Source organism: Alnus glutinosa, chromosome 3, assembly GCF_958979055.1.
Source record: "Alnus glutinosa chromosome 3, dhAlnGlut1.1, whole genome shotgun sequence".
Taxonomy (NCBI): domain Eukaryota; kingdom Viridiplantae; phylum Streptophyta; class Magnoliopsida; order Fagales; family Betulaceae; genus Alnus; species Alnus glutinosa.
This window is the reverse complement of record NC_084888.1, coordinates 28,085,358-28,226,521: the sequence shown is the minus strand read 5'-3', so window position 1 is coordinate 28,226,521 and position 141,164 is coordinate 28,085,358. Positions and strand designations below refer to the sequence as shown.

The 141,164-nt window shown below is 37.4% G+C and overlaps 13 protein-coding genes and 1 non-coding gene across 20 annotated transcripts; 6 read left to right on the top strand and 8 right to left on the bottom strand.

Moving 5' to 3' along the window:
* Window positions 1–1,965: 1,965 nt before the first annotated feature.
* On the bottom strand, window positions 1,966–5,625 carry LOC133864680 (glutathione S-transferase T3-like). Of its 2 annotated transcripts, XR_009899547.1 has the most exons (4): window positions 5,301–5,625; window positions 4,748–5,204; window positions 3,339–3,462; window positions 1,966–2,225 (listed from the first exon to the last, which is right to left on the bottom strand). XR_009899547.1 is itself a non-coding variant. In XM_062301085.1 (3 exons), the coding sequence occupies exons 1-3, from the start codon at window positions 5,556–5,558 to the stop codon at window positions 2,167–2,169; spliced, it is 774 nt and encodes a 257-aa protein (XP_062157069.1). In that variant the 5' UTR covers window positions 5,559–5,625; the 3' UTR covers window positions 1,966–2,166. The 2 variants fall into 2 exon arrangements, 1 of the variants encoding a protein (XP_062157069.1); XM_062301085.1 differs by lacking the exon at window positions 3,339–3,462.
* A 5,804-nt stretch (window positions 5,626–11,429) lies between these two features.
* Window positions 11,430–13,026, bottom strand: LOC133863308 (uncharacterized). Its single transcript, XM_062299254.1, has 2 exons — window positions 12,108–13,026; window positions 11,430–11,491 (listed from the first exon to the last, which is right to left on the bottom strand). Exons 1-2 carry the CDS (start codon window positions 13,024–13,026, stop codon window positions 11,430–11,432), a joined length of 981 nt encoding a protein of 326 aa, XP_062155238.1.
* A 13,592-nt stretch (window positions 13,027–26,618) lies between these two features.
* LOC133865017 (uncharacterized) lies at window positions 26,619–30,872 on the top strand. Its single transcript, XM_062301480.1, has 5 exons — window positions 26,619–27,139; window positions 28,936–29,001; window positions 29,340–29,402; window positions 29,523–29,591; window positions 30,180–30,872. The coding sequence occupies exons 1-5, from the start codon at window positions 26,813–26,815 to the stop codon at window positions 30,465–30,467; spliced, it is 813 nt and encodes a 270-aa protein (XP_062157464.1). The 5' UTR covers window positions 26,619–26,812; the 3' UTR covers window positions 30,468–30,872.
* A 3,694-nt stretch (window positions 30,873–34,566) lies between these two features.
* On the bottom strand, window positions 34,567–34,636 carry LOC133865123 (small nucleolar RNA Z267). Its single transcript, XR_009899649.1, has one exon. It is a non-coding gene; the product is annotated as a small nucleolar RNA Z267 (small nucleolar RNA).
* An 8,412-nt stretch (window positions 34,637–43,048) lies between these two features.
* On the bottom strand, window positions 43,049–43,946 carry LOC133862289 (ethylene-responsive transcription factor ERF084). The gene has a single exon (XM_062298058.1). The coding sequence runs from the start codon at window positions 43,920–43,922 to the stop codon at window positions 43,173–43,175; it is 750 nt and encodes a 249-aa protein (XP_062154042.1). The 5' UTR covers window positions 43,923–43,946; the 3' UTR covers window positions 43,049–43,172.
* Window positions 43,947–54,776: 10,830 nt separating this feature from the next.
* LOC133863864 (acetylornithine aminotransferase, mitochondrial) lies at window positions 54,777–57,182 on the bottom strand. The gene is made up of 3 exons (XM_062299985.1): window positions 56,702–57,182; window positions 56,180–56,614; window positions 54,777–55,548 (listed from the first exon to the last, which is right to left on the bottom strand). Exons 1-3 carry the CDS (start codon window positions 57,086–57,088, stop codon window positions 55,015–55,017), a joined length of 1,356 nt encoding a protein of 451 aa, XP_062155969.1. The 5' UTR covers window positions 57,089–57,182; the 3' UTR covers window positions 54,777–55,014.
* A 1,648-nt stretch (window positions 57,183–58,830) lies between these two features.
* LOC133865007 (F-box/LRR-repeat protein 14) lies at window positions 58,831–61,545 on the top strand. Of its 2 annotated transcripts, none has more exons than XM_062301466.1 (2): window positions 58,831–58,973; window positions 59,631–61,545. In XM_062301466.1, the coding sequence occupies exon 2, from the start codon at window positions 59,660–59,662 to the stop codon at window positions 61,061–61,063; it is 1,404 nt and encodes a 467-aa protein (XP_062157450.1). In that variant the 5' UTR covers window positions 58,831–58,973; window positions 59,631–59,659; the 3' UTR covers window positions 61,064–61,545. The 2 variants fall into 2 exon arrangements, with proteins under 2 accessions (XP_062157450.1, XP_062157451.1); XM_062301467.1 differs by having other exon boundaries at window positions 58,834–58,973; window positions 59,488–61,545.
* A 155-nt stretch (window positions 61,546–61,700) lies between these two features.
* Window positions 61,701–66,650, bottom strand: LOC133862285 (flotillin-like protein 3). 4 transcript variants are annotated; one of them, XM_062298052.1, is made up of 5 exons: window positions 66,379–66,650; window positions 65,242–65,294; window positions 63,737–64,512; window positions 62,587–62,982; window positions 61,701–62,423 (listed from the first exon to the last, which is right to left on the bottom strand). In XM_062298052.1, the coding sequence occupies exons 3-5, from the start codon at window positions 64,268–64,270 to the stop codon at window positions 61,914–61,916; spliced, it is 1,440 nt and encodes a 479-aa protein (XP_062154036.1). In that variant the 5' UTR covers window positions 64,271–64,512; window positions 65,242–65,294; window positions 66,379–66,650; the 3' UTR covers window positions 61,701–61,913. The 4 variants fall into 4 exon arrangements, with proteins under 4 accessions (XP_062154036.1, XP_062154038.1, XP_062154037.1 ...); XM_062298054.1 differs by having other exon boundaries at window positions 66,453–66,650; XM_062298053.1 differs by lacking the exon at window positions 65,242–65,294.
* Window positions 66,651–67,146: 496 nt separating this feature from the next.
* LOC133865042 (BRAP2 RING ZnF UBP domain-containing protein 2) lies at window positions 67,147–74,623 on the bottom strand. Its single transcript, XM_062301512.1, has 12 exons — window positions 74,247–74,623; window positions 73,432–73,547; window positions 73,219–73,327; window positions 72,958–73,072; window positions 71,262–71,359; window positions 68,916–69,022; window positions 68,585–68,831; window positions 68,438–68,491; window positions 68,084–68,227; window positions 67,936–68,000; window positions 67,758–67,812; window positions 67,147–67,668 (listed from the first exon to the last, which is right to left on the bottom strand). The coding sequence occupies exons 1-12, from the start codon at window positions 74,484–74,486 to the stop codon at window positions 67,531–67,533; spliced, it is 1,488 nt and encodes a 495-aa protein (XP_062157496.1). The 5' UTR covers window positions 74,487–74,623; the 3' UTR covers window positions 67,147–67,530.
* Window positions 74,624–81,437: 6,814 nt separating this feature from the next.
* On the bottom strand, window positions 81,438–92,848 carry LOC133864684 (3-isopropylmalate dehydrogenase 2, chloroplastic-like). The gene is made up of 11 exons (XM_062301088.1): window positions 92,528–92,848; window positions 91,730–91,859; window positions 91,506–91,617; window positions 88,808–88,883; window positions 88,622–88,710; window positions 84,228–84,314; window positions 82,894–83,010; window positions 82,646–82,753; window positions 82,431–82,484; window positions 82,193–82,345; window positions 81,438–81,755 (listed from the first exon to the last, which is right to left on the bottom strand). The coding sequence occupies exons 1-11, from the start codon at window positions 92,745–92,747 to the stop codon at window positions 81,681–81,683; spliced, it is 1,221 nt and encodes a 406-aa protein (XP_062157072.1). The 5' UTR covers window positions 92,748–92,848; the 3' UTR covers window positions 81,438–81,680.
* Window positions 92,849–98,608: 5,760 nt separating this feature from the next.
* On the top strand, window positions 98,609–105,987 carry LOC133864898 (pentatricopeptide repeat-containing protein At1g80550, mitochondrial). Of its 2 annotated transcripts, none has more exons than XM_062301333.1 (3): window positions 98,609–100,412; window positions 102,177–102,266; window positions 105,825–105,987. In XM_062301333.1, exon 1 carries the CDS (start codon window positions 98,739–98,741, stop codon window positions 100,077–100,079), a length of 1,341 nt encoding a protein of 446 aa, XP_062157317.1. In that variant the 5' UTR covers window positions 98,609–98,738; the 3' UTR covers window positions 100,080–100,412; window positions 102,177–102,266; window positions 105,825–105,987. The 2 variants fall into 2 exon arrangements, with proteins under 2 accessions (XP_062157317.1, XP_062157316.1); XM_062301332.1 differs by having other exon boundaries at window positions 102,168–102,266.
* A 3,434-nt stretch (window positions 105,988–109,421) lies between these two features.
* LOC133864242 (putative UPF0481 protein At3g02645) lies at window positions 109,422–111,900 on the top strand. Its single transcript, XM_062300528.1, has 2 exons — window positions 109,422–110,421; window positions 110,990–111,900. The coding sequence occupies exons 1-2, from the start codon at window positions 109,483–109,485 to the stop codon at window positions 111,740–111,742; spliced, it is 1,692 nt and encodes a 563-aa protein (XP_062156512.1). The 5' UTR covers window positions 109,422–109,482; the 3' UTR covers window positions 111,743–111,900.
* A 2,963-nt stretch (window positions 111,901–114,863) lies between these two features.
* LOC133863307 (pentatricopeptide repeat-containing protein At1g80550, mitochondrial-like) lies at window positions 114,864–116,910 on the top strand. Its single transcript, XM_062299253.1, has 3 exons — window positions 114,864–114,920; window positions 115,516–115,829; window positions 116,331–116,910. Exons 1-3 carry the CDS (start codon window positions 114,864–114,866, stop codon window positions 116,908–116,910), a joined length of 951 nt encoding a protein of 316 aa, XP_062155237.1.
* Window positions 116,911–133,136: 16,226 nt separating this feature from the next.
* Window positions 133,137–140,057, top strand: LOC133864372 (putative UPF0481 protein At3g02645). Its single transcript, XM_062300678.1, has 3 exons — window positions 133,137–133,813; window positions 138,679–139,073; window positions 139,266–140,057. The coding sequence occupies exons 1-3, from the start codon at window positions 133,243–133,245 to the stop codon at window positions 140,016–140,018; spliced, it is 1,719 nt and encodes a 572-aa protein (XP_062156662.1). The 5' UTR covers window positions 133,137–133,242; the 3' UTR covers window positions 140,019–140,057.
* Window positions 140,058–141,164: the final 1,107 nt, after the last annotated feature.

Sequence of the window (141,164 nt, the reverse complement as noted above, 5' to 3'; positions counted from 1 at the left end):
CCCTCTATTCTGAACTCTCTTCTGACGAAGTACCCCACGATTCCCAAAAAAAAAAACCCCACTGCCCAAATGACGTCAGCCAGTCCGCCGTCCATCGTCCTCCGGTCAGCCGGCCCGTCGGTCCGCCCCTAATCCGCCCCAAATCACTGCATGTCCGCCTAGACTGAACCACGCCCCAAATGTTGGTGCAATGTTCCACTGCCTTTTTTCACAAGAAAGAAAGACAATGGCTTATATCAATTAATAATCAAGACCTGTTTTGAGACCCACACACAAAACCTTCGGTTGACTGACCCACAATCAAAGGTAAAAACTCATACCTGCGTTACCAACAAAGCGTACAATAACAGCACATTGGTTGAGGCATTTCATCAAACACCTTGTGTGCATATTTGCATTTTTGTTTGCTTTGGATTACACAAAAATATTTTATTTCCTTTAGATTATACAACAAATCCTCCCATAATCAGGACTGAAGAATGAATTAACAGAAGAAAAAAAAAAAAAAAAACACAAAAATCCAACTATCACCAATGGAACCTATCTTCCCCATCTTCACCATTTTCATGCCCATCAGCATTTTGTGGTAGAACAAGACACAGAGAGAGAGAGAGAGAGAGAGAGGACCTCGACGTTGGCTCTGAGAATCATATGTGAGCCAATTGTGAATGTAAGGAAACTAATCAGAGAGAGACGGAGAGAACACAGACAGAGAAAGAGACAAAGTGGGCGGCGTGGACGTGGGCGGACTTCGTGTGTTTTCTTCATTATTCCCAGCGTGGCGAGGGCTGCGACATGGGCTGTGGCGTGGGCGGCTACGTGGGCGGCAGTGTTCGGGCCTGGGTAGCGTTCCTGTGTTTTCTTCACCGCCTAGTTTCTGGAATGGCAACGTGACAATGTCTGTGTGTGAGTTGAAGAAGATCAGGTGTTTTTATTCTATTTGGGTTTCTTGCTCAGTGCTTACGTGTCAACGTCTAATTTGCAGGCAAAATGTTGCTAGTTTCTGCCATAACTTGATAGAAGTTATTCCCTATTTGTACTTTATTAATTGAGTAATGTTATATACTATATTTTTATTCTATAATACTGGCGCAATAGTTTTAATAAATTATTAATTATTTTTAACAAATATTTATTCAAAAATTAATTGAGACTGTTAAATTAACATTTTAAAATAATAATAAGATAAAAATATTTCTTATTGGTTTATCCAAGTTGCCCAAATCACTAAATTTGAGCTTTTGCTACAAACCATGAAATTGTCTTCCTTCTATCACGTGTGACGTGTCCCTCGTCCACTCCAATAGGTTTCATTAATTCAATCCAAATCTTAATTAAAAGAATATTAGGACAACTAACCAGAATAAAATCAAAGATTTCCTTTTTAAAATAAAAAATAAAAAAAAAACTTCGAATATTAAGAAAGTTGTTTTGGAACAACTATGGCTTTCGAAGAAAATTAAAGGATAATTATATCCATCACGTACAATATCAATAAAGTCAAGGGTGTTGTTAGGTTACGTTACTCGAGGAAAAATTTGTTAGGTTTCATTTTAAAAGTCACTATATTAATGATTAAAAAGAAAAAGAAAAATGCATAATGCTAAATTCGTATTGAAAAGAATATTTTACTCTCATTTCCTTTTTTTTTTTTTTTTTTTTAAAAAAAAAAAAAAAAGCCAAAAACATCTTCTTGGCATTTTCTGGCGTATTGTTGCACACCTGGCATATGGGCATGCCCCACGTAGTGCTTGCTCTTCCAGGCGCAAGAATATGCGCCGGGTAGAGTCCATATTTTCCTGTAGAATTGAAAATTTTAATTAATTTATATTTAATTAAATATAATCCTATAGAACCCAAATTTTTAAAAACCTAAATCGGTTTCAAAAGTACCAAAATACTGATAAATAAAAAATTAAACATCATATACAAATCCTGATAAACTAATTACTTAAACATGTTCTGATAAACAAATTCATAAACAGGAAGTCATTGTCATTCAAAGAAGTCAGAAAAGTCTTCTTCTAGTATCTTTGTCATTATTCACTGATGTACAACATCCCCCAAAATAACGAACATCAAACATAAATTCTGATAAACTAATTACTTAAACATGTTTTGATAAACAAATTCATAAACAAAACAAAATTCTTCATTTAGTATCTGTCATTCCCTGCTGAGCAATATATCCCCTGAAATAACGTCATCAACACTGGTCCCACAGCCTGCATAGAAACAATCGTCCACGTGAATTTTAATTCTTTGTATTGCATGAATGCTTCCCTAGTTTGACAGAAAATTAGACCATATAAAGAAAAACAGAAAAAAGAATGATGAACACAATTGCAGTTTAATTACTAAATAACACACAAGCTTTCGAACTTTAAAACCATCAACTTCTCTATGACATTTTAATTTTAACAAGCTACAGTGAGCATTCCATAGGAGCTACTTTCCCACTGAAAAAAGATCCTTTTTTACCACCGACAAACTTAGAACAATTCTGTCCAGGACAACATAATAGCATTCTGTCCCAGGCAACCGAAAAGAATTAATCAGAAAAACTGGTCCCTTCTAACGAGGTCCAACTCTGGAAGGTTTTGCCTGTGGCAGCACCGTGGACTAGATTAGAATATAAACTGAGAGGCAATGGAAATGGTAGAATATGAAGTATGGAACTAAGAAACCTTAATTGAATAGAAGAATTACAGGGTCAGCCTCAGAGAAACTGAAACAGAGAAACTGAATTGAATAGCATTTAAAAACATTCATATTTCAATGAAGGGTCAATATCAGAGAACCAACATTAAGGTTCTCAAGTTCAGAACCAACCAAGAAAATAAACATGATGGTAGTACTGCAATGATCTTTAGTTTAATATCACATCTTCACGTAGTGCGGATGAACTTCTATTAAACTGAATGAAAAATGTCTTTGGCATTTTCATAAATTTCAGCAGATAAGTGCAAGTATCACAAACCCCCAACAATTAAAAAAAGAAAAGAAGCAACAATAATCCCCTACAAGCCCATTACAGCATCATAATTTTAGAGTTCAGATGTAAGAAGACAATGAACTTCTATTAAACTGAATGAAAAATGTCTTTGGCATATTCATAAATGTCAGCAGATAAGTGCAAGTATCACAAACCCCTAACAATTAAAAAGAAAAAAAAGAAAAAAAAAAAAAAAAAAAAAAAAAGGCAACAATAATCTCAACAAGCCCATTACAGCATCATAATTGTAGAGTTCAGATGTATGAAGACAATGATTCAAGCACTGCATCACACCAAGACCAAGAAATTAAAAACCCAAAAACAAAATGGATCAAGAAACCACCTCATGAAAACTGCACACAGATTTTCTCTCCATGGCATTTTTCCTGTTTACTTGGTAAAAGAGACTGTTTAGCTTGTCTTGGAAACATAATATGGTTCCAAACAGGCCAGCTTGCAAGAGACTTCTGTTAAGAGTCAATATCAATTGTCAGTTTTGTAAAGGTGTGATTTCGAGAAGGGACTGACTGAATATTTTTTAGTTCTCCTTAAAATGTTATAGGCTGTACATGTAGAGAGAAGATTACAGGCCAGTTTAAGTTTAGTTCAGGAATAGATTACATGCAATTAAAGTAACTCTTGTTGAAATATTTGGTGGTTAAGTTATATAGTGTTGCATTTGTATGATTAGTTTTTAGAGGAATAAGGGTTTAAACACAACTTTGTCTTGAAAAATGTTTTAGGGTCATGGAAAAACTTAGATTTTCCTAGGTTTCAAGCAGTGCTATCTATGAATGCAGAGATAGATTTTGGGAATATGCAGCCTGGAGATTCCATTAGTGTCTGAGTCAAAGGGGGCACATGCTGCTATGGGCATCACAGTACTATGGATGGTTTTTACAATTATTGTATATATTGTTGATCATTAAAGAGAAATGTAATTGGATGTAATAAAGTACTGTGATGCCCATATGTGGGATACCCTGCTTTTAATGTTTGAGATATCCTGTTGTGAGCATTTACCAACAACCAATGTGGGCTAATCATCAGACATGTGATGAGCAAGATTTTATTCAACTTCCCAAACGCACCCACATATATACAGAGCAAACACCCAATCTGGGTAAACCCCAAACAAACTATATAACCAAATCAGAATTGAGTGACAGACCCAAGACACTAAAAAGAAGTCAATATCTCCTTTAAATTACATCTAAAAATAACGAGGACCAATAGAATGTGGACCACAGTTCCCAAACAGCCTATGTTGACCAAGAGAGGGAAAAAAATGTGCAGAAACAATTCCACAATTGAGGTGCCTCTGAATCTGATTCAATACCAGGACACCTTTCTTGTAAGTTCTTCAAATAATAAAGGAACATGCTTAATAGCTTAAACATGACCAAATTTAGCAGTCATGCAACGGAGTACTTCAAAATTTAACTTCAGTCATAGATTTGAACAAGTTTAAAATTAACCAAAATGAACCGCACAATGAGCCGCTAAACCCACCAATAAAGTTGCAACAAGTTTAAAATGAACCAAATCCAAAGCTTGGAACTTTAACTCAATGCAAACAAGCTCATATAGTGATATAAATAAGATGAAAAAAAATACAGAAACCCCTTTACAAGAAAATCCAGCAACCAAAATATGCATCATAAACCAAAAACCAGCAAGCATGGGCTATAAAAGTAAAAGAACAAACAAACAAAAAGAGCCAATGCGACCTTGAAGGATTGTCAAATTCACCTTGAAGGATTGCCTTTTTGCGTCGGCGAACATATTCTTTGCCATCTTCATCCAATTGACTTATATCCAACAACATGAATTCTTTTATCTCTCTCTCTTCTTCCAACCGAAGCGTTTTTTTTCTAAGGCGCAATTCCCTCTCTCTAAGGCGCACTTCCTCTTGCTTAAGAAAAAACATCTCTTTGTCTTGCTCACATGCTTCCTCAAACAGTTTTATTTTCTCCTTGCTCTTTCGTTTCTCATTTTCGGCTTTCCCTCCTATTGGTCGCTCTATTTCTTCAAAAGCTTTATGAGGGACCTTCTCGTCACCTAAATTTATCACAACTGGTTTTTTCTTTAGTTTTATATTGTCCAAATGAGCCAACCATTTTGGATGAAACCTCAAAATAAGCCAAGAATGTTCAAAGTTAAAGGGTGATTTTTGAATATCCACAAACATTTGTCTTGCTTGGCAAATCTGAAATTCATTAGCATATACAACATATTTAGAATCTTTTGAAATAAATAGAACATGGACCAAATAAATTGATGTAAAGCCATAATTAGAAGATACCTTGTCTTGCTCAGTCAAACCACTTTGTGACCTCTTTTCAATTTGGGCTAAGAAACCACAAAACTTATTTACTGCAAGTTGAATCGTTGACCACCGATTCATTAGAGAGGTCTGATTACGATTGGCTCCAAGTGTCTTGCGTTCGTGAAAGTAGTCACAAATTCTTTTCCAATAAACCTTGTTTTTTTGTTGATTTCCTTGAACGGCATCCATAGAAACATAAAGCCACGCCTCCACAAGCAAATTGTCATCGACCATAGTGAAGTTGCTACCTCGGCACGATTTTCTAATAGTATGTTCAACCTCAACTTGGGGTGAAGCCTCTTGGGGTGAAGCCTCTTGGTGTTCACTAATTTCATTAGTGCGTTCAAACCCAAGATCATCTTCATTTATAAGATTGGTGTAGCAACTGGATTGGGGAGTTTGTGAATCCATCACTAAAACAAAGTGTAAGCATGAATCAATCAATCGATGTGCTCCAATCATATTGTTTTTTTTTATAAGTAAGTTGAGAATATTATAAAAAGCGTAAAGGCGCCCCTAAGCATACAGGAAGTATACAAAAGGATACCAAAAAAGGAAAGAGAGGGGAAGGGGAAAAACACCCGACAAACCCAAACAGAAGGAAACCAGGAAAATCTGTAAAGATCAAGAAACTAAATATGACATTTAGCAATTAATAAGTCATATTTATTAATTATGGAGCTAAAATAATAAAATACTACTAATAGATCTTTAGGAAATAATAATAATAATAATCATAGATCTGAGAAAATAAATAATTATTTGTATTGGTAAAAATATAGTTAGATTAAATGTGGGGTTAATTAGTAGTTGTTAAAAGATATGATTTCAGTATAATGAGGGTCTTGTGGTAATTAATAAAAGTTGGAGTTTTAAAATAAAAACAAGATTTCCCCTGCCACGTGTCAGCACACGGTTGGCTAGGAGGGGATAACATTATCTCCTCCCAACCACTCTCAATGGGACAAGTGTCCCACTTCTTCTCTCTTCCCTTTCTCTTCCTTTTTCTCCTTCTTTTCCCCTTTTCCCCTTTTAAAAGTTGGGGTTTTAAAATAAAAACAAGATTTCCCCTGCCACGTGTCAGCACACGGTTGGCTAGGAGGAGATAACATTATCTCCTCCCAACCACTCTCAATGGGACAAGTGTCCCACTTCTTCTCTCTTCCCTTTCTCTTCCTTTTTCTCCTTTTTCTCTTTTCCCCTTTTCTTTCCCTTCACGCACGCACCACTCACTCTTTTCCTCTTCTTTTCCTTTTCCTTTTCTTTTCTCACTCTTCTCTCTGTTTTCCACGTAGCCCCTCTCCCCTTTCTTCTCTTCTCTCTTCTTTTCTTCACACCCTTCTCTCCTGCCGCACACACAGTAGCCCTTCCCATTCCCTTTCTTCCTTTTCTCTTCAGCTCACACCCACACATGAGAGAACTAGAGTGAGAGCTGCTATGAGAGATCGACGCAGAGAGAGAGAGAGAGAGAGCTACTAAAATGGGCACCATGTGAGAGAGAGTTGCTGAGAGAGAGAGAGAGAGAGAGAGAGAGACCGTGATGGTGGGAGATCGAGACTGTGAGTGACAAGCTGAGATGGACCGAAGCGTAGAAAGCAAGTTTGAAGGTTCTACAATTACAGATCCTACTCTCTATCGCAGTACTATTGGATCACTTCAATACTTGTCTCTCACTCGACCGGACATTGCCTTTGCTGTCAATAAGGTATCTCAGTTTATGCAAGATCCTAGAGACCCTCATTGGTTTGATGTCAAGCATATCTTGCGCTACTTAAAGGCTACGGTTGACTACACCTTTTGCATCCACAAACTCTCCTCGCATCAGCTTGTTGCATTCTCGGATGCTGATTGGGCTGGTTGCCCAGATGACAGGAAATCAATGTCTGGATATTGTGTTTCTCGGTAAAAACTTGATTTCATGGAGTTCCAAGAAGCAGCCCACTATGTCACGTTCAAGCACGGAGTCCGAGTATAAAGCCCTTGCAAATGCTTCTGCTGAATTGATTTGGATCCAGTCTCTTCTCCGAGAACTTCGTATTTCTCTTCCACGAGCACCACTCTTATATTGTGATAACATTGGTGCAACTTATCTCACTTCCAATCCAATCTATCATGCGCGTACAAAGCACATTGAGATAGACTATCATTTTGTTCGAGATCAAGTTGCAGACAAGTATCTAGAGGTCAAGTTTATCTCTAGTAAAGATCAGCTTGCCGATGTCCTGACAAAGGCTCTTCCCTCCAGCCGGTTTCTTCAGCTTAGTATCAACCTCAACGTTAGACTTTCTACGTCGAGTTTGAGGGGGCGTATTAGACCAGATATATCTTTATCTCCTGATAAAGATAAATCTATCAATAATTAGTTCTATTATGTTTCTACTACTACAAGTTGTATAGTTCTCTTATGTTTCTACTACAAGTTGTATAGCTTTAGGTTTCTACATTATCTTATGTTTCTACTACTATAAGTTATATAGTTTTAGGTCTCTTATCTACAGGTTGTACAGTCCTATTAAAGGACTTCTCTATGGTTTCACGATAGCTTTGTACAGTCCTATCCAAGGACTAACTCTCTTCTTATAAATACAGTCTCTGACCTACGGTTGAAGTAGGCAGAATTATCCAATAAATCTTCAATTTCTACAAACTGAACTGAGATTAGTTAAACAACATTTATCCTATACTCAACAAATATAGAAAACACTGCACAAATCCAGCAAGTGGTACATAGATCTCTGCCTAAAATCCCTTTTAACCTTATCATCATCTTATTGGGTCCAAAACAATATAACATCTAGTATTCAAAACTTTAGATCCTTTTCCTTCCCCACAATCTCAGCAACAAAAACAGAGGTTAAATCCTCTTATCATCAAACATTGAAACATAATATCAAAATAAGCACAATTTAGATATACTGCACGCAAATCACCCCCTCAACCAACTTCCAGCCCCTCCCAACAATTCCTTATCAAAATCAGACAGGTTAGGTTCACACAGTCTCTCTTTTTAGGGTGTTTTTCGAAGGGAGTGCAGTTACATACTAACATAAAATCAAGTAATCCAAAGTAGCTTTTCTTTTCTTCCCCCAATTTTCCAAAGAACCAAGAAGAGAATCAGAATTTTTCATCACCAACCAACCACAACAATTTGCCATTATTTTTTTTATTCAATTCCAACTCCCAACTATCCCACACCTGGTGTCCAAATCTCCAGTTCCCTAACCTCCTCAACAACCAAAACAGAAAGCCCATTATTCTATCATCCACCATCCAAATAACAAAACATACCAAGAAAACTAATTCATCAAATATAATACGAAATCGATATTACTTACTTGAACTTTTCTTGGCCTCCTCATCGTATGACATCTTTAACGTCAACAAGGTCTCTGTTGGGGATAAATCCCACTCAACCCGATCCAAAGAGGAGATTCAAAAGTCAAATAGGTCCAAACAGATAAGAATAATGATAAGATAAGAATAATGATCATATCAGAGGTCTAAGAAGATATCAGATCAGAAGTCTAAGAAGATATCAGATTGGAAGTCTAAGAAGATATCCAATTAGAAGTCTAGTAAAGGATTGAAGTCCAATTAGAACTCGGACAGCAGTTCTAGATCAACAAGGAGCAGGAGTCCTAATCCAGGTTTGACTCCACCTCTATGCCTATAAATAGGCCCATACCCCAGGTATAAACGAAGACTCAATTTTATGCACAAAGCATTATTTTCTCACAGAAGCTAACTTAGGCATCGGAGCGGGACCCCCGGAAGGGTCCCTAAGTTTTGTTGTTTTGCAGAGTTATTGAGAAGCGTGAAGAACATCAAAGGAACGTGCAGATTCACACCATACCGGAAACTGTACCAACAGTTTGGCGCCGTCTGTGGGAAACGATTATTCGTTCCTCATAAAAGAAAAATAAGATCCAGCATGGTGATGAACACACGTTCCGGAAGCCAGACCAATCGACAGCCCGTGGCCCCACAGGAACCGGCTATTCAGAATAATTTGCAGCCTCCACCGAACCCTCCCCCGGGGGGTGGAGATCAAGATCGCATAGCAGCGTTGGAAGCCCAGATTGAAGACTTAAATGCAGAATTGTTACGCATGAGGACGAGACAGCCCAATCCCGAGATGAACAGGGATGAGCGTGAGGAAGAAGATCACAATAGCAACATTAATCCTCGGAGGGAGGATGACCGCCAAGGAGATCTGAGCAGAATTATTGCCGAGCTGGAGAGAAGGTGCACGTACATGGAGATGGAAAGAAAGGACAAAAGCAGATCCGTAATGGTGGACAAGCTCCTAATGGGTACAGACTCACCCTTCACCAGACGGGTGGCAGACTATCAGCTCCCCGATAAGTTTAAGGTACCCCAAATTCTAAGTTATGCAGGAGACAGAGATCCCTTGGATCACCTAGAGAATTTCAAAGCTCATCTAGACCTTCACGGGACACCCGATGAAGTAGCATGTCGGGCCTTCCCTCTTACTCTTGCGGGGAATGCCCGAGACTGGTTCAGGAAGCTGCCCCCGAACTCTGTTGATCAGTTCAAAGAATTGTCCAAGATATTCCTAACGGAGTTCTTGGCTTTCCGGACAAGGAAGAAGCCTTCGGGATATTTGCTGTCATTGCACCAGCAGGGCAATGAGAGTCTTAAGGAGTTTATGGCTCGGTTTAACCGAGAGAAGGCTATGGTCGAAGATCCGACCGAGGATATGATCTTTGCTGCCATTTATTAGGGAATTTCACCCGAGGAGCCTTTGATGAAGAAGTTGATCCGGAAGCAACCGAGTACCTTGCAGGGCCTCATGGATAAGGTAGAAGAATTCATTAATCAGGAAGAGACGCTGAAGTCTATGGCCAGCTCTAGACTACCCCGAGAGACAGCCCCAGAAAAGAAAAGGAAAGAATTCAGGAAAGCTGATTGGGAAGAGCAGAGACAGGTAAAGAAGTTCAAAGATTACAACTTTACACCTCTCAATGCCGAGATATCAGAAGTCCTCATGGAGATCAAGAGAGATCCGGCGTTTCGGGAACCGCAAAAGATACCAGGTAATCCTCCTTATAGGAATGCAGGGAAGTATTGTGATTTCCATAACAAAGCAGGTCATTACACCGAGGGGTGCGTAACCCTAAGGTTGTTAATAGAAGAATTCATAAAGAATGGCAAGCTGGTTCGGTTCTTGGGAGAAAAACGGAACCAGCAAGGAAATAACAGGCCTCGGAATTATCAGGACTATCAGCCCCGAGATCAGCAGCCACGGGATTACTATCCCCGAGACCGTCCTCAACTAGGCGAGAGGCATCAAGAGAATGATCCCCGAGATGACATAGAAAGAAGAGAAGACCGAGGAAGCAGAAGCCCTAGGCATAGAGAGTCGAGGCAACAGCAGTATCTGCCCGTGATCCCATAAAAAGGACTCTCGGGAATTTCAGGCTTGCTTTTATTTTTTAGTATTTATATTTGCAAAGAACTAGACTTTTATTTTCAATTCAGACTAGACAGAAATTTCCCCAGATTTTGGGAATAAGTATTTTCAGAATAAATGAATAAAGCTGACTTAAGCATCGGAGTGTTCCCGGTCTAGGGACCGGGAACCCGTTGATGTCGCTTCTTTTGCAGGCAAAAACTCTCGGATCAGTCCTAGCCGAGAGTCTCGGATCAGTCCTAGCCGAGACCAAGAAGAAACTTCTCGGATCAGTCCTAGCCAAGAAGGAGCCTCTCGGATCAGTCCTAGCCGAGAGCAAGAAGAAACTTCTCGGATCAGTCCTAGCCGAGAAGGAGCCTCTCGGATCAGTCCTAGCCGAGAGCAAGAAGAAACTTCTCGGATCAGTCCTAGCCGAGAAGGAGCCTCTCGGATCAGTCCTAGCCGAGAGCAAGAAAAACTTCTCGGATCAGTCCAAGCCGAGAAGGAGCCTCTCGGATCAGTCCTAGCCGAGAGCAAGAAAAACTTCTCGGATCAGTCCTAGCCGAGAAGGAGCCTCTCGGATCAGTCCTAGCCGAGAGCAAGAAAAACTTCTCGGATCAGTCCTAGCCGAGAAGGAGCCTCTCGGATCAATCCTAGCCGAGAGCAAGAAGAAACTTCTCGGGGGGTCGGACTTAACCCTCGGTTTTTGCAGGTTTTTTAGGAGTTAGCCATTCCAAGAGACAGGGAGAAAACCCTAAGGAAAACACAAGAAAGTAATGGGGGGTAAGATTTAACCCTCAGGTTTTGCAGGTTAGCAGGTTTTCAGAAGGAGACAAAGATCAGGTTTCCTTAGACATGGAATTCCCATTATTCAAGCAAGCATCGGATAAGGGAATTGGGGGGTAACTGTTGGGGATAAATCCCACTCAACCCGATCCAAAGAGGAGATTCAAAAGTCAAATAGGTCCAAACAGATAAGAATAATGATAAGATAAGAATAATGATCATATCAGAGGTCTAAGAAGATATCAGATCAGAATTCTAAGAAGATATCAGATTGGAAGTCTAAGAAGATATCCAATTAGAAGTCTAGTAAAGGATTGAAGTCCAATTAGAACTTGGACAGCAGTTCTAGATCAACAAGGAGCAGGAGTCCTAATCCAGGTTTGACTCCACCTCTATGCCTATAAATAGGCCCATACCCCAGGTATAAACGAAGACTCAATTTTATGCACAAAGCATTATTTTCTCACAGAAGCTAACTTAGGCATCGGAGCGGGACCCCCGGAAGGGTCCCTAGGTTTTGTTGTTTTGCAGAGTTATTGAGAAGCATGAAGAACATCAAAGGAACGTGCAGATTCACACCATACCGGAAACTGTACCAACAGTCTCCTTCAAATCTTTAACCCAAACCCGGCCGATCCTCGACTCGGTCTCCTTCTCCTCCATCTCCCTCAGCTTTATCAGCCTCTCATTGAACTCCCCAGCCGAAAACGGCGCCTCCTCTTCCTTCTTCCCCAACTCGTTATAGCTATACATCTTCACAAACTCCGTCTTCATCGCCGTTGTCTCCCCCTCCGTTCCCTTCCTCTCCGTCTCCTTCCCGAACACAGATGCCGGCAGCATACCGTTCCCACCGATCACTGGACCCGACTCCGGCGACGGCTTCAACTTCAAACTGTTCTTATATTCCGATAATGACATCGGGTCCGCACTCCTCCTCTCATTCTGCGCCGCCCCGGGCGGGGACGATGACAGCATCTGCCGCAGATTCTCGCGAATCGCTTCCAACTGGAGCCTGCCGCCGAGTTTTCCGGGGCCTGATTCGGCATTGGCGCCGTTCTCGTCGGCTTTCGCAGTCGCATTCCGTTTGGAAAGCTCTTGAAACGAGATGTGCTGTGATGATGATGAGGTTGAAGACGCAGAGTTGGGTTCGGTGGGGGAAGGCACCGAGGATCGGAGGCGCAACTTGGAGAGGTTCTTGCGGATTTCTTCGAGGGAAGCGACTATAGAAGGCTTGGAGAGAGATGGGTTCAGAGGGTTTGAAGGGTTCGTGGGTCTTCGTGGTCCTTCTTGTTGCTGGTGTTTGAGGATGGCTTTGACGTCAGAGAAAGAGGAGGAAATGGAGGATTGAGATTGGGATTGGGATTGGGCAGGGTGGGGTGAGGTGGAGGACGGGGCCTGGTCGGCGGGGGTGGGTTCAGGAGGGGTTTGGGAGGTTGAGAAGAGGTTGACGAGAGAAGGGTTGTGGAGGGTTCTGTGTTTGGGTCTGAGTTGGAGAGCAGCCATGGGAGCCGAGGAGAAGTGAGGTCGTTTTGGGAGCTGAAGATTATAGGAGTGAGGGTTTAGTGTGGGACCCAGGAAGCGAGTTCGGTGGTTTTGGGGTTGATGACGACGATGATGATGACCAGAAATGGTGAGCAAGGCACAAGCAGGTTGTGGAATATTACATTTAACTTGCGAAAATCTTCTTCTTTTTATTTTTTAATCTTTTGAAAAAATACAAAATCAATTAGTGTGCTTTACATTTGAAATTATGAATTTAGAGGTTATTGAAATAAAAAATAATAATTTATTCTCTACAGTTAAATTTCGCTTACTGATTTAATAGATTCTGTTAATGTGACATGTCAAAACCAATAAAATTAAGACACGTGTCCTATTTAAGTCAGTGTCACTAGCAGAATCTATTAATTCATCTAAATAAATTTAACTCCGAGTAATATTTTTTTTTAGATATACTTTAAGGATCTCTTAATTCATTTTGATACCATAAAGACCTAATTACAAATCAAGTAAATTACATGGATTAATTTTGCATTTTACTTTCTTTTTTTAATTGTATAAAGCTCAACTCTATGGAATTTAATCACTCTTTTTCTTTTCTTTGAAAATGATTTATGGTACATTTGGTGTTCGATTTTTGAAATCTAAACTCAAGTATTATCTTATGCGCGAATTTTGAGGCCAATAAAGATGTTTTGATGATTTAATAGAGTTTAAATTTTATTTGAAATAATGTCTGTGCGCGATAGTTGTACGAGAATATTTTTTTACGAAAACTCATAATAGGAATTATTTGAGGTATGAAAAGTTGAGTAGAATGATTGAAATTGCGAAAATTAGTGTAGAATAATTATTGTATAATTAATTATAGATATGAATCAATTATTAATATTTAATTTATTGTTTAATATAAATAAATTTGTTTTTTTAATCCAAGATAAATACGAGATTTGTCTAAAAAAAAAAATTTTTTTTTTTAGATATCCATTGTTTAGTTGTATCTTATTATTATATTATATAATATTATAATATGTGTAATCAATAAACCAAAATCTACCACCAAGCTTCCAACAAACAGTTTTTTTTTTTTTTTTTTCCAATTATTTTTTGAGTTTTCGGGCATTTCCTCATTTTTTATCGTCCGGGTGAAAAGGTGTGTACAAGGTGAAAATAAAGTATAGCGTCAAACTTGTTGGAAAGAAGGCAAAATAATCCAGTGCACGCAAGTTGACGGTAAGCTCGATTTTTTGAATAATTTTGTCCATCAACAATCGTTAAATGAGAAAAAAGTTTCATTCAATGCTTGTCATTGCCACTTTGGCCTTTACATTATGTACACGCAACCAAAATCCACCATTGTTTGCCTGATTTATCGTGCTTTCCAGAATTTATTGGGTGTGAGAACTTGTAACCTTACCAACGAAATCAACAATGTCGGTGTAGATGGGAAATGACTGAAGCGTGAAAGTTACAGTGGCAATAGCACCCTTAAAAAATGAAAGTTACCCTCAAATTTGAGCTGATATTGAATTAAGAAAACCGAACCCAAAACTAAGAAAACTGAACCCAAAACAAAAATGATTGATTGACACGTCTCAAATCTTCCTCTGCACGCTACTACGGTACCAGCAAATCTTCCTTTACACGCCTTAATTCCGCCCATATTAAGACAGATTCCTGGCTCCGCCACTGTTCACACGTCTGGATTACCCTTGACTGACGACTGACGCAGCGTGGAAAATGAGGATTGACGCATGACGCTTCAAACAATGCAACAAACCATAGTATTGAAATTCGGTATTTCGCTTGAAATTCGAGGTGAATTCGGGTATAATCCGGGTCGTATTAAATATCTGAATTTTCAAAAAAATCTGAACACCATAGCAAGTAGAAATATATATTTTTTTGTTTGCTGCCAAACATGCCATTAAATTCTTTTTATCTTTATTTCCTGGTCAAATTCTCTATGGCAGCTTAGATCATCCTCATCAAACTAGCTAAATTTTCTCCAAATTTTAGCCAAGCAATCTACTTTTTTTTCTTTTTTTTTTGTATCTCACACTTTTAAACACTTCCTACATCAAACTCTCTAAATATTTCTCTATTTTAATTATATATTGTTTTTTATTAGATTTGAGACCAACCACTTTTAACTAATTTCCTACATCAAACAATCCCAGCATGAATATCCATCTAGTGTCATGGGTTAGAAAAAAGATCGAGCACCTGACCTGCAACATTTCCAAACCACAACATTTCCAAACCACAGTGATACACAATCGAAGAAAAGCATAAAAACCCAACACATCAAAACCAAAATCCGAATAACCAAAGGAAAAAACACATCGTCCTCCAATCATTGAACTGGGTCTCACATCAACAGCTGGACGAGATTGAGCAATCGAAGGGGAGGTTACGGCCGTTGATTCTGCATCATTGATTCTACAGAATCTTTCGCTACCCACCCGATCGTTCATCAATTTCACTTGAACGATTTGGGAAAAGTTTGTTGACAGACAGTGGGCGAAAAAAGTTTCAATTTCAAAACCTAAAATCAATTGAAAACAAAGAATGAAACTCACATTTTGGGAAGCGAAATTCGGGGTAAAATTCAGCTTCTTCTCGCCTATTTCATCGGTGAAATTAGGGTTTTTGAGGTTGGAATCTTCGTAGTTGAAGTTAGTTGTCAGGGTTCTCGGCCGGTTGCGTTGTCAGCATTCGCGACGTCGTGTAGTCGAGAAATCCCTGGAGGAGCTTGATCTCGTCCTTGTCGGTCCAAAGCCACTGGAATCGCTTGGGCGAGTTGGCCCAGTGCCTAGAAGCAACAAGCTAGGTTTCGGTTCATGCGGAGGAAAGTGACGATCTTGCGGGTGACGGAGGATGTAAAGAATGGCGCGAGAATGAACAAAAATAATAAAAAATGAATAGCGTGAGATCAAATGGGTGTTAAATCTAGAAAAAGATTCTGACAAGAACTATTTTGGTGAAGGGATGGAGAGCTTGATGCATAGGTGATTTTGAGAAATTTCACCAAAATTTGATGAAATGTTTGAAATGCCGAGTTCAATAAAGAATGCTCTTAAAAGCTTTTCTATATCCATCTACATTCTCACCGCGCCCAGAACAAATTTATTTGATGTAAGACTGAAACAAAAGGAGAAAAGACAGTAACCACCAAAAGCAGCCATTGGAGCAAGTAATTTTCATCTTCCTCTTTCTTTTCCTCTCCCAAAATATGGACCTCGTCCTCTGACAATACCTTGGCATGATGCAATTGTTTCAGCAGCACGATCTTTCCTCGGCCCATAGCGGTGAGCAACAACCCACTCGGCACCAAGAAGGAGAAACGAAAGGTGAGAGGACAGCGAAAGCGGCACTGAAAACCGAGAATCCAAGGACCAACCCCTGTCCCCTCGACAATGCTTGAAGGCCAAAAATGCCGAGCACGTAAATTACCTTGAAGTAGCTAGTCCAGTTTGTAGTTTCCTTTCTAAGAAATTTAGACTAAAATTTTTCTAACAAATACACTTTCTCAATTTTGAGTGAAAACGAGATGCAATTTCATAATTTTCTTTTGACTTTGAGGTAATACCCGTAAAAGTGTTGAGAATAAGGCTATATTTATTATAATTTTGTTCTATTCTTTTTTTTTTTTTTTAATCAAAATAAAAATATTAATAAATAATCTGAACCAGAAAAAAAAAAAAAAAAAAAAAACTCTTAAAAATATAAAAATTATTATTATCTTTACGTCACATCCTAACACTTTTCAAATTAAAAATAAAAAATAAAAAATATTCCTCAAAATAAATTAACAAATATATGACAACTTTCCCAATCCCTCCTAACATTCTTCAAATTTCATTCTACAAGAGAACAATATTTGATCTAATGTTTTCCTTTCTTTTGACGGATGTGGGTCTACGTAACTCAATGTCTCTTTTTCTGGGTCAATTTCTCAAAAATAAAAGTACAAAAACTTCGGATTAACTTTATTTTAAAGTTTAAAAACTTTCAATTTAATATATCGAACTTTTAATACTTTGCAATCTCATCTTTTCATTAGAGCTTGGGATTAGATCATATGGCAAAGGGGGTTAAATAACTATCATACCCTTGAAAATTTTATAAAATTTTAACTTTACCCTTAATCACAAATAAAAAGTTTAAGGGTCCGTTTGGGTTTACGATTTTAAAAACTGCGATTTAAAATAACGATTTTAAAATGTACGATTTGAAAAAAGTGATTTTTAAAAATGCAGTTAAACGTTTGGCAAAATTACAGTTTAGCCTTTAAAATCACAAATTAACCTTTAAAATTCTGCGTTTTAAAAAAAGCATCATCTTACATGCTATTTGAAAAAGCAGATTTTCTGTGTTTTCAAATCGCAATTTTTAAAAACGCAGTTCCCAAACGATTTAAGTGTTGCGATTTGGTTTAAATTCGCATTTATTGTCTACGAAATCGTAATCTCAAACGCACCCTAAATAAAAAAGTGACCCGCATTGGGTCGCCCAACTTGGTATGCGGACCCACCACACTTTTTTAGAAAAAAAAAAAAAAAAAGAAGAAAGAAAAGAAAAGAAAAGAAAAGAAAAAATGCAAAATCAGTCTCTATAGTTTACTTGATTTACAATTAGCTTCATGTGGTATTGTAATGAACTAAGAGATCCTTGATGTATGCCAAAAAAAAATAAAAAATTTACTATTTACAGTCAAATTTTGTCTACTAAATTAACATATTCCAATTGTGTGTTATGTCAGAACCAATAAAATTATAACACGTATCCCTATTTAAGTAAGTATCACACTAACGAAATCTGTTATGTCACTAGACATAATTTGACTATAGGAAGTAAATTGTTTTTTGGCATACCTTGGTGACCTTTTAATTCTTTTTGATACCACATGAAACTATTTGTAAATCAGGTAAATCATAGGGATTGATTTTGTAGTTTTCCCTACTTTATATATATATATATATATATATATATATATACAGGGTATTTTGGTAATTTTTCAAGGCCTCCGTTATGATTTAATAGAAAATCATAAGGAATTGGTGACATCACAAAACATTAGAAATTCGATACACTAAATTGAAAATTTTTAAACTTTAAAAGCAATTGCAAATAACATGAAAGTTATAAGTTTCTTCATTCAAGTATTATGTTGTGAAGGAGTAACGCTATAAGGAGGACAATTCTTCCAAAATTGATGTAGCATTTAAAATCGGCATTAGATATATGATAAATTGCTATTAAATTTTGATTCAATTATAATTATAAAGACCACATTAATTTTATAAAGAATTTAGGAAAACAAGTATACTCCTTGTAGGCTTGTAGCATTACTCGTTGTGAAGATTGGGGCCAAGAGTATTTTGACAAGGCTCGAATGGTGGTATAGGTAGTAAATGAGATAAGTTATTTGTATAATTCTTACATAACAATGCTAATGTGTTTAACATTTTTTTTTTTTAAAAAAAAAAGAAAAGAAAATGCTAGAAACATCAGCAGTGTTGTGCAAAATTATTGTGTAGCTAACATATCTCATTGTAAATACACGTTAAAATAGAAAAAAGAAAGGAAAAGAAAACTTATGGTAGCTGCTATAAGACGGGCCATGTCATAGCTTTACTTGCTGACAAATGGGGATGGGAGAGAGTGGGGTGGGCAGTCAAGTCACACTCCTAATAATTTGTTTTTTTCGAAATTATGTTTGGATGGTTGAGAAAACTTGAAACAAAATTAGAAAAAATTTGATAAAATTTGAGTATAATTTGAATTCTAAAAAATAGTATTTAAAAAATATTTGAAAAAAAAAAAAAAATCACCCAACACATGCCCTAAAGATCTTTGTTATTATTCTCATATACGGTGACTAAAATGATTGCATTTGGGGATTCTGAAATATATAGTAAATAGGATTTGGGGATTCATGAATTGTCTGCTATAAAAATTATTCAACACTTATGAGCTACTCATATTGAAGCATCCCAGAAAAGTTGGCGACAGTTAAAAATAATCATTCAATAGTCCCAAATATGTTAGTCACATGATAACAGAAATAAATTTTTATTTTTATATTATGTTGGAAACTAATTAATATAATGGCATATAATTAACTATTTAATACCAAGCTAAATGCTGTTTTTTCAAATCTTATTATTTGATGGTCGAGTAATGAGAAACATAATAATAATGACACATTTTTTAAAATAATAAATCAAAAATAACGATGACACATTACTTTAAAAATTATATTTTGAAAGAAAAAAATTGGTACGTATAGCATTTTTCATAAGTTTTTAGTCTTTTCAATGATGAGGTTACTTTTTAGACTAGAATCCTACAACCTCGAGATAAGAATTGTTGTGGTTGGGACAACTTGCATTTTGCCCAATCTTTAACTCTATTTATCTTAATAGACTAAACAAAAGAAATTTAAAACCTTTTTTTTTTTGTTTTTTTGTCCTATTAAAGACATTAATCCATTACACTTAAAAATAGTAACATGTTACCTTAGGTGTATTTGGATCGTCTCTATTTGAAATAAGAACGTAAAAAGATAACTATACTTTTCACTTTTAACGAAATGGAGAGGATCCTCTCCATTTCGATCTTTGTCCAAATGTTTTTAAAATATTCATATATAACTATTATAAAATTAAATTTTTATTTAAAAAAATTTACCCCACACTTAAAATCCTAGTTTAGTCCCTTGGCAACTTGCACTTGAAAAAAGTGATAGAAATATCTTTGATTCTTTGGACTACACCTTATGAGCAAAAAGGAGAAAAAGGAAAAAATAAAAAATAAAAATGAAAACCCTTATTTATTGCCCTCACCAGGATCGAACTCAGCTATATTCCTATTTCATTAATTGAGTAATTTTATATGATACATTTTTATTCTATAATACTAACCTAAAAGTCTTAATAAATTATTAATTATTTTTATGAATAGCTTTATAAAAGGGTATCGAATTATAAGCCGTTTTGAAAAAAGATATTGAATTATCAAAAGTCTCAAACTAGTGTATCCAAGTTTCTAAACATTTCACTTAAGGGTACTCCGTTAGGATTTGCTGTTAAATCTTGCTAAAATTCTCAAAATACTTATTTCTTTTTTTATGAAAAAAAAAATTATAGAATTTAGATGTTGGTAAGAATTTTACAGAATTTACAAAAATACCTATACCTAAATCTTTGAAAATTTTTATAATTTTTTTTTAAAAAATAAACACAGGGATATTAGAAGTTTTGTCAGGTTTTACCAGCAAATTCTAACGGAGTATCTTTGAAAACTTGGATATACTAGTTTGAAACGTTTGATAGTTCAATATCATTTTTTCAAAACAGCATATAGTTCGATACCAATTTATAAAGTTATCCATTATTTTTAACAAAAACTTATCAAAAAGTTAATTGAGACAGTTAAATCAAAAGTTTAAAATAATGATAAGATAATAATATTTCTTATTGGTTTATCCAATTTGCCCAAATCACTAAATTTGAGCTTTTGCTACAAACCATGAAATTGTCTTCCTTCCATCACGTGTCCCTCGTCAACTCCAATGGGTTTCATTAATTCAATCCAAATCTTAATTAAAAGAACATTAGGACAACTAACCAGGGACGGATTTAGGGGGCGGTATAGGTCATGGCCCCCCCTTAATTTAAAAAAATAAAATAAAAAATTTATAAGGTAAAAATTAAAAATTTAACCTATCGATCTCTGTTAACAAATATTTTTTGCCCCTAACCTTTGTTTCCTATCCATTAGAGTTTCTAGCTCAATTCGTGAGTGGCATGTCGTTTTTACTCTTTAGGATAATTGCATTATTGGTTCCTGTGGTATGCCATAATTATTTTTTACTCCATATGATTTAAAAAGTTCATGGGAGGTCTTTGTGGTAAGCAATAATTACAAATCGATTATTGACGTCAAATTCCGTTAAATTTGTTGACAGATTTTGTTAAATGCCATGTCAAACCAATAAAATTGCGACACGTGTCCATATTAATAAAAAAAATTAAAAATTAAATAAATAAACTTATTTTTTTAAAAAAATTAAAAATAAAATTAAAAACAAAACAAAAAAGCAAGGAGGGCCACCCCCAATGGCCCAGCCGCCCAGCCACCCTTGCCTTCCCTTCTTTCTTTTTTTTTTTCTTTTCTTTTTAAAAAATAAGTATATTTATTTATTTATTAATAAATTTATATTTTTTTAGTAAGATGGACACGTGTCGCCATTTTATTGACGATACGTGGTACTGACGTGGCATTTGACAGAATTTGTTAAAGTTTTTAACGGAATTTGACTTCAGGGATTGATTTGTAATTATTGTTAACTACAAGGACCTCCCATGAACTTTTTAAATCATAAGGAGTGAAAAATAATTATGACATACTACAAGAACTAATGGTGCAATTATCCCTTACTTTTTAGTGCAAATCGTTTGGTTGCTTGTCTGATGTTTTTTTTTTTTTCTCCCTTCTTTGACTTGAGAAAAAGGATTATAAAAGTTTTTTTTTTCCCTATCAATCTGGTTTAATTTGTTGAAAGCATAAAAATGTAGGTGGGATATCAAAACAAACAAAGGACAAGGAGCAAAAAAATTACTCAATGGGCTTGCGGCAGAATCTCATTACAAAAATAAATAAATAAATAAAAACAGTCTCACCTCAGAATAATTTGAACGTGTGTTATTTATCTAATATGTCTCCATTTGAGTGCAAATTATATTTAGATAGACCAAGAGACTAACCTTAACCTTAATTTAGGGGAAAGCCCATTTATTGAATTTAAAAATAAAAATTAGGACAACGCGTATTTATTGACTTATTCAAAAAAATCCAAATCAATGCCCATTTATTAAATGAAATACCTTTAATTCTTGAAAATTAAATACTAATAATTCCATTAATTAATAGGATTTAGAAAAAAAATTAAATAGACCAATATTTCTGCTTCGCCTCGTGCATCACAAACGTAGGCTTTTGTCTATATTGTTAAAGTATTGATTAAATGATTAAATTTATTCATTCTTATCAATTTAAATTTTTGGGATAAGTCATTTTAAAAAAAAAAAATAAAGCTTTTGAGATAAATGATAGTTTAGGTAATTTAACATGGTATTAGAGAGAGCGGAGGTCCTGAGTTCTCTATCATTTACTTATCATTTCAATTAAATATTTCACATGTTGGGCTTACTTATTAAAAAAGAAGTTTGAGCCCACACGTGAAGGGGAGTATTGAAGTATTGATTAAATGATGAAATTTATCCATTCCTATCAGTTTAAACTTTTGAAATAAATGGTAATTTAATACATATAAGTTACGTTTCTCGAGAAGAAATTCTATATTAATGATTAAAAAGAGAAGAAAAATGCACAATACCAAATTCATATCGGAATGAATATCTTACAGCTTACTCTCATTCCCAAAGGGAATATGAGGCTGCTAGAATGGATCTTTTCCAATCATTTTCTCGTTAGCCCACACCGGAGCCAAGGGAACCACGAAGCTGCTAGAATGAGCCCAGACGTGCCAACCACATCTCAAACCAATTCCATCCAAATAAGGATAGAAATTTTTTATAAATCGATTCGTAAAAGATTGACATGTGTCCCTGATATGTAAGAAGTACATGTTATTTAAATAGCATGTGTTTCTTACATGCTTTTTTAATAGCATCAATAAAAAAAAAATGTGCTTCTCATATGTTTAAAAGACACGTGTCCTTTTTATATATGGGTTGTAGGAAATTTCCTACAAACCAGCTTGTAAGAAATTTACACTACCCAAATAAAGTCATGCCAGAATTAAGGGAAATTACCCAGCACCCTCCAGAAGGAAAGGATCCAAAGAGGCTTATAAGAGCATTCCTAGCAGCTTCCCAACCATCTTCCCTAAATATAGAGAATAAAACTACTTTTTACTCCCTTATAAAAAAAAAATACTCCACAACAGCTTCCCTTCATTTTTTTTTTTTTTTTTTTTTTTTTTTCTATATCATTAAAATATATATATTTTTTTACTTTTACTTTATGCCCCGTTTGTTTCGGCGTAAAATGATTTCTGGAAAATGGTTTCGGTATTTTCCGATGTTTGGTAGGGGTGAAAATAATGGTCAACGGGAAAATGATTTCCGTTTGACCAAAAATGCTTAATAAATTTTGGAAAATGATTTACGCTTTTTAAAAGCGTAAATCATTTTCCGTAAATGGTAGATGCAGTCGATTCTTTTTTAAACAACGCATTCGACTTTTACGTTCAAGCAGTTGACTATTGCCGAATTTCGACAAGTCAGATTCCGACTCCGGTCGGTGCCGGAATTAGACAAATTAAGCCGGAATCCGGGGACGTCCGGCAGATGTCGCCGGATTCCGGGGATATCATGCCGGAATCTGGACGGATCCGGCCGGGATACTGGCCGGATCTGGCCAGATGGCCGGATCAACGGCTAGAACGGCCGGACCCCCGGCATCTGGCCGGATCCGGCTGTTCTGGTTGAATCTCCGGCCAGCTGGCAGGAAACTGGCCAGGATGGTCGGTTTCTGGTCAACTGGCCGGGATCCGGTCGTTTTGTGCCGGATTCAGGCAAAGTTCGCCGGAATCCGGCGAAAATGGCTGGATTCTGGCAACTTTGCCGGAATATGTATATGCCAAATTTTAAAAAATATTTTTATATTATTTTATATTAATATTTTTTTATTTTGTGAATAAAATTTAATTTTTTTAAATTAATATGATTAAATTAAAATATAAAAAATATTTGTAATTTTCCGTACGCGCCAAATACCGAAAAATGATTTCGACAGAAAATATTTTTCTGAAAAATGACTTCCTCAAAATTATTTTACGACGGAAACCATTTTACGCCGAAACAAACGGGGCATTAATTAAAAGTAAGAAAAAGAAAATAAAAAATGGAAGATAATATATTTTTGGAATAAATAATTGAATGGAAAGTGAATAGTATTTCCCGATGCATTTGGAAGCACTATTTACTTCCCTGAGAAATGAAAATTTTAAGAAAGCTACTGTGGAGGGGTTTTTATAACTTTCTTGAAATTTTCCTTAAAACTTAAGGAACATATCCCCTTTAAAAAAGCTGTTGTGAATGCTCTAACACCATAAAAAAGAAAATCACTCGGCACTTCTTAGAAGGAAATGATCACATAAAATCATAACGTCGACACATGCAATTACGCCTTGTTAGGAAAAGTCCCAACGATCCAACCGAAGATCACTCTTTCAGACTTTAAAGGCCGTTCTATAAAAATCCAAGCAAAACACCTACCTCAGGTACATTATTATCTGATACTTAGACACTTTCTTGGATTATTGCTTATTTCGCTCTGTTTACTCTTGCTTACTATGTTATGTTATTACTGTTTAATTGTGCTCTATTCATCATTATTTCACTTGTCTGTTTACTAACTTTAGCATCGAAGGTGACACTGCCATCGTCCCCACCTTTGCACAGTGCGCCACATTTATCTCCTTGTCTATCTTGTAAGATCTCGAGATCACCAACCACCGGGCGTAACAACAACATTTACACATATAAAAGAACTTCATTAATATGCAGTAATTTAGTGTTATTTTTGTTCTTGAGAAAAATAGGACAAAAATTTCCAACAGGCTACAAACTAGGTTGTAGAAAAAATTGTCTCACTCATTTATAAAAGTGTCATATGTTGCTTATCATGTAAAAATTATATATATATTAATGTAGGGACTTTTGTACAAACCAAACATTTTATATACCCCAATAACAAAATGACACATCATCGTGAAACACCTTATCAAATGTAAGAATTACTGTTGTCACAATCTTCGAGACTAGAAAATTTGGCACAATATACTCCACCAGTCCTCCAAATCGGCGATCGACGAGATCGGTAACTTGATCAACCGATTCAACACCAACGTCCAATCGGCCCCGACACGGTCCTCCTGGCTCGGCCACCCAGCCCACCACGCGCCTCAATCCATGTGGTCTTCTTGCCCCCCTTGTCATTCATATAGTACTCGAATCTACCTCCTCCAGCGAGTAGGTGCCATCCGTGAGCATCGAGGTGAGCGGGTTCATGCTTGTTTCGAACACGTCGACGGAGCCAGTGTGGGACACAGTGAATAGGGATTTGGCGAGGATGGTAAGCAATCTAAAACTCGTGGCTTTTATCTTTTAAAAAAAAAAAAAAAAAAAAAAAAAACTCGTGGCTTTAGATTGTCTAGAAAGGGGATTAGGGATTTTGTTGATGAGTTGAAGATCGTAGGAAAAAAAGAAGGTGCAGTGCATCTCACAGCAGGCCAGTAAAATCCTCCAAAATAATCAAATTTGACTATTATTAACTTTTTTTTTTTTTTTTTTAATCCAACAAAGAAGGCAAATTCGTTAAATAAGCTCTACAGTAAATAGTCACTGTTTAATTACACTATAAAACTTTTTATGCGTAGTAAATAAATTTTTATGCATATTTTTTATTCATATTACAAAAAGTTTTTAAATATTTTTTTTCTCCATTTTCTTCTTTCACTCTCTCTCTCTCTCTCTCTCCTTATTTCTTTCGCACCTTTTCTACACAAAATTATTTTTTAAAAAAAAATGAGTAGAATAGAAAATTTGTTAAAATATTTATAAAAAAAAATGAGTAGCGAAAATAAAAATTTATACTTTTTTCAGTAGTTATTTTAGCTATTCTTGTTGGAAATAATCTTAATAACATGTACTTTTCACATGTTTTTTTATTAACATTAATAATAATAATAATAAAAATATGTGTTCTTGTATGTTCAAAGGGTACATGATATTTTTAAAGACTGAATTAAAAAAAATTCATATAATTCAGTTTGTAAAAAATTTACTTCCATTAAAAAAAAAAAAAAAAAAAACTTCTTGAGTTCAAATTACTATAAATATAGTGTCGTAGGACAATTTTCTATATTTGTTATGAAAAGAAGAAATTTACAATTCCAAGAACGTTAATGTTTGATAAAAGCTTTGATCATTATCACAACGATATTTTCTCAATTATACATCGCAATTACGATCTTTAATCGAATTTTCATACATTTAATTTTCTAAATGAGATCTCTTAAATAGTAAAATTAGATATTTATTTCAATTGTTTGTAGGATACCCAAAAAAAAAAAAAGAAAAAAAAAAGGAAAAAACCTTAAGACTATGCTGACATTAGCAACTAACAATTAAATAAATAATTCCTTTCAAAAAAAAAAATTAAATAAATAATAATAAAAGAAAAACGTAAAATCTTGGAGCTTCCAGGTGTCAGCACCGCGCAGAATTACACAAAAAATGCACCAGCACGGCACCGTACCCAACCACAAACCCTGCCTCTCAGAATCTCAGCATGGCACAGTCGTATTAACTGCCACACCAATCCATCGCAATCCTTTACACCTGCCCACCTTCAAAACGGGCGCGTTGAGGTCTCGATCCCTAATAAGGAAAGGAAAACAGAACAGGGATCGGGGGAGAATCAGTGCCACGTGTGAAACTGGTGGGCCCTAAACACGAGAAAAGAAAGAAAAGAAAAGAAAAAGATGAAAATCCACACAACGAGAAGGGGGTTGTCAACAAAGCCGAATGAGCATCCACCACTCCCTCTCACACAAACCTCATATAAAAGCCCTTGACCCCATTATTTAACACACACACGCCCATACAACACAAACAAGATTTTCCTTCTCCGCCACCCACGCCACCGCTTCCACCAACCCCACCATCTCTTTGACGGAAACGACGTGAAGATGAGCGACGACGAGTGGGTCAAGGATGCGATGACCGACGAAGCGGTGGTGGCCTGCATGCTGCTACGGCTCCACAGAGCGCAGCCGCCTCCGCTACCGCCGCCTGCTCCAGCCAAGCCTGCTCTCCATCTCGGCTGGACGGTGCGCCAGCGACGTTCGAGATCGGCGCCGAGGCACGGCGATGGGAAGAAGAAGGCCGAGGCGGCGAGGGCTAGTCCCACCACACCGCTCTCCTGGAGCGGCGGCACCTCCGTCAGCGGAGGCGTACTCGATGGCTTCGAGGAGTCCAGCCGGCCGGCTAAGCCGACGGACGGCTCGAGATCTAAGGTTTGTTCCTCTGCTTGCTTTCTTTTTTTCCTTTCCTTGCATCTCTCGCCGAGACTGACTCGGTGAGTTGGTGTAAGCGCGGTTACCACGAGTTGTTTAACGCTTTTTGGTAACTGACGAAAATGCCCCTCTGAAAGTCTTATATTTTATCCGTAATTGGTTTAGGAAGAGTCAGGTGGATGGAGTCTGGCACCATCAGCACCTGTCAGATTTTCCCATCTTTTCAATCTTTTTAGGAGCTTCCATTATTCTTTTTCCTATTTACGCTTATACCCCCTTTGCATGGGGACGCCTCGTGGTTTCCGGGGCTAGTTCTGTCATTCCGCGTACCAGATCGGGGTTTTCGCCGGTCATGGAACTGGCCGTGTCTCAAATTTTGTTGACCAAACTGCCCTCCTCTCGATTTAGGACTTTCCATTGTTTCAGAGATTCTATTTTAATTCTTTCAGAGAAAATTGGTGACTTCGATTCAACGCATGGAGTCGGGCGGCTTATATATCGACTTCTCTCAACTCTTCACACTTTTCCGCTCCGTGTCATTGCCCACGTTCGAATTGACCAAATCACCCTTCCACTTAATCACATTTACGCCCTTCCCAATTCCTTGTCGGAGTCAATACTCTATTGGCCCGTAATTACTTTTCCAAATAGGACGAAATCGTCCTCGCCCAGAGTCAAACACCTCTCACAATTGGCAAGGGCATTTTGGTTATAATAGGACATGTGTTTTTAACCTGCTTTATCGGTGGCGTGTTTTCGTGGCAACTAGGTCTGCGTATAGTCTGGTGGGGGTGGGGTGTTGGTAGTGGTTGTGCACTTTATGTTTGCTGCGATGGGCAATGATTCCCTGCTGTTTCCTCGGTTTGGCTTTTCCTGTGGGCGCACAGTAAATCTTAAATCCCACCCCCTTCCTTGCGTCGTCGTTTTTGCTTTTTCGCACATGGTCTTTACAATAAGACAAACTTCGGTTATCAGCGTGACAGTTTGATCGTAGCCCTTGGTTCGTGAATAAATCTCCTCTGGCACAGTCAAAAGTGGAAAGGTTTTTTCATTGGGCTGTGATTCTTTTTGAACAACAGGCTGTCGTGTGGGCTTTTTGCTGCCTTGCCGGGCGGGGTCCACAATGGCGGAGTTTTGGGGTAAAATAAATGTTGCATGTAATTGTGAAGAAAGTGCATGTTTTTTTCTCTTTTTTTTTTTTTTTTTTTGGTTCAGAATGCGAGAGAGGGGCGAGAGTCACATTTGGTGGGGCCACCTCGTCACCAAATTATTAATAGTGTGTATAAGGGCGTAACATACACCAGCTGAGTTGTTGGTACATTTTATCAGCTAACTTAGACTCTTATTAGAGGTTCTCGGAAGGGTCACTCTTTTTTTTTTTTTTTTTTTTTTGGGGGGGGGGGGGATAAAAATTAGGAAAAGCCAAAAGTCTTGGGGATGGGGGGATCACATTGGGTGTTGGGGGGTCTACACGCTTAGAAAAGGTCAAAGTTTTAAGTTAATGCACGCGCGTAGAGTCACGGGCGAGTCGTGTGCCCCTTTTCTGGATTCTGATGTGGCAATAAGCCATAGGTTTTTAAACCATGCGGCGACGTGGAACATAATATATAATATTTAATATATATATATATATATATATCGTGGGCCGTGGCGCTTTTGAATGGCCTAATGGGTGTGAATTAACTTGGTTTGATTGTAGACAACATATAAAAGGAAAAAAAGTAATTTTCGGTTATTAGAGTGTTGTTATCTCTATTTGACTAATAATTTTCGGTTGAATGATTGTGTGTGTACAGGTAACGGTTACGTGTGAAACGACGACGACGACGACGAGGAGCACCAAGAGGGCAAGAAAGAAAAAGGTAATTCCAAACTTTTTATGAAGAAGATTTCATGGAGCAATTGGTGTTTTGTTTTGTGTAATGGCAGAAAAATCCAAAAGAAACGTGATCCATGGGACCGCCAGCATTAATTAGTTTCCACATTGATACTATTCAGCATGTATAGCAATTTGCCAATTTAGTTGTTTCCGTAACGAGTGTGCGTCTATAAAAGTCTTTCTCCGAAGAGCAGAACGTGTCAAATTATAAAATCTGTCGTTTTCAACTTTTCTATCGAAACTTGGGTTTATTGAGGTTTTGGTGATGAATAAAATAATCGTCGCATTCATATTCCATAAATTTTTCTTCTTTTCTGGCAGTCATTAGCTGAACTTAGAGAGGAGGAAAGTTTGCTCTTGAAGGAAAGGAGAAATTTGAAAAATGTAAGGCCCTTGTTTCCTTGGCTTCTTGTTACCTTACCCTTTTTCCTTATTCTAGATATGTCTGTCTTATGGGAGATACCTAGACAGTGACTAATAATCTTTAACTGATTCATTGAGCAGGAACTCTCAACTTTACGTCTCACTCTTGAGAAACAGAGAGCTGCAAATGAAAGTTGGAAGAGAATAAAGGTTACTTTGCCTGTCTTATCAATTTCTTGGTCAATTCACTTGTTTTTCCGTTTACTTTTTTTTTTTTTTTTTCTTTTATCAAATTTAGGACTACTTGTATTAAATCATGCTGGCGAACATTTGAATCGTTTTACTAATAGAATTAATCTATGCAGTCACATCCACACACATTTATTAGGCATCTTTGAAATGAAACTTGTGAACATTTCCTAATGTTATGTTGTTTGCCTACCGTAATTTGAAAACAAGCTTCTTTATTAAGATAATATGCAAATTAATCTGCAAATTTGTGGGCCACTTCATCTGGGTGTATTAATGTCTACTTGACCTGTTGATAGATAATCTCATTTCATAACAAGATGTGACATAAAATGAGACAACAGAAAAGGCACACATGATTCTTTCTTTTGGTGCCTAGTTAATTCTTGTTAATTGGTGAAGTCTTCGTCAATTTGATTCAGTGACATTGTTTATCATACAAAACAACCTAGAAGGTTGCTATCTTTATATGCAAGCAATGTTATTTTATCCAAAGTCATTTAATATTTCAAAGTGCCGAATCTAAATATATCTATATTTTTGCTACAGCTTGATTTGCAGTCACAGCAAACAATAAAAGCTACAGCTGCTGTGGCATCTGAGGAAGCCATCATCTCTGACCGACCCCAGGAAAGGGACGAAGTTTGCGACGCTGCTTCAGTCTTTCCAGCAGGCGTCATATGCAATAATCTTGGTGCTGTACCACACACATTCCAATCAAAAAGTTGTTCAAAAATACAGCAAGTTAGAGACGCTGAAGCATCGATCTTGTTACCTGATCTAAACCTGCCTTTTGAGGACGAATCCGGCTCCGAGATTTTATATGGAATGAGCTAAGAAGGCCAGATAGATGTCTACTGAGGTTCTGTTTTCCTAATTAAGTGGGATCAAGATCATCAACTGCATTTTTGCTTAATAAGATAAAGAATGCAATCAGTCTGACCATGTGGTAGGTTGGGTTATTATAATTGTAAGTACAAAAAACCAATTACCTTCGCCGCCCCTTGACATGTAGGTGCGGATGTGTCATTTTATACATGAAGGTACTGAGGGTAGTGTAGAGATCCTAACCATTAGTCACAGTTGCATTTAAAATTCTTAGGGGATAACCCTCAATCCTTCTGTTTCATTTTTAGGAATTTTTTACAAAAAAGGTGTAACTATTCTATAGACAATGTGAACCTAGTTGGGTTCCTTTAGTAGAACGATGTGAATCTAGTTTGATGGTATTTCTTCTTGCAATTCTGTTTTTTAGTGTGCAATCATATTGAATATTTTAGTAGTTTTTTCTTTTTTACTGAGCTTTGTAGTAGCTAATCAAATCCTTTGCCAAAATGGCTAGCCGCTGATGTATAATTTTTTGTTTTAATTTTTTTTTTTTTTTTTTTTTTGTTTTCTACTAGGCTCTCTCCAAAATAACGTTTTGACTATTATGAGTAGGCCAGTGTGAGTGCTTCGGTTTTGCACATTTTGAGATTGATTGAAAATGTGTCTGATCCTGAGGTTTTGCACCGAAGAGAAGGAGACATAATAAATAAAGAAAAGCTTAAAGTAGGTTAATATTAGGTGTGGGCTGGACCCAACACAACAATAGGAACCCAAATTATCATTTCAATTATATATAGCAGAAATAGGTCTAGAAAATAGAGCTAGGCTGTGACTGGGTAACCGCATCTGATTGTCACCCTCACCCATTTGACTGGCTAACAAAAAATTAAAAAAATTAAAAAATTAAAAAATTTGCATCAGCTGATGAGGCTTCATGAAATTAATTCTATATATATATATATATATAACCTGAAACAGCGTGGCCCTAGAAAAATTGCCATCGATCCTGTAGTAGATAGAGTCCAAAACTTCAACTTCACACAAATTAGTTGAAATGCAGTTAGGTGGCACCAGCCAATGAAAAAGGTCAAAAAGTGTCTTCTTGAAGCTTTCGTCTTGTTATCTTGTTATTTAATTTTATAATATTAATTAAATATTTTTTTTGCCAATTTAAGTTTTTAAAATAAGATTTATGTTAGGTGTCATTTTCTTTCATCTTTTACACATTTCTTTTGCAAATTCATTACTAGATCTGTTCCCACAAATTCAATGGTAGATTTATACATCTCTTTATACATAGATGAACAAAAGAATAAAACCAAACAATTCTTTAAAATAATTAGTGATTTAATAGTATTAGAGCAAAGATTTTAATTCGAATCTTATCTCCATCGTTTACCCCCATTTAAATTAACAATAATATTCTTCTTAACCTTTTGATTACACCAAAATCAGATTCATTAAAATTGTAGAATTAAAACCCTCATCTATATAAGTAAATCACAACTCGGAGTTAGATCAAACTTGCATTCTTGAAGATGGGACACTAGATGAAACAGGTGAATAGAAGCAGAACAGCATTGCCTCAAACTCCTTTTCATTCCGTATTTTCCTGTTGCTGTCATTATCTCCTTCATATCCCTTCTACCTTAATTCAAACTCTAGGTCCTCCTGTCTTTTTTTTTTTTTTTTTTGAAGGGTTGGTCCTCCTGTCTTGGATAAACAAGGGCTTCGTTTGGCTACATTTTTTTTGGAAAAATAAAAGTATTAACAAAAAAAATATATATATATAGTTCTAATACGATATAAAGTCGGGTTAAGGGTGGTCATTAGAATGAATTTTTTAGGTCAACCAGTAAGTTTGGCAAGCGAGAAGTTAACTCGATTTGGTTCCTTACTTGTGAAAACTGGAAACTTTTGTTTTTTAGCCAAAAAAAAAAAAAAAAAGAAAAAAGAAAAAGGAAAAAAAAAAGAGCACAAAAAAAAAAGTATTAACAAATAACTTCCAACACAAAACATGTACAAATTTTGTTAAAAAGCTTGTTAAATAAAATTTTGTTACAGAATATATGCATCAAATATGTCAAATAAAATTAAACAAATATTAATTACACGCATGGTATCCCACAGTTGTTCTTTCTTTTACAGTTGTTCTTTCTTTTGTTTGGGGTACCATGACTACCATCCTCCCGTCACGGTAGTAGTGTAGGATCAAGATTTTCTCAAATTTTTTGTTCAAATTTAAATGAATTCAAATAAGTGATTGTGAGAGATCACTTATGGGACCCACCTAACCAAATAAGTGGTTGGGTATCTCAATTTTTATCCAGTCAAGTCGGTATCATAAGTAGTCTCTCACAATCACTTGTACCAATTCTCTCAAATTCGGGTAATAATTTGAGATGATCTTAATCCAGTAATGTATGAGGCAAAAGTCCCCAATTTTTACAACCGAAGAACCAAATCGAGCAAACTTCTCGCTTCCCAAACTTACTGGTTGACCTATGCCATTCATTTTAATGATTACCCTTAGCTCATTCCTTAAGCCCCAAAACATTTAAAACCACTTTCAATTTTATGTTACATTAAAATATTTTTCATTAAAAAATAAAAATAAAAATAAAAAAACACCATCTAAACAATTATAACAAACAAACCCTTTGCATCCAAAGATCATTATCGGACCAAGACCGGCCCGTTAGTTCAGTTGGTGGGCTGACAATTCGAGAAGTTCTCTCATTTCGGCTTTTGTGTTTGACTATTTACTTTTTTTTTTTCTTTCTCGTTTAAGTAAAAGCTCATTTGTCATAATACTCGTTAATAAATTCAGTTGATCTTTTCCTCACTTTTCATTAATTAAAACAAAAAAAAAAAAATGTTATTTTAGAAAATTAAAACAAAAAGAAGAATATCTAACCTTTGAGCATAGAATACAACTTAGAAAGGCTTCTATTCGGCTATTTCATTATGAAGTTTACTTCCTCTAGCTATCTCCCAATTAGGGGAAAAAATACAAAAAAAAGTAACTCATATAGATTATTGGAGAAACTTTACTTAATCCTCACAATTTTTATTAGTTTTGCAATTTTTTTTTTTAAAAAAATTTAAAAACTCTTGATTTAGTATATAAAACTTTAAAAAATTTACAATCTCACTATTCCCTTTGGAGTTTGGTGTTAAACCATACGGTTAATTAATAAAATAATTTTTATACTCTATAAACTTCATAAAATTATAAAATTATCAGACTATTCATTTTTTTTTTTTAAAAAAAAAAGGCAAAATTGAAGATATTTTAGTAAGTTTCACATCGGATTTCCGTTAAATCTTAATAGATAAGTAAGATTGCAAAAAATTAAAAGCCGAATAAATTAATTTGAGAGATTTTGAACAAAATAATTAGGAAAGTTAAATAAAATTTCTCTATATTCTTACATGATTGAGGCAAAGCTTTGTCCTTGGTTCCCAAAAATTGACACAACAATTTTTTATTTCCCTCTCCAGAATAATTCTTGTAATCGCATCTATTAAATAATATTGAGTTTGTTAAAAAAAAATAAAAAAGCAATAATAATATTGAGGATATTAGAGCACGCGCGAACGTCTTAATTATAGTTCTTTTTATATTATAACAACTGATTAATTAGTAATACTACTTGGGCACGTACATGATGTAGAAGAACACATTCAAGGCCATGTTGTTTGTTAACTATAATTGTTAGGGTTGGAAATTCGGTTCCGATTCTCAGTTATCGGCCAAAACCAAGAATCGGAATCAAGGTCCTCGGTTATTAAAATCAATAACCTGGTCTGGATCCGAGTAATCCAATTAACTAGTAAATCCGGTTACCTCAAGTAAAATCGGGTATTCAGATAGGGTATTATTTTGTTTTTTTTTTTTTTTAAAAAAAAAAAAGAGAAAATTTGGGCCTAACAAAGAAACTCTATGGAACAAACAAAGAATTAAAGAACAAAAAACAATCTTCCGAGCATTTGCCAAACACTCTGCTTGGTTGCTGAAAAAAATGTTGGAAAATAACAAGTAATAAGTCATTTACCAAACTTTCTAGGCAGCCAAACAAGTGTAAAACTATGCAGTACAAAAGCCAAAGCCTCAGATTAAATTAATTTCACAGAGACTAATCTCTCGTAGTATGTTTAAACCCATCACCGGCACAGGCATATTTCATCACGGAATCCTTCGTATAAAACCACAAAAAATACAATCATGATAAATAAATAGCAAGCAATGAAATTGAAAGTTTAATCTAAGGCTTGAGAAATCAAACTCGATTTACGGCCACTGGGCACTTCTCCTTGGTGATGAAAATGAACTAAGGTTAGGGTTTGGGCTTGGGTTTATGGTGTTTATATAGAGCGAAAGTCAACTCCAATGGAGCAAAGGAAAAAAAACCCACCGGCCTTGAACTCTTGAAGAAATGAAAAGAAGAAGAAAAAACCCACCTTGGACTCTTGAAGAAGAACTGAAGAAGAAATGAAAAGAAGAATTGAAGAAGAGGAAGAAGGCATGCGTGATTCACGTTAAGAATGGTGTTGCAGCCACTGAGTCGTGAAGACAAGAAGAAATGAAGAAGCTAGGCAGCGCCGCTGGGTTTTTTTAAAGGAAAGAAAGAAATGAGATTTAGGCCATGTATTCTTGGGATAAAAGGGTAGGGGTAACTTTTTCTTTTTTTAAAAAAATAAATAAATAAATTAATAGACCCGGTTCTGGGTACCTGAGTATAAGCGGGGTTTTTCAAAATCAATACCTGGCTCCAGGTCCGGGTATTCCGGTTTTTCGGTTATAAATAACTGGGTACCAACCCGGTTTTCCGTAGTCGATTAGTGTCCGAATCCGATTTCCGGCCGGTTATACCATGTCCAGATTTACACCCCTAATAATTATTTGGTCAATTTGGCCTCGCATATCATACCTTAACCTAAGAGGCATGCAAATTGGGACGAATTGTTCAACCTTTTTTTTTTTTTTTTTTTTCTTAATTAAAAAGAAAAAGGGTACTTTCACCAAAACTTTTTAGTTGACTATCATTACATCTATGGATTAGGATCATCTCAAATTATTTATTTAAATTTGAGAGAATTTAGACACGTAATTATGAGAGACTACTTAAGAGATCCACCTGACCAAATAAAAATTGGGCTGCCTAACCATTTATTCGGTTAGGTGAATCCCATAAATAGTATTTCACAATCGACTGTTTGAATTCTTTTAAATTTAGGCTAATAATTTGAGAGGATCTCGATCATTATATATATATATATATATAACGAAGTGTTGATAGAAATATTATTTATTTGTCATAATTTTTTAGAGATTTTATTTTTTAATTTTTTAGTTGTGATGTGATATAAAGGTGTAAGTGGTTTGGAATGTTTTGTATTGTTTATTATGTTTTTTTTCCTAGGAAGTAAAACTATTCCAAAAAGCGTGGTTTAACAACCAATCTATAGTTACCTATTATTTGATTTGAGAGTCAATAATTAATAAAATAATAAAATAAAAAGTATTATTGTTTGGTAATGCCATTCCTAAACAATATATTTTGTTTAGTAATGCCTTTCAAATGTTGTTTTTTTACTTATAGGTTATAATATAGAAAAAATTATACTATTGATCCATGTGGTTCGTTTAAATTACAAATCGCTCCCTTCGGTATCAAAATTAATTCAGAGATTTTTGTTGTTAGCTTAATTTACAAATTACTCTCCGGAGTCAAATTCTGTTAAAATTTTTAACAGATTTCATTAGGCGCCACATTAATGCCAGTAAGATGGTGACACATGTCAATTATGAAAATAATTATAGATTCCTAAGCAACTTCAACCAAACAGTTAACCAAATATGTAAAGCAATAAAAGTAAATAACACAGATATTTGGTTACGAAGTGGAAACTCTTTTTACCAAAAAGAAAAACCACTCAAGGTCAGCCAAACCCAAGAAATTAATTATCATAAGAAATAGCTAATTATAAGAAGTTCGTAGTACTCACAACCATTTGCAGTAGTCACTCTCTTGAATTATAACAAGCGCATACGTGTTTGCCTCTTTCCCAGACCCTTCTTGAGAGTTCTTCTATTGACTTCCTTAATTGGAGTTCCTCCTTGATTAGAATTCAATGGTTAAACAATGAACAACAAAATACATCAAAGACTCTAAGAGAAATACATAAATTTGTTTAAGTCTAAATAATCTTCTCTTAGCACAATGATATTCTCTACAGGAATTCTTAAAGAGACGCTAGCTGCTTAGAAGCCCATTTAAATAGGCTATGGAAACCCTAATTCAGGTCAAGAACAGATTTTTAGACGGTGGTGTCCAAACATGTCATCGCGTGTTCGGACATATATCAGAAAGTAAACTTTATGTGAAGCATGTCTGGACATGTTGTCCTAGTGTCCGGACATTTGCAAGAAACTGTTATGTGTCCGCTGTCTTGTCTTCTGTGTCTGGATATCTTGCATAACAGGTACTTTTTGGAACTTGTGTCCGCTAGGCTGTCCAGACATGTTGAGAATAGGACCTTACTAGAAGTTATGTCCGTTGGAATGTTCGGACATGTTGAGAACACAGACTTACTGCCAGTTGTGTTTGGACATGACTTGAGGCTGTTCAGACATGTTGATTGATTTGAGACTTTCTGTAACTTGTGTCCGGACACAACTTCTACCTGTTTGGATATTGCTGAAAATCTTGTCTTCTAGAAGTTTCTTAGTGTTCTGAGTCCAAGTTCTTCAAAAATAAACATTTTGTCGTCAAAATGTAGCCAACATTTAAAAACCAACATATTATAATAAAAAAATATAAAATTTTAACAGAAAAATTTATATCTTCTCGTTAAAAATTTAATTATTTATAAAAAGAGGTAATTTTAATCACTTCACCGATACTTTAACAGGATGGTCAAGAAAGCCTTAAACATATTTCTTGAACGGCCAGCTTAAATCTCCGCAGCAACATAAGGAAGTTATTTCGCCTATTTTATTACTTAGACAACATTAGGGGTGTGCAAAATCCGCAATCCCCGCCCCGCCCTACAGCACCCGCCACTCTCCGCCACGCCCCGCAGAAGACCAGGTTTTCGAGTATTTTTGGGGGTTAGGGTCTTAATTTGAGAAATTTATGCGGGGTGGGGCGGGTTGCAGGTTTAGCCTTTCAAAAAATGCGGGTCCCCGCCCCACCCTGCGCAGAGGAGAGAAAAAAAAAATCATGTTTTTTAGAATTTTATCTTATAATTAATAGGACTTTTAGTTTAGTTTACAAGGCTAATTCCATGAAAAATGTTTTTGTATGGAAATAGGAACGATTGAAAGATATGTGTCAACATGTTGAATGACTAAATTTAAGAAGCTTTGAAATTATAATTTTTTTCTTTAATGAAACAGAGTGGATTCCCTAAAAATCTGACTTTGCATTCATAAGATTATGTGAAAAAATAATATGAATTTAATTTTTTTATTAAAAAAACCAGTATTTTTTTGAATTTTTATTTTTTACAAAATAAAATCAAAATTACGTAAATGCCACTCAAAATACCCGCCCCGCTCCTCAATCCCCGCCCCGCACGTGCTATCTTTATTAAGTGCGGATTGCAAGTTGGAAATTTCCAACCCGTATAAGTGTGGGGCGGGGCCAAAAAAGGCGAAAAAGTGCAACACCCCATGCCCACTCCTAGACAAGATTGAATTGTTTTGTACATTGAACAGTTCTTGCAGGTATATATATATATATATATATATTTGTCTTTCAATCTTCAAAAACCAGAACATGGGACGGCTGTTTAAGAGCAGAACTAGGCAGACAAGGGTTGTAATTAAAACTTTAAACAAAGTGTTGAATATTCTTGTTAATTCTGTACCGGTTCCTGCTGTTTGTTGCACCTACCCTACTGAATTTTTGATACCGTGAGGTTAACCACGCCTTAAATGGAACAAAAGGCCAATGGGGTGGGCTCAGTTCTTGAGAATTTCTTTTTCGTTTTTAATTTTTTTGGAATTTTTTTGTCTATTTTTTTAATAATTCGGGAGGAACGTTGGTATATAGTTTGAAATAGTGAAAGTTAATAATTAAAATGGATAGAAAGCACTCTCACTAAGCTAGCCAAAATTTCCAAAATTTGCAAATTACCATGATATTCAATCAAGCTAGAGAAGGTAAGATCAAAGTTTCTACAAACTACCAGATTTCAACATTCCTAACATTTTAAATTACTGGATTGTATAACACTGGAAAAGATTGAACTAGTATTTGTTACTGCTACTGGAAGTACTGATCCAAAGTGAAAACAGAACTATATAGTAGCTAGCATTGGTAATAATTCGACACAGTAAAAAGAAGAGCTTGATTTTCTATACTTGGATCAACATAGTTTATATAAATAAAATCTAACTTAATATTATTAATGCATATTAAGCTAATCTTTCAATTTGAAGTTCTTAAAATTGGTTAGGATCCTTACGAAAAGATAAATTGTTAAAACTACGACGGTTAAAAAAAGACAAATATTCACAAATATGATTATTGATGAAAGGAATTTTTTTTTTTTTGAAAAATAATACTTAGTTGGAAGAATGAAAGTGAATAATTAAAATGCTACACGATGGAAGAGCACTCAATATGAGCTCTTTATATTTGGTTTTTTTAAAAAAAATTTAACAAAATCTACAAAAATACCATTTAACAAGCTTGTTATCAATAAATTTTGAGAAAATTATAATTTAGTTCCCCAAACTGTCAACGCTTGGACTTTGGCCCTCCAAAGTACTAAAAAGTTTAAAAATGTCCATGTTGTCAAAATATGCGTATAATACTTCTGTCACATATTATTTTTCAATTAAAAAAACTAAAAAAAAAATTAAAAACTTTAAAAAACTAAAATTTTTTATTTTATTTTTTTAAAGAAATGGGTGTTTGGGGTGGCTGCCACCTTGGGGAGGGGGGTGGCCGGCACCACCTCTGGGGTAGCTTTCGGGCCACCCCTGTATCCATTTTGGGGTGGCCTGAAAGCCACCCTAGAGGTGACACCGACTACTTCTGGGGGTGGCTAATTTTAGGAGTGTGCAAAAACCGCACCTCGCCCCAACCGGTTTCCAGTTATAAATTTGTGGGTACGAGCTGGATTTTGGCATACCCTTGCGGGGCGGGTTGCAGGTTGGGTTTTTAAAAAATCCCGAAGCCTAGCCCGGCAAGTAACAAAAAAAATGAAAAAAAAAAAAAAAAAAAAAAAAAAAACTCTAAGTTCTTGACTTTTCATTTAACCCTAAAGCCGCAACCTGTTCTAGACACTTCATTTTTCTCTTCTCTTCAGCCTTCCCTTGTTCTTCACCCCGCATGGTGCACACAACACACTTAGGTTTAGGGTTTCAGAAGCTACGCCGCTCTTCATCTTCTTCACCCTCTCTCATTCTTGCCTTCCTCAGTCCCTTCTTTCTTCATTTTGGTAATTTCTTAATTCGACTCTTCAATCTTCATTGTTTGTTGTTGTATTTTTCGGTGGTTTATTGTTTTGCTGGTGGTTTGTTTACTTCATTTTTTGGGTTTGCAAGTATTTTTGGAGCTTCACGGAATCACGGGTTTCGTTCTAAGGTGCCGACAGTTGGTTTTTCAGAGTTTCACTATGCTTTCCCAGTATATTGTTGAAAAAGGCTAAACTTTTCTTATCATTGCAGAATCTGCAAGTGCTCGAGTTCTCTCAGGTACGTCTTTTTTCCAAGCTTTAGCAATCTATTTTGCCCCCGCCCCGCCCCGCCCAACCCACAAACCCTGCCCCACATCAATCATCCCCACACCAACTCGCCCCGCACGAATATAACTCATTTTTTGCGGTTCACGGGTGAGATTTTCTAAACCCGTAAGGTTGCAGGGTTGGGAAAAATGGAGAAAATCTGCTCCTCCCTATCCCATGCCCAGCCCTATCCCAAACAATCATTTTTTTTATAAAAAAAATAATAAGAAGAAATAAAATTTTAGTTGTTTTTTTATTATTATTATTGTTTTATTATTTTTTTAATTGAAGAATGACATATGGCAGGAGTATTATATGCATATTTTGATAAAAATGAGTATTTTTAACACATTTTGGTAGTTTTGGAGGTCAAACTTTAAGTGTTGGCAATTTGTGAGGTTACTTGAAAAACTGCTGAGAGTTTGAAGTGCTAAATTGTAATTTTTCTCTATTTTTTACATTGAATGTTTTCAAACCGTTTGGCTTGAGTGAAATTTAATGCATTCAATACTTTTATAAGTTATATAATATACTCAAATCTTTCTTCTAGTGAGAGAGACTCCCGTTTTTCTAGTGAGAGAGAGAGCTGGCAGTTTGTCTTGGTTTTGGGGGGGGGGGGGGGGGAGGCTTTCATGCCTCCCTCCTCCCTGGGTTTTTTTGTTTTGGCCATCTTAGTCTTTGTTGCTAAGATGGTTCTTTTGTTTGTAGTTGAGTCTTCCGACCTTTAGGGTTGTGGAAGCTTTAGTCGCCCCGGTGTGAATCCGGTGGGTGTTTAGGTTTTCTGGTTTTAGTTTGTATAGGCAGGAGAGTTCTTTGGTGAAGGTGTCAGTGGGGATTAGTCACCCATGGTGTGTCGATGGCGGAGTTTGTGGTGTGTTGTTCACTGTCAGATTTTTTGGAGGCTAGATCTACAAGTTTTCGCCGTCTTCTGGTGGACACGCGCCTGTTAGCTGTGTTCGTCATCAGTCTCTGGTGCTCTAGCCGCTCTCCACGGCTGTGCGGTCTCTCGGTGATCGGCGCGTGGCCTTCACGCGCCTGGGTGGTTTTCGGTTCGGATCGCGCGTGAGGGCTGCAAACCGGGTTTTTTCGCAGTGTATGGTGGTTCTGGTGATGATCGGAGGCTTTTGGCGCTTCAGGGTTGTTGGGCTTGTTTTCTGGTGCCGGCGCGTGCATCACACGGGCCGCCACAGGCGGTGGCCTTCCCGGCAGACAGCTTCCTCCGTTGAGCTTTTCCTGTTTTGTTATAGTTTGTGTTTCTTTGGACAGTTTGCTTTGTACGTACATTAATCTAGTCATTGGCAGTCGCCCAGAATGTGTGACCGACTTCCTGTTCAAGTAAAGGTGTATGTCAACGCAAAGGCATCATTCTGTTAGTTGGGTTTTATTTAGTAGCAACTGCCTGTATTGTATTGAGATGTTTGTACACCTTTAGGGTGTCTGTTTTATGCTTCACCCTTGTGGTGTCTGTTGTTGTAACGCTTTTTGATCTCAATGAAAGATTTTCTTTCTCTCAAAAAAAAAAGAAAAAACTTTTATAAGTTAACTCTATCAATATAACATGCTAGTTATTTAAAGTAGATAAATATTTAAAAAGTTTGTTATTTAATAATTTTAAAAAGTAACTAGCTAAATTAATAAAAACAAACTTTTAGGGTTATTTTTATTTTATTTTTTTTTAAAAAAAAATTAGAGTTCAATATTGTGAATGTTCTAAGTGCCTTTTTTTTTTTAAAAAAAAAAAAAAAAAAAAGTAAGTTCGATAAGTTAAAATAGTAAAGAAATGTAATTTTTTTTAGTGAAAATAGGGAGTAAAATTTGGGCAGCCAAGTATATATATAGATACCGATGGGCATGAGCTTGTCAAATAAAAAGGCATACCCATCTATCAACATCACTGTCACTGGCGCACTGTAATAAGAGCGAAATGATTTTACTTGAGATTTTCAAAATAGAGTGTAGAAGATCTTCACTGCTACATGAGCGTTGTCACAATCCCACCATTATATCACTCGTCAGTACTCATCAGTACAACAATCTCCCTCGTTCTCCTCCCTCCTCCACGCCAGAAAACCCTCCCCTCATTTTCTCACCCGGCTTTCATGGGCGAATTTTAAAACCCTACGAGCCGGAGCCGGACCGTCCTCCACACGCTTTTGACCGTGCTTTAGACAAATTAGGCTTGTAAAGCTTGACTTGATAAAATGGTGATTCTCATTTTTTCAGTCTGAAACCGCATAAATTTAAGTCTGCAGATATATAGTAAATGCATGAAACGCGTACGGATATAGCAGAAAGCCAGAAGGGTGGACCAGGTTGTGGTACTTCGTTAGTTCATGCAAAAGATTCAATTGGAAAAGGTTGACCAATTGGACTTCTTCTCCAGATCTTGTGCTAGTGCTACATGGGGTCCATCTCATTGTCACCGCTCCATCGAAGAAAATAGTTGAATTGGAATAGTTTAACCTACTTCTTCTTCTTTCTCAAAATAGATTAAACTTTTTTATTAGCATTATCAAACAACTTTTTTTACCTGTCCAGAAGAGTTACCCTTACCTATGCAACTCCAGCTCTAATATTCTATTTAAAACAGTCCACCATGAAAGAAAATGTGAAATTCCATAAATTTTATGCACTTACACTACTGCAGAGAATAATCTTGGCACCTCACTCCATGAAAGTTGCTGGAACATGTTCATCATACAAACACCACGATCTCGAACTATGTTCACAGATAGATAAACGGTACTTTTAAGTATATTTATATATTAATCTTTGTTGCCCCTAGATCTCCAAAAGCATGGGCTGGAATCTTCGTCAAAGTACAACACTAAAACTATCTGCTTAATTTCATGCATATGCGTTATATAGATACATCCAGCCCATCAGCAAGAAAGACGCACAAAAAAAAAAAAAAAAAAAAAGAACTACGAAGAAGGCATGCTAAATGAACACACACAGATACATTTAACACTAAACAAGCATAGATACACCCAGCTTCAAGTCAAGCTCCAAGTTCCCGTTCCCTTCCCTAGTAGTACAAACATTTGAACTGAAAAGCTGAGCCACCGAAGTCACCGCCAAGCATTTCCGGCTACTCTGCGCTGCCTTGGCCTTGGCGGCACTCGCCTTCTTAACATCCGAAGATGAAGATGAAGATGTTGAAGGCGATGACACTACTGGCAGTACCGAAGGAATTTCGAAGTTGGTCCTGGCTTTCGACCCCCTCAGCCGCCTCGCCGCCGCGTCGTAAGCACGCGCCGCATCCTCCGCCGTATCGAACGTGCCCAGCCAGTGCCTGCACTTCCCTACACGGTCACGTATCTCCGCCGACCACCTCCCCCACGGCCTCTTCCTCACTCCTCTATAGCTCTTCTGCACCGAAACGTTCCCCACTCCCTTAACCGTTTCGGCACCGAAACGTTTCGAAAACGAAACGAAACCGGCCGGGTGCTCGGGCTTGTCACCGATTTCTACACTTTCCTTTGCGTTGCTACCTCCGAAGAGGACGTGTTGGCCCACAACAGCAGCGATTCCATCAAGAACCGGAGGCTTTTCCTTTCCGGATTCCGTTTCTTTGTGGTCGACACCACAAAGAGAAAGGTCGGCCGAAACACCGGAAAAGCTGAACGGTGTTTCGGTGAGAAACCTTAACGGTTTGGGTGTGTGAAAGGGCTCGGACCTGGTAAAGAACGGAACGGTTTGCAAGGCTTTCCCGTCCATCGTTGTTTTGAATGGCCGGGACGAAACATGCACACACGGCGAAGGCTGACAGTGCATGTAACAGTATATATAATACCAAAGAAAATAATAATTTATTAACCGAGATTTTCTTTGAAAAAGATTTCATTTTGATTTAAAGATATTCCTGTCAATATCGATGAGACCGTAATCCCTTATTATTTATTACTTGTTTGTCTATCCTTGGCAGGAGGTATATACCTAAATGCGTAATGTCTAAACTACCCATACAAATTGCTGAACCTTTAGCGAGCATTAAGGGTTAGCTCAGCAGGGATATGGATGGCATTGTGGAAGAAGTGAAGGGTAATTAGGAACAAGGCGATTTGATGTTCATTAAGGGGGTGCATAATCTCGAGGATTTGATAGGGGGTTAATAGCCGTTGGATTACTCAATGTGTTGAAGATCAGAGGGCGTCACGTTGTCGTCAAAGGAAAAGATTGTTTGACCGCTTGGGCTTAGCTTTTTATTAGCTTTATTTATTTAATTAATAGCAAGTTGATTTGCTTTTTCTTTAGCCGGAGGCAGATTTGGGTGTAGCGAAGGTATTTGGTAATAGCCCTGAGGAATCACTTGATGAACCGCTAAGTATGAGGAAGATGCCGTTGGATGATGTTAGGAGGACTCTCTAGATTGACATATGAAAGGTCCTGATCTTGTCAATCACTGGGAGTTGGGTCCCACTGATATTGTCGGTTTAGGGGGTGGGGGGGAAATCTTTGACAAAATTGTTGATCCTGACCGTGTGATCTTTTGGGTGATGTAGAGGGCAAAATCTTTCTGTAAATGTTGTAGCTTTAGGTTTTTAGGGTTAGCAAAAATCATGAGTTCTCCGTCCTTTTCAATCAAGTCTTTTTGTGAATGTTGTTATAATCACACTCCATGGTATACTATTTATATTATTCTCTTCTGTTAAAGTTGTTGATGAAATTTGATCACACAAGAAAATATAACTAATTTCCCCCAATGATTTAGATGGACTCAATTGATTAAACTAATTACATGTCTTAGGAATATGATTTAAAAAGTTAAAAATATTAATATATTTATATTAATCATACAAAACATAGATACATTCTATCTATGTATCTTCATAAAACTAAAGCATGAAGGGACCACGTTGTAGCTAATCCAAGTCGTGGACCAGTACTCGTGATAAGCATTAACAATAAACTTAATTAAAGGCCCTTGGTAAATATTTAAAAAGTGCGAGTATACAATAAGGACACCTTTGATAAATAATAATCGGTTTAAGAATTGCTTGGAATAGTCATAGCCATTCCTGATGTGCCATCGTGATTGTGGCCGAGACCGCCTTCAATGTGTATTGAGAGTGGTCGTGACTATCTTTGATGGTACTGGGAGTGGCACTACCCCTGGCTCGAAACCTCTCGGCGTCCACTTGAAAAGCTTTAGGTGTGGTTCTGGTTTCTTTTTCTTTCTTCCACCTATAAAACGACTTTTGGAGAAATATCTTTTATAACTAGGGTGTCTTAAGAAATTTTGGCAAAATATTATTTAATTTCAACTATAAAATGGGAGATGATACACTTTTATCTCTTGTTTATCTTTTGTGTAAGAGACTAAATACACATACATCATTTGTATATATCGTATACATCTCTTTTTTAAATTCATTATTGAATTTGTGGGACTACAGGTTAATTTTATGTGGTCTCACATATTTAATAGTGAATTTACTCATTTATTGTCAAGAGATAAATGTGTATCATCTCTCATACACATTCTTATTTTTACCAAATCATAACCTAAAGCATTATTAAATATGTTTTTCTTTTGTCTTTTGTTTTTTTCTTTTCAAAACAAAAATATAAACAAACAAACTAATCATAAAACACTCTTAAAACACAAAAACAATTTACACATTTTAAGTCACGTTAACACATTTTTTCTTCTTCAAAACAATAAGGGGTAATTACCTTTTCCCCCATGAACTACCGGCCTATGTCATTTTGCCCCCACGAACTACCACTTCGACCAAAAGAGAGCATCAAACTACCATTTTTACACACTTTGTCCACTTCCGTCATGAATCCTGTTAACTTGGATGGAATATGCCATTTTTTTTTTCCGTTAATTTCGATTTAAAGATCAAAATACCCTCTACAGTAATTAACAAAAAAAATTAAAATTAAAATTAAAATTTAAAAAAAAAAAAAAAAAAAAACCTAAAGGAAAAGGGGTGGCGGCAGAGGTGGCCGGGTGGCTCACAGCCCACCCTGGCCTAAGGGGTGGCCGCGAGCCACCCTAGAGGTGGCCGAAAGCCACCTCTAGGGGTGGCTTGCAGGCCAGCCACGACCTCTGGGGTGGCCGCACGGCCGGGGTGGGCCACGAGCCAACCCTTTACCTTCAGTTTTTTTTTTTAAGACGAGGGTATTTAGGTCATTTTTGAAATTGAGTTAGGACATTTAAGTCTTTGCATGAATTAGATTGACGGAAGGGGGCAAAGTGTGTAAAAATGGTAGTTTGATGCTCTCTTTTGGTCGAACTGGTAGTTCGTGGGGGCAAAATGACATAGGCCGATAGTTCATGGGGGAAAAAGGTAATTACCCCAAACAATAAACAAAAAATGAATAATTGCACCATTGGTCCATATGGTATGCCATAATTATTTTTCACTCCCTATGATTTAAAAAGTTCATGGGAGGTCTTCGTGGTATGCAACAATTACAAATTGATATCTGGCGTCAAATTCTGTTAAAATTTTTAACAGATTCCGTCAAATGCTACGTCAGCGACATGTGTCGTCAATAAGATGGCGACACGTGTCCATCTCAACAAAAAAAATATAAATTTATTAAAAAAAAATAATAATAAAAAGTAAGGGTGGCTGGGCTACCCCTTTGGGGGTGGCTTGGCTGCCCCCAGCCACTGGGGGTGGCCGTCGGGGGTGGCGCGCGGCCACCCCCAGGCCACAGGGGGTGGCCTTTGGGCCACCCCAGGCCACCCATGCTGATTTTTTGTTTTTGTTTTTTTTTTAAAAATAAGTATTTTTATTTATTTTTAATAAATTTATATTTTTTTATTAAGATGGACACGTGTCGCCATCTTATTGGCGACACGTGTCGTTGACGTGGCATTTGACGGAATCTGTTAAAAATTTTAATAGAATTTGACGCCAGAGATCGATTTGTAATTATTGCATACTACGAGAACCTCCCATGAACTTTTTAAACTATAGGGAGTAAAAAATAATTATCCCATACCACATGGATCAATGATATAATTATCTCAACAAAAAAAAAAAAAAAAAAAAAAATTATTAAGCAGACTCCTAAACCTAGTGCTACCATTGAAAAGGCTCTCGGCCTAAACACTCAACAGTCGGCATAATCAATTACAACCTGTAATCAGAACTTTTTTTGGGAAGCTCACCAGAAATTGGCAGGTACTAAAGGTCATGACAATTGACAAAGCTTCGATTTCGTACAAATGATTTATGGACTCCCAGTTTGATCTTCTAGCTGGTACTGAAAAGAAGGAAATAGAACCATCCGATGTAAATGATGTCATTGTGTACTCTTGCCTAGACTTGTCTTAATTGGGTTCATTTCCTCTAAAGACTAATAAATTAATCCAGTTTTGCCTTCAATAAGAAACCCTAGAAATGCTTCCTCCCTTCTAATTTAGATCACTAATTACAAGCATCAATCGGAGAAGAACATCAATATCATTGTTGGGTAATTATCCTATTGTTATTAGGCTTAGACTTCGGAGTGGCCCAGTGTAATTGGGCCACATATTAGAGCCGGCCCATTACTCATGACTCTCTCGGAGTGATGAGGGTCCTGCTCGGATAAGAAGGCACCTCTCTATAAGAGAGGTTGTGCCGAGCATCCGAACAGCTCGATGCTCGACTACTTACAGTCATGTCGAGCACTCTTCGTAAGACTTTGCAGACATCTAAGGTGAAGATTCTAGCATTTATTAGGATTTATGAGCATTTATTAGATATGAGATTAGATGGTCAAATCAAGTCAAAGTATAGAGGGAACTATAACATCACGCATTGTTTGGCAGGTTGGCTCATCATGCGAAGGAGTCAGGATACAATAAATGATAGCTGATCATGTCAAATCTCGTCCAGTTCACTCACGACGAGTGAGCAATAGGCTGATGAACTATGAAGATCAGCCGTGCAAGCTCGTAGGAAGAAGGTGGTATAAATATGAGTCATAAATTTAGTAACACTTAACTTCTCAGTTGCATTTATTATTTTCTCCTATCAAAACCCTCACTGACTTAATTATCGGAGGAAGCACCACCGGCCAACTCTAGGCAAGCATTTGTTCTTTTGCAGGTTTTTGTTTGTAAGCACAGTAGACGTCCTCGGATACACGGTCAATTGAAAGCTGATGGTTTGTTGACATGTCATCATCTGGAAACTGTACCAACAATCATAATGCAAAATTTGTGTGAAACTCAAAGCCATATCTTTCCCAAATTGTTCACAAACTCTTATATTTTTTTTTTTATAAGAATGTAACTAAGGCTTTGATTATTTCGACGCAAAATATTTTCTTTTGAAAAAATACTTTTAGTGTAAAAAATATTTTTAGGCGTTTGACTCGTACTAGAAATTAGTGATGACAAGGGTGGGGATTAGTAGCGGAAGCTGATCGAGAATAAACTACGAGAAAGAGTGCATGCGAGAAGGAAGTTAGATATCTTGGGCTATGAAATAAAAGTTCAAACTTGATAAAATGATTTACAGAAAAGAAAAAAAGAAAAAAAAAACATTTTACACGGCTTAAAATGAGATTTTTCTGGTCAACTGAAAATATTTTTGGTTTGACTAAGATTTATGATATTACGAAATACCTAAATATAGGAAAAAACTTTTTTCCAATAAATTTTTATGTCGAAACAGACGAAGCTTAAGATAAACTAAGATTCGATTCGATATGGAATTGTTTAAATTAACATCCTACTAATAAGATTGAAAGATTATCAAATAAATTCAATTAAACTTTTGCGTGTTCAACTCCATTCCATATTTTTTATTTTTATTGTTTTTAAATAATCATATCACTTGAGCTCAATTCAAGATTGGCTCCCTAAGGTTTCCTTCTTGTAAAGCATGATTCAACCTATATATATATTGCTTAAACCCCTAGTTTTACGATTGAGTTTAGAATATTGGCAATATCTGTACTAGCTTCTTCTTGCAACCTGCTTGCCCGAGCAATGATTTTATCCACCAGCACTACAATCTGTCTTCCTAAGCCCGGAGGAAATTAAGGGGAACCCCAAGATAACTCACAATAAGAGAACCCACACTATATCCAAGAATACTCAGAATTTGCTCAAATTAATTATTATAATTTGAAGAATTGTAATTAGTAGATAAATATTTTATATATAATTCTAAAGGATCTTGATTTGTGTTTTCAATTATATATATAAAACATCTCTAGTAAGCCCTCTATTTTAAAATTTTCATCCAAATTTGGTGAAAAACTCAAAAAAGTCCACTTCAACAAACTGTCTATAATTTCTCTATTTTGTCTTTTGTCAGAATTTCACTCCAAATTTGACTCACAAATTTCATAAGCTATTGACTATTTTATTACTTCTCTCTCATTTCAATTCACTTTCCCTCTCTCTTCATTTGTTAAGAGTGATTGCTTAAAACTAATAAAAAATTAATATTTAGTTGAAATAGAGAAATATTTAGAGAGTTTGGTGTATGAAGTTTGTTAAAAGTGATAGATAAAATAATAAAAGTAGATTGTTTAGTTAAAATTTGGAGAAAATTTGAAGAGCTTGCTCACTAGGAATAGCTTTTAAAGTATTAACTATTAAATCCCCTTCCCCATTTAAAAAGATGAATGTCAACATATTTGAAATAAAGAAGATTATATGCATGGCATAATTTAAAGTTTAATTTTATGTTCATTTTAATTTATTTTTGTTTGTTTGTTTTCCCTGAATGTAATATATTTTCGTCATTTATCACCTCTTAAATCAAATCAAGGTTATCCAAAAAAAAAAAAACAAAACAAAACAAAAAGAGAAAAAACCACACTCGTCTAAAAATACAACTCCATTAAGTTTCAGCTTAGGTTTCGTATCTCAGACCTTTATTTGGATCGCCTTTATTCGAGGATACATATTGGTTTATTTTATATCATAAGTATTAGGGTTAATTGCATTCTTGCTCCATGTGGTTTGTAAGTTTTATTTTTTGCTTCTTCAGTTTTACTTTTTATCATAGGTGGTATCTGTATTATGGGAAAAGATGCAAATGATACCTCCGTCTATTTTTTCATCCAAAACTAACAGAAATTCAAGTTAGCGCCACGTGGTACCATTCAAAATACGACACGTGGTCATAATATATATATATTTTTTAATTTTAAGGCTTTTTTTTTTTTTTTTAAAATAATAATAATTTTTGGAGTGGCTCCCTTTTAGGCCACATGGGGGTGGCCGGGCACCCCCATTTGGCTTGGGGGTGGTTCGGCTACCCCCGTGGCCCATGGGGATGGTTCAGCCACCCTCAAGGGCAAAATGGGAAGCCAAAAAATGTGAGGGTTTTTGACCACGGGGGTGGTTCGGCCACCCCAAGAGCAAAACGAGAAGCAAAAAAATGTGAGAGTTTTGCCTTGGGGGTGGCCGAACTACCCCCATAGGCCACAGGGGTGGTTCGGCCACCCCTAGGCCAAATGGGGTGGTTGGCCACCCTCTTGTGGCCCAAAAGGGGTGGCTCCCTACAATTTTTTTTTAAAAAAAAGCATCAAAATTAAAAAAAAAAAAAAAGTGTGGCCACAAGTCGCATTTTGAATGGTGTCACGTGGCGCAAACGTAGATTTCTGTTAGTTTTGGATGAAAAAATAGACGGAGATACTATTTGCATCTTTTCCTATAGCACAGGTACCACCTATGATAAAAAAAAAAACTGAAAGGAACAAAAAATAAAAATTAGAAACCACAGGGGTAAGAATGCATTTAACTCTAAGTATTAATTATAGTTACAACAATTTCCTCTCATATTTGTACATAGCGGACACGTGAAAATACTACAAAAGCAAGCTTTGAAATCCTAAATGCATGCAAAACTATGTAATTTAACTTGTTAATCAATGCAAACACACTGGGAAAAAAGATGATCCCATTTCTATATCCATATATTAAATCATTAATCACCAAGTGAGATATGATGGAAGAATGCAAAAAAAAAAAAAAAAAAGGGTCAGGAAATGTAATCCAAGAGAAACCATTGAGACAAAAAAAAAAAAAAAAAAAAAAAAAAAAAAAAAAAAAAAAACAGGATTATTTATCGGTGACATTTTCCCACCATGATGATCATCTAGAACTTGGAAGTCAATCTTCTAACTAGTCCATGCACATGCCTCAAACAACTCTCTTTCTTCTCTCTCTTAGAATGTGTTTACAGACGACCGACATTCTTTTTTTTGTTTCTACCGAATGTTTTTTCAAATATCAAAATAAGCGTACGTAGGCCACTCACCATCACCGGCCACCTTGAAATATGCCCAAAACAACGCAACAACACCATGGTTCCCTCTCCTCGATCGTGTGTGCGAGAGAGAGAGAGAGAGAGAGAGAGAGGTGTATTGAAAAAAGAGAAAAAGATGGGGTTCCCAAGAGAGAGTGAGAGAGAGAGAGAGGTTGAGGATTGAAGCACGCGATGGTTTTAGTGTTTTACACTCCCTTTGGAGTTTGGACCGAGGGAACTTTCTCTTGCTCGGGGAGAAATGGACTAAAATTTGCATTTGGGGTTTGGAGAAAGAAAGAGAGAGGAAAATGGTGGGAAAATCCCGAGAAGAAAGAAGACAAAGAAAGTATGTTATCATGATAGCTTTATGATTCTTGTATCTTGGTGTCTTGTTGTACATTGGTGCAAGTTTCCATCTCCCTCGTTGCAAGTTTCATGGCCTGTGGGAAATGTGAACCGAAGTAATTGCCCAATTTGTTGTGTTCTCTTTTGGGTCACTTTGTTGCGCCACTTTTGGATATTTCTTAATTTAATTTATACCTTGCTTTTACAGTTTACTTTCATAATTAAGAGTGGTAATAAGAAGGCTGAGATGATGAACAGTAGTAAAATAAAATGACTAATGCCATTTAGGCCTTAATTGAAATTGCGTCAAACAGATTAAAAAGTAGTTTTACTAAGTAAAAAGTTCTATAAAATAAAAATAGGTCAGTTTGATAAAAAAAAGCTTAAAAAGTCTCTATTTTTCTTTTACTTTTTTCTCTTAAAAAAAAAAAACCCAAAACACACTTTAAAAAAAGGCTTAAAAATTATAATGCTTTTTCTTCAAATTTTTGATTTAAAAAAAATTTATATTTTTTAACGTAATCCCAAACAAACTCTTAGTAAAATGTTATACAACTTAATAATTGACAATGATAATCAGACATTAGATCAACACTTACAAAAAAATAAAATTAAAGTTTGATTTTAATTTCCATATTATTTCAATTACGACAGTTATATATATATATATATATATATATATATATATATATATATATAATATTGTAGATTTTTAAATATCATTAAAAGTCTAAAATTTACTGTCCCTATTGCAAATTTATTATTTGTAGCCTTGTAGGCTGTCGGCATGGTTAGAACTTCTAAATTTCTAACGCTACTTGGAAAAAAGAAAAGAAAAAAAATCTAGTATTATCATAGTTTGGGACTGGGGAATAGCGTGGGGCTGACCAGATTCAGCTTGCCTGACCATATTGGGTTCAAAAAATGGACTCGAACTAACCCGTTTAGAGACTCCTAAGTACTCTGCCCTCAGTTTTGGCCCTCAAGTTAAGTTTCAGGCCCCTAAATTATAACAGCACCCCCAAAATGAAAAAATAATTTTTTTTTTTTTTTTTTGGGCGCCTCAATTGGTAAGTGAGTATATATATATAGTGCAAGTATAAAAAAATGTTTTGATGTTATATAAAAATTAAATTTTTTAAATTATTTTGTGTTTGAAATTGTTTAATAGGGTTCGTTTGCATTGTGAATTCGCACATTAAAAGTGCAATTTTAAATAAAATTGTAGAAAATATATCGTTTGTAAGTGTGTTTTTAAAAATTGGGAATTATAAGCAAGGGGTTGTGATTTTAAAAACACATAATTTTAAAGGTTAAACTGTTATTTTAATGGTGAAACTGTAATTTTACCAAACGTTTAACTGTGTTTTCAAATCGTAAACCCAAACAAACCATAATGCCTTTAATTTTTGAAAAAGTCTAAACATCTTCCTCTTGTCCTTCTCTTATTAAGCTTTTTTTTAAAAAAAAATAAAAATAAAAAATCATTCATTAAATTTGTAGGATCGGCAAATGGGTGAATGTGTGAGTTTTATAAATCCAATGATTTATTTTTTAAAAAGTTGTATGGAAGAAGGAAATGAGAAAGACAAATATCAATTCTCCTCTTCTTCTTCTTCTTCTTTCTTTCTTTCTTTCTTTCTTTCTTTTTTCTTTTTTTTTTTTTTTTTTTTTTTTTTTTTTTTTTTTTTTTTTTTTTTCTTTTGTGAGTGTGTGTTAAAAAGCAAAAAAATTCTTCAAAAAGCATAATTGTCAAACGAGACTACAACTTTATTATGAGTTGTAACTTTGTAGCTTTCGGACAAGTAGCTTTTAAAAGTCGTAAATAAATTATTTCCTTTGGTAATTGGGAAGTAGATAAAGTGTGGAATCAACAAATAGTAAGATGAGATCGATATTGACAAAATATGAGAGTAGAGTTGTGACAAAAAAAAAAAAAGAAAAAAAAGAAGAGGAAAAATAATTAAAAAAATTAAATAGTTATAGATAGAGTCGAAATTAAGTAAGGGATAACATTTTTTTTTTTTTGAAAATTAGAGTATTTTTGAATAATTAAGTTAGATCTTGAATTGCTTAAATAATTAAGTTACCCTTCTCTTCTCTCAAACAATATTTTTCATCTTCTTTTGGTTTTACTTTTTTTTAATACAAAGGTGCCTTCTAAATAAAAAAAAGATGGTTCTCGATCTTGATCCTAATTTAATATTAGAGAAATGCTAGAACATCTATTGTGCCAAGTTAGTACAGAATGATTCAATAAAAATCATAGTAGATGCTTTAGCATTTCTCTCTCTTAATACTATTTATTTGATTATTGTAGATATCTTTCTTGATATTCTCTTGATCTTTATTTAGTTTTATATTTTCTCCTTAATTACATATTATTGTTGTTCCTCGATCTTTCTTTATTCTTTTCCTAGCTCGTAGCAAAATATATTTAAGGTAAGCATGTTATATATGGTCTGAACTTATAAGATAGTTAATTGTTTTCATCACTAATTAAATATACTGCCATTAAGGGTTTTTTGGAAAGTTATTTCTTAAGGGCTTTTTAGTGCTATTATTTGAGGCACTGTTTCTTGAAAGGCCTTAAGCAATTGCCTTTTAATTGCACAAAATTGCATGCGAAAAAAGAAATTCATATTGTTTCTCTTGAGATTCTAAGGCCAAAGAAGGGATTGAGTGTTATGAATCTAAGCTCGTAACGGGATAATTTAGGTTCTTAGAGGGAACTTGAACCTCACAAGACAAGTGTTAATTTTGATTAATTATTATTTTCCTTTATATATTCATAATATAACGATAGCCTTTAAATAGAGAAACTATTACTATATACCTATGAAAAATTAAGATTGAATCATCAATCAAGCGATTCTTATGAAAATGTTCTTATAGAAATACATACCTAATATGATTAGAATTGACTTATACTACTTAACGTGGAAACAACACGCGACTAACTAGCTAGAAAATAAAAGGAATAACGGTTACATGGAAAGAAATAAAATAGTTATATATAGCACTCTTAGCAGATATTTATATATTTTTTCAAATCAAGACAAGATTGTAACATTGAGATCGAGTGATATTTCTCGATCAAGCAGAAGAAATTGGTTGAACATGCATAACTTTTCTCAATCACCTAGAAAACATGTTTGGAATGATATTATTTTATCAGTATGAACATGTTACAGTTCTGATCACTTGCAACAAGACAGTACTGAAATTAGCATTCCTTGTTTCAGTTACCCATGTCGATCAAGTGCCGGCAAACATTGATGCAGAATCTCAGCTGCCTTCTCCAATTCCTGCTCTGTGATGATCAATGGTGGCACAATCCTAACAACATTTCCTTTTCCAGCAGTTAATACAAGAAGGCCAGAATTTAGACAAGCATTGACAAGCGGCGAGGCAGACACATCCAGTTCTATCCCAACAATAAGGCCTACACCTCGTACTTCTCTCACATGAGAATTTCCTCCTAGCTTTTTAATCAGCATCTCTTTAAAGTAGTGACCTTTCTTTGAAACACTGGCCAAAAAGCCAGGTCTCAAGATTTTATCCAAAACGGTAAGGGCGGCTTTACAGACAAGGGGGCCGCCGGCAAAAGTGGTTCCATGATCTCCATAAGTTATGGCGGAGGCAACTTTTTCAGTCACTAGCACAGCTCCTATGGGAAGACCTCCGGCAAGAGGCTTGGCAAGTGTCATTATATCAGGGAATACATCATATATTTCATGTGCCCAAAGATAACCAGTACGGCCCAATCCACATTGAACCTATGAATTAAATAAACATTTTTTAACAATCAGCAGTTGAACTGTACGTGGTCTAGCCAAAAAAAACAAAAAAACAAAAAAGGAAAAAAAAAATAAAATTTAAAGTTAAATTCTTACACGAACCTAAATTTAAACAAGATAAACATAATGACTTTCGTTAATTAAGCAATCTCTAACTATTTGTATGGCTACGTGTTAAAACATTCCAACATGTCAACTTTATCCTCGATGCAAGAGGACAAAGATCTTAACAATTTTGCTGTTTAGATCGTTAAGAGAGCTCTTATAAACTTATCCATCCACATGGACGAACCCATAGATAGACAAGGGGGTCTCTACATTTTTAAATTATCTTTATTAAGTTAAATATATATGTATTTTTAGGCTTAAAAATTTAGTTTGACCCTTATTTAACATAAATTTTGTCTGAATAGATCTCGAACAGTGCACCCACTTGTTGAAGCAGGTGAACCTCATAAAACTTTGCTCACGTACATTTGTTCGGATTGCAGAAAATTACTAGGAATCTGAATCTGACCCAAAATGCCATGTATGTGCAACTTGTTATCTAAATTACTGTACATAATTTATATATTTCCAAAATGAATAACGCTGCGTCGTATATACGTACCTCGTCAAAAACCAGGAGAGAACCAGAATCATCACAAGCTTTACGCAAGGCATATAAGAACTCCTTTGTTGCACTATATACGCCGCCTTCACCCTGGATCGGTTCCACAAACACAGCAGCAATTTTTCTGCGCTGAATCAGTTGTGTTGCAGCTTCTATATTTCCGTACTCCAAGAAAGTAACTCCGGGCATGACGGGCTCGAAGGGTGATCGGTAATTCTCTTTGCTCGTCAACGCAAGGGACCCCATAGTTCTCCCATGGAAGCTGTTGCTAAAGGAAACGAACTCCGTTGCGGGCTGTTTCTCATCGGGGCGTGTAAATCTTTGAAACTTTCTTGCGAATTTTATAGCAGCTTCGTTAGCTTCTGTTCCGGAGTTCGAGAAAAATACACGATCAGCAAAAGAAGAGGCCACAAGGCGTTTTGCGAGCTCCACCTTCATCAACAACACGTTTGCTTCATGGAGTTAGAAATTTTACTCAGAACGAAGATAATTAGATGAAAAGAAAAGTTTAATTTCTACCTGAGGGATTGAATAAAAGACATTGCTGACGTGGGTGAGCGTAGCGGCCTGCTCTGTTACCGCCCGGAGCCAATCAGAGTCGGCGTGTCCGAGCACGTTCACGGCGATCCCGGCCGACAAGTCCAGATACTCTCGCCCCTCGGGATCGTACAATTTACAGCCTTTGCCCCTGGAAAGCACCACTGGCACTCTGGCATACGTTCCCACCAGAACCCTCCCCGCCGCCTCCATCACCTCCTTACTCACCCCTTGCTTCTTCACGGAACTCGGCGCCTGAACTTCCACGTTGGCGCACGCGCTCACCTGAAGGTGCCTGATGCCCGGACGGTGGAGATGGGTAGCCGGAAAAACAGGACGGTTGAGAGAAAAGTACTGGAGAGAAGTCATCGTTATTTGCGGTTAATTGGTGTTGTGAAATGAAGCAAGCGTGTGGGGGGTTTAAATAGATGAAAAGAGTTTGATTATAGGGAATAGAATCGCTGAATTATGTAGCGTTTTAGGCACACAAAAACAAAAGTAGAGCAATAATAGCGAAAATGCTGCACTGATTCGATTCTGATGGGGGTGAAAGGGAAAGATTAAGATAATCAGTTTTTGGTGGAAATTTGAGTTTGCTTACGTGAAGGCTTCAGTTTGATTGGGTTATTTTACGTGGCAAATATGGAGGGAAAGCGAAAGGATTACGTCAAACGTGGTCTTTGGCTCTTCATAGGTTTGTAAAGTCGCAGATTGTTCTGTCGCATGACGCTTCCCGTGCCTCCAATTAACTGCTACGAGTCATTGTTGACGTTCAATACTCCATATCATATTCTCTGCATGTCAAGAAACGAAAACGTACGTGATTAATTAATTCCTTTGAAATTTAATTAACGTTAAACAAAGTGTGTGTTTTCCATTGCAATTTTGTAGAAAAAAATTTAATTTTAAATTAAATCGTAGAAAATAGATAGTTTGGGAATTCCTTTTTTTTAAAAAAAATTACAATTTAAAACGTAAAAAATCTACGTTTTCAAATTGCAGGTAATATGATGTATTTTTTAAAACAAATACTTTTAAAAGCTATTGCAATTTTATTATTACTTAACTGAATTTTTAAAAATTATATTTTTAAATTTTTATTTTTAAATCGCAAACCTAAATAGACTCTGTTGGTCCGCCAATTGCAAGAGAAAAGATAAATTTGTGATGAGTCAAAAAATTTAACGGAACCAAACTACAAAGCTGAAGAATAAATGGACTCGGACCTCTACTTGGCCCAGACCCACTAATGAGATTATGGGCTTTTGGGTTCTTAGTGCACAAACCCATTGCCTCTCTTTCAAGTTTTCTAAGTAGAAATGGGCGGTTTTGGTCTTCTGAATTTCGTAGACTTATGGGCCATAGCCTACCAAAACTAATGGTCATTCCACGGAGACAGAACTTTCTAAATTCCTCTAAATTGGGTCGGATCTTCTTACCCATTATCTGTAATGTGCTTTTTCAGCACGGGAGAAGCATATGTTATTAAAGTTCAAAACGAAATAGATCCTCAATATTTCATAGTATTAATTTTATGATCAGAATTTTAAGTTATGAAATAACTTCATAAAAGAGTATTGAATTATACGCCGTTTTGAGATAAGTGTATTGAATTAGCAAACGTCTTAAACTGGGGTATTCACGTTTCCAAACGTCTCACTTAAGAGTACTCCGTTAGGATTTGCTGTTAAATTCTATCAAAATTCTCAAAATACCATTGTTTTTTGTTTCTTTTTTTAAAAATATATAATTTAAAAAAAAAAATCAGATATGGGTATTTTTGTAAATTTCATTAAATTCTTACAAATCTTAACAGAGTAGCTTTAAGTGAGACGTTTGGAAACGTTAATATTTCACTTTAAGACGTTTGCTCGTTTTATAACCTTATCTCAAAACGGCGTATAATTCAATACTATTTTGCGAAGTTATCCCTAAAGATAATGTATCTAATGATATATATATATATGAAGTTAAAATTACCACATTTTTTTGTAAAATTCAAATAATATTGGATGATGTATACCGCTATAAGTAACAATTCATACAAGTATTCTAGAAGCCGAGTTGGAAGAAAATTTGTAACAAATTTGTGTCCTTTCCGCAATTTGCATTCAAACCTTCCAAGTTCCAACAGGACAAGTAACCGCATGGTAATAAAGTCAGCAATAAATATCTGTCGGAATATCTTTCTTCAACAGCTTTCTCCTTAGCATCGTCAAATCTGAATAAGATCCCTTTTTCGCTTCGTGTTCAGGTAACATTTCATACAGTTTCTGTTATTATCTACTGTCAGAAAGGTACCTAGTTTCAGATCTTGGTTCTCTGTTACAATCATGTCTGGAATTCTTCGGAGAGAAATCTCCGACATTATCGTCTGGCCGAATGAAACTGATTCGAATTTTATATCTTTCCGAATCTATTACTTATGTGCCCTTTGAAATTTGAATGCGTCTTTTGCTGGGTTTTGTGTCTTTGTTCTCGTAGTAGGTGTCGTTGTTTGTGGAATATAATTTGAGATAGCTTAGATGAGATGATAATCTCTTTTTCTTCTTTAATGGATCCTTCAATTTGATATCATTCATTTCCATTTGTCCTGATTTGAACTCTAATATTTGTGTAATGGTTAGTCCTCTGGCTTCTTGCTTCTTTTTGCATTTAAGGTTTGATTTCTGAAGCATAAATTGGCTGCTTAAAATCTGATCTGGGAAATTTATTTGTGAATTTGTGAAATTTAATATACTTATAGTTTCTTAATTGATTATCTACAGCACATTCTGCATTTTGTTCTTGGCTTTGTAAAAAAGGGGAAAAAATTGTGAACGAAACTGTGGGGCAGAGTGATTAATACAAGGTCTTTTCCCTGTATTCTAAACTGAAAGTGCATATTGGTGCATGTTTGCCACAATTTCAGGTGGTTGATCATTGTTTTCTGTAGTTTTGATGGATGGTTTACCAGACCATTTAGTTTGGGAGATTTTGGGGAGGATCAAGAGAACCAATGACAGAAACTGTGTGTCTTTAGCATGTAAACGTCTTCATGAGTTGGACAATGAACAGAGACAATCCATTCGGGTCGGCTGTGGATTAGACCCTGCAAACGAAGCTTTGACTTCCCTATGCAATAGGTTTCCAAACTTGGCAAAGGTGGAGATAGCTTACTCTGGTTGGATGTCCAAACTAGGAAAACAATTGGATGACCAAGGGCTTCTCATCCTTGCCAGTTGCTGCCCTTCTCTGACTAATCTTACCTTAAGCTACTGCACTTTCATTACAGATGTGGGTCTTCGTTACTTGGCTTCTTGCTCCAAGCTTTCTGCTTTGAAGTTGAATTTCACCCCTAGAATTTCAGGTTGTGGCATATTGTCTCTTGTTGTGGGTTGCAGAAATCTAGCTGTTCTCCACCTTATCAGATGTCTGAATGTTACCAGTGTTGAATGGCTTGAATATCTTGGCAAGCTTGAAACACTTGAGGACCTTTCAATTAAGAATTGCAGAGCAATTGGGGAAGGTGATTTAATTAAGCTAGGTCTTTGTTGGCGAAAACTGAAAAGGTTGCAATTTGAGGTGGATGCTAATTACCGATATATGAAAGTTTATGATAGGTTAGCTGTGGATCGATGGCAAAAGCAATGGGTCCCGTGTGAAAATATGCTGGAGCTTAGCTTGGTGAATTGCATAATCAGCCCAGGGAGAGGTCTTGCTTGTGTGTTGGGGAAGTGCAAGAACTTGGAGAAGATTCACTTAGATATGTGTGTTGGGGTAAGGGACTGTGATATCATTGGCTTAGCTCAAAGATCAAGAAATCTTCGGTTCATTTCATTGCGAGTTCCATCCGATTTCTCGCTGCCTCTTTTGATGAACAATCCTTTGAGATTGACAGACGAGAGTTTAAAAGCTGTGGCTGAGAGCTGTTCGATGCTTGAATCAGTGAGGATATCTTTTTCTGATGGAGAGTTCCCTTCATTTTCTTCATTTACATTAAATGGAATGCTTACTTTGATTCAAATGTGCCCTGTTCGTGAACTTGCTCTTGACCATGTGTATTCATTCAATGATCTTGGGATGGAGGCCCTTTGCTCTGCTCATTATCTTGAAACCCTGGAACTTGTCAGATGCCAAGAGATTAGTGATGAGGGTCTGCAGCTTGTGAGCCAGTTTCCCCAATTACGCGTTCTAAGATTGAGCAAGTGTTTGGGGATTTCTGATGATGGCTTAAAGCCACTTGTTGGGTCATACAAACTGGAATTGCTGGCTGTTGAAGACTGTCCTCAAATTTCTGATCGAGGTGTTCATGGAGCTGCAAAATCTATCATTTTCAGGCAGGACCTGTCATGGATGTGCTGATCTTGTCATGGCCTCTTATATCAAACCAATGTTTCGTTTGTTTACTTTTTTCAGCATTTTCGCAAGCATCCACTTCTTGTGATCAATCCAGAAATCCTTTCTTTGCATTCGTTTTTCCTTGTGAATGTAATATATTTAGTTTCTGTAATTAGGTGAATGATTTTTTATTAGTTTAAATTTGATTGTTCATTGACTTGCCTTCGTGGACTACCATGTACCTTGCAAGCTTTTTTGCCTTAGGGAGTTGAAGAGCCTTTGCAGTAGCAGACTGTTGACTTGTTGGAGCAGATTGTCAAAACCTGGACCTACCGGTAAAAAGTATAACTGGCTGATATGTTGAGCATATTGCCCATTTCTTACATTTTGTATATATTTCTGCACTGTTTTTATTTTGTGTTGGGATGCTTACACCTTTTTCAATTTTAAGATCGTCCACTCTTTCTTTCTTTCGGATCAGGAGTGTAAATGATCCTATCTTGTAACCCCTTTTCTTATTCAATTTTTTATTATTTTTTTTATTTTTTTAGAAAAAAAAAAAAAAAAAAAAAAAAAAAAAACCAGAAGAGAAAACAACACAAGTACCGTAAGTGTAGTGAAAGTACCAAACTGATCATGTCAGCAAAAATTGTTACTTAACAAACTGGAATTTGGATCTTCTCCATTTTTGAAACAATAACTCTTTTGTATTATTGCCAAGAAACCAGCATAAATGACCTCACAAAGAGAAAGGTCTAGGGAATAGAAAGCTCCCTAAAAAGTTGATTACAAATAAACATTAACCCTAGGCATCAAGCTAAATAGTTTCAATAAGATTATTATGTCCACACTAGCATAAAAGCAAACATCTTAATTAATTAGAATTGGGAGTAACATCAGTTAAAGTGCCCAGCCAAGCAGGTGGCAGCATCCCAGTCTGCTCATGCACAGTCTTCATCAAAGGCGGCAGAGCACTGTATATCTCGGCGACACCCTTCATGGCTCCATTTGTGCCATCTTCGCCGCCTTTTCCGTTGGACCAAATGCTAATCTTGGGCTGCAATCCATGGACTGCCTCCGCATTAATCTTCGCAATGTCTTGGAACATGTTCTTGTTGATCATCATGTAGTCCCTTAGGGCGGTGTAATTTCCTCCGAGCTGTTTCAATAGGGTGTTCAAGTAAAAGCCTTCAGCTTGCGCGAGTGCGCTAATTCCTTCTGCCTCTTTCTTCTTTGCATATAGCTCACTGTTCGCCGCTTGCTGGCGAGCATAAAAACTCGCATCTGCGCTTGCCTTCTGTGCCTCGGCAACTTTTTGTTGTTCATAAAAGACTGCATCTGCTGCTCTTTGCTTGTTGTACAGCTCCCAATTTGCCTCTTGCACCTGCATATATCATCAATGTTGCGCTTATTAAAGAATTCAAGTTACAATTGGCGATTATCACTTATGACTGTAACTTAATTACAGTTGAAAACTATTACTTAGTTGTAGTTAAATAATCAAAAATCTAACACAAAGAAGCGAAAGCAAACTACTGTATATATACCTTGATTTCGTACTCCACAGCAGCCTTACTGAGCTGGTCGGCTTTGAGTTTCTCGATCTGAGTCAACGCGTTCTTCCTCTCCACCTGGCACTGCAACTCAGCCTCCCTTAAGGCCACCGCCTTTGCCGCCTCCACCTGTGCCAGCTCAGAAGACTGGGCCCACCCGGCGTTCCTAGTGGCCAACTCAGCATTCGACTGGACCTGTTCAGCTTCCTTCTGGTTCTTAAATATTTTCACGTCAGTCTTAACTCTAATTTCCTCCTTCTCGGCCTCTCCTTGCCTTTGAGTCGATATGATCTTCGTCTCCGCGTCAATTTTCGCAGCGTTTTGTGTGGTTTGACCTTCCCGCAACTTTGCTCCGATCTCACCCTTCTTCTTCGCCTCGGAAACATCAATCTGTAACCAAACTCACTAATTTCAAATGTCGAATAAAAATTCTCCTAGCTAATTAAATCATCATTGGTTATATATGAACACAAAACTGAACTGTGAACTAACAAAAATTTAGAATCATATAAAAATAAAAAAAATAAAAACTTCAATTATAATCTTTTATTTTTAGTCATTAAGTACTTAAACTTTTAAAAGTACCAATTTATGAACACAAAACTGAACTGTGAACTAACAAAAATTTAGAATCATATAAAAATAAAAAAAATAAAACCTTCACTTATAATCTTTTATTTTTAGTCATTAAGTACTCAAACTTTAAAAAGTGTCAATTTAAGATATTCATCTTTCAATTTTTTTTTTTCAATTTTAACTCTCCCTTAGAATTTTTCGTTAAATCCTGTCAAAATTTTCAAAATATCCCTCAATTTTTTAGGAGAAAAAAAAAAAGAAAAAAAAATGCAAAAATTTAAGTGTTTGTTAGAATTTAACCAAATTTGCAAAAATTGCTTGAATCTCTGAGAAAAAAACATAGAGGTATTTTGAAAATTTTAATAAGATTTAATGAAAAATTATAATGGATATATTGTTGAAATTGAAAAAAATTGAAAGATATATACCATAAATTAACACTTTTTAAAATTTGAGTACTTAATTATAAAAGTGATTGAAATATCGGAAATTATAATTGAAGTTCTTTTTTTTTTATTTATTTTTAAAAAAAAAAACGTAAAGAGAGATTTTGAGAAGAATGGTGTACCTTGGCTTGATTGGCAGCCTCCATCTGGGTTTTCTGGCCAAGGTATGAGAAATATTCATGCCCACGCACATCAACGAGCTGTTTGACGTTAGCGTTGTAGATGAGAAGCCCAAACTGATTGAGTTCAAGCTGAACCTTTTCGAAAACCTCTTTCTTGAATTCCTTGGTACCCTTGAAGATTTCCTCCATGGTCATGGAGGCGGCAAGCACACGTGTCTCGCCCTCGATGATGCCCCGAACAAGCTCGTTCACATGGTTGGAGAGCTTGTCGTGGGGGGAGATGAGCTTTGCGTAGAGGAGGAGGCTGTCCATGTCATCGACACGTGGGCCGATGGTAAAGACGGCGGGGAGGACGAAAGGGAGCTTCTCATCGGACATGGCCTCGACCTCGAAGGTGTAGTTCACTGGGGACACGTCAAAGCGAGAGCACTTCTGCCCCGGCAGGACCCATGCCTTCTTCTCCAGGCGTATGTCGTCGATGCCCCAACCGGTGATGGCCAGGTACTCCGACGGACCGGCTACTTTCCACCACATAATTGCTTTGTGTCAGCAGAGACAGATCGAGAAACAATCCGAGAGATTGGGATGGCCGGAATAGTGCTAGGGTTTATGGGAGGCTTTTGAGTTTCGTCTATATATCTGGAATTAAAGTACGTACGTACGTTCCTTGCTAGGGAAACAAATCCCATGTACAACAGGTTAATTTATAATATTTCCAATCAATCTCAGTCGTTCATCTATTGAATCTCCGCAGGACATCGATCTACGTTGGCACCCTTTAATGAACGGTTAAGATTTTTATGTTATATATAGGAACTAATATTGAAAAAAATCCGTCTCGTCCTATATATATATATTGAACAATTTGAACCCTTACGAGTAACAACAAAATTCTACTAGGATTAACAATTCTATTGCATTTCAAACTAGGGAGTCTTATATACTAACGTTTCTCTCAATAATAAGAAAAAAATAAAACATAAAAAACATTTTAGGTCCTTGAATTACCGTTATCTACTTTTATATTTATGCCACGAAACAATGTAACACGATCATAAAAAAGTACAATTATTTAAAAATAAAATAAACGGAACAAAAACAAAACAAAAAATTTAAAAAAGCAAAGGCAGCCAAACTATCCTAATTAACCTCCAGGGCTGTCTCGATAAGTTTTAAGGCATAAGGCAACAAGTTTAATTAAGTGAGACCATTTTCATATATTTAAATATTAATTAAATTAATTTTATTTTAATATTTTTTATTATTTAATATGTCAATTAGAGCACTCTCTTGTATTTGTAAAATGTATTTTAACACTTTTTTTTTTTTTTTTTAATATATATAACTTATTAGATATAGAATGACTTATTAGTTATTACTTGATTCAAAGACATAAAATAATAAAATTTAAAGAAAAATAAAGAGAAAAATAGAAATAAGTTCTATAAAGAATGATTTGTAATAAAACATAATACGGAAAAAATTATTGGACATTAAAGACTCACCGAAGATGTAATTCTATTGATTATTTCAGCAGGCAACATGAGTATGCTACTTCCTGCAAGAATCCATTCTAATGGTTTGTCATGTTCCAACACAAATAATGAGAATTTATGCACTTTGAAGACTTTTTATATTTTTCTAAACATTCAATTCAAATGAACGTTAGATAATAAATTATGCACGTTGGACTAATTTATGAATGTAAAAATGAGGCTTTTAGAAATAGTAAATAAGGATGTTCCAATAATTTATGGTTTTTTTTTTTTTTTTTTTTTGAATAACGAGACTTCGAATTTTTAATTACTTTTACCATGGCCTTAATTAGAAACTATTTATTAAATTTTTACCATATTCGAGTCTTAAATTTTTTTTTTTGAAAATAACCTTTATTGTACAATTATTAAGTGAAGGCCTTAATTAAAGAGTATTTTATTGACTTACCATATTAGAGCCTTAAAATGTTTTTTTAACCTTAATTTTTTTTTCTTCTATATATATTGTATAATTATTAGCTGGGGGCCTTATTCAATTGGGAGCCTTAAGCAACCGCCTAAGTCGCTTAAGGCTCGAGCCACCCATGCTAACTTTTTCCATAGTCTGTGACGGTTGTTTGGCCAACCCCTATTTTTTTTTTTTTTTAAAAAAAAAAATTGATTTACTATTTAATTAGTTTTAAGAATATTTTGGTGAAAAATGTTTAAAAGAGATCATGTGACCTCTTTACCGTCCATTTTAACATCATGAATTGCTAGCAGCAAAGTGGCTTATTTGATACAGGATGATAGTTTGACCGGCTCAAATATCACTTTTTATCTATAAAAAGAAAAGAAATAATAAAATTATTTTTTTTTTATTTTTTATTTTTAAAAAAAACACTTGAAAATTTGATGTAATAAATGCAAAAGTGATACTAGCTAGGTGAGGAGCTAAAGTGTATATATATATATATATATAAAAGAGTCGAACAACGGAGTCTTCTACAGTGTCAGCAATGTGGTGTTTAATTAATTGCTCTTCCGTGAGCTACGCCCTTTCTAGATTTTTGAATTTTTCTTCTTGAGCATCAAACGCAATATTATCTATATATGTAAAATATATTGCTATTAAATGTTGCCAGAGAATTTTCCAAAAATACCAACCTCTGAGCATATTTTAGATGCGTTGATGCCGTGTGAAAGTTCATATATGAAGGTAGTTAGTATTATTCTCAAACCTTAGAGCTAGAGGTGCCTTCCAGGTACCTTCGGCAAGGTTTCAATATCACATAGAGGACTGTACGTACGTAGCTACAGAAGCCTGAAATTACTGAAGGCTATTTGGTTAAGTAATCGAGTGATGATCGTGTAATATTCCTATTCTGTGAGGCCACGGCTAAAGCAATTTAAAACCACTTGCCAAAAAGAAGTTCAAGCTTTCAATTTCTGTTCAGGCGCCATGAAATATATAGCAATATTTTTGTTAAGAATGATTTTAAAAAATAGTTGTTAATGTTTATGAGTCATACAGCTATAAAAATAATGATTCTTAAATTTTAATAAAATTATAACTTTTCACATGGGGGTCGGGGTATCATTTGCCACCTTTCGACCCCCCTTCCCTCCACCCATGGGGTAATAAAAGACGACGGATTAGTTAAGAATAATTTTAAAAAATAGTTGTTAATGTTTATGAGTCATATAGCTATAAAAATAATGATTCTTAAATTTTAATAAAATTATAACTTTTCACACGGGGTCGGGGCATCATTTGCCACCTCTCGACCCCCCCCCTTCCCTCCAACCATGGTGTAACAAAAGACGACGGATTAGTTACTTACAAAGCTGTGATAATTCATTCATATTTACTTTTAACTATTTTTAGATTAATTAAAGCTAAACTATTTGAGGTGGAATATATTGTGTAACATATAAAACTGAATTATGATGCGTAACACGTTATATATACTTCTGAAACCCAAAGATTTGTAAATGTTTTAACTAAGTTTAATTGTCGTGTAAACATTGCCGGAGGATCTAAAATCATCCTCTTGCTCTATTCCCCAAACCCCCACTTTTCTTCCCTCATCATCTTTTTCTAACCCAAATTTCAGTAAATATATGTACAACTACATCAGAATATACAATTTTTGAAAGAATTCTGCTTAATATCCATCCATCAGCCTTCACCCGTCCAAATTAAAGGAATTATATACCCACAACTTGCCAATCAGATAAAACATGGGGTATAAATAGGCATCAACCTGTTAGAGAACAAGCTTACCAGACGCAGCATTTGGTTTCCATACAAGAGCACTATTCCCCTACCTTGGTGCCATTACTCGAAGAGGACTCTATTTCTGTTGGCAAAACAGTTCCATCTTTGATTTCATTTGATAGCGATAACTCTTCCATTGACTTCCCAGCTTCGAGGAACACCATCAGATCTCTAAGCTGCAAAAATACATGGAGAAGAAAGACCTCCAATTAGTTCAGATGCATGCATCAATATGGTGAAAACAAATTTGGAAATCATGTGTCACCTGTTCTTCCAAGTCACTTATTTTATCATCCTTCAGTTTCAAGGCCTTTTTTCCTCTGTAAAAACAACAAAGTATTAGAGCAAAGAGTAAGCACCTTTCATTGTCATACTAGTCAGGTATCTACATAATTAGTGGCACTCTTAAGTATATTTGCCAAGTATCGCTTTGTGTCACTTGCCTTTCTTCTATTTGAAGTATCTTTTCTTTCCAAATCTCCTGATTTTTCAACAGATTCTCATTAAGCTGCACGCAAACGAACAATAACAAGCAATGAACATTAGATTCTAGATAAGCCAGTCTCAGGAGCAGAAGAGATTAATGCTTACATCTTTAAGAATTTCTTTTTCTTTAACAAATCTATCCAGCTTGGCCTGTATCTTCTGCAGCTTTTGAGTGACAGCCTTGTCCACAGCTTTAGAAATTTCCCTTTCAGTTTCTTCTTTGACGTCTTGCAGTAAGGACTCAAAGTACTATGATGAAAACAAGGGTTACTAATCTTGAATAGGCAGCTTAGAAATATATATATCCAAAATGTTTAAGACTGTCTACCGTATCTATTACTTATGGATTGAACGAAGCAATCTGGGAAGAATTGCAATGATGCTAAAATGAACTCAAGCTCCAACAAATTCAGATGAGAACTCATGTAGTAACTAATATATATATAAGAATGCACTTACTAATTTTTGGTTCTCAAGTTGAGTGGCAAGCAATTCATTGTACTCATTAACAATCTGCACAAACATTTAATAATGAGAGTACTTCAATACACGGAACATCATACCACTGAAATCAACAGATTTTTTTTAGATCAAAGAATTTCATACAGCTTCAACTTTACTGTTCAAAAGGGCCTCACTAAGTCCAGAATCTTTGCATTCACAATTTCCACACCCATCATTAGTATGCACGCAATGAGCATTCAATTCAACCAACTTTCCATCAGTTTTGGATTGAATTAGTCGGTGAACATAGTTGTCACCCACATAATCCCATACTCGTTGTGTTTCCAATTCAAGAGAATAGCAATGCTGTGTTTCCTTCCAGTGTATTATGGCATGTCCTCCTTTATACCTATTACAAGAAGGGGAAATTACCTTGTTCAAGATATTTTTTTTCTAAAAGGAAAAACATCAGAAGGGGAAAAAATCTGATTACCTCCCACAGCCAACAAAGCCACAGATAACACAAATCCAGAGATTCTCAGAAGTTTGACAAACAAAACATATTGATTTTTCAGGCTGCTGCTGACAATACCGGCAAACCTGAAATGTGGAAGACAAAGATAATTAACTTCCAAAAAACTACTCTCTTCAGTTTTTGACAGAGCAGTTCTTTCCTGAACAGTTACATTATTACAGTACCCAGCTGAAAAGAGTAAAATGAATCATTATGGCAATAAAAAGTCTAGCCAAAAGCTTAAGCAAGTCCTGGCCCAAGCAAGCCTAACTAAGCCTTTAAAGCTTTCCGTAGTAGTTATATTCCAAAGAAGATTAATACCTTTTAGAAAAAAGTCCACAGAGCCCCTCAAACTAACCACCTAACTGACAATGTCCCCCAACATAAATTTTTTTCAATAAGACAAAAATACCCCTATAAATTTGAAAAAAATAGAAAAAGAAAAACGTAAAACTTAAAAAGAATAAAAAAAAAAAACGAAAAAACCATGGGTGGCCGAACCACCCTCTCAATTTTATTATTTTGGGGTGGCCCATTGGAGTGGTTCAGCCACCCCCAAATGGCCAAAAAAATAAAGGGGGTGGCTGGTTTTTTACTTTAGTTTTAGTTTTCTTTTTAACTTTTTATTGTTATTAAAGATATTTTTGTCATTTGGGGGAGGGGGGGATTGTCTCAATCTAAAGTTTGGAGGGGACATTGTCAATTGTGTGGTAGTTTGAAGGAGGTATGTGGACTTTTCCCTACCTTTTAATACTTCACAGAAAAAAGCAAAGACAAAGTGTTAATAAACTCACTAATACATAAAGTTGAAACTAAGCAATTAACAAAATCATTTAAACAAAGGTCGCAAAGTGAACTGAATAAGAAAGGTTAATAGAAACCATCAACCATGGGTTGGATTTCTGAGCTCATAAGACAATGAAGCTCCCATACTATATTACAATACGATCTTGAAGGTAAACTTGTGCATTACGACATTATGCACATGATACTTTAATCACTATCTTCGTATTTGGGGGTATAAAATCGTCAGATCCAACAAAATTAATTTTCAACCATAAGACATTGATCTTTGTGGTTCTCACTTTAAAAGTATTATCTTATTCATCGCAAGCCCAGCAGAAAGGAAGCTGCAGTGAGTAGATGACCAGCTGGGAACGTATCCTCATGCGAAGAACAAGGTTTTATGGGTTATTTGGTGGTTAACAGGTTGAGAAAATATATAGGGTTCTAGGATTTTGAAAGGTATGGAAAAAGGCTTCATTTGCGGTTGCAAATAAGGAAGAAAAGAGAGAATTTTGCTGCTCTTCAGGGGATCTATGAAAACTGACGTGAATAATGTGAATAGGTAGCAGTGCGCGAAGGAGAAAAGAAGAGATACAAAAAGAGAAACACTTTAGACGCTCTTGCCTTAAAACTCAAACCACCCAAAATTCCATTAATCAAAATCTCTGAATTCTTTGAGTGCATTGGGCACTAGTATATGAGGAATCTTTCTTGCACTAGTAGCATTGGTACTCCTAATTTGACTAGATAACCAAATACCTAATAAACCCAAATAAAGACTAATGTGGACTCAAACCAAATAAAACCAAGTTACTTAGAATCTCCTAGAAGATTCTACTCGACTCAATGTACAAAATACCCTCAATTCACAGTAGATACAGAAAATAACGATCTGCCCTTCATTACAAAGCTAACTATAACTTGGAAAATAAAATCCCAAATTAAGAACTGATTTAAACATAGAATACTGATGACTAGACTTTTAAAACAATACTTGCTTCAATTGGACTCTGCAGGTTGGTGCTACATATGAAATCTTCTAAGTTATCAAAATTGAAAATCACTCTAGAGACAGCAACTAGACTCTTATTTCATGTCCGCATCAGGTATGACCCAAAAAAATAGATGTGATTGTTTGGGGTGGCCACCAAATAGTGTTGACAATAGCAATTGGTAGAGATTAGTTGAGGAGCTTTCAAAGGTTGTGGGAGACACAAAAAGTGATTTGGAGACGATTGATGATGGTTGTGTCAAGGCAAAGCTTGCAGGATTGCCCCCTTCTCCAGTCAATAGAAAACTTAGAAAAGAAGCCCCAACATTTTCTCATCTAAACGTGTGTTAAGTGTCAAGGAAGTTAGTCTTCCCTAATCGGGATTGTGTTAGCAAGACCCATATAAATAAGCCCTAAAGTTCAACAATTAATTAGGGCGAAATCACCTTTCTGCTCTTTCAATTCTAGACATTGCCCTAGGATGTATGTCTAGGACAAATGCACATGCACACACCCTGAGAACATGCAACCACTAATGAATAACTTACCGGACAAGAAGAATCCGTCCACATTGAAATACAAGAGCAATGAAAAGAATGATTGCAGATAGTTGTGAGAATGCCACTCATATCTTGGTCTAATCTCTCTGCAACATCAGTCACAAATAAGAAGAATCCAAGCAGAAAGAAAATGTTAAAAACAGGCTGCCATCCTATTCAAGCAATTTTCACTTCAATATAAAATGTAGAGATTTAAGGATGCAAAGTGTAAGAAACAATTGCAAGCAATCCACAACCAAGAAAATTCTTGAATATAGTTTCATATACTTGTAAATGAGGAACCAGACCACCAGATACCAACAAGGTCAAATTTCAGCAAGGTTTCTTTTGGAATAAATGTCAGAAAGGTTAATCTGACACATAATCTCTGAAACTTTTCAAACAAGTAACTGTTGCAAGCAGACTTCTATTGCTGGCAATTCAGAGCAACTTCCCCTTAGTCATTGTTTAGAAATGGGTATATTTTGAATAGGAGGCCAAGACAAAGATAAGAAGATTCTGGCTAGTTTACAACTTTTAACTCCAGGGCTAAAAAACTCCTGCAAGTTTTCCAAGTTTGAATATCATGGAAAAATAACAAGATTATTCTAAGTTCAAAAAGAAAAAAAGAAAAACATTGTTATCTTTTATAGCACTGGAGATTATTAAGTACTGGGATTATTCGAAGAATATTGTCTGTAAGTTTATAATACTCCGTAATAGACAACGTATTAAACATAAAAGAATTTTGTTGAGAATTTCACAGAGAACAATGACACATATCTATTCTTTTGACAATTAAAAGACAATGGTGGATGAATAGGTAACATCTAAATCTTACACACTTAAGGAAGCTTGAGTTATTAAAAGGAGTAAATTTTTGAAAAATGCTCTCAAAAGGAATTCATTTATTAGTGAGGAATATTTATAACTACAAATTACTTGATAAGCTTTTGATAAGAGATTGCAAATAAACATAATAATCTTCCTCAAACGCACACAGCTGAAATTAGAAAGGTTGCTTCAAATCTGTAAAAACGTGGATTCAAATTTATGGGCGCCATATGAGAAGTCAAATGATAAATGCTTTGAAAACTACCATATGTTTTGAGACAATCCAGAAAGGAAAGTACCGAACCTATTCTGAGACGGAGTATTAAGCGTTGTCTCTGGATTATTTCCACAAGACAAATGTCAATTTCATAGTTCAATTTATGTTCTACCACAAAACAGCAAAAGAAGCTATTCAAACCAGGCATCCGTTAAAGATGTTAATTTGGGCACATCCTCCCAAAATAATTAAGTATCGAGTATCATAATACAAATTTAGTATGTTTAGAACAGACAATGGAGTTTCAATATTTTTGGCTTTGTTCTTGAAATGATCAACTTGTGCAACATGTTTTTAAACAAAATAATCAGGATTTAGTCATTAATTAATAGCCCCCAGATTTCATGCTACAAATTCTTCCAATTATTCCTTAAGAGGGATTACTAGAAAGAAAATACGGTGCCTTAAACCAACACCTTTCTATTAGAATTTTGTTACCTAAATACAAAGGTATAGCCAGCTAGGTACAGTATTTCAAGTTCTGAATGGAAATTAAAACGATGAATACACTTACACATACACAAAAAGAAAAGATTAAAAAATAAAAAAAATAAAAAAAGAAGAAAAAGGATTGAATAAAAACGAGTTACACACCAAGACAGACCGGACATGTGGGTTGGTCAGTTGAGCTTGCGGCAGATCCATGTGCATGTTCGATTGAGGCCGTGTACTGCACATCCATGGTGAAAAGCACACGGCAAACCTCTACCTATACTTGAGTTAAAAATGAAAAACAATAAACAACAATAGCATTATTATGGTTAAAATGGTTTCCCTGACCCATTATTTGCTGACAATGATATATAAATCGCCAACTCAGTAGAAGATACAACACTTATTGAAAGCACACCAAACCTCTAGGGATGAGAATCGCCTCCCGTTGAAATGCTTGTAGAAATTATCGGTGGATTCCTGACTGTCAAACCTGATTAGAATACTGTACCGGTCCTCCATTCCATCATTTCTGAAACCTCAAAAAAAAAGACAACAACACGAAGATGAAATTCAATGAGCATAACTAAATAAAACAACAAAACACAACAAAAGTTTGCACTGCCGAATTCGAACCTGACAATCCGCATCTCTAAGATATGATGAATGAATGAAGCACAGAACTGGCAGAAATCTGCATATGTCATGTAATTCGGCACTCCAAGCACGCAAACAAGAGGTTTCCTTTCCACCTAATGAGCAAAACGAACATCAACCTCAACAAATCTTTAACTTCCAAACAACTTCTAGACCTTCTAAAACAACACACTTCAATGCAAATTCACATAACAAATCAAGTTTTAAACAAATCTTGTGCAGAAAAAACTGATTTAACTAAAACTCAAATTCTAGGTTCTAAAACATTTGAGCTTCTACAATGGATTTTCTGATTCTTAAGAAAGTGTAGCGTAGGAATTGACTAAACTTTGATACTTGAAGCTTTCAGTATAAAAAACTTGCAAACGCATTATCAAATTTCTTTGAAAAATAAAGGAAATAGCGAAAGAAACCATACTTAGAACTTCGCAACCAAACGAAAGTGAAGACTACAATTCAATCAGTCTCACTAAAGCGTTGGCTTCCGAGTTTCAAATTTTCTAAAAGTTTTCCATCAATATTCTGTCCAAAAATATTAGCAGAGAAATCTCTTAAAGCCATATTTCTTTCAATCTATAATTTACTGCTGATATACGAAAATAATAACAATAATAATAATAATTCATTAATTTTAACAAAAGCAACTTCATTGTTCAATTCCTAATGATATTTCAATATTCTGCAGCCTAAATTTCTAAACGAGTCCTTTTTTCTGGGGGAAAATTTGGAAATCTGAAGCTAATTTCCGAAATAACGAAACGACGTGGTGTCGGCAGGTGAGAGTATGGGCTTACGGGGAGATTGGAGGACGAGGGGGAGGAAACGGCGTCTTCGCGGAAGAGGTGCATGACGCCGCGGGTCTCCTCGATCCTAGGGTTCCCGGAGGAGAAAGGAAAGGCCTGAGTTAAGGCGGAGAGTGAAGAAGAAGAAGAGGAGGAGGGAGTGGTGGAATCTCCGGAGATCATCGCTGCCGGTGACCGGAACGCGTCTTCGTTTGAAGGTCCGGCAGGTACCGAGCTGGAACTCGTTGACATGGTGTGTGAGAGAGAAACTGTGTCTTCAACAGAAATGCAGCGGAACGGAACAATCTTTTCTTTCTTTCTTTCTTTCTTTCTCTGCGGCCTGAACGTCCCAAGCAGAAGACAAGAATAGTTTTACTTTGAGAAATGCTAGGAGTACAAAAACTTTTACAAAATGAGCTTTACAAGTTGATATGAAGCCTTACAATAAGCTCTACGCCAGCTTAGTATTAAAATATGTTAAAACAATTTTTTTACATAGACAAAAATACCCTTTAATCTCTTGTCGAACCTACTTCCTTGGAAACCATCACAATGCAGGAAACTTAGCATGCTGGCCATCACAACTCTGACCCCGACCACCGGAAACCCAGCACCCCAGACAATCTCGGACTGGACCACAACCCCGACCACGCTTCTAGTCAGGGAAGGGCCAGATCCCGGCCAGCCAGCCGGGATCCAACTGTTTTGGCTGTGGATGGGCCAGATCCTAGACAGACGGCTGGGATCCAGCCGTTTTGGTAAGGGATGGGCTGGATCCCAGACATACGGCCGGGATCCGACAATTGTGGTCGGGGATGGGCCGGATCCCGGACAGACCGTCGGGATCCGGCCGTTCTAGCCAAGACGACGACGCGACAGGACTACTAAAGTGATCCGTTCGTGGCTGGAAGGGTATTTTGCTAAAAGGGTATTTTAGTCTTTAGGTATAATGTAATGCATTTTGTAAAGTTTTCGTACCCCTGTCATTTCTCTTTTACTTAACAAAGAGGAAAGGTTTTTTTTTTTTTTTTTTTTTTTTTTAAAGACCCATTACAAAGAAACACAAAAGATCGAAATGGACTCTCCAACAACAAACTCAAATGAAATAGACAATGCCAAAATTGGAAATTGAAATTAGTTCATAAATGATCCCAAAATGACCATAATTGACCTGATCCTCTATATGTTGAGCAAAAGTCAAGAAATGGGCCGTATAAAGCGGTATAAGTACCAAAACAGAGGGAGTGGGCAAGGGCAAGGGCAAGACCATTGTGAGATCTTTCAACCCTTTCCAAACCCCACAATGCAGGGAGCGTGAATAAGGGCATGACATTCAAAATATCCTTCAACCTTACCCAAAACATTGCTTGGTAACAACAAACAATAAGAGTGGGGTGGGGTGGGGAGGTGGCAATGCCGAAATCAGAACAGTCTCCGAATATACTAATCTCCACAACAAAATAATACCAAAATGGAACAGGGAGACTAAATCTCATACAAAGCAGAAATAGAAAAACAGAAAAAACAACAAAAAGCAACAAAAGACCCAAACTAGGGATGTAAATAAACCAGTCTGTTCGACAACTCACTCGATACCTACTCGGTTTAGCCTAATCCGAACTCGAGCTCGATACTGTAGAAACTCGATCATTACTGTAGAAACCCACTTGATTAGTAAGTGATACATACCCGACTCGTTCGACAAAACTCAATAGGGGCTCACGAGCTCAGCTCGTTTAAAACTCGACCGGATCGCTCGTTCGGCTCGTTAGTCTAACTCGTTAGCCCGTTCATATCTTACATATATATTGGTAAATAGTAAATATAGTATAACATATATAGTATTGCATATTAATTATAATACTTTGATAACAATATTTAGTATGTTAAATTAACATATTAAGTTATTAATAGTTGGTATATAACAATATAACAATATTAAATAGTTAGCATATATATATATATATATAAACACATATAGCACATCACACATAATTACAATAGTTAGATATTATACTTATATTATAGTTACTTAGTTATATAGAATATATTAAACTTACTATTTGTTCACATTATACATATACCATAGTTTATACTCTCTAGTTATATATAATAACATATTGTTAATTTATTACTTATAAACTATAGTTACGTACTATATTTTATAATATGCCTTATATAATTACATATTATATATTTATGTTATTAATAAATGCATATAGGTTGTTCATAAACTTGAGCTTGAATTCTGCTTTGATCACTCATTGAAAAATTTAATAGTCTACCTTGAGCTTTAGTTGAGCCGAGCCTGTCGAATAACCCGGCTCGGCTCGAATGTCATTTTCAATAAACTCGAGTTTGAGCTCGAGCTCGTCCGAGTTTAAACAAGCCGAGCTTGAACATGCAATTTATAGCTCGGCTCGAATTCGAGCTCGACTATTTAGACTCGACTCATAAACGAGCCAGTCTTAAAATCTTCAAACTCGACTTGACTCAGCTCGATTACATTCCTAACCCAAACTACAACAGAACAGGTGGAAGGCATGGCAACGATGAAAGAGAACACTGTCAGGCGTGTAGATGTCAAGTGGAGGCACAGAGACCAACGATGGAGAGCAGAGAGGCTGACCGACGAGGTAGAGTGGCGTGTTGGTGGACGTGAGTGGCAAGGACTAACAGATCTAGCTTGGAAGGAAAGGACGATGCACTGGCGTGTGGGGGAGCGTTGGTAGCGCGTAGGCAACGAGTGGAGTCACAAAAACTAGCGATAAAGAACGGAGATGATAAGGAAGGTGGTGGAGTAGCGCACTGAAGGGTGGGAGTGGTGAAGATGAATATATCTGGCTTGGAAGGAAGGGGCGACGTTGGGTAGAGGTCTCTTGTGGAAAAGACAATGCTTAGCAAAGGTTCGGGGTGATGGCACGGCTCGACAATGGTGGAGGCATGGAGGAGCACGACTAGAGTGGCGGCAATGCTGGAGAGGGAGGGAAGGCACCAAAACAACAAGGAAAAGGGGGAAAACCCATAGAAAGGGGAAGGGGGAGGGAGGAAAAAAAATCCATCCCTCCTCCCCAAAACAACCACAAGAAGCGGAAAAGAGCCTCACAAAAGAGGTGGAGACTTTTCTTCTAGAGAGAAGGAAGAGCTTCTCTCTCAAGAAAGAGATAAGCAGGGTTTTTTCGTAGGCGCCTGTCTTTGGTTCTTATTTCCTAAGGCCTTTTGTCTTGAGATCGATTCTTTGATGAGAAAATTTTGGTAGGGTTTTCCTCCTGAAAAAAAGCTTAACCTTTCTTGATACAAGCTTTGGGTAGAATTCACCCTTGAAAGCCAGCTTGCAAAGAGATGGTGCTTGAGAGCTTATATACACATGATTAAGATTGTTCTTAAGTCATGTGAGACATTTAGAATCGTAACATACTATCATGCTCTGCCTCCAACGTCCACGGCGGCCCACTCTATTTCATAAGTCGCCCCCTCCATGACTCGATCCAATGATGTGGTGCTTAGCTCTGATACCATTTATCGGATCATGAGCCAAACACCACAGGTTCGAGTCACTTAGAGGACGACCTATTACCAATGAAATAGAGTGGGCTATTGTAGACGTCGGCTGCGGAGCATGGTGGTATGTTACAATCCTAATTCTTAAGTGTCTCATATGGTTTAAGTACAATCTTAACCATGTGTATATTAGTTTTTGGCATCATCCTCTTGCAAGCAAGTTTTTAAGGGTGAGTTTTACCCAAGGTTTGTATCTTTTGGTATCAAATTAAAGCACCACGCCACGAGTTTGAGTCATGGAGGGGGCGGCCTATGAAATAGAGTGGGACACCGTGGACATCGGGTGTATAGCATGATGGTATGTTATGATCCTAAGTGTCTCACATGACTTAAGTATAATCTTAACCATGTATATATAAGCTCTTGTGCACCTTCTCCTTTCAAGCCAGTTTTCAATGGTAAGTTATATACAAGATTTGTATCATTTGGTATCAAAGCCAAGCACCACGTCACAGGTTCGAGTTATGAAGGGGGCGACCTATGAAATAGAGTGGGCCATTGTGGAAGTCAATTGCAGAGCGTGGTTGTATTATACAATCCTTAGTGTCCCATATGACTTAAGCACAATTTTAACCATGTGTACATAAGCTATTGGGCATCCTCCTATTGCAAGTCGGTTTTCAAGGATGAGTTCTATTGAAGGCTTGTATCATTACTCTTCTTTCTTGATAGAGTATTTATTCCCCCAAATCTGTTGAAATTCCGAATTATGGAATTTCAAAACAAAACCTTACTTGCAAAATTGGGTTGGAAAGTTCACTCCAACCCAAATCTTCATTCTCAGTTTTTGGAGGCTCTTATAAAAGCTGGTTCTTCTTGGTTGTGGAACGGAATTCCAAATAAAAAAAAAAAAGTGGTTGAAAAATGAACTTGTTAGGCCATCTCTAGGGGGAACAATTTGAACATTTTGGTCCTCCCTTGGGTATCTACTGTAGAAGGTTTCAGACCTAATCCTAACCCAAATGCTTCTCTCCTACCACATTTGAATGTTTTAGATCTCATCCTTTTGGAGGACCATTCTTGCAATGCACCTCGATCTCATTCAACAGATTTTTGTCTTCTGCGAATCCTGAGCTTGGGAAATGCCCCATTTGTAACGGCCCAACCAAAGCTCAATTCCATTTGTTCTTAGAATGTCCCTTCGCTAAGATCATTTGGAGGAATCAAAAATGGCCTCTTGATACTTCAGTTTTTTCGGGTGCTACTATGGTCCATTGGATTCAAATTAACACTTGTCTATCCTTTGCCAAGACATCTTTGAATTTCAATTAACAGTTGTCATTATTATTCTAGACCAAATCTGGTTCTGAATTAAGGAACCAATTGATACACAACAACATTGTTTCGGATATTCATGACATTCATGTTACTTTGAAGAAGATTTCCACCTCAATCACTCTTCATCTCATAGCTTGGAGGTCTTCACAGTTTGGCCTCTCTTTTTGGCAAGCTCCCCCACCTGGTTCTCACAAGCTTAATTTTTGATGTTGCTATTAGATCTTCCTTTGCAGTGCCAACAGTTGTTCTAAGCAATTCCCTTGCACACAAAATTAGACTCAAGCTCATTGCCGATTGGAACTTTTCTTCCATCATCGTCGAGATTATCGTGAAACTTCAGCATCTCCATGATTGGACAGCTACAAAAGTTTCAAGCAGCACTAATTTTCGTGCACACCATCTCACCGAATGGGCCGCTTTTAACTTCCTATTTGGAAGCATTTCCAATACTTGCCTCATTTTTAATTCGATTAGGATCGATAGCGGGAATGATCCCCCCATATAACCCTTCTCCTTTTCCTTGTATTTGCTCAGGAAAATAAAAATAAAAATTTATATGCTAGTTGGTCGTCATAGCGTAGCACGGGACAGGAGTAACGTTAAAAAAAATGGTACTCTTTGAAAAAGGAACCCCCTTCCCTGCTCCATGCTAGAGAGGGTTTGTCTTTTCTGTCCTCCCATCAACCCGATGTCTCCACCAATCTCTTTAGACTAACGTTTATCTGTTATTGCCTTTATTTTTATTAGTCTTGTTGCCTGGAGTTTTGGAATGAGATATGCATCCTTTCACCCACCTCTGTCATCCACGCGTCTCTTCTCCCCTTTCATCCATCTACACTCTTCCATTGTATGGTTACTGTCCAAGCGGGTGTACCACACTCGTCTCCTTAGCCCGCGTGGACTACATACGCTACTATTACCCTGGGTCTTCTACAACAGATTCAAGGTCCCATGACTCTTTTTCAAAGAGTCTTTTTGGTTTTCAAATTTCTCATATTTAGATTTGAGCTTCAACATAATTCAATTTGGTTGGGCTTCAGACTCACCGCTTAAGAAGGAAAGCCCTCAATAGTTGTAAAATACTACTTAGTCTCTCTAGTTCCCTTGAAACTGGTCAGAAGCTAAGTTTTATGGAATCCTCTTATTAATACTCTCGATTTCCATTATGGGCCGCAACCACTAGCTTCACTGACTGCATTTCTACTCGACTTCCACCTTCAAGGTCTCCCTTCAGAGCAATAAGGTACTAATTGTTTGTCTAGATTGGATTTTTCCGTTGATTTGCTTGTTTTTTGTAATGTTTTTCGGGATTTTATTTGTTGTAATGTTTGTTTGTAGTTTGGTTCTTCTATTATACTCATAAAAAAAAACAAATAATAATAAAATAGAAGAATAAATAATCGGCGTATCGTAATGTACATTTTTAGATGTCTCTAGTAGTAGTATGACATGTTAACGTCTCTAGTAGTAGCATGACATGTTACGAGATGTGTAACATGCCACTTTCTTTCTCTTTTTTCACGAACGTATGAACTATGAAGATAAGTTTCTAAAACGGCCTTTGCAGTTGCAATATTGAAGAATGCTATTTAGTAAATTGTTATACAATTGTTATATAAAGGAAAATTATTTAGTATATTCTTGTACAAATGCCATATATATAATTGTATGAAGTGACAGTAAAAATCAACCTTTAAATTACCACTTGTTTAAAAAAGAAAAAGAAAAAAGTATTGATCCAAATGGCTAATTTTTATTACTACTTCATCCAATTGTATGGTAATAAAATTACTCCTATACAATTTAATGATGTGGTAGTAAAAATTAACTTCTGAATTAGCACTTCAAAAAAAAAAATTAAAAAAAATCAAAAGCTAATTTTAACTGTCTTATTATTCCAATTGTATAAAAGTTTACTAAATAGCATTACTCTTTAGCCTATCAGTGGTCACTTCCATGGGAGTATATTGGCTTGAATGACCAAATATGGTTGATGAAATGACCAGCCACAAAAGTGTTGGCCTTCTTAATTTGCTCATACATGCATAAAACTCTCTTATAAAGTATCAACATGAAATTAGAGAAAGTTGTCAGAATTTTAAACCCTCAAATTACATGCTGACATGTGTTAAAAGTTGTAAAAAAAATTGCATTAGGAACATATTCGTATAGAACAGTTGGTTGGTATCATTACTGTACGCCAAATTATGACACTTCTTAAGCTCAAACCAGTTCAAGTACCCCTCAGATAAGAATAAGAAACAGCGCAACCCAGGCATAAAGACACTAAAAAGAGTAATCTACAAAATATTGTTCAGAACACACAAAATCTAACGCAGCATGTCAATCATGATCACTAGACAATTGCATAAAATGGTGATTATATAATCTGCAGGTCTCTTCTGACCAAGGTCTCGAAAATGATCACTGACATACAACAACAATTCAAACTACTCTCAACACTAGAAACAACCATATTGTCACCGAAGACTCACAAAACTGGATGAGAAATAAAAGGAATCTTTCAACTCCCTTATTGAGGAGACTCTTGGAATACCTAAACAGTAGTCGATATCGATGCACAATGAGCCCTTTGTTGGTTTCAATTCAAACTGGAGCAGGAACTTGGGAATCTACTGACTTCAGTACCTCTTCACCCATTTCCTTGCATCCTACCAACTTCTGTATAAGCAAGTGTTAGCCATTAATCAATCAAATTACAATAATAATATACTACCTTGGATTGATAATGACAGTAACAACTAAAGGCACCAATCATGTAGACATGAAGCTCCGTCAAAGATTTTGAAACAGAATTTCTATAGCATCATCATCAAGATTTAAAATATTAATTATATAGTGTACATGTGCTGGTTAACTGAGCAGGATATGTATGAAACAATGAAAAAAAATTTGAAGAATTTAGAATAACTTGGGGAGGGCTGTGGACAAGGACTCAATAAGGAAATAAACAGCCATTTGAAGTTTATCCCATTTCATAAATTTTTTCTCGCCAAAATCAAACAGAATATTAAGAAACTTAGTTTGTGAAAATCTCTTCTATGAAGGAAAATGAATGGGATCAGCGAATAATTTTTCCAAATAGAAAATGCACATACATTTCCATCTGAGTGTATGTCCACCGTTCGATACCCCCTACTCAAAGTATCAAGGACTGCAGCCTCAATTCTCTTGGCAGCATCTTCTTCCCCTAGACCATACTTCAAAAGCATGGCAGCACTGAGCACTGTTGCTAATGGGTTGGCCTTATCCTGCATCATATTAAAAATCAGGAGACCCCGTGAAAACGCATGTAATATTCAAAAGAATATAAACTTGATTTGTAGGAAAATCAACCTGTCCAGCAATATCAGGAGCAGAACCATGTATTGGTTCGAAGAGTCCAGGTCCCTGAGCCAATGACAAATTCAATGTCATCATATGATGAAATTATTTAAACTTCTTTCATAAATATATCAAAGGAGGTCATAAAAAAAAATTATATATCAAAGGCATTACAAGAATTTCTTTCCAAATAATACAAAAAACGAAAACAAAATGGTTTGCCATACCGATTCACCAAGACTAGCAGATGGAAGCATCCCAATACTTCCAGTAATCATTGAAGCCTCATCGGACAAAATATCTCCAAATATATTGTTTGTCACAATTGTATCAAACTGCAATTTACATAGTCATTGTAAGGCTTGCATTTCCCATCGATGGGGCTCTGGAAGTTCACTTTCCTTCTCACCTGAATTTTCCAGAGTCGGATGTAAAATGAAGAGAAAGTTTACGCAAATCTGTTTTAGAGGCAAACCTGTTTTGGATTCCGAACAAGCTGCATAGCGGCATTGTCAACATACATGTGTGAGAGTTCAACATCAGGGTATTCTGAGGCTATTGCTGTAACTCTATTCCTCCAAAGGATTGATGCCTGAAAATTCACTGATCAGTACACATAAATGATGTTGTAGCATACTTTTCCACAACTCTAGAATTCGCTTATTATGCTTCTGAAGTAGTTATTTCATTTTCATTTTTCATTCTATCAGTTTCCCTTTCATTAATTTATAAATGACATAATTCCTGTTTGCATGACAAGGACACAAATTATGACCTTCTTTGCCATCTGATACACCATTACTAGTAGACATGTCTAGGTTGAGAAAACAAGGAAATAGTGGGTCGGTTTGACAACCATCTTTCTCCTTCCTTTTTTCTTTCTACCCAAAAAAGTCAAAACATTAACAAACAACTCTCCTCACAAAAAACTCAAAACTCTTTTTACCTTAATGTCACATCACACAAGAAACACTCCTTAAAATGGTCTATCAAACACCACCAGTATCTTGATTACAATCTAATTTCAGAAATGTCAGATTCAAGTAAAAAGCTGACACTGGGGTTCATGTCCATAAATTATGTAGAATACATAAAAAATAACAGGAAACCATGTTAGGTTGAGTACTTATTACATGGAGGTGAGGTATCATCTGTATGTAATAGCCACATAATACCATCTGTATGCCTATCCCTTTTAATCTAAATCATGGCTTCGGGGTTATGCAAGTATACAACCAGAACACAAGAGGATAGCATAAACTAATCAAGCCAGGAACATTTTAAATAAATTTCAGTGTCTCACATAAACTATCTGTGTCGTATTTCAGTCTTCTAGTTCTCCACTTCCAAGCCCAAGAAAATAAAAAAATAAAGAAAGGAAGGTCTGTTTGATTTTTTCAAAAGATTCTATCAGAGGTCTTGATCTCATTTGTTTCAACTAAGATTAAATTACCGATTGATTGACAAAAGTGATCAAATGAGACCGAGAGCTCTGATCTACAGTCCATCCGTAAAAAAATAAGAAAAATTATCCTGCTGGACACTTGGTTAACATTCCTCCATACCACTATCATAGGACACATATAATACCTTATTAAAATGAAAAATTGCAATCCCACACTATTATGAGAATGAACAATATGTTTTTGGCACTTTAGCCTGAGTCCTACGAGTGAGCCATAGTCATTTGTCATATGATACTCTAGGACATAAATTATAAAAGAAAGAAAAGAAATTTAGAACATTTCCAAAGAACACCTTAAAATACATAAGGCAAAGAAACCAAAAGTTATAACAGTACAAAAGTACCTCCAACACATTTGCTTTGTCGACAGAGCAAAGTTTTCCACGCCGCTTCCGAGCAGTCTCAAATGCAACACGAGCAATGCGATCAATCTGGCATGCAAACTCTTTACATTCAAAAACCACTTACTTCCATCATACAAAATTATTATACAGTACAAGATAGGGAGCAAGACAACTCGGAAAACAAACTTGGATTCCCATCCATACTAATAGACCACCAAAAAATAGCATGCAGCACAAAATCATGATAAGGATTTGATGTCATTTTTTTTTTTTTTTTTTATGAATAATAATAATTTAATAGAAAGAAAAGGGCAAAACCCCCATGCACGAAAAGTATACAAGAGAGCCGAATACCCTAAAGGCTACTACAATCTAAAAAACAAATCAAATCTACCAGATTCTCTGTGTCAAAATTAGAAACATTTACAATAACCCAATCCAAAAGAGATTTCAGAAGGGAGGATTTCTGAAAAAGCACATTGGACTCACTATCCTTAAAGAGACGCCGACTCCTTTCTCTCAAAATGCTCCACATTAAGAGAGCAGAAATAACTTTTCAGATTGCCTCTTTGGGGTGTCCCCGCCCTAGAAAATTCCAGCAATGAAGAAGCCGTATGATGTTACTAGGCATAACCAAAGAACCCTGAAAATGGATAAAAGGATGATTAATAGTTTCCTAATTCTTTTTTCAAAGACCACACCAGTTAGCTAGATGGAAACCCCACCTTCTAAGGTTATCCACCATAAGGATTCTACCCATAGCTATTGTCCATAAGAAGAAAGCAATGTCAGGAGGGGCCTTAACCTTCCAAATACTTTTCCAAGGGAATGAACTATGCTCATCTAACTGTAACATATTATAATAGCTCTTTACCGCAAAGCTGTGGCTACTAGAAGGTGTCCACAACATACTATCCACTTCTCCCGAATGAGTATTCGAGGAGTATAATAGATTGAGAAAGAAGTCAGGAGATTCTGTTCCCGATCATCGGTTGCCCAAATGAAGCTTGGATTCCAAAGGATTGGGGAACTGGAGACGTCCAAGTTGTCTGACACTAAGGTCTCCTTGTTATGGGCAATGGAATAGAATTATGAAAAAGAATACTTAAGAGCCCCTTCTCTACACCACATGTCATGCCAAAAGCGAATGCAGGAACTGTCCCCAACCTTGTAGGAAAAAAAAGTTGGAAAATGATCCCCAACTGTTACTAATATTCCTCCAAAGACTCACCCCCTAGGTCTTCGTGCTTCCTTTGAACACCAACTCCCTCTCTGGATCCCATACCCATAGCAATCACCTGTCTCCATAAAGAATTCTCCTTATGCCCAAATCTTCAAAGCTATTTATCGAGGAGAGCTTTGTTGAACAGCATGAGATTTTTTATGCCAACCCTCTTCTAGGAACTGGGGAGCAAACAGTCTTCCAATTCACCAAGTGCAATTCGGCTTACCTGCTTGGACCATCCCAAAGAAAATCTTTCTGAAGGCGCTCCAATCTCCTAGCCATGTCTACTGGTAAAGGGAAGAGGGATAAGAAGTATGTAGGAATACTGGATAGTGTACTCTTGATGAGAGTAAGGCGCCCCATTTAAACAAGTAGATCTTCTTCCAACTAACCAACCTATTTTCCATTTTTTCAACTATCCTATCCCAAATGGCTTTTGATTTGAAAGGAGCACCTAGAGGGACACCCAAGTATCTCAGAGGAAGAGAAGAGATGTTACAATAGAGAACACTGGCCAGCTCCTCAATATGCATAACCTCCCCTACGGTGACTAACTCTGATTTTTGGAGGTTGACCTTCAATCTCGAAATGGACTCAAAGTACAAGAAAATGTGATCCAAATTAAGAATTTTATCATTGTTAGCATCACATATGATAAGTGTCTCATCTACAAACAGAAGATGCAATCCCTAATGTCCTGTTATTCTGTTTGGAGCAAAAAATCTTGAAAATGGAGAAGTCTCAAGACTTACAATTACAATACTTGAAAATCTCCAACGATGTTTCCCTTGTTCTCTTTCTTTTTGGATATTAAATACCCGTGTCAGGCATATGCCTCATTACTAGTTTTTTTTTATGAATAATAATTTATTAAGAGAAAAGGCAAAACACTTGTACACGAAGAGTATACAAGAGAAACAACCACCCTAAAGGTCTCTGAAATCTAGAAGGGTAACAAGATCTACAAGATTCAAAGAGGAGAAATTAGGAATATAGAGTCCAGCCCAATCTAAGAGAGATATCAAAAAAGAATATTTTAAACATAGCACATTAGACTCACAGTCCTCAAAGAGGCGTCGGTTTCTTTCTATCCAAATGCTCCACATTAAAAGCGAAGGAATAACCTTCCATATAGCCTCTTGTGAGTATCCCTGTCCTTGAGTCTTCCAACAGTAAAGCAACTCTTGGATATTGTTAGGCATAGCCCGCAAAACATTGAATGAGTTGAGAACCAAGAGTCAAAGGTCACTAGTGTACTCACAATGAATAAGGACGTGATTTATGATCTCCTGATTCTTTTTGCAAAGGCAACATCAATTCACAAGAGTAAAACACCCACCTTCCAAGATTATCAATCGTAAGAATTCTACCCAAAGCTATTGTCCAAGTGAAGAACGCAATACGAGGAGGGGCATTGACAGTCCAAAAGCTTTTCCAGGGGAACAAACAACGCTCTCCAGCCTGTAAAGTGATATATGGTTTGTTTGGTTTGAATATTATTCAATATTCTAACCGGGTTTTATTCAAAAATTCGGAAACCCACATCCAACCCGCAATATACCCGAATAAAAACCCGGATTTAAATATTCTAATTTTCAAATTCCCTTATTCAAATGCCATGATTATTTCAATCATTACCAACATTAATTTTCATAACACCAATCATTATATACAACTTTTCATACAATCCAATCATTTCTTAACATTAAAAAACATTTTTTTCCAATCTCAAAAATTTAACACCAATCATTATACACTACTTTTCATACAATTCAATCACTTCTTACCATTAAAAAACATTTTTTTTGCAATATAAAAAAAATTCAACACCCAAACACAAATTCATAAAGAATCTGAATTCTATTCAACATCCAAACACATTTTTATTGTCTCGAAATCTGCAAACAAATTCAGAATATTATTCTTATTCAAAAAATTCAACACCCAAACGGACCAATAATAGCTCTTCACTTTAAAGTCGTGATTTTTAGCTAGGGTCCACAACATTCTATCCACCACCCCAGAATGGGTTTTCGAGGAATATAATAGGTTGATGAAAGATACAAGCGATTCCAACTCTCAATCCTGGACTGCCTAGATGAAACTCGGATTTTAGTGAGTATAAGTATCGGATAAGTCTATGTAATTCGACACTAAGGCCTATTTGTCTCAAGCTAAGAATTAAAGTTATAGGAATGAAGACTTGTGAGCCGCTTCTCCGCACCAAACATCATGCCAAAAAACAAATGCGGGACCCTTACCCAACCTTGAAGGTTGAATAAATTCCCCCAACCCTTCCTAACATTCCTCCAGGAGAAATGCTACACTTCCCAAAAATTTTCTCCAAAAGTTGGTTCCCAAGTGATGCGTCACCATCTCATGAATCTATTGTTTTGAGAAATGTGTCATCATCTCATTGGATGGTGACACATCACTTGGGAACCAATTTTTGGAGAAAAAATTTGGGAAGTGTAGCATTTCTCTTCCTACAAATGGTCACCCCGTAGGGCCCTCTAGTTTCCTCTGTATGCCTCATTACCAGTTTTGGTTCATTCAATTTGATACAATATATTTATATTGTCAAAGATCTTGCATGCCAAAATAACCTTTTGGGGTTCATATCCTCTTACATTTCTAAGTCAGCCATAACAAAGACACTATTCTCTATCTCTTCTTGATTCTTCCTTACCAAGTAAACCTATATGGTCTACAATGATAAACAAGAAAAAAGTTCATGTATTTGCTAGTTGGAGAAATTTAAATTGATATCAGCTCCAATTGGCCTTGGTTGAAATGTTATACAAATGTCACAACCAAAATGCAATGGCTTATAACTAAAAACTTTCTATAAAGGTGATGGCAAAGAAGAATATTAAAAACTATTGAATCTTGCAAGCCTTTTTTTTTTTGGTGCTAGAATGGGCAGAAACTGATAGGAAGTAAGTAACATAGAAAATGGCTAGTAAACAAAGCTTTTTTTTTTTTTGATAAGTATGTGGAATTTATTAAAAAGCGCAAAGGCGTAACCCAAGTAAATAATAAGTATACAAGAGAAAAGTCTAACCAGAAAAATAACAAAAATCATGAAACTCATGAAAGCTATAAAACTGAGAAAAAAATCAATGGCATCCGTCCAATGCTAGTAATCAAAGTTGTGCCAGAAAACTACCTCATACGCGGCATACACCTCCGTATTGAAGCCAATTTCCTCACCATTTTCATTCTTGCTGAAACCCCTGGGCTTTCCGAAATAAATACCTAGTTCAAGAAGAAAATTACAGAGTTCATGATTACTACAAGAAGGAAAACAATTCATGGTACCTATGCAATTCTATTCCATTCAATGTATACTGACCTCCAGTAAGCTCTCTTACAACCATTAGATCAACACCTTCAGCAACCTCTTTCTTCAAAGTTGAAGCATCCACTAACTGAAATGAGTAAACAAAATAAAACGACAGTTTTATAATGTACACGTCTGAAATAAAGCAGTCAATTAGAATTCATAATACAATTTAATAAACATAAACCATCATTTTAAAAAGTGAAAAATTTAAATCAATTCCAAGATTATGCTAGTCACGCTGGCTTCTCCAGCATCAAGCAAGAGTGCAAGTTTTCTTTCAAGAACTATTCTATTCTATATATGTTTATATTACAATCATGTGACACTAGTTTAAAAATATAAAATTAATTAAAAATGTAAGAAACAAAAAAAAAAAAAATAATAATAAAAAAAAAAAATAACGAACCAAGATTCAAGCTGTTCATTAACTTATAAAAACCTCAATCTTTTTCTTTTTCAGCGTGTCATATGACCAACAGACATCTAGATCCAATTTGATTCTCTACTGCAGCTTCTATCATTGCCTCAATCTCCTACAGACCAATGACATTTAGAGATGTGGTTCACAGAATAAGACATTGGAAACATTGAATGACGAGCCACTTACAGCAAATGCTGCCAGGCAAATAACATCTCAACTGATTACTCCTCAAGTGGAACTTTAGACTTCTACATCACATCAGATCATATTGATTTATGAACTTCCATCTTTATTCCACCATTCATTATTTCTAGAAACACACATGAGATCCTCCAGAAATATAAGCTTGTTAACTTTTTTCTATTAATTTTTTTGACAGGCAATCCACAAATATTATAAAAAGCATAAGGCGCCCCTAAGTACACAGGAAGTATACAAAAGGAACATCTAAAAAGAAAGAAGAAAAAGAACAAGGAAATCCCAGCCAAAGATACCCACAAAAGCCCAGAAGGAAAAGAATAAAACGTTACTAAGGTTACAGCCATGACGAAATCTCCCACACACTTTTCCACCACCCTTATGTCCCACATAAACAAAATGACACCCACAAGATGACACCCCCTTAAACTGCACACTACACAGACCAAATTCCTATCCTTAGACATTTCTTCCCTTCATTCAACCTCTCACGAGCTAGGAGAGTAACCTAGGTGTTGGGGTGCAATAGTGCCGCTTTACTCATGTGGATGGCTCTTAGAACATGCTTTGCGGGATATAAATTTGAATATCATAAAAGGCTTTGGCTTCCCTCACTAGACACCAATTGTTTTTCATATGAGATGGTCAAAGGCCAGATCCAACAAATGGTATCAAAGCCAAGGTCATGTGTTCGAATCGCGGGAGCATCATGTTGAAGAAGGGATTGTTGGGGTGCAACAGTACCACTCTATCACGTGGACGACTCTTACAACATGTTTTGCAGGGTGTGATTTCAAATGCCATAAAAGGCTTTGGCTTCCCTCATTGGGCACCAATTGGTTTTCAGATGAGATTGTCAAAGGCCCGATCCAACACTAGGCTTCATCAAAACACTGAAAGTACCCTTTTGCCTTTACCACAGCTAGAATAATCATCTCTTGCATCAAAGTTTATGGAGCACTCCAAATTTTTTAGGCCCCAACTACCTTTCGTAGCACATTTAGATGGAGAAGCCAAAACCTCGTGATGGTGTTCCTCTTCAAGAGCGGTCAAAAAAGCCAAAAACTATTTCTCATGACCCACATGTGAGATCCCCACAATAGGATAGATCTCCTTCACACATTGCACAACCTTGTAGTAGCCGAATTCCCCCAACTCTCCAACCTCACCATCACTAGCCCCATCCAACCCATCCAAGAGACGCTGGGCAACATCCTTCCCTATCTCTCGCTCTTGTTGTTCACCCCTCTTAGCAACCACAACCAAATCAGAGCAATCGGTTAGGGAAGAAAGAGCATCTTCGACAACAACACCTTGCCTACCCCTACAAGGCACACTTTCACCCCCCAAGACAAAACCAGTTCTGAAAACTGCCCGGGGCTCAGGCTTGTGGGGGAAATGGCAATGTCAACCACAGCTTCTTGCCTACCCATACCTGGCAAACTGTCAGGCACCACTGAGGAGACTGAGGTTGCTTGGGAAAGATGCATTGGCAGGTTCTAGGAAGCCAGACCTACCGGCAAGAACGAGGAATGATCCCCAAACTGATCAAAGATAAACACAGACCTCGCCAAGAGCTAAGAAAGGCCACCGGCAATGTCTGACAAAATCACCCTAGCTGGAGCAGGCCCATTGAACCGGAAGACACCCAAAGAAGAACACACAGCCAGTGCCACGTTAGCCATATCCACACAACTCAAAGGTGAAGGATGCTGAGAGGATTCTGATGCCATCACCAGCGAGTTCTGGGGGATACACCGTGCTGCTGACAACAGTCATTATAACTTATTTTGCAATTGACAGCATCAAAAATGTACTTGCTAGTACTAGTACATCTCTGAACTTTTAATTGGTTAGTTGTAAATAGCCTCAAACTGCGGAACAAAGGATTATAGTAGAGATTTTACTCACGAACATAAAGCTTATTATATGTTAATTCCCATGAATTTTCTTAACTTTTGGTGCGTGTAGAATAGGCACTGTTACTTTCAAAACTTCACTACGTGATAAGATCCCTATAACCATCAGGTTTCTTTCCCATTACCATCACCTATTTCCAGTAATTCTGCATTAGAACAAATATTATACCTGAGGTAAAACAGTTGCAGGCCTCAAATTCGCAAACACCTTAAGGCCAGCCCTAAGCTGAAGCAACCCAGTCTCTGGCTTCAAGTGTTTTTCATTTTTATCCCATTTATACCTTAACATCAAAAAGAAACATTAGATTAATTAAATAATTGCACCACTTGCAAAAAAAGTCAATGTTCATATGCATATATACAATTATATGTACATGGACACACACACACTACCCTCCAATTGCTCCGAGCAAGACCGCATCGGATTGCTTTGCGGCTGAAAGGGTCTCCTCTGGTAGTGGAACTCCAGTCAAATCCAAGGCAGCTCCACCCACAGGCATCTCTTGGAACTTAAATTCAATTCCTGATATACATATTTAAATAAATTATCAAAATAATTGAATCTTATTACTAAACCGTAAACACCCTTCAAAGTATACACTCTTCTTAGAATAAGTTTGAACATGTAGGAAAAGAAAAAAGTCCAACATTATGAATTTTAGTCAAACAAGCTACTCCACTTAATTAAGCCCAAAACAATTGCATATAACTCCGGTCAAATCCAAGGCAGGTCCACCCACAGGCATCTCTTGGAACTTAAATTCAATCCCTGATATACATAATTAAATAAATTATCAAAATAATCGAATCTTATTACTAAACCCTAAACCCTTCAAAGTATACACTCTCTTAGAATAAGTGAGAAAATGTAGGGGAAAAAAACAAGTCCAACATTATGGATTTTAATCAAACAAGCTACTCCACTTAATTAAGCCAAAAACAATTGCTTTCCTTTTTGCTTTCGCAAAATGTACTTCGATTTGATGAAAATGGGAAAAAAAATGAAAATTTCTAATTCCTAAAACTTTCTACAATAGCAATTGAGCCTCATTATGTAGGAAACGCAAATCCACGGAAGTCCGGAGTTTTTATTTCCCTTTCTTTCATTTTCTTTCCTTCTCTTTTCGCCGCAGCCAAACGAAATTTTTTTAAAATTTAGAAAATAAAATACATTAGAGCGAACCGAAGGACCTTCGAGAGAGCCGGCGAGCTTGAGGACGTTGGTGGCGACGGAGATGACCTCCGGGCCGATGCCATCGCCGGGAAGCAGAGTGATGGTGTAGCGTTTGGAGGGTGTGGTGGTTGCGCACCTGATCCGACCGGGTTTGGGGGACTGTTTGGAAACAGACACAGAGTTGAGTCGGAAATAGGGTCTGAAAGACTTGGCGTTGAGTTGCAGACAAGCCGCCATTGCTTTCGACTGTGAATTGCCGCACTTCTTCACTGTAACTTTTTTTTTTTTTTTTTTTGAAGGAAAAGCTCTAGCCTGCTCTTGCGAAGCTATAAAAAGGATTTCCTTTATTTATTTGTTGAGAGAATTACACGCATCTCCAAACTAACAATTTGTAACGTCCCAAAAACTTCAATTGAAGCAAATGTTTTCTGAATTTCCAAAAACATTGCAATTTTTTCTTTTTTTTTCTTTTTTTTTTTGAGAAAGTGAATTCCTTTCATAAAGACTATCAATAACTTGCTAAGCAATTTTTTTTTTTTAATATAAAAGAAAAGTTCCTAAAAATTAGAAAAAAAAAAAAGATAAATATATTTTAGCCTCCTAAACTAACACCCTTTCTCCGGATGGCCTCTCAAACTACCAATGCTTAGATTCTGGCCCCCCAAACTACTACTTTCTGATTTTTTGGCCCCATCCGTCCATTTATGCCGTCAATTCTAAACAGAATTCTGAAAATACCCCTCCTACACTTTGAAATTCTCAAGGTTAAGGGAGGGGTATTTTCGAATTTTTTGTAAATTCCTGTTAGAATTGACGGTATAAATAGACGGATGGGGACAAAAAATCAGAAAGCGGTAGTTTGGAGGGCCAGAATCTAAGCATTGGTAGTTTGGGGGCCATCCGGAGAAAGGGTGGTAGTTTGGGGGGCTAAAATATATTTAACCCAAAAAAAAACTAAAAAGAGTAAGGTTTTTTGCACAACTTTTATACAACTTTAACAATTTTTTTTTTTTAAGATCAACTAATAGATACTTAAGGCTCACATGTAAGAAAACAGATTCAATGGTCAATCATAAAAATAAAAAAAAATAATAAAAAAAAAATTGTTAGAGTTGTACAACAATAATTTCTCTTTTAAAAAATAAGGTTAAATACTTTTTTGTCCATGTGGTTTAAAAACTTTATTTTTTGTCTCCTCAATTTTTATTTTTTTCATAGGTTGTATCTATGCAATGGAAAAATGAACAGAAGCACCATCTTTATTTTTTTCTATAGTACATGTATCACCTATAAAGAAAAAATGAAAACTAAAATGATAAAAAATAAAACTTTTAAACAGCAGGAGTGTGAAATATTTAACCCTAAAAAAATAAATAAAAACCAGTGACCCACGGCAGAGTCGTCACTAACATGGGTTTGGTGACACAAATGCCCCCAAACCAATTTTCGAGTAAAAAATTAACACAAAACATGAAATATAACTTCGTCCGCTTGTTAAAAATATATGTTTTTCATTGAAAAAAACCATACTCGACCCTTGACTTTCATTTGATTTGGATTTGGATTTAGTTAATTTTTCAATTTCAATAAAACAATCCTTAGATTTTGTCCCGTTCAAAATAGGTCTTTCTACTGTCAAAGTTAACGGTTTGCATTTACTACATGTGTTTCATTTAACATGTCAACGCTTTATATGTGGCGTTAAGTTGTGCACAAATGGATTCAAAATGATGGCTAATCCGATGGATGAGCTTTTTAAGTATTTGCTTAGCCATTTTAACTAAAAACAGGAAATTTATTGTAGGATGAGAGTGCTCTAAGGATTATATTCTTTAAATTGGGAACCCAACAACTTGATTAGGATGTGCATTACAATCTTATTGATATGGTATTCCTTAGGCAATTGCATTTATAGTTTTGATTTTATTATGAAAAGTCTCTATCTAAGATAAATGATTTTTCACAGGCATTTTAATTTGCAAGTCTTATGAAAAACTATGCATCCATTCTAAAAAGGTTTTGATTTTGAGAACCAGCTTTTGTAAAAAAAAAAATTAAGAGAGATAAATTTTAAATAAGGACTCACGTCACACACAAATAACAGTTGGTTAACTTTTATTTGAGCTTTTATTTGTGGAGTCATAGACTCACTTTTTTTACCTATAAAATTGTTGAATTTTACAGATATAGTTGCAAATGGCGAGGCGAAGCCCTACCTGAGCTTAAATTTCTATCCTTGAGGTATGCAAGAGGCCTTAGCTTTTGAGGTGGGTTGACTTTTGTTGTAATTAGTCGTAGTTATTAGGGGTGTAAAATCATTACAGTTGCGGTTATTCCTTCCTAACCACATCCGCAACCGATTTACACAGTTATTCATTTTTAAATAACCGTAACTCCTATGCCAGTTAGTGGTTAACCGCAATCAACGATTATGCGGTTATTAACTGTTAATTGTTTTTCATAAAAACTTAACGCACTTTCTTTTTTTTTTTTTTTGCCATAAATTATTGCACTATTTCAGTTTTTTTTTTTTTTTTTTTTTTTTTTTTTTTTTTTTTTTAAATAACTGCATATTAAAATAAACATAAATCCATATAAAATCAAACAAGCCTTGGTTTAGGAGGCTAGAGTTAGTAGTTACAACAATTTATCATCATAAAACGCAGGAAGCTCACAATCAAGTCTGTACTTACTGCTTAGGGGATCTTAATCCTCCACTTTTGGGAATGAAGCTCACAATAAGATGGAAAGACTATTCATATGGCTTTGGTACGCGGAATAGACACTTGGAATTGAATGTTTATTCTTATAAAATAGTCATTTATTTATTTAGTAGGGGTCAATTCTTTTTTTTTGAGAAATGTAGGGATTAATTCTCTTATGAAGAGGAATACATATTCCTCAAAAAAATTAGAGGAATAGACTATATTTTCCAGAAAAAAAAAAAAAAAATCACTCATATTATTTTTGTATTTTCTCTCAATTTTTTTTTTAATTTTTTAAAAAATAAATCAACGTGTGGCTGGCCAACCACTCCAATGGATGGTCGGCCAGCCACAAATGGAGCCGGGGGCGGTGCAGAGCATTTGGGGATGGCTTGGGCAACCCTTGATTCTCATCGGGGGTGGCCAAGGTGAGGGTTTTTTTTAGTAATTTTAATTTGATTCTAATTAAAGTATATGTGTTGTCACCAAATTAAGGAGTAAGAATAACTATTCTATCTCACTATCGTTCATTTCCAGTAATAATTATTCCATTTGGATTTTTCACAGCAACATAGAGTAAAAAACTCAATTAGAATTTGGAAGAGAAAAGAAATGTAAGATAATGGGATAATAAAATGAAAAAAATAAAAAATTCTCATCTATATACATTATTATTATCAACACATCTATCATATAAAGAAAATTTCTAAAGAAGAGTATCACTCAGTATTGAACTCTTCTTTACGGTAAGTCTCCTTAATAAGAGTCCCTTGTACTGCTTATATAGAGCCAAGGAGGTTGTGGAGGATGGTAACTGATAAGAGATGATTTTTGCCATTCATTGCTAGCAAGCGGATCCTCAACATCTCTACATTAATTATACAATTGGTACTTAAAAGAACCTTAACTTATCACATTGTTCTAGAATTAAGATCCTCTACAATTTCAAAGAAATTTTAGATTCTCAAATTATGTTAATTGAGATTGTTTTTTATATCGAAAAAATGCTATATATTAAAGAAATGACATGTTATCGAGGCAAAAAAAAAAAAAAAAAATTTAAAAGGCTTTTTCTTCACTTGTGAAGATACGCTTCTTTTTTACTAAACTAAAAGATAATTTTTTACACAAAGCTTTTTACACGACATAAAGTGTAAGAACATAGATAAAAAAAAATATTCAATTCTAATTGTTATCATGTCACATGTTTAATATGTAGCAATTCTTATGTCGTTCGATACATGAAACGATCTAAATTTACATAATTTGAGAATCGGGGATCCTGATCCAACCAATAAATTCTCAACGTCTTTACATTAATTGCATATCTAGTAATCGAAGAAAAATTCTCAACTTCTCAACATGTCCACTGTTAAATAACTTATTAGAAAGACAAGACAACCAATCAGAAATATCAAGAAATTCTCCACCCTTGGGGGATGCCCTAAACTACGAGAAACAAGTACTATGGTGTATGTGTAACTCTCATAGCATAGACTGAAACAAAAGAAAGGACCAAGTTTTTAGGGGTATCTTTCAATCCAATTTTAACCAAGGACAATTGACTTTGAATAGCCACCATGTCTTCAGATCTAGTGGGAGGCCAATTCCACTCCATATTCTGAATGACACTAGATAATTTTGTTTCATATTAATTCTAGTTTCACAAACAACTATATATGTACATTTTTTAATAAAGAGGACCATCTGGATGCCAATCATCATCCATTCACAAAGACAGACTCACCACTGCCAATTTGGTATTTTAGCATATTCTTGGCAACAACACGGACTTTGAGTATCTTCCTCCAACTCTAAGTATTATCACGAGGAACTTTAAAAAGAGAATAGACTATTGACAGATTGTGATTTGAAAAATATTTTGTATAATAACTTTTTTTAAATTCTTGGTTCCCCTTACAGAAGATTTCCATATTTAGATTGATAGTCATTAAGAATTGCCTTATATATGTTCCTTATTTGTTTTAATTTATTTCTTTGAAGGTTTTATTCTTTAGTAACTTTAGGATCTTTTCATATTTCGACTTATGTAGCTACCAAGTCTTTTGTAGCTACCAAGTCTTTTCCTAGTCTTTTGTTTCATTCTCATTCCTAAAATATTTTATCATTTTGTACCTTTAGGGTTTCATTATAAATTAGGAGCAATTATAATAGAATAAACTTTTCAGTTTTTGTTATCAATAATATTATCAATTTTATCTATCAACGTGCGTTGATTGTATGTATTGAAAACACAGTTTCTCTTTCACGTTTATCACTTCTCGTTCCATCAACATGTTATTACTATTTGATTGAATTTATGTTTATCTAGAATTACAAATATTGTTGCCATTAAAATTATAATTATAATTATCGTTGTAACTTAAATATAATGACTAGCAATTTTTTTTTTTTTTGAACAAATAGCACAGTGCCATCTTCATTACTAAGAAACCGCCCCAAAAGGGATACAATCAGGACGACTATTACAGAGAAAACAGGCACCCAAATACAACGATGCCAACGCCCAAAGGCGAAATACAAAGCCCTAAGGCTGTCGGAGTAGGTAGAGAAAAAGATTCTCTACCCACAAAGTTAGAAATCTAGCTTGAAGCAGCTACCATTACGGTAGACTGTGAATCAAAGACGTGAATTTACAAACTAAGACAAACAGAAAACCCCCGGAAAACAAGAGCCGGAAGAACCGCCGCCAAAGCCGAGCGTGATGAGCACGCACCTTCACCGGGGACCCCCTTGCGTCGGACAACCTTCAAGAGTCTAGATCGTCACTATCCGAGACCGGATAAGTGACCGGTGACCCACACGCGTATGAACAGAGAAATAAAACCCCCGGCGCGTGCTAGTCACGCATCAAAACCAGAACGACCGCACGGGCTCTTCAAGTGACCAACATGACCAGAGGAGGCCGTCGACCACAACAGAAAGGTCCTTGTCGGAGAGATTCCAGCCGAGTCTTGTAGATCTAACTTTGACAACATCTTTGCAGGAAACCACTAGTACCCGCTGTTCACCACGGTCCTGGACTAGAAATCTCCTGTTTGCACCAAACATACAACAACAAAACAAAGAAAAATGACACAACCTCCACCGGATCTAGATCCGGGAGGAAAAAATCACCACTGGAAACATAACCAGGGGGACAAAAATCACCCTCGCCCACGGAGGCTCGGGGACAAAACCAGTGCCGAGAGGGGGAGGCGTGAGACGCCTCCTATGGCGAAAACAACTCACACAGAGGTCTCTCTCTCTCTAAAAGTTTAGTTTTTTCTTTTGTGGGTTGGTTTGTTTAGTTTTGAATATTAATTGTAGAAAAGGATTATGATTATAATGACTAGCATTTATGAGAACTTCCATGTCTAATGGGATTTTAGGCTTTGAGTTTTGGACAAGGATGCTCTAGTCGATTTCGAATGAAACGGAAGAGCTAGCTGACAAAAAGCCTAACCAGTAACCGCACTGTTTTGCAAACCTTCGGCACCGAGAACAAACTCGGAAACAAAAAATGCTTTCTCCGATCGCCTCCAGGCGCCTTAACCTCTTCCCTCTTCTCTCTCGCACCTACTCCCTCCTCTCATCCTCTCAATCTTTCTCCACCAAACCCATTTCAGATTTGCACTCCAACCCCTCAAAGGCCCTCTCAGACCCCACTACTGTTTGCGAGACCCTCTCCTCCTACTGCAACGATTGGGAGCGCGCGTTCGAGTTCTTCAACTGGGTAAAAACCCAGTTCCATTTCCAACACAACACCGATACTTGCAATCGTATGATCGATATTTTTGGTAAGTTCTTCGAATTCGAACTCTCTTGGGACTTGATTCGACAAATGAAAGAAAACCCATTACGGAGGCCAAACCACACAACGTTTCGCATAATGTTTAAGCGCTATATATGTGCTCATTTAGTTAAAGAAGCTCTAGATATGTATGATTCGTTAGAAGAGTTTGATTTGAAGGATGAGACGTCGTTTTTTAATCTTATTGATGCGTTATGCGAGTACAAGCATGTGGTTGAGGCACAAGACTTGTGTTTTGGGAAGAACAAGAAGTTCAATGTGAATGCGAATAATACGAAGATTCATAATATGATTCTTCGCGGGTGGTTTAAGATGGGGTGGTGGAGTAAGTGTAGGGAGTTTTGGGAAGAGATGGATAAAAAAGGTGTTCGTAAAGATTTGCATTCATATTCCATATACATGGATATAATGTGCAAAAGTGAGAAGCCATGGAAGGCTGTGAAATTGTATAAGGAGATGAAGAAGAAGGGGATAAGGCTGGATGTGGTGGCGTATAATACGGTTATTCGTGCTATTGGTCTTTCGGAGGGTGTGGATTGTTCAGTTCGGGTATTTAGGGAAATGAGGGACTTGGGTTGTAAGCCTAATGTTGTGACTTATAATACAATTATTAAGCTGTACTGTGAAAATGGGAGATATAAAAATGCTTATGAGTTGCTCGATCGAATGCATGACTGGGGTTGTGTACCGGATGTGATTACATACAACTGCATTTTCAGGAGTCTTGAGAAGCCCAGGGAGATTCTTCGACTGTTTGATAGGATGATTGAAAGTGGGGTTCATCCACGTATGGACACTTATGTGATGCTTCTGAGAAAATTTGGGAGATGGGGGTTTCTTCGTCCAGTTTTTATTGTATGGAAGAATATGGAGAAACTTGGGTGTAGTCCGGATGAGTCTGCTTACAATGCTTTAATTGATGCTTTGGTGGAGAAAGGAATGTTAGATATGGCCCGGAAGTATGATGAAGAGATGTTAGCAAAAGGGCTTTCAGCTAAACCAAGGGCTGAGCTGGGGCAGAGCGAAGGATCTCTTGACAGGGATTTGTGAGAAGCAGATATATTAAGGTTGGTATTAATATGTAATTGGCAGACATGGATCTGACAGATGTGCCTGCATCAATCCAGAATCTGTAGCTGGGAAGAATATGGTACCTGATAGGTGGGATGATGGGTTGCATAGACATGCAAGGTGGGTATGCCTGCCTCATGATCATGAGAAAGACTGCTAGCTAGAAGGTGAAAGAGTTCACTGCAATAATGGGTGATCTGTTGACTGTTTGGGATGGTCTTGTTCTATAAGTGGATGTTTGTTCCCTTTGCGAAAAAGGTTTTAAAGAGCTTTCCAGCTTATGGATATTCACATCATCTACACAAGCCCTAGGTATAAAACTCATCCTTTTTTTTTTTTTTTTTTTTTTTTTCTTTTAGAAATCATCTATTCATCCGTTCATAAATATATTGAGTGGTTGAATGAATTCTACACACCTGAAACTTTTACTGATATTTAATGGTTGAGAGGCTTTTGTGGATGAGTGATGCTAGTGATTCATCCGGAAAAACTGATGCTCCATGGCACATTTGTAATTTAATGTGTCATGAATAATTACTAGTGTGCCATGGAGCAATACTTTTTCCGGATAAATTCTGGATAAAGTGCTGCTCCCTAGCATTAGCCTTTGTGGATATGATAGGGATGAATTGTTGCAGGTTGTAAAATTGTTGCTAGTTGCAAGATTGTTCTTTGCTTATTCTGTCTCAGATACTGCATTTTTTTTCTTTTCTTTTCTCTCGATGTATTTGATTACTTTCGGAGATGAAGAGGTTTCATATTTAGAGCTCAATTGGTTGGGACCGCGCTTGCGGAGGTCACTAATTCAAATATCTCACTCTCCCTCCATTTGGGGCCAATTACTTATTAAAAAAAAAAAAATATTTAGCTTAGAGAAAATTATCTGTTGCTAACTTCTATTATCTTTTTGTATATTATATCTGATTAGTTCTAGAGTGGAATGGTTTTAAAATTTAGCTTAGAAAAAATTATCTGTAACTAACATAGATAAATTGTAACACCTCGGTCCCATATTGGGAAGATGAGTAGCTCACATGGAGTTGGTGGTTTATAAAAATAGTCATGAATGCTAAGTCTCACGTTGCTTACTTATTATGTGAAATTAAGCTTTATAAGGAATTATAGGAAAATTTTAAATTGACTAGTCATTTTGGGGTGAAAGCGCAGATGTGGCTATCGCTTTTTCCTGGGTTGTTACGAATGGTATCAAAGCCATCTAGTAACATTAGGCCATGTGATTCTGGAGCATTGCATGATGTGGCCCTGACAAGGACGTTATGAGTTTAAGAGAGGGAGTTTGTAACATTTCGGTCCCATATTGGGAAGATGAGTAATTCATATAGAGTAAGTGATTTTATAAAGATAGTCATTAATGTTAAGTCTCACATTGCCTAGTTATTCAGTGAAACTAGGCTTTATAAGAAATTATATGGAAACTCCAAATTGACTAGTCTTTTTAGGGTAATAGCGCAGATGTGGCTAATGCTTTTTCCTGGGTCGTTACATAAATATTAGTATTTTTTTTATTTTTTATTTTTTATTTTTTTAACTATTTAGCATTTTTGGGAACAAATGAATTTGAGAAGTTTGTTTGCTGGAGAAGTGGAGCAATTTTATTTTAGAGTTCTAATTCCAGAGAATATATCAAAGAAAAATGCATAGGTGGATTTCGCAGAATTTAAGCTTTAGTTGATTTTTTACTGCCAATCTTGTGAACTGCAAGGAGTGTGGCTTGAACATGAGCTTACAGCCAGAAGAAGTATATGACCACTTGACTGGTGGAAGGGGAATTTTGCCTAATTACACTGAATGGATTTGGCATGGAGAGAAGATTAGTGCTCGTGTACCTAATAGAGTACCTATAGTTGAATCTCTCAACTCGGCTCTGGCTGCAGATAATGTATCAATACCTATAGTTGTAAATTTGTAATAGGGTCTTATTGTTTACTTTACAGACTTGTTGTGTGTCAGTGTAAAAAGTAAGACTATATAGAATTTCTTGTTGAATTCAAGTTCTCACATTCATGACTAACTTTGGTTAATTTATATTTTTTGTTTTCGTATGAGATATTAAAGCGGACGCCACCCACTCGAGCTAAAGTTTTTGTGACAACCCACACAAAAAGGGATGGGACGCCCAGCACTCAAGCAGCTTCGGAGACGATTGTATGTGCTTAACTTAGTGATTCAGTTTATGTGTTGTTGAATTTATCATATATATTAAAATAGTATAAATATTTACCGAGGCAAATAAGTGTTTAATAATTAACACATTTAATATATATATATATATATATATATATATATATATATATATATATACCTACTGTTATTTTTTACCATTGAAGAAATGTAGTTTTTATCCTCTCTGGATGAATCTAGTCTATCTAGATGTTGAAATATCTGCTCATGGGTGTATCAATAAAGTTATAAAGACTTTTTTGGTTCCGTTGAAAGATTGTATGATTCTATGAGCATCTGCTGAGATTTTGATGGAAAGTACTAGAAGTTGGAACTCTAAATGGGATTGCAATCTCAGATCTCATCTTGTAATTTTGTTCTAATTCTTGGCAAGACTCTGCTTTTTTAATATTTCAATTTGTTAATTGATAAAGAATATTTGCCCACATTTTGATTCAGCTGGGAATTCGCTTCCATTTTCATGTTTATCACTGAATATATAGTAAGTTTTCTTGTTTCATTTTTCTCCTTCTCTTTTGACATTAAATTATTTAGTACGGCTAGCCTCTTAAGATGGCTAGGTAGGCATGCTCAGGGGCTCTAGGAATTCATTGAAGAGAAGAACTAGCATTGCACAGTTATGTAGCTAATTAGCTATCATGTAACCCCATAGTAGAATATATCCCACCCAAAAGGAAGACACCCTGTAAATTTCGAGTGCACAAACCTTGTTAATTGTTATGGGAGCTAGCATGAGTTTTTTTTTTTGATGAATAAGTAAGCAATATTATTAACAACAACGAATCACCAAAGTGAACAAAGAAACAACAATACAACCAAAGCTAGCTATATCTCAATAGCAGCAAAACCAACAGAACAAAAGAAACAAAAACACCAAAACCAACAAAACAAGCAAAACTGGAACTAATGCAAAACAGAACAATCTAAATTCCAGTATTGACAAATTCTAATATTCTCCCTAGTCTTATTAAACCTGCTTGAGCCAGAAATTCTATTCCGAACTTCCCAAAAAATCAACTTCAGAATCTGCTCTTCCGATTTGGGATGCCCTTGAAACTTAACTTCATTCCTAGCACGCCAAATATTATACACTGCAGAACTGAAAACAAGCCTACACAAAATCCCAGCCAAAGTCTTCTTCTTCCAATGAATACAACCATCATCCAACAAGCTCTGCCAATCAGAATGAGGATCAATAAACGGACAACGCTGCAAACAAGCAAGCCAAATACGAGAACTGAAACTACATTCGAAAAACAAGTGATCCCTACTCTCAACACCATGTCTACAAAAAACACAATTAACATCTCCTGAAATCCCCACACTAGAAGACGATCACCCGTAGTAAGGCGATTCTGAACAACCAACCAGAGGATAAACGATTGCTTAGGGATAGCTAAGGGAAACCAGATTAAATGCCACCAAACAACATCAGGTTTCTTATCCCTAAAAAACTCCCAAGTGTCAGAACAAGCATAAGAACCTTTACGAGCAATATGCCACACTGGCTTGTCAACAATTCCTAAAGGAACATCAGGAAGATGACATTGAATCTCCACAAGAGCCTCAGACCTAGCAGGCTTCCAACACCAAATACTGTTATTCAAAACAGAACTAAGTTTGGAATCAAACCGGCTACTAGCATCATAAACAATCCGAGGACCATATTTCTCAATCAACATACCAGAAGGATGCCACTGATCATACCACAAATGAATATTGCTACCATCCCCAACTTCAAACTTAATACATTTCCTAGCAAACTCCCGAAGTTTGAGCAATTTTCTCCAACACCAAGAGCAATCAGAATGAATTTTAACTCTCCAGAAACTCCTACCTTTCAACAAATAAGTCTGGATCCAAGCAACCCAAATAGAGCCAGCACAAGCAAAAAGATTCCAAATATGCCTAAGCATAGAAGAAATATTCCAGACCTCCAAATTTTTGAACCCCAATCCACCTTCCTTCTTAGGAAAGCATAGCTCACTCCAAGCCACTTTAGCCTTGGCAGAAACACTATCTTTACCATTCCAAAGAAAACGATTAAACTTCTGAATAATCTCATGAATGATCTGTTTAGGAAGAATAAAAATCCCAGACCAAAACACCTGCAAGCTATACAAAACAGAAGATAACAGCTGCAATCTCCCAGCAAAAGAAAGATTCCGAGAAGTCCAAGAACCAATCCGATTAGAAATCTTATCAATCAAAGACTTACAATCACTTGCAGACAACTTGGAAGAAATCAGAGGAACTCCCAAGTATCTAACAGGTAACTTTCCCTCTTTCATCTGCAAACTATTCAGTAAATCAGTCTTCAAACTCAAAGAAATACCCGAACAAAACATAGAGCTTTTAGAAGGATTTGCCTTAAGACCAGACAAACTTTCAAACTCCCGAATAGTTGCTTGGATGATGGAGATAGAAAACTTATCTGCCTCAGAGAAAATAAGAAGATCATCAGCAAAACATAAATGAGTAATTTGCAGCTTAGAGCAACGATGATGAAACTTGAAACCAGAACCCTCCTTTGTATATTCCAGCATCAACTTAGAGAAAACCTCCATAGCCAGAACAAAAAGATAAGGGGAAAGAGGATCCCCTTGTCTAAGCCCCTTAGCACCTTTAAAATAACCAGCAAGGGTACCATTAATGGAAACAAAAAATCTAGGAGAAGTAATACAAATCCTTATCCAATTAGTAAATTTCTCCGGGAATCCAAAGCAAACCAAACACTGAATAATGAATTTCCAATTGACCGAATCATATGCTTTCATCAAATCAATTTTCAAGGTGCATAGATATTTCTTCCAGGAATAAAAGCAGACCGATTTCTACAAATCAAAGAATCAAGAACCAAAAGCATTCTATTGGAGAGAAGCTTAGTAATGCACTTGTAAATGACATTACAACAAGAAATCGGACGGTAATCACCCATACCCGAAGGATTAGGCTTCTTTGGAATCAAAGACAAAATAGTGGCATTTATCTCTTTTAAAAGAAATCCAGTGTCAAAGAAATTTTTAACAGCAGCAACAAAATCTTCCCCAACAACATTCCAGGAAGCTTTGAAAAAATCAGCAGAAAACCCATCAGGGCCAGGAGCCTTATTAGCTTTCATACTAAAAAGAGTAGCTTTGATTTCTTCTGCAGTAACCTCCTTACTCAACACAGCAGCATTTTCCAAAGAAATGACAGAAGAAATTAACTCCTTAAGCCTAGCAATATGTAAATCAGAGAAATCCAAAGACGAAGAACCCAAGAGTTTCTCATAAAACTCCACAGCTACTTCCTTAATACGACCAATATCTTCAACTCTATTACCATGATCATCATAAAGATGAGTAATAGTTCAGGTGAAGCTTGTACAAGAAAAAAGTTCAGGTGAATCTTCTGTGCTCTTGTGAGCGAGCATCTGAAACTATTCCTCTTCTTCCTTGTGTTCCTTTGCAAAATCAGTTCGGATAGTCTCTGGTCTGCAAGTTTGATTTCTCATACTGTACTCCCTGACTTTTTCTGCAGATTTGGAGAAAGGTAAAAGAGAATTTTCCGGAGAGAGGAATCTGAATAGGAATACCTGAGAAGAAGCAGCTGTAATATGTAGGAGGATTCAGTTAACAAGAGTTTTTCCACTCAAAAGACTGTCACTCAGTGTAGGTAGCTTATAAAGCTCTGAAGTTATATAGCTGGTGAGTCTTATACAGAAAGTTGGTTCACAAGAAAAGCTTAACTAACATTATTCTTCTATTGCTGATGTCCTGGAGGGCATTACAATTTACAACCATGTACCTCTGACACCATGCTCATCAATGCTTGTGCAAGAAGTTGCCATCACTTATATTGTGGTCCTTCCCATCAACGACAAGACCATACTCCTAGAACAACTTCTTCCGAACGTGATTTTAGAAACAGAGAAAAATCTTTGTGAAATTGCAGCGAGTCTAGCTTTAGACTGACGCTTTGTGGGCTGGTCTTAGATATGTTGTAAATCACTGGATCAGTCCCAAAAGCCCCTCGGGGGTGGTCGCTCAAAGCATATTTGGGGGTGGTGATTGTACACAAGCCTAGGAAAGTCGTTAGCAGGGACATTGGGTCCTAAGAACGAGTGATTGTGATTAGGGCTGAGCATGGGGCGGGGGGGGGGGGGGGGGGGCGGGGATGGGGATTTTTTGAACCCGCCCCGCAGAGGTGCGGGTTCCCCAAAGTGAACCCGCACCCCGAAGAAAACCCCCTCCACCCGCACGGGGCGGGTGTAGATGGGGCGGGGTTGCGGGGCGGGGATCCCCGCGGGTTTTGACCCATTACCCCTTGTGTTCAAATTTTTTTTTTTTTTTTTTGATAAGTATACCTGTAAGTAGGCCTATGCCACTTTTTCTTGCCACAAAGCTCATTTAAGATTTGTTTCGCTCCTTCAATCTCAAATGACCCATCGCTCCGTACAGAAAATTCAAACGTCCCAGTGTTAGTGGGCTTAGATTGCGATAACTTACTCAAAGCTTGCTTTGCTGCATTAAGCTTTGAGATTTCCTTCTGCTCAGAAGAACCCGAGGCAACAAACCTGCCATTGACATATACACTAGCAATATTCTTTGCCCCTTTTCTCCAATGCCTAATGTCAACTTGCTTACCCTGCTTCTGACACAACTCAAACAGCATTGTAACAGGCTGTGGTTGTTGTTGCAAGTCTTTTAGCGTGACAATAGGCTTCAACAGACCCCTAAAAATCTACACGGATTCAATAAACAACAAACAATGCCTTTTAATTTATTCAAACAGAGGAAGACATACATTAAACAGATAGAGAGGAAAAGCTCCAAACAAGAAGAAAAAAGAAAAGAAAAACCAAGATCATATTTTTCTTTGAATGAAGTGAAAAAAGGGTTACATACACACCACCCAGAATCTTTGCAGGTCGAGATTGACATCAATGTATATAGCAGCCGCCACAGACTCTACAATATCGGCAAGAATCTTCGGGGCTTTTACCGATCCACCATACACAACCGTATCATCTTCCTCTCTGACTGCATCAGCAAACTCTTGAACCTATAAAAATCAAACAAAACCACTTGCGTTGAAAAAAGTAACAAGCAATTTTTTTGCTCAAATTCTAAGCAAATTTTAACCGTTACAAGCCCAGAATACACGCATCCAGGCAAATTCCTCTGCGTAGGACGAGTGGGTCAGGGCCTCTTCTAAGAGCGCCTTTTCCTTGAACCTATACCTCACGATCTCTTCCACGGCTCTGATCGATTCCTCCATTTCAGAGAAGACAGCTGGCAGGGAGGGATCTCTTCAAAGCAGCAGGGGCAATCGCGTAACCGGGGGGGGGGGGGGGATTGGGTAGAGCTTTCCAACTCCTAGTTGGGAAGGAGTCTGGCGGAGCCACGGAGTGATGTGGGCTTACCGGCTTACTGGGCAGTGGGCAGTAAGGGGGGGCTGCGGCGCAAGTAAGGTCAGGGAGTTAGAGAAGAGAGGTTAGAAGTTAGGGACTTAGGGTTAGGTTAGAAGTAAGAAACGTTTGTTTTTGTTTCTGCCGCTTTCTTCCTTCTTTTTTTTTTTTTTTTTTTTTTTTTTTTTTTTTTTAAATTTGGGGGGCGGGTGCGGGGCGGGGCGGGGACCCGAGAAAATTCAAGGGTCCCCCCTGCAACCCGCCCCACACCGCGCGGGGGGGGCCAAAAACAGCCCCAAAACCCGCACCATGGGTGCGGGTTTTGGGCTCTGCGGGGAGGGTTGGGGCGGTTTCTGCGGGGCGGGGCGGGTTTTGCGGGGATTTGCTCACTCCTAATTGTGATGTTCCGCATCGCCTAGGTGTGAGAAAATGGATGTGTTTATATAGAGCATGTTCTCTCTAAATAGTATGAAGCTTTTTGGGATAAAACCCACCAATAAAGCCGTGCGAACCTGGCCCAAAGCGGACAATATTATACTACTTGGAGCGAGCTGTTATAGTCGCACCATCCCAGGTTTTGTTATGGGTGGCCAATCACCCATTCCTTAGGTTTCATTTTTTTTTTTTAAAATAAATAAAATAAAATTGAGTATTTTAGTAATTTTAGTTCAATCTTATTAAGAATATATGTGTTGTTATCAAACTAAAGAATATGAATAACTATTCAATTTTACCTTCTTCGATTTTTTGTTATAGCTATTCATTTTCTTAATTGAATATCCATTTTGCGCCCTAAACGAGTCATAAAACTTATGTGAACCTTTGAAAAGAACAACTATATAATATTGAACAAATTGATTGCACAATTGTCACTCATTTGTGTCCAAAACTTGAGTTCACACCAGTAATAGAGATGATACGTACAGATGGCGCAAAGAATCACTTCTCTAAACTTGTCGTTTCCTTTCTTGTACTTTTCTCCCAACCGAAAAGGGAAATGCTCTAGTTCCCAACTTTTTATCCCAAAAAGTGGTTCCCAAATGATGTGTCACCATCCCATGAGATGATGACACATATCCCAAAATGATAAATCACATGAGATTGTGACACATCATTTGGGAACCAAATTTTGGGAAAAAAATTTGGGATGTGTAGCACTCCTCAACCGAAAAACACCCGACTCAACAGGGCCCAAATATATATATATATATATAAATGATTTCTAAATTACCTTGGAGTAAGACCAATTTATTTATTTGGTTCTTTTCGCTGTCCCATGTGGGTTCTTTATGTGATGCGAGGCTTCATCGTGTATGTGCCTCATGGGGTTGGACCCATATGCGTGCATGCTTTCTTTTTTGTATGGTGTTAGGTAAATGTCAGAAAAGGATGATTTTATATTTGACCTATATATAATATTTTATCGCAACCATATATATACAGCACCTTTTTTTTTTTTTTTAAAAAAAAAATATGCATATTCAAGCATATATATAGCACACCTATGACCTAACACATGTAGCCTTCCCTTGTAAGATAGTAAACCCCTGGTCATTCTCTGATTAATATGGCTGGAAAGAGAGAAAAGTAGGCGACTCTTGATAATGAAATATTCTTCCGAGATTTAAATTACTACAAACGTGAGAAACGCGCGCATTGCTTCTTTTTTGTTTATATATTATAGTTCATGATTAACGATGAATTATGTCAATAAAAGCCTTGTTCTACTAACTCCCTCATCGTTCAATACACCAAAAGCTTCGAATTCTCTTAGATTAACAAACCAACATGAGTTCACCCCAACCCACAACACTCTCATCATCCTCTCAATCTTATTCCAAATTTGATGAGATTCGATGGGTGATTCAGATCCGTCAAGCCCTCGAACAAGTGCAGGAGGATGATGATCCTGCTGCTGAAGCCCCAGTGTGCATCTTCAATGTCCCCAAAGCCCTTCTTGCCAGTGATCCAGATTCTTATACTCCACAAGAAGTTGCTCTTGGTCCTTTCCACTGTTTGCGTCCGGAGCTCTATGAGATGGAGAGGTACAAGCTAGCGGCAGCAAGAAGCACTCAAAAGCAACTCCAATGCCGTAAGTTCCAAAATCTGGTTGACCAATTGATAAAGCTTGAGCCAAGGATCCGAGCATGCTATCACAAGTACTTGGATTTCAATGGCGAAACGTTGGCGTGGATGATGGCCGTCGATGCATCGTTCTTGCTCAAGTTCCTTGGAATCTACGCCATGGAAAAAGGAAAAGTGATGACAAAAGTTTCCTCTAGAATGTCACACTTGGTGGACTATGGCGGGACGAAGTCGGCACATAATGCAATTCTTAGAGATATGATAATGCTTGAGAACCAAATCCCTTTACTTGTATTGAGGAAAGTGTTAGCATTCCAATTCTCGTCGCCAGAGTCTGCCGACGACATGTTGCTTTCAATGTTGATGGGGTTATGCAAAGAGCTTTCACCTTTCAAGCTCATGGAAGACCCACCAAAGATTCAAGTCTCAAAGGCCGCCCACTTGCTAGACTTTTTGTACGACATGGTCGTGCCAAAAATGGAAGAACCACCGGAGATAATTATCGAAGTTGAGCCCCTGAATGAAGGCATGGAAGGGGAGAAGAAATCTTCCGCAGACTCCAGTTACGTGAAACAATTCCTGGATGAGACTTGGAAGCTACTTTCAAAATTAAACCGTGGCCCAATACTTCTTATCAAGAAGGTAATTGTTAATTAAATCACTATTTATCTTAAAAGTTTTTTAGATTGATAAAAAATAATATATAAACTTAGAGCACTAGTAGCAGTTACATTATATTGGTTCCCTTCCTTATATTTAGGGAAAATTTTATAAAAAACATCAAAAAACCTCTCACAGCAGATACCCTATATTTAGATGAGGGGGTTGAGAATGAATAGTAATTTTCTATGTATACATGTTTATTATTCATTCCCTATGTATTATTTTAATATAAAAGAAGTATAATTAATTGATATAGGGAAGAGAGAAAAAGAATAAAATAAGAGTAAAAAAATAATATTTAATTGATATACGGAAATATAAGGGAATCTATTGTGGCGTATGTTTTTTATAGGAAAGCAAAAAGTAGTTTTGTTCCCTAAATATAAGAAAAATGGTTGAAAATCTACTGCTAGTGCTCTTAAAACCCGTTTGAGATTGTTTTGAAAAGCTTAAAAAATATTTTTAGTATTTAAAAAGTTCTTTCAGTAAAAATAAAAAAATATGTTGGTTTAGTAAAAATATAATCATTTAATTTATATTGTTACAGGTATTAGTATCTGGACCCGTAAAACTCATCCTAAAATTGCCATGGACAATCCTCTCCAAGCTTCCGGGATTCTCAATCTTAAAGCAACCCGTGGAGTATTTTTTTTCCTCGCAAGATAAAGAAGAAGCCAAGCCAGCAAATGAGACTTCAAGTTCAAACAAACCACCGCTGGTGGAGGAAATCTCAATCCCTTCTGTGACTGAGCTCGCGAGTTCCGGCGTCCGTTTCTTACCCACAAACGGTAGCATCTCAACCGTTGCTTTTGACGCCAAGACATTCACATTTTACCTCCCCAGAGTCAGTTTAGATATCAACACGGAGGTGGTTTTGAGAAACTTGGTAGCATATGAAGCTTCGAATGCATCAGGGCCGTTGGTTTTTACGCGTTACGCCGAATTAATGAATGGGATTATTGACACTGAGGAGGACGTGAAAGCGCTTAGAGAGAAAGGGATCATTTTGAACCGTTTGAAGAGCGATGGAGAGGTGGCAAATCTGTGGAATGGAATGAGCAATTCCATCAGATTGACAAAAGTGCCATTTTTAGACAAGGTGATTGAAGATGTGAATAAGTATCACGGTCGTAGATGGAGGGTTAAAGTTGGAAAATTTATGAAGGCTTACGTGTTTGGTTCTTGGCAGTTTCTCACATTGCTTGCTGCAATTTCTCTCCTGCTTTTGATGACATTGCAATCGTTTTGCTCGGTTTATAGCTGCGCTCGCATTCTTCCTGTCAAGACCACAGTCCTATGAGCTTCTTAGGCTCTTAGCTGTTCTTATATATATATTGGTTGGTGCTTGCCTTTTTTATTTGTATATTTTTCATTTTTGGGGGTGAATAATAATTTGGGAATGTCATGATGACAAGATTGTATTCCAAGTTTGTGGAAAAGATTGTAATTATACGAAAATTACACCACTTTCTTTATCTTCTTAGAGCAAGTTTGGCGGCGTTTCAATTTTGTAGTGTCCATCAATTTTTATTTAAAAACAAAAGAAGAAAAAAATAAATTCAAAGGTTGAAGGGTACAGACACATCAGCTTGGCCTAGTGAGATGAGAGTGTAATATACTTATAGTACATAGCATTATTCTTTTAGCAATCAAGTCAACTATACAAGGACAGGGGTATAAATCCGGACCGGATATAACTGGATCCGGGCATTAACCGGCTCTGGGAAACCGGAAAATCCGGTTGGTACTCGGAGTTGAAGCCGGGTATTTATTTCAAAAAACCCCAGTTATACCCGGGTACCCGGCTCCGGATAGGTTAATTAATTAAAAAAAGAAAAATTACCCCCTGCCCTTTTATCCCAAAACTACACGGCTTAGGAAGGGGGAGGAGCATTTCGTCATTTTCGTAAAAACTCTGTTGCCCTATCATCAAATTCAAGTATCAAAACTCAAAAGAGTCAAAGACCCTTCAATTTTGCTCACTGCCGCCGCTCAAGTTCACCTTCAGACAAAAATCCATTCAAAAATCAAAACTCTGCCGCCGCTCAACTTCTCTGAGAGTCTGAATCATCTCATCTCTTTCTCCATTTCACTCTCCATCACCGATTCACCGCATCACGTTGAAACTGAAAAAGTCTACCCTTCACTCGTTCAGCCGCTCGCCACTCGTTGCCGACTCCTCGCCGACCGTTGCCAACTCCTCGCCGACCGTTGCCAACTCCTCGCCGACTCGCCGCCTACTAGGTAACCAGCCGGTCCAGCCTTCTTCTTCTTGTTCTTCTTAGTTCTTCTTTTAACCCGTCGCTCACTCTTTACGTTCACTCTGTTTCTATTCAGATTTGGTATTTTTGAAGCATAACGAACAAATATTTGAAGGATATTTGTCTATTTGAAGGAAATCCTTAGATAGTCAGATCAGGTTTTTTTCTCTAATTTTTTATTTTTTATTTTTATTTTTAAGTATGATATTTCATCTACTTGATAATCTGTTTGATATTAATATAGTCGACTTTTTTTTAAAAAAAATTGCATCATTTTTTGGTATGGGTCTTCTACGACAATAAATAAACTGATCTATTGCGTGACGGATTATGATTCATACACTACATTAAATTTTTTAGGTTTTGTGGGTAAACGGTATTGAAAAAATGCTAGTTCAATTTGAAATTTAGGGTTTTTTTTTTTAAAAAACAATTAAACTTATGCATGTTCTTCATATTATTGATGAATATGACTGCAAGAAACTTTGTATTATTATGTTGTTAATGTTGTTTTATATTATTATGGCTCTTAATTGTATGGTTAGTACTATTAAGTGTAATATTGTTTTTATACTTCAACTAGGCCTATTATGGAAAATGTCAATGAGTCACATGACAAGCCTCCAACTACAAATGTTGAAACCTCCTCGCCTTCCTTGCAAACCGAATTGGATCCCTCCAAAAAAAACCACAAGCTATGAATCGGTCAAAAGTATGGTTGCACTTTACAAAAGTGACACCAATTGGCAAGGAAGAGTCGAAGAGTGGCTCCTAAATCTCTCTTCTGAACCACGGTGCATCAGGCTATAGGCTATAGGTTCGTGTTTAGAATTATGGCTGGGAAATACTTCTTCTAAAGCTGCATATTCTAGTTATTTCATTAACAAAAACATGTAACTTATAGTTATTTCATTAACAAAAACCAAAAACATTTAACTTTTTTTTTTTTTTTCTCCTTCTTGTTCGAGTATAAAAGCTCGGGCACTGCAGTGAAAGATATGGAAGCTAGCTCCAATGAAGCACTGCATAAGCTTTCTAGTGTTGCTTCTAGGCATTACTGGTATAAAAAAGTTTAAATGAAGTTGAAAAAAAGTAGGTCCAATACTAAAATAAGTCCAAAATAATTATTTATTTATTTTTTAATGTCACCCGGATCGGATAACAGGTTTTATCCGGTTATCCGGGTATCCCGGATACCCGGGTATCCCGGATACCCGGGTCCGGGGCCGGGTATTGAAAACAAAAAACCCGGGGACCCGGGTATCCGGGATACTCGGATAACTGGTTTTAATTAATGTAGAAAAAACAAATGAATTGAATTCTTTGCTTGGAAAAAAAAATATACATAAATTAGTGTGGCAGCTGTGGCCCTGTGGAAATCTGGACGACGTGCGTGTCTCAGTCTAACAGTGCAATTTGCTTGACAGCTTGACCTTGTTTGGTAAAGGAAGGGATATTGATAGTGGGAGTTGGAAGTGATAGATGTGATATAAAGTAAAAGGAATTTGTATATAAAAGTGAAAAAATTTTGTTTTATAGTGAATTTTTTTATTTAAATAATAAAAAAAATTATTGATGTGATATAAAGTTAGAATATTTTGAAGTTGATTGTTTTTGGGATAAGTGAAGAGGGGAAGAGAAAATTTTAATTCCCTTGCCAAACAAGCCCCTTGTGACAATTGGCGTAACTTGCCGTGTGAGTGTCAAATCTCATTCAGAAATTTTGAAAATTTAAGGCTTTCAGGCGGATGTTTGGTTAAACTTAACACAATAACAAATTTCGAGCAAGTTTGAAATCACTGATAGTCTGATATCAAAGAGAGGAGAAGGAGGAGAAGGATCAGGCTTCTAAGTTGCTCAACTATTAAGGTTCATCCATTCAAATAAACCTTCAAACTTCAAAGTTCAACCTACCTATCAGGTATGTAAATATGTATTTAACTTATATTTTGATTAAGATTTAAGCTTTTTATATTTGAATTGTTCTTTTGAATTTATTGTTTTTTATTTTTTTTTATTTTTTTATATTTAGACTGCTTTTTATTTTTTATTTTTTATAATTGTTTTTATACTTAATTGTTTAGGAATATATATATAGACTTATAGTTTTGGTTTCATATATTAATTGTATAAAATATATAATTGTAGTTGTGTAAGGTTATGGAAATCAATGATTCAATTGAGCTAAAATCAAACTTTAAACGAGCTCATATTGAGGTAAATTTAGCAATTATGCCAACCGATCCTGGCTTAAGGAAAAAAATTTCTGATTACCATCCTAGTGATAGAGACAAAATTTGAAGAGCATATCTACAAAAAAAAAAAAAACCTTGTCAACCATTTGAGCATAATTTTTCACAAACACAATTTGAAAAAAACATGGCGTCGTTTTAATCCAGCATGGTTTGAAGAATATTCTGATTGGTTGGAATACAACATTTTAAAAGATGCTGCGTATTGCTTGTTTTGTTATCTCTTCAGACTGGACACTAGAAATCAAGCAAGAGGAGACTCATTTGTTATTGAAGGGTTTAAAAATTGGAAAAAGAGAGAAAAGTTACAGAGTCATGCGGAGGCTCACAATAGTGCACATAATCAAGCTCGACGAAGATGTGAAGCTTTGTTAAATCAGAAACAAAGCATCATAACACTTTTTGACAAGCAATCAGATCAACAGAAAAGGGACTATAGAACTCGTTTGAATGCATCAGTTGATTGTATTCGCTTTTTATAGCAACAAAGATTAGCATTCCGTGGCCATGATGAATCTAAAAACTCAAGTAATCAATAAAATTTTCGTGAATTGTTGCAGTTTCTAGCGAAACATAATGAAGAAATTGACAAGGTAGTCTTGGAAAATGCTCCTGAAAATCATCAAATGACTAAACTGGACATTCAAAAAGAAATAGCAAATGCTGCAGCAAGTGAAACTCTAGATGCTATTCTTAAAGATCTTGGAGACTCGTCATTTGCTATCCTAGTTGATGAAGCTCATGATATATCTGTTAAAGAACAATTGGCAATTGTTTTGCGATATGTAGATAAGAAGGGCCATGTGATTGAACGTTTTTTAGGCATTACACATGTTAGCAATACCACGGCTGCAGTATTGAAGATGGCAATTGAGTCAGTACTTATCAAGCGTCATTTAAGTATTAACAGATTGCGAGGATAAGGATACGATGGAACTAGCAATATGCGAGGTGAGTTGAATGGACTTAAAACACATATTTTGAATGAAAACTCATCTGCCTATTATGTTCATTGCTTTGCACATCAGTTTCAACTGACTTTAGTTGCTGTTGCTAAAAATCACATCCAAATTGCAACTTTTTTTTAGCTTGGTTAATAGTGTTTTTAATGTTGTTGGAGCATCATGCAAGCGTCGTGACACACTTCGTGAAAAAAGAATTGCTGAAGTTGTTGAAGCACTACAAAATAATGAAATTTCTACTGGTCGTGACTTAAATCAAGAAATGAATCTAAAGAGACCTGGAGATACACGTTGGAGTTCTCATTATGGTGTAATTATTAATCTTATTATCATGTTTTCTTCTATCGTAGAGGCTGTTGAAGATATTGTGGAAGATGGTTTATATTCTGAAGGACTTTCTCCCCCTTTTATAGGGATGTGGTGGCATATAATACGGTTATTCGTGCTATTGGTCTTTCGGAGGGTGTGGATTGTTCAGTTCGGGTATTTAGGGAAATGAGGGACTTGGGTTGTAAGCCTAATGTTGTGACTTATAATACAATTATAAAGCTGTACTGTGAAAATGGGAGATATAAAAATGCTTATGAGTTGCTCGATCGAATGCATGACTGGGGTTGTGTAACGGATGTGATTACATACAACTGCATTTTCAGGAGTCTTGAGAAGCCCAGGGAGATTCTTCGACTGTTTGATAGGATGATTGAAAGTGGGGTTCATCCACGTATGGACACTTATGTGATGCTTCTGAGAAAATTTGGGAGATGGGGGTTTCTTCGTCCAGTTTTTATTGTATGGAAGAATATGGAGAAACTTGGGTGTAGTCCGGATGAGTCTGCTTACAATGCTTTAATTGATGCTTTGGTGGAGAAAGGAATGTTAGATATGGCCCGGAAGTATGATGAAGAGATGTTAGCAAAAGGGCTTTCAGCTAAACCAAGGGCTGAGCTGGGGCAGAGCGAAGGATCTCTTCATTCTCTTGACAGGGATTTGTGAGAAGCAGATATATTAAGGTTGGTATTAATATGTAATTGGCAGACATGGATCTGACAGATGTGCCTGCATCAATCCAGAATCTGTAGCTGGGAAAAATATGGTACCTAATAGGTGGGATGATGGTTTGCATAGACATGCAAGGTGGGTATGCCTGCCTCATGATCATGAGAAAGACTGCTAGCTAGAAGGTGAAAGAGTTCACTGCTATAATGGGTGATCTGTTGACTGTTTGGGATGGCCTTGTTCTATAAGTGGATGTTTGTTCCCTTTACGCAAAAGGTGTTAAAGAGCTTTCCAGCTTATGGATATTCACATCATCTACACAAGCCCTAGGTATAAAACTCATCCCTTTATTTTATTTATTTATTTATTATTATTATTATTTTTTTTATAGAAATCATCTACTCACCCGTTCATAAATATATTGAGTGGTTAAATGAATTCTACACACCTGAAACTTTTACAGATATTTAATGGTTGAGAGGCTTTTCTGGATGAGTGATGCTAGGGAGCAGCACTTTTTCCGGAATTCGTCCGAAAAAGTACTGTTCCATGGCATATTTGTAATTTAATATGCCATGAATAATTACAAGTGTGCCATGGAGCAATACTTTTTCCGGATGAATTCCAGATAAAGTGCTGCTTCCTAGCATTAGCCTTATTGGATATGATAGGGATGAATTGTTGCAGGTTGTTAAATTGTTGCTAGTTGCAGGATTGTTCTTTACTTATTCTTTCTCATATACTGCATTTTTTTTTTCTTTTTCTCTCGATGTATTTGATTACTTTTGGAGATGAAGAGGTTTCATATTTAGAGCTCAATTGGTTGGAACTGCGCTTGCGGAGGTTACTAATTCAAATCTCTCACTCTCCCTCCATTTAGGGCCAATTACTTATTAAAAAAAATAAAAATATTCAGCGAAGAGAAAATTATCTTTTGCTAACTTATATTATCTTTTTGTATATTATATCTGATTAGTTCTGGAGTGGAATGGTTTTAACATTTAGCTTAGAAAAAATTATTTGTAACTAACATAGATAAATTGTAAACACCCCGGTTCCATATTGGGAAGATGAATAGTTTACATAGAGTCGGTGGTTTATAAAGATAGTCATGAATGCTAAGTCTCATGTTGCTTAGTAATTAGGTGAAATTGAGCTTTATAGGGAATTGTAGCAAAACTCCAAATTGACTAGTCATTTTAGGGTGATAGCGCAGATGTGACTAGCACTTTTGCCTAGGTTGTTACGAATGGTATCAAAACCATCTAGTAACACTAGGCCATGTGATTCTGGAGCATTGCATGATGTGGCCCTAACAAGGATGTTAGGAGTTTAAGAGAGGAAGTTTGTAACACCCCAGTCCTATATTGAGAAGATGAATAACTCATATAGAGTGGGTGGTTTATAAAGATAATTGTGAGTGTTAAGTCTCACATTGCCTAGTTATTAGGTGAACCTGAGCTTTATAAGGAATTATATGGAAACTCCAATTTGACTAGTTCTTTTAGGGTGATAGCGCAGATGTGGTTAATGCTTTTTTATGGGTCGTTACATAAATATTAGTTTTTTTTTTTTTTAAACTATTTAGCATCTTAGGGAACAATTTTATTGTAGAGTTCTAATTCCAGAGAATATATCAAAGAAAAATGCATAGGTGGATTTCGGCAGAATTTAAGCTTTAGTTGATATTTTTACCGCCAATCTCGTGAACTGGAACTTAAACCTGCTGTTATATTTTACCATTGAAGAAATGTAGTTTTTATCCTCTTTGGATGAATCTAGTCTATCTAGATGCTGAAATATCTGCTCATGGGTGTATCAATAAAGTTAAAAACTTTTTTGGTTCCGTTGAAAGATTTTATGATTCTATGAGCATCTGCTGAGATTTTGATGGAAAGTACTAGAAGTTGGAACTCTAAATGGGATTGCAATCTCGGATCTCAACTTGCAATTTTGTTCTAATTCTTGGCAAGACTCTGCTCTTTTAATATTTCAATTTGTTAATTGATAAAGAATATTTTTCCACATTTTGATTAAGCTGGGAATTCGCTTCCATTTTCATGTTTATCACTGAATATATGGTAAGTTTTCTTGTTTCATTTTTCTCCTTCTCTTTGTTTTGACAATAAATTATTTAGTACGGCTAGCCTCTTAAGATGGCTAGGTAGGCATGCTCAGGGGCTCTAGGAATTCATTGAAGAGAAGAACTAGCATTGCACAGTTATGTAGCTAATTAGCTATCATGTAACCCCAAAGTAGAATATATCCCACCCAAAAGGAAGACACCCTGTAAATTTCGAGTGCACAAACCTTGTTAATTGTTATGGGAGCTAGCATGAGTTACTGTATTTCAGTGGGTTGAAACTTGTACAAGAAAAAAGTTCAGGTGAAGCTTCTGTGCTCTTGTGAGCGAGCATCTGAAACTATTCCTCTTCTTCCTTGTGTTCCTTTGCAAAATCAGTTCGGATAGTCTCTGGTCTGCAAGTTTGATTTCTCATACTGTACTCCCTGACTTTTTCTGCAGATTTGGAGAAAGGTAAAAGAGAATTTTCCGGAGAAAGGAATATGAATAGGAATACCTGAGAAGAAGCAGCTGTAATTTGTAGGAGGATTCGGTTAACAAGAGTTTTTCCACTCAAAAGACTGTCACTCAGTGTAGGTAGCTTATTGTTAGGGATAAAATCAACCCTAGAGACACGTGGATTCAAAGACATCTCGGAGTTATGTCTCGGACATTTATTCCGCCCAGCAAAGAAAGATCGTCTAGGTATAAAGACGTCTCGGACATATAAAGACATCTCGGAGGTATAACGACGTCTCGGTCTTCACATTCCAGGTTACGGTATATAAAATATCCCGGGATCTCCTAGTCTGAACGGAGCAAACATATCTCGGGTATTTGTGTCTCGGAGTAATAACGCTTCGGGGTAATAGCGCCTCGGGGTAATAACGCCTCGGTGTAATATCGATTCAGCGCGACAACATCTCGGCCTTATACAACCCTGTTAAGGTGCGGCGATACCCCGAGATCTCCAAGTCGAAGCGAACATATCTCGGGTATCATCACCTCGAAGGTTGGCTGAAGTGTGCCGCAGTACGGAGCGAACATATCTCGGGTATCATCACCTCGGAGGTTGGCTGAAGTGTGCCTCAGTTGTCTTAGAATGCGATGAGGATAGAATCCTAGAAGATCAGGGATAAACCACAATTCCATAATTAATGGGATAAGATAGTTATTGATACGGAATCAAGTTTAAAGAGGTACAAACGTAATCAACTTCGGACTCTACAATCCCATTCAAATTCCCTAAAGATATGGTTAAAGTTCAACTAAGCTAGGACTCAAACTACTAATCCAACTAAGTGTCAAGAATTCTAGTAAGATTGCAAATCTGGTAAGACCGCAAGTCCAGCCTATAAATACGACAGCTGCACCAGGTATGAGATCACGAATTCTCTAAGCTCTTGAGATTAAGATTCAGAATACTCTACAAAAAATTGATTTAAACTGACTTAGGCATCGGAGTGGGCGTAGTCGGCACCCCTGACGAGTTGTTTGTTCTTTTTGCAGGATTGAGGTAGTAGATCAGAACCCAGCAGCGAATCACCAGGCGACACGTCACCATACCGGAAACTGTACCAACAGTTTGGCACCGTCTGTGGGAACGATAAGTTGTTCTTACGAAAAACAAATCCGCGATGGTGACTACAAGATGTTCCAAGTCGATTCAAAATGATGCACCGCCTACCAGCCGAGACGATGCTCGTGGAGAGGCAGAATCTGCTGGACCGGAGGCCAGAATAAACCAACTGAGTCAACAGTTGGCCCAGGCGCAGAAGAATGTAGAGGATTTGCTGGCTCAAAATGCTCTGTTCCAAGCTGCTCAGACGCCGCCACCATTCAATCATGATGCAGTAGAAGGGACAAACCTTGATGGCAACCCAAAAGGGTTAGGAGAGAAAGCAGGGCCGCGAAGCGAAGATCATGGAGAGCCCATCAATCCGGTTCCACCTACGGAATCAGAAAGGAGGTTGCAGAAGATGGTCCAGGACCTGGGCACAAAATATGACGCGCTGTCAAAGACGATTGATCAGAAGCGTGATGGGAAGGAGTCTCTCGTAGACAACCTCTTTCAGCACAAGGAGTCGATATTCACCGAAGAAGTATCCAACTTCGATCTACCTGGAAGATTCAAGGTACCTGATATCCCTGTTTTTTCAGGCAGTGAAGATCCGGTGGAGCACTTGGACAATTTCCGATCCCATGTCTCCTTGCACAAGACACCAGATGCTGTGGTATGCCGAGCTTTTCCTCTCACCTTGTCAGGAAAGGCCCGAGACTGGCTCAGGAATCTCACACCAAGGTCGATTGATTGTTTCGACGCCCTTGGAAGGAAATTCCTGGCCCAGTTTGTATCCGGGAGAGCTAGAAGAAAACCCCGAGGATACCTACTCTCTGTGCAGCAGGGGCCAAACGAGTCTCTAAAAGACTATCTATGGAGATTCAACCAGGAGAAGCTGGACACAGAGAGTGTGCCAGATGATTTCATCTATGGAGCAATCTTCCAAGGCTTGAAGAAGGATGGACCTCTGATGGCAGAACTGGCGTTGAAACCACCGAAAGATCTTCATACCTTTATGGTAAAGATGGACAGGTACATCAATCAGGAAGAAACGCTCCGAGCCCTTCTCGATAACTCCCAGCAACAACAACAGCCATCCACCGAGAAGCCCAAGAAGAAGAAGAATCTTGAGCCTGTACAGGACACCAGTCCCGGAGAATACAAGAAGGCCAAAAAGAATTTCGGAGATTACAAGTGGACACCATTGAACGCCTCCCTCACCGAGGTGCTCATGGAACTCAAAAGAGATCCAAATTATTAGAGACTGAGACCCATTCAAGGAGATCCGCCCCCGCGTTTGGCTTACAAATACTGCGCCTTCCACGATTCATACGGTCATTTGACCGAGCAGTGTGTATCATTGAGACAGTTGATTGAGAAGTTTATCGAGAATGGAAAACTAGTCCGATTTCTTGCCAATGAGAGGAATCATCAGGAGCGAGACAATTATCCGCGGCCTCGAAGGGAAGAGGATCGGAATGAAAGGAGGAATTATCAACCGAGACAAGAAGACAGAAGAGGAAGAAGCTGAGAGCCAGCACCTCGACCTCGGAGGGATGAAGGAAGGGAGAGAAGTAGGAGCAGACCTTGGGTGGCGCAGCAAGGTAATCTCCCTATTATCCACACTATCTCAGGTGGATTTGGAGGAGGAGGTGAGTCCAACTCGGCTCGGAAGGCGTATGCCAGGCAGCTGGACGATTTTGAAGTATACTCGGTCCAGAAACCCCCAAAGTCTCGGAAATATAACCCTCTGGTTATAGGGTTTTCTGATGATGATTATGCTGGGGTCTCGCTTCCACACACAGACGCCCTCGTGATCACTTTGACCATAGCAAATTATCAGACTCGGCGGATCCTCGTTGACACAGGGAGCTCGGCTGATATTCTGTTTAAATCAGCTTTCGTTTACATGGGCGTTCCACGAGAAAAGCTGGTCCCGGTCTCATGCCAGTTACAGGGTTTTGCTGGAGAAAAGGTGTTGCCTCTCGGTTCTATTGATCTACCTGTGACGGCAGGGACCTATCCGAGGCAGAAAGTCATTATGGTGAAGTTCCTGATAGTTGACAAAGTCTCGGCCTACAATGCTATTATCGGACGGACAGCTCTCAACGACTTCAAGGCTGTGACTTCAACACCGCATCTCAGCATGAAGTTCCCGACAGAAGAAGGAGTTGGAGAGGTGAAGGGAGACCAGAGGGAAGCCAGGCGATGCTACAATCTGTCCTTAAAAGACACCCCGAGGCAGCACAGTCGGGGGGAGAAAACTAAGGAAGATGGAAAATAGCAATCACCGTTGGGGGAGCCTGTGGAAGTCTTGGAGGAGTTCGAGATAGGTAACTCAGGAAAGAAAGTTCGTATAGGCTCACAACTCCCTCAACCTATGAAGGAAGATCTGGTGGCATTCTTGAGGCGCAACAAAGATGTATTTGCCTGGAGCCATGAAGATATGCTGGGGATTGATCCCTCGGTTATTGTCCATAAATTAAATGTGGACCCAAATTATCGCCCTTTGAAGCAGAGAAGGAGAGCTTTTGCTGCCGAACGAAACGCGGCTGTTGCGGAAGAAGTAGAGAAGTGCTGAAAGCTGGATTCATCCGAGAGGTGGATTATCCCGAGTGGCTGGCCAATGTGGTGCTGGTGAAGAAGTCTAACGGCAAGTGGAGGATGTGCGTAGATTTCACCGACCTGAATAAAGCATGTCCGAAGGATAGCTTTCCTCTGCCTCGAATAGATTTATTGGTTGATTCGACGGCCGGACACGAGCTCTTAAGCTTCATGGATGCCTTCTCGGGATACAATCAGATCTACATGGAAGAAGCAGACCAAGAAAAAACTGCTTTCATCACAGACCGAGGACTTTACTGCTATAAGATGATGCCCTTCGGACTGAAGAATGCGGGAGCCACGTATCAGCGACTTGTGAACTGGATGTTTCAAAGTCAAATTGGCCGAAACGTTGAAGTATACGTAGATGACCTGCTGGTTAAAAGTGTTCGGGCAAACAAACACATAGAAGACCTCCGAGAAACTTTTCGGACTCTAAGAAAATACAACATGAAGCTCAACCCCGCGAAGTGTGCCTTCGGAGTTTCATCAGGCAAGTTTCTGGGGTTTATGGTGTCGCAGAGGGGCATTGAAGCTAATCCAGAGAAGGTCAGAGCTGTCCTCGAGATGGAGGCCCCGAGAACAACGAAACAACTCCAACAACTGACAGGAAGGATTGCGGCCCTGAACCGTTTCATATCACGGTCGACAGATAAGTGCCTTCCCTTCTTTAAAATTCTACGAAAAGCATTTATATGGAGTGAGGAGTGTGAGGAGGCTTTCAGGAAGTTGAAGGAATACCTAGCCAACCCACCACTGTTGAGCCGCCCAACCGAAGGGGAGATTCTTTATCTCTATCTGGCAGTCTCTCCCTCAGCAGTAAGCTCGGTGCTAGTCCGAGAAGATTCAGGGGTTCAGAAACCAGTTTACTTTACAAGTAAAGCACTGCATGGTGCGGAAGGAAAGTATCCTCGGATCGAGAAGTTGGCGTTCGCTTTGATTATTTCAGCCAGAAGATTGAGGCCATACTTTCAGGCTCACGCTATCAGAGTTCTAACCGAGTATCCGATGAAGAAGGTGTTGCAAAAACTTGACCTCTCGGGAAGATTAGTCAACTGGGCGGTGGAACTCGGACAATTTGATATTTAGTTTCATCCTCGGACGGCTATCAAAGGACAAGTTCTGGCAGATTTCCTGGTAGAATTCTGCAACATTCCTGAAGCGGAAGAACTTCCTAAGGAGTCAACCTGGGTTGTTTTTGTAGATGGCTCTTCCACACAGGGCAGAAACGGAGTAGGAGTCCTCCTCAGGAATCCCGAAGGACAAGAGTTCGGTTTTGCTGTAAAACTGGACTTCGTTACGACGAACAATGAAGCTGAGTACGAAGCGGTGATAGCGGGTTTGGCATTATCACGAGAGATGGGGGCAACTAATGTCGAAATCCGGAGTGACTCTCAGGTGGTCGTAGGCCAAGTCCAAGGACAATTCGAAGCACAAGAAGATAGAATGGCTAGGTATTTGGACGAGGTATGACGATTCCAATCCTATTTCGAAAGGTTCGTCATTACAAAGATACCTCGAGAGGAAAACATCCGAGCTGACGGATTCTCGAAGATTGCATCGGGAACAGAAGAAGAGATTGAAGCATCAATAAGGCAAATTATTGTTCTGACCAAGCCTTCGATAGCTCCGAGGACCAAGATTATGGAAGTAGACTCAGCACCAGATGAGCTAGAATGGGCAAGAGACATTATCCAGTTCCTCAGAAATGGGTTGCTGCTCGAAGACAAGGTCGCGGCTCGGAGGGTGAAGATACAAGCAGCACGGTTCTGCCTTCTCGGGGAGATATTGTACAAAAGAGGATATTCCGAACCCCTGCTCAAATGCCTCTCCAAGGCCGAGTCGAATTATGTTCTCAGGGAAATCCATGAAGGTGTGTGCGGAGACCACTCAAAAGGAAGGATGTTGGCACAAAAAACCATTCGAGCGGGCTACTATTGGCCTACGATCAAGAAAGATTCAGCTCTTCTCGTCAAAACCTGCGACAAGTGCCAGAGGTTCGCAAGAATCATGAAAGCAAGTCCCGAGAAGCTCACCCCCCTCACTTCTCCATGGCCATTTGCGAAATGGGGGGTGGATATAGTTGGCCCAATGTCGGTAGGGAAAGGTGGACGGAAGTTCTTGGTTGTAGCTATAGACTATTTTACTAAATGGGCGGAAGCAGAAGCATTAGCAGCTATAACTACGGCGAATGTTATAACTTTCCTCTGGAAGTTGGTGGTGTGCCGGTTTGGGATTCCTCATGCTTTCGTCACAGATAATGGGAAGCAGTTTGACTGTGAACCATTTCGGAAGTGGTGTTCGGAGCTCCGTATCCGAAACCATTATGCTTCGGTACTATACCCAAAGGCGAACGGTCAGGTAGAGGCGACGAACAAGACCCTGGTAAAGACTCTGAAGAAAAAGCTCGATAAGAAGAAAGGAGCATGGGTTGAATATGTTCCAGAGGTGCTGTGGTCGTACTGAACCACCAGAAGAACTCCAACGGGCGAGACACCATTCTCACTTACGTATGGAACCGAGGCGGTGATACCCGTCGAAGTAGGATCTCCAAGCTTTCGTGTAGCTCACTACAATCCAGGACTCAACGATGAAAATGCTAAGGTACACCTGGATCTTTTGCAGGAGAAAAGAGACGACGCTCATGTCACATGAGCGGCATATCAGAATCGAACGGCTCGGTATTTTAACAAACAGGTGGTACCCAGAAAGTTCCAGCTCGGAGATTGGGTACTCAGGAAGGTGAGCTTAATGACGAAAGATCCAGCGGAAGGCAAAATGGGACCCGGATGGGAAGGTCCCTATAAGGTAATAGGATGCCATCAGAAGGGAGCTTATCGCTTAATGACCGAGACAGGGAAGATACTCCCGAGATCATGGAATGCCGAGCACCTGAAGAAATATTTTATGTAATTTATTGCTTTTTCCAGCTTTTTCCAAACAATTTCATATTCAATAAAGAATGTCTACTTCCAGTATATATTGACAATTGCAGAAATCCGAGAATCAATCTGAGTTATACTTAGAAAAGAACTCACCTGCATCCTTTCCTCGAACAACCCGAGAGGGTCATGGAAAGGTTGCAATAGAAAGAAATCCCTCGATTAGGGGTTACAGGAAAAGCCTCTCGGTTAGTCCAACACCGAGAGCAGAAAAAGAAAAAGTCTCTCGGTCTATCCAACACCGAGAGCAGGAAAAGCCTCTCGGTTAGTCCAACACCGAGAGCAGAAAAAGAAAAAAGTCTCTCGGTCTATCCAACACCGAGAGCAGGAAAAGCCTCTCGGTTAGTCCAACACCGAGAGCAGAAAAAGAAAAGTCTCTCGGTCTATCCAACACCGAGAGCAGGAAAAGCCTCTCGGTTAGTCCAACACCGAGAGCAGAAAAAGAAAAAAGTCTCTCGGTCTATCCAATACCGAGAGCAGGAAAAGCCTCTCGGTTAGTCCAACACCGAGAGCAGAAAAAGAAAAAAGTCTCTCGGTCTATCCAACACCGAGAGCAGGAAAAGCCTCTCGGTTAGTCCAACACCGAGAGCAGAAAAAGAAAAAAGTCTCTCGGTCTATCCAACACCGAGAGCAGGAAAATCCTCTCGATTAATCCAACACCGAGAGCAGAAAAAGAAAAGTCTCTCGGTCTATCCAACACCGAGAGCAAGAAAAGCCTCTCGGTTAGTCCAACAAAGGATACGACGGCAGGATTGTAGGTTTTCGGAAGGACAAGAACATCCAAGATAGAATCCGCCCGAATCCTTTCCTCGAACAGCCCGAAAGCGCCAGGGAAAGGATACAAAGGGTTGAAACCTCCCGATTGGAGGTTTCCGAAGGATAAGATGATGAATTGGTTCAAATCCTTTCCTCGAACGACCCGAAAGGGTTATGGAAAGGATACCACGACAAAGTTAGAAGATCCAAAGGAAAAGAGCATTCAAGATAGTCTATTCCTCAGATGACTTGAAGAGATTGCAGAAAAGAATATCAAAGTAAAAGGCTCCTCCAAATGCTATGATCAGAAAAGAGAGATTTAAAAGGTAAAAGTTTCATTCAAAAGATTTCATTTCATATTTGAAGTCCATTACAAGTTGATAAAAAAGAAAAAAAAGAAAGAAAAAGAAAAATTCAGGCATTTGCTCGAGAAGCTTTTAGCTTGCGGCACCGTCAAGGAGATCTTCTCGAGGATCTGGCGCGTCATCACCCCAACTCAGAACATCAGGCATGAAGTCCTTACCGAACTCTTCCATCTCTAAGATGGCTTCTTCAGGAAAACCCACAAGCATCGGCCCAACCGTCTCGGGGTCGAATTTATATTGGGGATTCGTTACCAAGGTTCGAAAATTTTCGAAACCCCAATGGCAACCCCGAGCCCAACTCTGATCCCGAAGGTGTGGTGCATAGCTCAACTGCTTCAGATAACGCTTGAGCTTTGCTCGATCTGTGTCATATCTAGCCTTGAGCCTAATTAAGAGACTCTCCGAGTGATCCTACGCCTTAACAGCTTTATTTCTCTCGGCCTCAAGTCTTTCAACCTCATCTTTCAGTTTGTCCTTTTCGACTTCGACATTAATAGCATTTTTGCACGCTTCGGAGCATTCGTTTTGCACGGCCGACAAGCGAAGGGACAACTGATCTGCACGATCCAGCTCGGTAGAAAGGCTTGCAACAGAACGTGTGTACCACTCATTGGCCTTCAGAATTTCTTTCTTCAAACGAGCATTGGCAGAACGCATCTCGGATATAGTCGAGTCCTGAGATGCGAGTTCTTCGTCCTTAGATTGAAGGAGGGCCTTCAGTGCCGCAACTTCATTCTCCAAGCCCGAGATGCGAGCTTGCACTTCGGGAGCAGGAGCAGGTGGGGGCGCCGGACGATTTTCATACTTCTGCCAGAGGGCGGTCATCTTCACAAGAAGCTAAAGAGAAAAGTAAGCAAAGTCAGAATCAAGATGCGGATAGAATGAAAAAGCCTGGTTTTAGAAACTTACCTGATAATGAGAGATAAGAATGCCTTGAGCAATCTTCTCGTGAGAAGACACCCCTGCATTTCCCAGATACCCCTCGGGAATTAGGTTCTTTATAGCTTCCATTGGATGACCCAGAAGGCCTCTGCCCAAAACCTCGAAACCAGCTGAAACCCTAGAAGAGGAGCTAGGACCCACAGGAGGTACAACCCTTGTACTTGGAGCCGCTTCGGACCCATCAGATCTTAATCTAGAAGGGCTGGCCTCAACACGAGACCCACTCCTAGTAGAAGACTCGGGAAGCACACTTGCTTCAGGAATGACGTTCTCGGAGTCGATCCGAGACTCCTCAGGCACTCCGAGATTGGGAGTCACTTCGGGTTGACTTACACCCTGAACTTCAGAAGCAGAGCCCGGCATCTCTTGATCAACCACTTCCCGAGAAGTTCTAGGTTCTTCAATATTTTCAACCTCAGGTACTCCACTACGAGTTTCAAGTTGTACAGGTGTAGAACATGGAGCTTGGGGGGTGGTATGCCCCGTCTCACGATTTTCCTCGGGAGGTGGTGGAGTGTCTGGACGTTCTGAGGAAGGAGTTCGGGGAGTAGCTTCGGCTTCAAACTCCTCAACAAGAGGCTCAGCTCGGGGGGTGCTAGCTTCCTCATCCCTCTCTTCAAGAGATTCATCACATGAAGCAATAGGCTCTTGACGCACTTCCTCGGCATCAGAAGGTCTTATAACCTCATCCGCTCGGCCTCACATCTACTCGGCCTCCAAGAGCTTTTCAGCAATTCGGTCCTGGGCTGTGAACTTCCGCTTCCTGGCCGGATGTTTTACTCTGCGCGTGACTTGTATGTCTCGGGCCTCAGGAACCGTTTCATCTCCTTCTCTAGATCTCTCTGGTTCCGGGGCATCTGCTGTCGAAGTTCCGAGAGGAGGTTCCGCAAAAGAAGTTTCTGCACCCTGTTCACCCTGATACGAGGCCTCAGAGCCAGACTCATCCCTTAAAACAAAGGAAGGAGCAGCACTAGCTTCTGGCGTAGGAGAAACTTGCAGATCCCTCTTCTTCATTCCAGATGACGGAACCGAGGGGGGAGTTCTCCTTGCACCCAAGTCAGCCAGAGGAATGTTCTGTTTCTTCTGCAAAGGGACATCCTCGGGAACTTCTTCGGAACTTTTGAATGGCCTCTTCTTAGTAACAGGCCTCGAAGAGTGAGGGGCGTCATTCCTCTTCTTAATAGCCCCTCTCTTGGTAATTAGCTGTTTGTCTCTCGGGATGTTGTATCCGAGAAATTGCCTTAAATTCTCCTCGGTGACAAGGTTATCAAAATCAACTTCTTCAAACTTGTCAGCCTTGACCCTAGCAGCAGACCACCCACTTATCTCCTTGACATCCTCCAGGTCGAATACACTGAGTGAAGGGGGGTCGCTTCGGTCAGGTCGTAGCAATTGCCAGGTCCGAGGCATCCTACGGCCTTCAGGCAGAAGAGTGCCTTCAGGGCATTCCCACTCCCCAGAAACTCTGAAAAATTGCATTTTCCAGAATTTTTTGTTCGTTAGCCCACTCTTGAGCTTGATGAAGACAGGTGGGTGACGAACACAGAGTTCAATCATCCCCTTTGAAGTTTGCCTCGGTCTGTAGATGTTGAAAAATTGCAAGATATCTATCTCCTTCTTCAACACGAGCCTCCAAAGGATGTAAGAAGCGAACAGATACCTCCAGGCATTGGGCATAATCTGACTGGGTGCAACCATCAGGAAAAGGACAAAATCCCGAGCAATCTCCGGAAACGGTAACCGTAGCCCAGAGAGAAACATCCTCTCATACAAGGTAACGTCGCCGCCGTTTGATAATCCGAGCTCCAGGCGCTTGATAGAACATCCTCACTGTTGGAGGAATCTCGTAGTTCAGACGAAGGACACCCTCATGCTTCGCAAAAAGGGCGGTTTCCACCCTACTCTCCAGGGGAGAGAGATCCACGAAGCCGTCGGATCTTTTCGTCCGAGCCCGAGACGTAGCAGGAACAGCCGAAGCAGCTTTTTTAGGAGCCATGGAAGAAAGAAGAAAAGAAGAAGTAGAGGATACAGAGAAAGAAAAGAGTTTAGGAAGAAGGCGACAATGGAGGATCAAGAGAGAGAATAAGTGAATGTCAAAGAATGAACAGTGAAAGTGTTCAAAACCTTAAATACCCCCTCCCCTACGTGTCTAAAATATCAAAAGGCGCCATCATTTCAAAATTCCCGAAGTTGAAAAGGCGCGCCTTCCGTATTCCAGAATTAAATGCGCTACCTCGACAATACCGTTTCATGATGACAAAGAGCGGCGGTACAGAGCTGACGTCGTCATTGGAAAAAGAAGCGGTAAGGTTTAAATGTTTGAACTGTTGAAAAGACGCGCCCTTCACAGTAGCAGGTACAGGTTGGCAGACGGAAAGTAATTCTCTTATTTCCATTTATTTCTGAAATCAGAGAATTAGGGGGGTAACTGTTAGGGATAAAATCAACCCTAGAGACACGTGGATTCAAAGACATCTCGGAGTTGTCTCGGACATTTATTCCGCCCAGCAAAGAAAGATCGTCTAGGTATAAAGACGTCTTGGACATATAAAGACATCTCGGAGGTATAACGACGTCTCGGTCTTCACATTCCAGGTTACGGTATATAAAATATCCCGGGATCTCCTAGTCTGAACGGAGCAAACATATCTCGGGTATTTGTATCTCGGAGTAATAACGCTTCTGGGTAATAGCGCCTCGGGGTAATAACACCTCGGTGTAATATCGATTCAGCGCGACAACATCTCGGCCTTATACAACCCTGTTATGGTGCGGCGATACCCCGATATCTCCAAGTCGGAGCGAACATATCTCGGGTATCATCACCTCGAAGGTTGGCTGAAGTGTGCCGCAGTACGGAGCGAACATATCTCGGGTATCATCACCTCGGAGGTTGGCTGAAGTGTGCCGCAGTTGTCTTAGAATGCGATGAGGATAGAATCCCAGAAGATTAGGGATAAACCACAATTCCATAATTAATGGGATAAGATAGTTATTGATACAGAATCAAGTTTAAAGAGGTACAAACGCAATCAACTTCGGACTCTACAATCCCATTCGAATTCCCTGAAGATATGGTTAAAGTTCAACTAATCTAGGACTCAAACTCCTAATCCAACTAGGTGTCAAGAATTCTGGTAAGATTGCAAATCTGGTAAGACCGCAAGTCCAGCCTATAAATACGACAGCCGCACCAGGTATGAGATCACAAATTCTCTAAGCTCTTGAGATTAAGATTCAGAATACTCTGCAGAAAATTGATTTAAACTGACTTAGGCATCGGAGTGGGCGTAGTCGGCACCCCCGACGAGTTGTTTGTTCTTTTTGCAGGATTGAGGTAGTAGATCAGAACCCAGCAGTGAATCACCAGGCGACACGTCACCATATCGGAAACTGTACCAACACTTATAAAGCTCTGAAGTTATATAGCTGGTGAGTCTTATACAGAAAGTTGGTTCACAAGAAAAGCTTAACTAATATTATTTTCCTATTGCTGATGTCCTGGAGGGCATTACAATTTACAACCGTGTACCTCTGACACCATGCTTATCAATGCTTGTGCAAGAAGTTCCCAGTGATGGCAACTTTCTTATATTGTGGTCCTTCCCATCAACGACAAGACCATACTCCTAGAACAACTTCTTCCGAATGTGATTTTAGAAACAGAGAAAAATCTTTGTGAAATTGCAGTGAGTCTTAAGACTGACGCTTTGTGGGCTGGTCTTAGATATGTTGTAAATCACTGGATCAGTCCCAAGAGCCCCTCTGGGGTGGTCGCCCCAATCATGATTGTACACAAGCCTATGAAAGTCGTTGGATCATTGGGTCCTAAGAACAAGTGATTGTGGTGTCTCACATCGCCTAGGTTTAGGAAAATGAATGTGTTTATATAGAACATGTTCTTTCTAAATAGTATGAGCTAGGCCTTTTGGGATAAAACTTAACAATAAAGCCGTGTGAACTTGGCTTAAAGCGGACGTTATTATACCACTTTGAGTGGGATGTTATAGTTGCAACATCCCAGGTTTTGTTATTGGTGGCCAACCATCCATTCCTTTGGTTTCAATTTTTTATTTTTTAAAATAAAATAAAATTGAGTATTTTAGTAATTTTAGTTCAATTCTATTAAGAATATATGTGTTGTTATCAAAATGAAGAATATGAATAACTATTCAATTTTACCTTTCTCAATTTTCTGTCATAGCTATTCATTTTCTTAATTGAATATTCATTTTGTGCCCTAAACCGAGGCCTAAAATTTATGTGAACCTTTGAAAAGAACAACTATATAATATTGAACAAATTGATTGCACAATTTTCACTCATTTGTGTCCAAGACTTAAGTTCACACCAGTAATAGAGATGATAGGTTCAGATGGCGCAAAGAATCACTTCTCCAAACTTGTCGTTTCCTTTCTTGTACTTTTCTCCCAACCGAAAAACACCCGACTCAACAGGGCCCAAATATATATATATATATAAATGATTTCTAAATTCCCTTGGAGTAAGACCAATTTATTTATTTTTTTGGTTCTTTAATTTTCGCTGTTCCATGAGGGTTCTTTATGTGATGTGTGGCTTCATCGTGTATGTACCTCATGGGGTTGGACCCATATGAGTGCATGCTTTCTTTTTTGTATGGTGTTAGGTAAATGTCAGAAAAGGATGATTTTATATTTGACCTATATATAATATTTTATCGCAACCATATATATATACAGCACCTTTCTTTTCTTTTCTTTTCTTTTTTTTTTTTTAAAAAAAAATGCATATTCAAGTATATATAGCACATCTAACACATGTAGCCTTCCCTTGTAAGATAGTAAACCTCTGGTCATTCTCTGATTATTATGGCTGGAAAGAGAGAAAATTAGGCGACTCTTGATAATGAAAGATTCTTCCGAGATGTAAAATACTACAAACGTGAGAAACGCGCGCATTGCTTCTTGTTTGTTTATAGACAGCACTAATATTATATATTAAAGTTCATAATTAACGATGAATTATGTCAATAAAAGCCTTGTTCTACTAACTCCCTCATCGTTCAATACGTACACCAAAAGCTTCGAATTCTCTTAGATATATTAACAAACCAACATGACTTCACCCCAACCCACAACACTCTCATCAACCTCTCAATCTTATTCCAAATTTGATGAGATTCGATGGGTGATTCAGATCCGTCAAGCCCTCGAACAAGTGCAGGAGGATGATGATCCTGCTGCTGAAGCCCCAGTGTGCATCTTCAATGTCCCCAAAGCCCTTCTTGCCAGTGATCCAGATTCTTATACTCCACAAGAAGTTGCTCTTGGTCCTTTCCACTGTTTGCGTCCGGAGCTCTATGAGATGGAGAGGTACAAGCTAGCGGCAGCAAGAAGCACTCAAAAGCAACTCCAATGCCGTAAGTTCCAAAATCTGGTTGACCAATTGATAAAGCTTGAGCCAAGGATCCGAGCATGCTATCACAAGTACTTGGATTTCAATGGCGAAACGTTGGCATGGATGATGGCCGTCGATGCATCGTTCTTGCTCAAGTTCCTTGGAATCTACGCAATGGAAAAAGGAAAAGTGCTGACAAAAGTTTCCTCCAGAATGTCACACTTGGTGGACTATGGCGGGACGAAGTCGGCACATAACGCAATTCTTAGAGATATTTCACAAACAGAAAGTATGCGGAAAACAGAGTGAAAGCAGAGTTGAGAGAGAGAGAGAGAGAGAGATATGAGAAAGTTGGGTTGTATTCTCATTTTAATTGAATCAGAAGATACATAATGTGTTTATATACTGTATGAAAAAGAATAACAGAATAACAGCTCATCTATACAGCTCATCAATCATCTATACAAACACGTGGGTTAATATTTCAGCTAGCACATGTAACTACTTCAACTGAACGTAAACTGCAAAACCCCCCCTCAAGATGAAGCATATATGTTAAGAAGATTCATCTTGGATAAAAGAGCAGAGAATGAAGACAAACATAAAGCTTTGGTAAAAATGTCGGCTAGCTGATTTCTGGAACTAACATGTAAAGTGTGAACTAAGCCCTTTTGAATCTGTTCTCTTACAAGATGGCAATCAAGTTCAATGTGTTTTGTTCGTTCATGATATACAGGGTTTGCAGCAATATGGAGAGCAGCTTGACTGTCACAAAAGAGCAACGCTGCTTGAGAATGCGGGACTTGGAAATCTTGAAGCAATGAAGTGAGCCACATTAATTCACAACAAGTAGATGCCATGGATCGATATTCTGCCTCAGCTGAAGATCTAGACACTGTGTGCTGCTTCTTTGATTTCCATGAAATGAGAGAGTCACCAAGAAAGATACAAAAACCAGTTACGGATCGACGAGTGTCTGGACAAGCAGCCCAATCCGAGTCACAAAAGGATTTCAATCTCAAATCAGAAGTAGAAGGGAAAAACAAACCCTGGCTGGGGTTGGATTTGAGATATCTGAGAACTCTATATGCAGCATTCATATGAGATTGACAGGGTGCACTCATAAACTGACTTAAAGTTTGAACACAATAAGATAAATCTGGCCTTGTAATAGTAAGATAAAGAAGACGTCCAACTAGTCTTCTATAGGTGGTAGGATCCGAAAGTAAAGGGCCATCAAGACGAGAGAATTTGGCATTTGGATCCATTGGAAACTTCACTGGTTTTGAAGCTAAAAGACCTGAATCTTCAAGAATTTCTAAGGCATATTTCCGTTGACAAACTGATATACCAAGAGAAGTCCTTGCAATTTCCAGCCCAAGGAAAAATTTAAGTATACCAAGGTCTTTTAATTTGAACTGAGCATTGAGAAGATTAGTGATGTCTGATATAGCATTCGAATCATTACTTGCTAAAACAATATCATCTACATACACCAACAATGCAATATAAGAAGAACCGACACTTCTTGTAAAAAGAGAATAATCAGAACGTGATTGAATGAAACCGTGACTGAGCAAGGCAGTGGAGAACTTGGAAAACCACTGTCTAGAGGCCTGTTTTAAGCCATATAAAGACTTTTTCAAAAGACAAACTTGAGACCCCCCCTTGCTTGAATAACCAGGAGGCAAGCTCATGTACACTTCCTCATCCAAATCCCCATGGAGGAAGGCATTATTGACATCAAGTTGATGAAGATGCCACCCTTTAACAGCAGCAATAGCCAACAAACATCTCACAGTAGTGAGTTTGGCAACGGGTGAAAACGTTTCATAGTAATCGACCCCTTCGGATTGAGTGTAACCCTTGGCTACAAGACGGGCCTTGTATCTCTCGATAGAACCATCAGCCCTATGTTTGATTTTGAACACCCATTTACAACCAATGGTGTGTTTATCAGAAGGTAAATCAGTAAGAACCCAAGTATTATTCTGTTCAAGAGCTGAGATTTCAGCTTGCATGGCATCCCTCCAAAGAGGATCTTTGACAGCTTGGTGAAAAAATTTTGGTTCAACATGAGCAGAGATAGCCAAACTAAAGTGTTTATGAGTTGAAGAAAGCTTATCATAAGACAAAACAGTGGAGAGATCATAAGGAATACCTGAAGAACCAGCTGTCAATGGAACAGAAGATGATGGGAGAGAAGAGGCAGCAAGTTGACAATGATACTCTTGGAGATAACCGGGTTGGTGCCTAATACGAGTGGTTCTTCGAGAGGAATATTAGGTACATGAGGTAGAGAAACACTAGGAATATTTGAAAGAGATGATACAATTGGAGAGGAAGTAGAATTATGAGAAATAGATTGTGGTGTTTGAAAAGATTCAATATCATTAGGATGGGAAAGAGGCAAAACAATGTTATCATTGGACTCATTATGTGGCAGAGATGATGATGAACAAGACATAGGAAAAGTATTTTCATGAAAAATGACATCACGAGATACAAATATAGACTTAGTGTTAAGATCATATAATTTGTATCCTTTGATGCCATAGGGATAGCCTAAGAAAATACAAGCTCTAGCTCGAGGATCAAACTTGGATCGATTTCTAGTTATAGTAGAAGCATAGCAAAGACAACCAAAAACACGAAGATGATTGTAAGGAGGTAAAACTGAATAAAGGGTTTCATAAGGAGATTTATTTGAAAGAAGGGGTGTAGGAATCCGATTGATAAGGTAAGTGGCAGTAAGGACACACTCACCCCAAAAATGATATGAAAGATTGGCTTGAAACCGAAGAGCTCTAGCCACATTAAGGAGATGTTGATGCTTACGCTCAACTATGGCATTTTGTTGTGGAGACTCAACACAACTAAGTTGATGAATGACTCCATGAGAAGAATAAAAATCAACCATGTTAAATTCTGGACCATTATCAGATCTAACACATTTGATTTTAACATTGAACTGAGTAAGAATAAGCTGAAAAAAATTCTGAATGATGATTCTGGTTTGAGATTTACTATGCATTAAGTATACCCATGTAAAACGAGTATAGTCATCCACAATAGTAAGAAAAAATTGAGATCCATTGGTAGACTTAACAGAAAATGGACCCCATATATCACAGTGAATCAAATCAAAGGATTGTTTTGAAATTGAAGTGCTAACATGAAAAGGCAAACGATGTTGTTTAGCTAAAGGGCAAACTGAACAACATTTATTTGAAACAACATTACAATCAGGAATTATATGTTGCAAAAGTTTAATCCTAGAATCAGAAAGATGACCTAATCGAAAATGCCAAAGATTATTGGAATTGCTAGTAGAAACTTGAGCAGCACCTATGCTGGTAGAAACTGGAACAGCAATAGGTGGAGAAGGCTTCGGATTAGGTATCAACAAGAACAATCCGCCTCTTTCTCTACCCATGCCAATCGTCCTCCAACTTGACAGATGCTGGATGAAGCAAAAATCAGCCAAGAAAATTATGCAACAATGTAGAATTTTGAGTATTTTGCTTGCAGAAATCAAATTAAAAGAAAATGAAGGAACACAAAGAACATCTGTTAAGATGAGATGTTCAGTAATTCGAACTGTACCAATATGTGTGACTGAGGCAAAATTTCCATTAGGTAATCTAACAGATTTGGTAACAGTGGAAGTAATAGAAGTAAAACAGGAGATAGAGCAAACCATATGATCGGTTGCTCCTGTGTCAATGATCCAAAGATTTGTGGATTTGATATGTGAAACATAGTTGACAGATGATGAAGTAGAGAAAACAGAATGTTTACTATCTAAGCTCATGGAATCAAAATGAGTTATTTTTCTACCTGCCATGTCGGCGAACAGAGGATCCTGAGATGCAACAGTGTGAACCGAAGGGATATCTTCTCCAGACTTCGGGTTGATCAAGGAAATCAGCTTCTCATACTGCTCATAAGTGAACGGCAGATGAGGAACACCAGCTTCGGAAACTTGATTAGCAGAAGGAACATTTTTTCCTTTGTTAAACTTAAAACCCGGTGGAAAACCATGAATTCTGTAACACTTGTCGATTGTGTGACCGAGAACTCCACAGTGAGTGCACTTCGGCCTATCCTTTCGGATAAAATTGGTTTTAGATCCAGATGACTGATTTTGAGGTGTAGTGATCATCATCGCAGCAGTATTATGATTCAATGAACTAACAAGTGGAACAATCTGCCTCTGTCGTTCCTCTTGAAGGACTAGAGAAAAAACTTTGTTTATAGGAGGCATAGGGTCAAATAACAAGATTTGACCACGAATATGTGAAAAACTTTCATTTAAACCCATCAAAAAACGAGAAATATACTCATGTTCACGATAATCAGTAAGAATCTTCACAGAACCACATGAACATGGAGGAAGAGGTTGGTAATTGATGAGTTCATCCCAAAGTCCTTTAAGAACAGTGAAGTAATTACTCACAGAGAGGTTTTCTTGAGATAAGGCAGAAATCGTCTGTTGAAGTTGGAAGATCCTCGGTCCATTCTTTTGAGAGAATCGATCTTTGAGATCATTCCACATATCTTCAGCAGAATCAATGTAGATAATACTCGCTGCTATTTCTTTCGAAACTGAGCTAAGAATCCATGAAAGGATCATATTGTTGCATCTATACCATGACAGACTTTGATCAGATGAAGCATCCGGTTTGGGCAAGGTTCCATCAATGAAATGGATCTTGTTCTTCGCAATTAAGGCCATCTTCATCGATCTGCTCCAGGTATTATAATTGTCTCCAACTAGTTGTTGAGAGACCAGATTGAAACTAGGGCTATCGCCATGATGCAAGTAGAAAGGACTTGATACATCTACAATTGAATTTGCAGATTGAGACGTCATGGAATCCATGAGAGAAATAGTGAGAATAGAAGAAATCAGAAAGCAACGATTTATTGCTCTGATACCATTTCACAAACAGAAAGTATGCGGAAAACAGAGTGAAAGCAGAGTTGAGAGAGAGAGAGAGAGAGGATACATAATGTGTTTATATACTGTATGAAAAAGAATAACAGAATAACAGCTCATCTATACAGCTCATCAATCATCTATACAAACACGTGGGTTAATATTTCAGCCAGCACATGTAACTACTTCAACTGAACGTAAACTGCAAAAAGATATGATAATGCTTGAGAACCAAATCCCTTTACTTGTATTGAGGAAAGTGTTAGCATTCCAATTCTCGTCGCCAGAGTCTGCCGACGACATGTTGCTTTCAATGTTGATGGGGTTATGCAAAGAGCTTTCACCGTTCAAGCTCATGGAAGACCCACCAAAGATTCAAGTCTCAAAGGCCGCCCACTTGCTAGACTTTTTGTACGACATGGTCGTGCCAAAAATGAAAGAACTACCGGAAATAATTATCGAAGTTGAGCCCCTGGATAATCATAATGAAGGCATGGAAGGGGAGAAGAAATCTTCTGCAGACTCCAGTTACGTGAAACAATTCCTGGATGAGACTTGGAAGCTACTTTCAAAATTAAACCGTGGCCCAATACTTCTTATCAAGAAGGTACTGTTAATTAAATTACAATTAATCTTAAAAGCTTAAATTGATAAAAAAAATAATATATAGACTTAAGTCGGGTTTGAGATTGTTTTGAAAAGCTTAAAAAATATTTTTAGTATTTAAAAAGTTCTTTCGGTTAAAAAAAAAAAATGTTGGTTTGGTAAAAATATAATCATTTAATTTATATTGTTACAGGTATTAGTATCTGGGCCAGTAAAACTCATCCTAAAATTGCCATGGACAATCCTCTCCAAGCTTCCCGGATTCTCAATCTTAAAACAACCCGTGGAGTATTTTTTTTCCTCGCAAGATAAAGAAGAAGCCAAGCCAGCGAATGAGACTTCAAGTTCAAACAAACCACCGCTGGTAGAGGAAATCTCCATCCCTTCTGTCACTGAGCTTACGAGTTCCGGCGTCCGTTTCTTACCCACAAACGGTAGCATCTCAACGGTTGCTTTTGACGAAAAGACATTCACATTTTACCTCCCCAAAGTCAGTTTAGATATCAACACGGAGGTGGTTTTGAGAAACTTGGTAGCATATGAAGCTTTGAATGCATCAGGGCCGTTGGTTTTTACGCGTTACACCGAATTAATGAATGGGATTATTGACACTGAGGAGGATGTGAAAGCACTTAGAGAGAAAGGGATCATTTTGAACTGTTTGAAGAGCGATGGAGAGGTGGCAAATCTGTGGAATGGAATGAGCAATTCCATCAGATTGACAAAAGTGCCATTTTTAGACAAGGTGATTGAAGATGTGAACAAGTATCACGGTCGCATATGGAGGGTTAAAGTTGGAAAATTTATGAAGGCTTACGTGTTTGGTTCTTGGCATTTTCTCACATTGCTTGCTGCAGTTTTTCTCCTGCTCTTGATGACTTTGCAATCGTTTTGCTCGGTTTATAGCTGCGCTCGCATTCTTCCAGTCAAGACCACAGTCCTATGAGCTTCTTAGCTGTTCTTCTATATATATATATATATATATATATATATATATATATGAAAAGCGATTCTTACACAACATTGCACAATTTATACAAAACACAAGACATATGGAAAGTATGAGACTCATCAAATGAGTTCCATCCATGTGTCTTATGTTATGCACAAGTTGTGCAATGTTGTTGTTCAAGAATATTATATATATATATTACCATAAGTATTCTAACTAAAATATAGTTCCCATTAGTATTCTAACTAGGACACGAAAAACAATTTCTATAGTTTGTGTGCCTGTTTAAAAAAACTGTTGGTTGGTGCTTGTCTTTTTTATTTGTATATTTTTCATTTGAATTATAATTTGGGAACGTCATGATGACCAGATTGTATTCGAAGTTTGTGAAAAAGATTGTAATTATACGAAATTTACACCACTTTCTTTATCTTCTTAGAGCAAGTTTGGCGGCGTTTCAATTTTGTAGTGTCCATCAATTTGTATTTAAAAACAAAAGAAAAAAAAATAAAAAAATTCAAGGGTTCAAGGGTACGTCGGCTCAGCCTAGTAAGATAAGAGTGTAATATACTTATAGTATGTAGCATTATTCTTTTAGCAATCAAGTCAACTATATATACAAGGAAACCAGAATTTCTTTATTATCCGGAAGAGTAACGTTAGGGTTGTATAAGCAAGTAGTTATTAACTACAATTAACTGGTATCTACATATGCGGGTGTAGCGATTTTAGAGTAAGCGGTTGCGGTTATTAACTGCATCCACATACCCTTATATATATATATATATATATATATAACAAATTCACTAAAACAACGTCGTTTTGGTGTTTAATACCCATTATTAAGTGTGTGTATTTTCTTTGGTATTTTTCAGCTGGAATGTGGAATTAAGATATGAATTTCATATAAAACACTAGGGCTTAAAAAAAAAAAAAAAAAAAAAAAAAAAAAAAAACTAAACTAGGATATCAGTTAATAACCATATTCAATAATCACACAGATAACGGTTTGTAATTGTATAATGCAGATGCGAATACCTAAAAGTAGGGGTGGGCACGGGACGGGGCAATTTTCCACCCTTTTTGCCCCCGCCCCGCAGCCTTGCGGGTTTCTTGTTTTGAACCCGTGAATCGCAATTT

Bases quoted from the DNA above. Each gene is read 5' to 3' on its own strand.
- LOC133864680 (XM_062301085.1), bottom strand. From the start codon at position 5,558: ATGGTCGATGACAATTTGCTTGTGGAGGCGTGGCTTTATGTTTCTATG. The intron at 5,205-5,300 runs GTATCTTCTAAT...AATGAATTTCAG, and splicing joins GTTTGACTGAGCAAGACAAG to ATTTGCCAAGCAAGACAAAT. The intron at 2,226-4,747 runs GTGAATTTGACA...GTTTCTATGCAG, and splicing joins CAAAAAGGCAATCCTTCAAG to GCTGTGGGACCAGTGTTGAT.
- LOC133863308 (XM_062299254.1), bottom strand. From the start codon at position 13,026: ATGGCTGCTCTCCAACTCAGACCCAAACACAGAACCCTCCACAACCCT. The intron at 11,492-12,107 runs GTATGGTGTGAA...TGTTTTCCTTAG, and splicing joins GACTGTTGGTACAGTTTCCG to GGTTTTCTCCCTGTCTCTTG.
- LOC133865017 (XM_062301480.1), top strand. From the start codon at position 26,813: ATGAGCGACGACGAGTGGGTCAAGGATGCGATGACCGACGAAGCGGTG. The intron at 27,140-28,935 runs GTTTGTTCCTCT...GTGTGTGTACAG, and splicing joins CGGACGGCTCGAGATCTAAG to GTAACGGTTACGTGTGAAAC. The intron at 29,002-29,339 runs GTAATTCCAAAC...CTTTTCTGGCAG, and splicing joins AGAGGGCAAGAAAGAAAAAG to TCATTAGCTGAACTTAGAGA.
- LOC133862289 (XM_062298058.1), bottom strand. From the start codon at position 43,922: ATGGACGGGAAAGCCTTGCAAACCGTTCCGTTCTTTACCAGGTCCGAG.
- LOC133863864 (XM_062299985.1), bottom strand. From the start codon at position 57,088: ATGACTTCTCTCCAGTACTTTTCTCTCAACCGTCCTGTTTTTCCGGCT. The intron at 56,615-56,701 runs GTAGAAATTAAA...TTGTTGATGAAG, and splicing joins TCTTTTATTCAATCCCTCAG to GTGGAGCTCGCAAAACGCCT. The intron at 55,549-56,179 runs GTACGTATATAC...TTTAATTCATAG, and splicing joins CTCTCCTGGTTTTTGACGAG to GTTCAATGTGGATTGGGCCG.
- LOC133865007 (XM_062301466.1), top strand. From the start codon at position 59,660: ATGGATGGTTTACCAGACCATTTAGTTTGGGAGATTTTGGGGAGGATC.
- LOC133862285 (XM_062298052.1), bottom strand. From the start codon at position 64,270: ATGTGGTGGAAAGTAGCCGGTCCGTCGGAGTACCTGGCCATCACCGGT. The intron at 62,983-63,736 runs GTACACCATTCT...GTTTGGTTACAG, and splicing joins AGGCTGCCAATCAAGCCAAG to ATTGATGTTTCCGAGGCGAA. The intron at 62,424-62,586 runs GTATATATACAG...TGATATATGCAG, and splicing joins CTGTGGAGTACGAAATCAAG to GTGCAAGAGGCAAATTGGGA.
- LOC133865042 (XM_062301512.1), bottom strand. From the start codon at position 74,486: ATGTCAACGAGTTCCAGCTCGGTACCTGCCGGACCTTCAAACGAAGAC. The intron at 73,328-73,431 runs GTTCGAATTCGG...TTGAGGTTTCAG, and splicing joins TTAGAGATGCGGATTGTCAG to AAATGATGGAATGGAGGACC. The intron at 68,228-68,437 runs GTAAGTGCATTC...TTTTCATCATAG, and splicing joins AACTTGAGAACCAAAAATTA to TACTTTGAGTCCTTACTGCA.
- LOC133864684 (XM_062301088.1), bottom strand. From the start codon at position 92,747: ATGGCGGCTTGTCTGCAACTCAACGCCAAGTCTTTCAGACCCTATTTC. The intron at 88,884-91,505 runs GTATAATATTTG...TACTCATTTCAG, and splicing joins CTGCAACTGTTTTACCTCAG to TTAGTGGATGCTTCAACTTT. The intron at 88,711-88,807 runs GTCAGTATACAT...TTCTTGAACTAG, and splicing joins TGTAAGAGAGCTTACTGGAG to GTATTTATTTCGGAAAGCCC.
- LOC133864898 (XM_062301333.1), top strand. From the start codon at position 98,739: ATGCTTTCTCCGATCGCCTCCAGGCGCCTTAACCTCTTCCCTCTTCTC.
- LOC133864242 (XM_062300528.1), top strand. From the start codon at position 109,483: ATGAGTTCACCCCAACCCACAACACTCTCATCATCCTCTCAATCTTAT. The intron at 110,422-110,989 runs GTAATTGTTAAT...ATATTGTTACAG, and splicing joins CAATACTTCTTATCAAGAAG to GTATTAGTATCTGGACCCGT.
- LOC133863307 (XM_062299253.1), top strand. From the start codon at position 114,864: ATGGAAATCAATGATTCAATTGAGCTAAAATCAAACTTTAAACGAGCT. The intron at 114,921-115,515 runs GTAAATTTAGCA...GAATTGTTGCAG, and splicing joins TTAAACGAGCTCATATTGAG to TTTCTAGCGAAACATAATGA. The intron at 115,830-116,330 runs GTCAGTACTTAT...CCCCTTTTATAG, and splicing joins GTATTGAAGATGGCAATTGA to GGATGTGGTGGCATATAATA.
- LOC133864372 (XM_062300678.1), top strand. From the start codon at position 133,243: ATGACTTCACCCCAACCCACAACACTCTCATCAACCTCTCAATCTTAT. The intron at 133,814-138,678 runs GTATGCGGAAAA...AACTGCAAAAAG, and splicing joins AGATATTTCACAAACAGAAA to ATATGATAATGCTTGAGAAC. The intron at 139,074-139,265 runs GTACTGTTAATT...ATATTGTTACAG, and splicing joins CAATACTTCTTATCAAGAAG to GTATTAGTATCTGGGCCAGT.